Source organism: Bolinopsis microptera, chromosome 9 (assembly GCF_026151205.1).
Source record: "Bolinopsis microptera isolate Bmic1 chromosome 9, MBARI_Bmic_1.0, whole genome shotgun sequence".
NCBI classification, from domain to species: Eukaryota; Metazoa; Ctenophora; class Tentaculata; order Lobata; family Bolinopsidae; genus Bolinopsis; species Bolinopsis microptera.
In genome coordinates, this window is record NC_087080.1 from 11106095 (window position 1) to 11226538 (window position 120444).

The 120444-nt window shown below is 39.3% G+C and overlaps 6 protein-coding genes and 3 long non-coding RNA genes across 9 annotated transcripts; 8 read left to right on the plus strand and 1 right to left on the minus strand.

The window, feature by feature from the left end:
* Positions 1-14999: 14999 nt before the first annotated feature.
* Positions 15000-18262, plus strand: LOC134820617 (uncharacterized). Its single transcript, XR_010160907.1, has 4 exons — positions 15000-15084; positions 15189-15264; positions 17878-17942; positions 18107-18262. It is a non-coding gene; the product is annotated as an uncharacterized LOC134820617 (long non-coding RNA).
* A 1318-nt stretch (positions 18263-19580) lies between these two features.
* LOC134821011 (uncharacterized) lies at positions 19581-20756 on the plus strand. Its single transcript, XR_010160960.1, has 2 exons — positions 19581-19811; positions 19962-20756. It is a non-coding gene; the product is annotated as an uncharacterized LOC134821011 (long non-coding RNA).
* A 17749-nt stretch (positions 20757-38505) lies between these two features.
* On the plus strand, positions 38506-41384 carry LOC134820414 (parafibromin-like). The gene is made up of 6 exons (XM_063830791.1): positions 38506-39635; positions 39791-39878; positions 40025-40157; positions 40344-40506; positions 40609-40750; positions 40866-41384. Exons 1-6 carry the CDS (start codon positions 38549-38551, stop codon positions 40900-40902), a joined length of 1650 nt encoding a protein of 549 aa, XP_063686861.1. The 5' UTR covers positions 38506-38548; the 3' UTR covers positions 40903-41384.
* A 237-nt stretch (positions 41385-41621) lies between these two features.
* Positions 41622-47110, plus strand: LOC134820654 (protein Hikeshi-like). The gene is made up of 5 exons (XM_063831158.1): positions 41622-41720; positions 43646-43709; positions 43946-44122; positions 44318-44412; positions 46697-47110. The coding sequence occupies exons 1-5, from the start codon at positions 41637-41639 to the stop codon at positions 46856-46858; spliced, it is 582 nt and encodes a 193-aa protein (XP_063687228.1). The 5' UTR covers positions 41622-41636; the 3' UTR covers positions 46859-47110.
* Positions 47111-47252: 142 nt separating this feature from the next.
* LOC134820822 (cyclin-dependent kinase 9-like) lies at positions 47253-49599 on the plus strand. The gene is made up of 6 exons (XM_063831453.1): positions 47253-47389; positions 47533-47664; positions 47826-48011; positions 48189-48286; positions 48471-48621; positions 48847-49599. Exons 1-6 carry the CDS (start codon positions 47261-47263, stop codon positions 49252-49254), a joined length of 1104 nt encoding a protein of 367 aa, XP_063687523.1. The 5' UTR covers positions 47253-47260; the 3' UTR covers positions 49255-49599.
* Positions 49600-51646: 2047 nt separating this feature from the next.
* LOC134821391 (coiled-coil and C2 domain-containing protein 1B-like) lies at positions 51647-63950 on the plus strand. The gene is made up of 9 exons (XM_063832133.1): positions 51647-51836; positions 51990-52076; positions 60924-61021; positions 61211-61315; positions 61974-62103; positions 62238-62381; positions 63055-63170; positions 63492-63620; positions 63843-63950. The coding sequence occupies exons 1-9, from the start codon at positions 51686-51688 to the stop codon at positions 63948-63950; spliced, it is 1068 nt and encodes a 355-aa protein (XP_063688203.1). The 5' UTR covers positions 51647-51685.
* Positions 63843-88770, plus strand: LOC134820432 (coiled-coil and C2 domain-containing protein 1-like). The gene is made up of 15 exons (XM_063830816.1): positions 63843-64048; positions 64285-64448; positions 64883-65054; positions 65301-65426; positions 65730-65815; positions 76009-76108; positions 76359-76507; positions 76686-76778; positions 76924-77052; positions 80982-81183; positions 81375-81514; positions 81747-81889; positions 83197-83282; positions 83659-83761; positions 87445-88770. Exons 1-15 carry the CDS (start codon positions 63979-63981, stop codon positions 87620-87622), a joined length of 1941 nt encoding a protein of 646 aa, XP_063686886.1. The 5' UTR covers positions 63843-63978; the 3' UTR covers positions 87623-88770.
* LOC134820431 (uncharacterized) lies at positions 68212-75433 on the plus strand. Its single transcript, XM_063830815.1, has 10 exons — positions 68212-70420; positions 70588-70735; positions 71536-71651; positions 71834-71934; positions 72090-72224; positions 72344-72499; positions 72628-72729; positions 73146-73739; positions 73884-74213; positions 74333-75433. Exons 1-10 carry the CDS (start codon positions 68851-68853, stop codon positions 75167-75169), a joined length of 4089 nt encoding a protein of 1362 aa, XP_063686885.1. The 5' UTR covers positions 68212-68850; the 3' UTR covers positions 75170-75433.
* An 8270-nt stretch (positions 88771-97040) lies between the features above and the next one.
* On the minus strand, positions 97041-102624 carry LOC134821130 (uncharacterized). Its single transcript, XR_010160977.1, has 2 exons — positions 102319-102624; positions 97041-98309 (listed from the first exon to the last, which is right to left on the minus strand). It is a non-coding gene; the product is annotated as an uncharacterized LOC134821130 (long non-coding RNA).
* Between the last annotated feature and the right edge of the window lie 17820 nt (positions 102625-120444).

The window sequence follows — 120444 nt, forward strand, 5'->3', positions numbered from 1 at the left end:
AGCTCATATTTTCACACTAAATAGAAAATAATGTGATCTTATTGCTGACAAAATATGAATATAATTACTCTATTTGCCTTAGAGTAATAGACTGTTAAAGTTTAAAACGTGCATTGGTATAGCACGTGATTAATAAGGCCAAATTTATACTTCTTAACATACAGGGTGGCCCATAAGTGACTACCCACACGCAACCTCTTAATAACTCACGTAATTCGTCTCCAAATTGCACCAAAATTTCAGAGATTATAGATGTGGGTCAAACTTAGATTTCCTGAAAGTTTCGTAAGCCACGCCCAATTACAGTGGGCGTGGCGTGACACTCCCTCTTTTTCACTATTGTCTTCATAAAATGAGAACGCTTTAAGCTAAGAACTCAAAATTCACCCAATCTGATCAAGAGTAAGGCGTTAGCGTGTATTAATGAGGTTCATTAGGCTTTGATTGGATACCGATGATGACTTTGCTAGAAAGGGAAACACAAATTTTTAGGATAAAAACCAGATCGTGACCTTTTCAGGAAAAGCCGTTCTCTCCACCACTTCATCCGGTCTAGTAGAGCCCCAGTGAATTGCATTCTGGGAGTTGACATATCCGTTTATATGGCCTTGTCGCTGTACCAGATTTCGTCCTCAAAGTAGGGATCCACATTCTGCTTGGACAGGAATGTGTTGGCGAAATCTATCCTCGATTGGAAATTACGGTCCAAAAGTTTGTGTTTCTTTGTGATTCGGTAGGCCCGGTTAGAAAGGTCTTGCTTTAGAATTCGCTGAAGGGTTCTGCTGATGTCTAAGGCAGGAGCTCGTTTCCGGGTGCCAATCTTAGGTGTGTCCATCACGTCACCAACAACCATCGTGATGTTTTCTACAGTCCTCGCAGTTCGTCTTCTGCCGACTCTTCGCCGATCGTGTGCAGAAAACGTAAACTTGATCTTGTGATGAATGTCAAAGCAGCTTTTCCGGCAAGGGGGTGGTCGGTTGAATTTCATCTGAAATTGTCGTTTAATCTGAGGGTAGAACTCCCCATTTTCTTTCTTCAGGTAGACGAACAATCGTTGTTCTGCATTAAAGGGAGGATAGTGAACCATTTTCGATGATTCAATGGATGGTTCATTCCTTTTTATTGATTGTAAGGAACCTGTGACTAGCAGGGCTAACAAGCCCTGAAATGGTGACACCACCATAAATTCGTGTGATAGCGTTTTAGGTGCAGTCAGCTGTATAGGCCGGCCCATAAGCAGGCTGCAACCAATCAAGCGGTGCATGTGAGCCAAACAGGCCATTAACCAAGTGACGAGATCACTGACTGAGTGCTCGGATCACGTATCCGATGAGTTTTGAAATGGTCATAACTTAGCCATATTTTAACCAATGAACTTGAAACTTTGGGAAAGGTTTTCAATTATCAAGCCAAATGTGTGCCAAAAATTTTGAGTTCTTAGCTTAAAGCGTTCTCATTTTATGAAGACAATAGTGAAAAAGAGGGAGTGTCACGCCACGCCCACTGTAATTGGGCGTGGCTTACGAAACTTTCAGGAAATCTAAGTTTGACCCATATCTATAATCTCTGAAATTTTGGTGCAATTTGGAGACGAATTACGTGAGTTATTAAGAGGTTGCGTGTGGGTAGTCACTTATCGATCCTTAGACATCATACTATTGTGTCCAATTAGCGGTTAGGTCTCTAAACTGTCTGTCTGTATTATTTATTTATTTATTATGCGATACACAGTGTTTTATTTATATTTAAACAACATTATACAGTAAGGCGAGTCACGCGGCCGTTTCCCTACGTCAGCTGACCTCTGGCTCTATATAAATCAACATTACACATCAAGTTATAAGCAATCCACGTGATCAACTTTAACCAATCAGAAGACATACAGCCGCGTGATATGACGCTGAAAACCAATCAAATGGTCATATTTTGCCGGACTGCTGCATAATCACAATTACGAGTGTACTTATGACATTCAAAGTTATCGCGAAAGTCACGTGATTGTTTCCTACATCAGCTGACCTCTGACTCTAGATAAACCGACATTACACAGCAAGGCGAGTCACGCGACCGTTTCCCTACGTCAGCTGACCTCTGGCTCTATATAAATCAACATTACACATCAAGTTATAAGCAATCCACGTGATCAACTTTAACCAATCAGAAGACATACAGCCGCGTGATATGACGCTGAAAACCAATCAAATGGTCATATTTTGACTCATGTGACAACTGTGCAGAATAAATAGGATATCGATATTGTACAGCACCCAGATCACTACTGTTACCTACTATTACAATTGTGTAATTATCATACTATTAAGAAATTTTAATGAACTTGCTGCATGCCTATCATAATTATGACTTTAATTTGGTTGAAAATTGAACTTAGCTAAAAATTAATCGAAAATATAGGTCGGGCATGAAAACTGTTAGTTAGACACTAGGAGGGGGATATTTAAAACATATAAGTGATACGAAAGAGTTAGACACTATTTTATTGTGTAATTCCACATGATAATGACAAAAGTATAAAAATAAGAATATAAATTTAAATTTTCCGGCAAGATCCGGCAAAATCCGGCAAGATCCGGCTGCCTTATATTTCACTCTGTAACCACCGGTTCCGGTCCGGCAAAATCCGGCAAGATCCGGTCCGGCAGCCAAAACCCCAATCCGGTCGGTTCCTACTCCTTACCCTTAGGTCTCTAGCTTTGTTATCAAAACACGTGATTCCATCACGTGATGTTATCTCATTGTAAACAGGGTTTATTTTGTTTGATTACGTGTAATATGGTAAAATATTAACACAAGTTAACTTATAATATTATGTGTATGAGTACAGAATCGAAGTGGAACATCGAGTTCCGTTCTGGCGAGCTGGGGGGAACCTTCGAGATCGTCTGGAAGGGCTGATCTAAAAGCAAGCTCTGCTTAGTATTTATAGCTAATCTAACTTAAACTAGCCTAACGAGCTAGTTAACGAATATATGACATGTAACTTTTCTCTGCAAGTACACTATCTTTCGCCGCGATTTTAGCCACAATTTCGCCTAGTTAAATTTAAACCGTGCTCGTACTATCATCCTGCATTATAAGGAGTAAGAAACTTTAACTTTCAGTGATAACCTTACGTCCTTAGAACCAATTGTAACGGCTACCTTGAGTAGTTTACACTCTACATTGTACATTGGCATATGTTTATTGGTTTTTATAAAACAAGGTACGATGAATGTTGCTTTGTTTAAAGTGGGCAATAGAGACGAGTTGACGTCTCCTAATCCTAAACTTTCGATTAGGTTCTTCAGTTGAGTTAGTGTTTCTGATGAGGTGGGGCAATAAACATACAATATAATTTATTTACCTTATCGGACCTTATTTGGACGGACATTACTTGAACGCTGGAGGCCCTAGCGTTCATCTTAATGTCCGTTCAAATAAAGTCCGTTCAATTAATGTCCGTCCAAGTTAAAGTCCGTTGAAATTTTTTCAAAAATTTTTCCATTTCGAACTTTTTGTCCAGAATATGACAACTATGACAACTTTATTGTGCCGTAAGTTAACGACGGAATGGTTCTCCTTGGTCTGCCGGAGGCACAGAAAACTCTACTAGTATATGATGCTTTTAAGGGTCACTTGGCGGAAAAAGTCAACGAAATTATGGCACTCAACAACATAGTTCATGAGCTAGTCCCCGCCAACATGACAAACTTGTTCCAGCCTATAGATATTACGGTAAATCGTGTTGCCAAGGACATTGTCCGACGTTGTTATAGTTCATATTACTGAGGGGAGGTAATGAAACAGTGCTAGGAAAGCTCCACATGATGTTAAAGTTAACCTAAAGTTGTCTAAGATAAAACCACTTCACGCCGAATGGCTTGTAAAAGTTAACACTGAAATGCAGGACCGGGGTAGTTTGATAAAAAAGGTTTCCATAAAGCTAGAAATCACTGATGATTGTTTAAGCATGGACTGTTTCATGCACGAAAACTCATTTGATGAAGATGATATGTGATATTAGACACTGAACATGTACACATGTTTTAACATTTTTACTGTTTAATGACTGCTTTTCTTACTTACTGTATAAAAAATGGATTTAAAAATCATTTGCTGAAATTAAAAAAACGTCAAAAAATTGAAAAAAATTCGGATTTTTGATGGTTTTGAATGCCTTCGAGCGTTCATATTAATGTCCGTTCATAATTATGTCCGTTCATGTAATGTCCGTTCAAATAAGGTCCGATAAGGTAGTCTGTTTGATCATCATTAACTTTAAGCTATTAAGGGCAGATGGACTCCGAAGGTTCAGAAAAGGTAAGCATATGATGACTCCACGTGATTTTAATCACGTGTTGTAGTCACGTGTTGTAGTCATATGTCACGTGTAAAAAGAGTTGGTCCCAACTTTCTTCATCAACATAAAAAATTAGCTATGTCTCGGTCAGCCTTGCTGTGCTCTACCATGCTGAGGTTCCCATAAGACTAAATCACTGACCGTTAGCTAGCAGGGTTGTTGGTACATAAACATATATGTTTGATGGTTTATACCAACATTTATGGTTAAGATAAAATTACCTAAGATGAAGTTAACTGGAACTGCTATTGTTTATTTAGGGGTCCTTGCAAGAACCAATTAACTTATCCTTATCTGTTTAATACTTTTGGAGTCAAGGGTCCGGGCTAAGTGTCCGGTCGAGCACCGGCGAGGTCAAAAGGAAATCGCAGCACGTGCGGAATCACGATTTTTCCCATTCTCCGCGACAAATCGCGATTTTCTCAAATCCTCGCGACAAATCGCTATTTTTTCAGTTCTCCGTGACAAATTGCGCATTTTTCTTTAAATCTGAGGGCAAAATTTTCGCATTCTCCTTTCAATCCGAGGGTCAAATATCACGTTCTTTATGATTATATGGAACCAATTACATCCAGGCCACAGCCTTCAGAATGTAGGTACGGACTTGAGAAGACCGAACAAATATTTTCGGCTCATAATAATCAGGGTAGCAGTATGAAACATGAACAAAAGTAGTTTCTAGAAAAATTTTGAAACAGATTTCGGTCCCAGTCATTCTCGATGAACAAGGAAAGTGCCTCAATATATAAGTTACTCTCCTTGTCCATCCTGCATAAAATTTGTTCTATATAAACAATAAACATAACTCTTATAATAATTCTTACATAATAATTATAATAATTTTGTATTATCACTAGAAGCCTCACAGACTTACTATGTATACACAAACCAACTAGCAAGTCATTATCTTACGAACCAGTTAATTCAGGAGTGTATGCTTTATACTCGGACGATGAGCCATCGGTCCCCACAAAAGATAATTTTCGGCTAATAATGAACAGGGTAGCCTGCATCGTGCATCGTGGAAAAAAGTGGTTTTCAGAAAAACTTAGAAAAAATTTTGACTTAGAAAATTTTCGGTCCGAGTTGTTCTTGATCTTGAGAAGTACCTACTACGTCTATAACGGGAGCTCCCGCTTCCGAGCTCGTGTTGCAAAGGGGAGGCCTGCCTTCCGAGATCACATTACCGGGGGGGAAACCTCAAGTCCAGAATTGTGTATCGAGGGGTAGTTAGGTGCGGACTAAGAAAAAACCGAAAATATATTTTCGGCCACCTCCCTGGGCTAGCCCCCGGCTATAATCGCAACCTTGGCAGTATTAAATTAGAGGAAAACTGAACCTCATTACGAACAGTAGCTCTAGTATTTATCTTTATCACGTTTTATTATTAATATTATGATCCAGTTTTGTACAGACAGCAAACTCCTGTCTTGCAAAAAAAATCCAGTGATATATGCTTGCATGCGAATCAGGGTACAGTTGTGCTTCTGATTGTGACGAAATATGAAGGTCATGTATTCAGGGTAGCTACGTAATTAGCTCATTACTGCAATCACGTGACTCAGCTCTAGACGCCAGACGGTGATTAGTACTGTACTAGACAGTGCCTGCTTGCGAACAACCCTATTAAGCACCGCTGGTTGTAAGTCACGTGACACAATGATACTCAGACCTGCACGACAAAAAGGGAATTCGCACAAACGCGCTCAATCAGGGGTCTGGCATATGCCAATTAAATATCATTTCTGATAATTACTCGTCTAGTGTCGTGACTCGTGTCTACTCTTGTTACATTTTGTCTGCTACGTACTGCTTGTTTAAACAATGTCTAGTAGTAAATCTAAAACATCGTCCGTCTGGTTGTTCCACTCAGAAGAAAATGGGACCCCTTATGCAAGCTGCAAGAAGTGCTCAATGAAGATTAACCATAGAAAGGAAGGAAACAGGAAAACTTGTGGAAAGCTCATGAAGAGTATTACCCTTTAGCGGCCGCTGTGGCCAGGAAATATCTTTCTGCTCCTAAGGGATCTATCGCTAGCGAGAGAGAGTTCAAAATTGCTAAACGTGTCACACAGGGTAGATACAATTTGAAACCAGGAAATGTACAGAAACTTCTATTTCTTAAGTATAATCTGAGAATGTTGAATTACAGCGTATAAATCATATGTTTCTATAATTTATACTACTTAAAGAGTTCTATCGTAATTAAAAACTGCCGTATACTTCTATCATGATTATGCTGTACATTCTCATTTCTCAGATTATACTTTATTTTATGACGTGCTATATTTTAATTTGTTTCAATGTAAATTTCTACTATACTAATACTATTACGATTGGGCGACAACTGTCCAGTATGAGTAATCGACTGGGATTCCCGGTACCGGGATTGGCAATTTTGAGCTATCCCGGTCCCGGTCAAATACTGATTTATGATCCCGGTCCCGGTCCCGGTTAATTCAGGATTCTTGGTCCTGGTCCCGGTCCCGGTCCCGGTCAATCACTCAAATTTGCCGGAATTTTGACCAGGATCTTTTACATAATTTCATTCACTGTGAATTTCATCTTTAAACATCCTCTGAGCCAAATAAAACAATGTTTAAAATTGCTATAAATAAGTTTGAGTAATAAATTATGATCATGAATCAACCAGTAATCGTCCGGGATTCCCGGTACCGGGAATCCCGGTACCGAGATTGGCAATTTTGAGCTATCCCGGTCCCGGTCCCGGTCAAGTCACATTTTTCATCCCGGTCCCGGTCAAATGCTGATTTATGATCCCGGTCCCGGTTAATTCAGGATTCTTGGTCCCGGTCAGGCCTAAAATCATGTCCCGGTTGATTACTGCATCTGTCCGACAGCGACATCTGTCCGACAGCCGAATTAGGGATTTCGGACAGATGTCGCTGTCGGACATGAGTCGTTTTTGGCGACATGATCTGTCCGAATTTCGGATCATATTGTAATTTCGGTTCACATTCGTATTTCACAAGCTCACGGGTAATCTCTTGACGTTGCTCCCATTGTTCTAATGCTGATGTGACCCATTGAGATCTGATCCATCGATACGTGATTGACTATTTGAGGACAGGATCGTGCTAGCCGTACACAGGACACAGCCTACATGAGTAAGACAGCGGTATGGAGATTTATATAAAATTTATACAACATTTAAACTATTGTCCAATTTATCGACATGAAAATAAACTATGGTAGTAAACTATTTGTTCCTCACTCTGGAGTGGGTCCGAGCATAAAACTCGCGCCACTGACACCCGGGAACGGTAATGCACGGATACAGTTAACGCCGTGTAGCAAGAGCTTCAGAGGATCCTGCCCAGAACACTCTCCATTTTAACTAGAAACATGTTGATGTCACAGTTTCTAGCCTACTTCTGCTGTAAGAAAAGAAGAAATCACATACACCTAACTCCGTTCTTTACGGAAAGATTCCATCGGGGACAGATATTATAAAGACACGAAGACTTCGTTTTGCAGGACATGTCTACTACGTGGTTATTGAGTTATTGACTATTTAGCTTGTATAATGTACACGCGCCAAGTTAACCAAGATGATATTACCCTAGAGTGCACCATGTTCCATGTGTGCAGTACATTATTCTTCGTAAGACTGTGGAGTGTGCACGTGTTAATTTTTATGACACGTGCACACTCCACATTGAGACGTGGTTACTGTCCGCTGTGTACAACTCAACCCTAGTGAGGTACGTTGAAGAACTCGTCATCTTAGGAGAATTAGGGCGCGTGACTTGAATCTGAAGCTTGAATCTGAAGCTTGAAGCTGAGGCTTGAAGCTGAAGCTTGAAGCTGAGGCTTAAATCCGAGGCTTGAGGTCTGAGGCTTGACTCTGAGTCTTAAATATGAAGCTAGCTTAATATAAGTGTGGCTCAGACACACATACTATTAAACTAAAAATTATGCTAGCATTAGTACTGGGTCTTAACTTTACAAACTGAGAAATAGATTCGAAAAATATGTTAAATGTTGGCCATTTTACCATAATAAAAATTTGTTGATTATCGCGATAATTCTCGAAAATTGTCGCGATAATCGATGATGATTTTTGGGAAATTATCGTCGATAATATCGGTTGGCAACCCTAATCTTGATAGCTTTGAGCAACTAAAGTTCGTGGCTTTCAAGTGTCACCATACTATAACTACATTAGTGAATTTTATAAATTCATAAGGTAAAACCTACAGGAGGACAAGACAATTAGGGTTAAGTTTGACTCAATTTCCCGAGCTTACCAGGTTCTACCATGTGTCAGGAGCCGTTGGGATGCTCAATGTTAATAGTCCACCCCGGGTTTGACCTGGTGACATTTGAATCCACCGTTGTAGTATTGGTTGTTATCTATCATACGTTCAATAATCACTGTTCTAACAGTGACCTGTTACTCTGGTCGGCACCCCTGCTGCATATTCTGCATGAGATCAAATGTCTAGAAACTGAGAGGGTGCACGTGAACGCTAACAGGGTCAGCACATGACCCATGAAGCAAATTCTTAGTTGCCTGTTTAAATTCCTTCCTCATTTATCGTTTTAGTTGAAAATTCCATTTTTAATCAATCTTCAGCCAGAACTTTAAACCAGGGGGAAGCAATCCATAATAGGCATCCGTACGGCATATTTCAACTTATGTTAAGGTTCGCTGAGACCTATTGACGGGGCATGTTTTACATTTTCTTATTGTCCTACTGGTTTGTTGACCAGCCTCATAGAGCTAGCTCTGTGAGGCTGGTCACCATACCAACAATTTATTACATATTTTTTACACGCTAGCCTAACCAGCTGATGGTCATATTGATATTTATAATGAACCTGGTTACTACATTAAAACCTCAATTTAACGTGGAATTTGGACGTGTCACAGTTCTAATTTGAGTGAGCCACCCTGTCAGGCTGTCAATAGCTGTCTAGGAGCTAGTCGGCTCGTTAATGTAAAAACCGCCGGATATGACCAGTGCCGGGGTTTCTCATAATAATTATAGTTCCATACCTCTGTAGCTATTCCCACGATAGAAATCCTATTTTGATAGGCGCGTGTACATTATACAAGCTAAATAGTCAATAACTCAATAACCACGTAACATACCGTCTACAGGACCAACCTGCTCAACAACTTCTTTTTGGCAACCATCCTTTGGCCAGCGTTATCGAGGACGACCACATAAGACCTTCCCGGACGTTTTACTTGAAGACACTGGAATGGAACCTGACCAGCAGCGTTTGCTCATGTGTGATAGATATATATGGAGAGAAGCGTTGACACGAAACTCGTTCCAGATTTCATCTGGATCGATCTAGGCAGGCAGGCAGGCAGTAAACTATGGCTCAGATCATATCTCAAATCGGAAATGTTACGTATACAAATTAGCAAGTAAAACTAAAAGTTCAGATCATGTCTCTAATTGGAAATATGTCGTATTGAAATCAGATCACAATTTCGGACAGATGTCGTTTTTTTCTGGTACCCTGAGTCGGACAGATGTCGCTGTCGGACAGGAGTCGTGTTACCTACTATTACAATTGTGAAATTATCATACTATTAAGAAATTTTAATGAACTTGCTGCATGCCTATCATAATTATGACTTTAATTTGGTTGAAAATTAAACTTAGCTAAAAATTAATCGAAAATATAGGTCGGGCATGAAAACTGTTAGTTAGACACTAGGAGGGTGATATTTAAAACATATAAGTGATACGAAAGAGTTAGACACTATTTTATTGTGTAATTCCACATGATAATGACAAAAGTATAAAAATAAGAATATAAATTTAAATTTTCCGGCAAGATCCGGCAAAATCCGGCAAGATCCGGCTGCCTTATATTTCACTCTGTAACCATCGGTTCCGGTCCGGCAAAATCCGGCAAGATCCGGTCCGGCAGCCAAAACCCCCATCCGGTCGGTTCCTACTCCTTACCCTTAGGTCTCTAGCTTTGTTATCAAAACACGTGATTCCATCACGTGATGTTATCTCATTGTAAACAGGGTTTATTTTGTTTGATTACGTGTAATATGGTAAAATATTAACACAAGTTAACTTATAATATTATGTGTATGAGTACAGATTCGAAGTGGAACATCGAGTTCCGTTCTGGCGAGCTGGGGGGAACCTTCGAGATCGTCTGGAAGGGCTGATCTAAAAGCAAGCTCTGCTTAGTATTTATAGCTAATCTAACTTAAACTAGCCTAACGAGCTAGTTAACGAATATATGACATGTAACTTTTCTCTGCAAGTACACTATCTTTCGCCGCGATTTTAGCCACAATTTCGCCTAGTTAAATTTAAACCGTGCTCGTACTATCATCCTGCATTATAAGGAGTAAGAAACTTTAACTTTCAGTGATAACCTTACGTCCTTAGAACCAATTGTAACGGCTACCTTGAGTAGTTTACACTCTACATTGTACATTGGCATATGTTTATTGGTTTTTATAAAACAAGGTACGATGAATGTTGCTTTGTTTAAAGTGGGCAATAGAGACGAGTTGACGTCTCCTAATCCTAAACTTTCGATTAGGTTCTTCAGTTGAGTTAGTGTTTCTGATGAGGTGGGGCAATAAACATACAATATAATTTATTTAGTCTGTTTGATCATCATCATAGAATTGTTGTAAGGAGTACTCCGGCGGTGAAGGGATTAAACCGTGCTCGTTTCACGGCGGTGAAGGGATTAAACCGTGCTCGTTTCACGGTGGTGAAGGGATTAAACCGCGCTCGTTTCACGGTGGTGAAGGTATTAAACTGTGCTCGTTTCACGGCGGTGAAGGGATTAAACCGTGCTCGTTTCACTGTGGTGAAGGGATTAAACCGCGCTCGTTTCCCAGCGGTGAAGGGATTAAACCGTGCTCGTTTCACGGCGGTGAAGCTGGATTAAACCGTGCTCGTTTCACGGCGGTGAAGGGATTAAACCGCGCTCGTTTCCCGGCGGTGAAGGGATTAAACCGTGCTCGATTCCCGGCGGTGAAGGGATTAAACCGTGCTCGTTTCACGGCGGTGAAGGGATTAAACCGTGCTCGTTTCACGGCGGTGAAGGGATTAAACCTTGCTCGTTTCCCAGCGGTGAAGGTATTAATGTTATGTAGGTGTAAGGAACCTCGAAATTCTCTCTAATTCCGATATTCCTTTTAAAAGATAGTTAAATGATTTAGATTTATAGTTAACACATTTCCATTGAAGATAGTAATGAACAATTCCAGTCATTTTGAGCTTGAATAATTTTATGTTTAAGATAGGTATCGTTAAGTTTAGAAGATCATTAAAATAAGATGTGTATTTAAATTAGAGAAGAGATTACGTTTGATTAACAAAATGAAGCGTTTTGTGTTTAACTAATAGACAATTCGACACGGTTGATGACATTCCATGGAGGTGTACAATCAGAACACCACAGAAGATCACCTGATAGCAGACTGGCCTATCGCAGTTTCAGACGAAGATCTATGAATTGTGAGAATGGATGATTAGCAGAGCATAGCAGAGTTTAAACCGTGATGAGCAATAACGATCTTGATGAACAATTACTGATTTTGATGAACCAGACTGATAGACTCTGGGAAAGTCGGAGGGAGTTAAGAGGGAGAGAGATCGGAGATCCGATGTCTTTCTCGGGTCAGTGCAGTCTTATAAGTTTGTTTCAGAGCAGTGCTTATAACAGAGTCCAGTATGCCGGTTCCATCCGGATGCTTTAATCTTTCCAGTCATAAGTATTCCAGTTGCTCTGAACCGACACATCGTGTAGTTTACCGGGCAAGTCTTCCATTCCATAATCTAAAGAACCGTGACTAAGTTTCCGGGTAGAAGTAAGCTAACGACGATAAGATTCCCGATCTCCCTCTCACTTGAAGGACCATTATACGGATTGAAGCTGTTCTTGAGGTCAATAGACCCGAATCTTCCTACTCAGAACGTGCTGCCTTTGCCGATACCTGCTAGATTAATCGATTCTCCGTCGTCAACCGAGACCATTCGTGACAGTCAAACTGTTGACGGTGAGACTCAGTCAAAGACGCGTGATATTCTAGCCCTCCTACACTATTTCTTAGAGAGAGACATATCAAAAGGTGATTGCACCAACATAGACTTAGAGTTCCTTTAAATAGGTTATGAGAAGAATTTCTACCGTTTCAATTAATTAGTATAGTATCAAAAGGTTACTTCCATTGTTATATAACCATTTTTCAATTTAAGAAGGTTTTCTCTCATTAATTATACTACCATTAGTCGTTCTATATTTTGTTCTATATTGTCGTTTCAATTTGTGTTAACCCACCAAAATTGAAAGTCTGAATTATAATCACTAAATTAAATAAGAAGTAACATGAAACTCTGAATTCTAGCAAAACTATAATTTCCCTAAAACAAAAGTTTTAAGACGCTCAATCGTGGGTTCAGAACCTTCCGAGACGGACTCTCTTGATATAACCGGGGCCTCCCATGTATAGTTCTAGCCAAGTCAAAAGGAGCTCTAAATAAATAATTTCTTGGAGGAAATAAAGTACTACATATCATGGACATGGGAGAGGTGATTATTACCCGGTGCTAGCAACTAATACCTGTCTAATTTGGTACCGTGGTTAATAACAGTAGGCATGAAGTATGTCGGAAGTTAAGTTGCTTCCCGGTAATGCCGTTAGCTGTAAATTCGATTTGTTACTACATGTGAATTAGATTTGTGATAAGCATTTGAAAGTTGCAAAAAAAGGTTTGATAAGAGAAATTGGCATAAAAAGATATTCATTTATTGGAATTTATAAGTAACCAGTTTTGAAAACCGGTATTTGCATTAATAACCTGTTTGCTTGTAACTTGCTTTGACGCCTCACACACTGGAACTCCTCTTCCACCGAACAAGAAGGACTATATATATACATATCACCGGAGACTCGCGGGCGGAACAAAATATTGCACGCGCACGCGCGTGCAATATTTCATATGTCCCCGAGGGCGCTAGCCCGAGGAGGACATATTTTCGTATAGCACGGAGGGCCCATCGGGCCCGAGTGCTATACGATTTTTCCGCCCGCGGGTCGAGGTGATGTGGATTATATCCACCAGCGGGCGTTTTACAGTTAATATATAATCTTATAAACCCCTCCGGGATAGAATAAGATTATGATAATCCCGGCTCCCGCTAAATAGATTCTGATAATCCCGCCTCCCGCTGTTAGTTTTTTCCCGCTGAATAAATAACCCCGGCACAACTTCTATAATCCCGCCCCGCTCATTTGGCTCAACAAGATTTGTTTTGTTTTGATATTCCATGAGAATTTCAACTGCGCACTGTCACGTGTTTTGATGACGTGTATCACGTGACTAACTACTACGACGCGCATTGGTAAAAAATGTCACGTGACCTATGGCTTAACGTAAGAACTATAAATACACTTGATCTACGTATCGGTCTAATTGCAGGCGCTGGCAAAACTCCAGCACACTGCTTACATTACTTAAACTCTTACATTAATAGGACCAGTTCCAGAACTTGTCTCGACGGTTACATTTGATTTTGTCCGGTTAATTTTGTCGTGTTTGATATAAGCCATGTATAAGTATTATAGTCGTCTACTTTGATGAACTTCATGACACGATATCATTATTAGCTCCACCTTTTATCGCTTGCCAGGCTTAACTCGACGCCCCTTTATATCGATATTCATATTCATTCAACGTACTTCTGACTGAGGAATAATGTTTAGATATAACGCCAATTTCAAATGTCATAGTACCTTATATAGTTGTATTTATTTCAATTTGGTAGTCCCCAATTCCATTTTATATTTTCCATACTGATCTCATATGGCTAGAATTAAGAGTAAAATGTCAAATTTGTTGGTCCTAGCACTAACCCGGAGGGGTTTATAACACATAACACCGGCACGCTTAAGTTATATTAAAATAAATCCTCGTGCTAAAGCACGTCGGGGTTATTTTCATAATAATCCCTCGTGCTTCGCACTGATCGAAATTATTATAAATTTTTCCCGCGCGTCGCGGGGAAAAATTGAAATATAATCCCTGCGCATGCCGGGGTTATGTGTGTTATAAATAAACAATGGAGCTTGTATAAAAGTCAACTCTAGAAAAGGTCGCCACTAATTGTTGTAACCATGGTAACACGTCACGTGTTCAATGTAAGCCAATCATAAAGGGCTGTGTATAGGGGCTGGAGATAAGAGATCCATACTGACACTGCATTCCTAGGCCGTGAGAATAATGAATGTAATGTCAGTGACGATGAATATCAATAATTGGGGGATTATAACAGTGCTGATGTGTATTATATGTAGTAATCCGTATGTAGTACTAGTGTGTTATAATAACTTTGATATAAATCAAAGTATCATGTCATCTGCTCACGAGCTGCATGAGCAGCCCTACCGGACACCAAAATAAAATATATATATCTCCGTGCTATGAAAATATTTTAGAGAACTCCGGGCTATATTGCTACTGGTCAAATTAAATGTCACTTGTTAGCGGGCTATATCATGAGCGGGCTGTAGAGATATCGGGCCCTTTGACAGCGGGCTGGTGAGAGCCCGCTATGCGAAAAAGCGCACGCTGGTGAATATATAAAGAGGAGCACACAAGATTCTCATGGCCTTTCTGCCTTCACCTGTTTCCTATCCCTGGCCCGGGGTTTTGCCCTGCTGTGTCCGCTCTCTCTCCACACGTTGCTCATTTCCATTATAGGTTCGTAATTTAGATTAAGTTCTTGATCATGTTATTGTCATTACTTGCATTCGTATCAAAAGGTTGACGTTAAGATTAGTTCTAATAGTTCAATAAATTCCTAGGTGATATTACGGTGATACACATCCCACGTACCTGCTCTGCTTGTCTTTACCTAAGTTTCACCCGTAGTATTGCATCGTAAGTTATTTTAGCCTTACGGGTAAACCGCCCCTAAAACGTCACCTGTTTTTGGGCCCAGATTGCTTAGTTAGGGCTAAATTTACAGGGGTCTGAAGTGTCTAGGAATAATATTTAAACCTTTTTCTAGCCTGCCAGGAAGATTTGGAAATTTGAAAATAAAATCAGGTACAATTTTTTTGACGTTGAAATGGAGTCACTTTTAAAACACCACCCCTACTAAAATGTCAACTCTATATGTGTGATAATTACAAAATGTACAGGAGGCCTGATTTATCTTTTGTCACTAGTATTATTTGTTTTGTCTTATTAAAACATTAAGCTACTTGAACACATTCACTCACTAAAGGAAGTACCTCAAAACGGTAATCACCCCCTAAAATGTCACGTGCACCACCCCTAAAACGTCAGCTAAAACAGGTTGTGTAGCACTCAGAATGTTGCTCAATTATTAATTTTAACCACTTCTGGGACAAATATAACCTATTTCTGAGAGGTGTCGACCAGAATTTCTCTCTCTGTTGAAAAAAAATGGTGGAATTTAGTCAATTTACTTTTTGCGACATTTTGGGGACTTTTTTTGAATACCCAGAATTTACGGCAAAACGGTAACTCAGTCAACAAAATTTACACCTGTAGTTAGATTATCTAGTTATAAACTAACAATTGGCACAAAAGAAATGGATTCAATGTGATTTTAACCTTGTGCAAATTGCATGTTTTAATTGCATTTTTTGGGATTTTTAACATCATCCTACATTTTGGCAATTTTAGTGACCTGTAGTTAACTAAGCCAACCCAGTAATCGATCTGACCTTCTCTATAGACTAGATTTGACTGCTTTTAGCAAAATTGAATGTCAAAAACTACGGTTTTTGGTAATTACTAGTTTATGGTAAACCTATGATATGCCCCCTAAAATGTCATTTTTTTCTCCCCTAAAATGTCAAATTTGTATTTTGTTCGCATGGTGTGCGATAATAGCTCTTGTTTTGGCACTTGTTAATTAATAACATCAACTATTAACGAAATGTATGCATTGCATCTTAGGAAAAGCCTGAGTAATTTGATCACGTTAAAATGACATTTTAGGGGGGATAATTAGACATTTTAGGGGATGTTTATTGCAATTAATAAAATAAAACTAATTCCTTGAGCTGCCAAAGCTTTCCAATATTACCATTAGATGCTAAATATGATGTTTAATAGGCTGGTACCTCCATTTTATGGTGCTTGTAGTCTCAAAGCCAGAATCTGATAAAATGACATTTTAGGGGGCGGCCAGGTGACATTTTAGGGGAGGGTAGTAATATTGAGTAATGTATAACTTTCCATATCTCCAGTCATATGTACAAAGTTGCTAAAATATGTAAATATCACTATCCTAGACCAAAATCGAGTTAATATTAATGAATTCCAGAGTTATAAAATTGTGCGCTTTTTTTCAAAAGTAAAAAATTCGTACAAAGTGAAAAAAATGCCCTTATGGCATCATTTAGATTCAATTTCAGGATGTGGCAGGGTCTGAATGATATTTTTTTATGTTTAGGAGTTACAAATGATTAGGTAAGATACTTTCTAAGAAGATGGGATCCAATCAATCAAGAGTGGCGTTTTAGGGGTGGGTGACATTTTAGGGGCGGTTTACCCGTATTTGTTAAGTTCCTAGAGAAGTTGTACTTTCCTTTATTAAATTTAGCCTAATTACCTTACTCGGGAATATTATAGCGGGTTAATTTATGACTGGGAAAATTAATAACCGGGAAAATATGGCGGACTTTCCCAAAACCCGCCAAATTATCCCGGTCATGTATTTACCGGTGGCCGACCTTTCAAGGTCAACAAATTTTCAACCGAAGTTTCTGTTTTTGTTACTACTTCAATTTACAGTTACTGATATTACTCAGAAATAGAAAAAAAGACACGTCTAGTATTTAAAGGAAAATAAATCTATAGCAATAATAAGTCAAATCTTCATTAAAGCGTATTCTCATTCTCATTATCGCTAATGTCCCCTCCATTATCATTATTGATATCCTCCTGCTGCTGACCGTCAAATTCGAAGTTGTATTGTTGTCTTAACAAGACTTTCATTTTGTCCGCTAATGGGGCTACTGCTCTGAAGGTCAGCCGGAGTTTAATTTCCTGCCCACCGCTTGGTATTGGGGAACGTCTTGGCTTTGCATCTTCAACTGCTCCAGTAATCAATCCACCGTGGACCATGAAATAGTGGCACAGTTTACTCACTTCATGGGCAAGAAAAGTGAGAATCACGGTCCACCCTGAAATCTGATTTCTATAACCAAATTGTGATTTTTATAACGAAATTATGGTAGCAACCGCCAATAAAGTTACAGCCCTCCATCCACTGCTTCAAAAGTCTTCTCTAGCATATATGAGACTTCAGGTAAAATATGATGATCACCACCCCCTTGGAACCCCATAATCTGAGTCGGCGGGTTTTTTTATGACTGGTAAAATTTTTGACCGGGAAAAATATGGCGGAATCTTCCAAAACCCACCACTTTATCCCGGTTATAATAATCCCGAGTAAGGTAGTTAATAATTGTTCTAGATAGTCGGTCCTTTTATTTATAATTTGTCTCTTTTCAGACCGTTCCTAACCGTTGTAAGACTAAGTCTACGAGTATGATATGAGAGAATGAAGCCTAATTACGGTCAGTCACTATAGAGTTATTGCAATTGTATTGTTAAGTGTTGATAGTTATTAGTATTACATATTATTGTTTTATTCGTGCGGCCGTGTCCTAACATTCTTAATTAAGTTCATCGTTATAATTAATACGGTCTGGAACATTGTATTGATCTACGTTTACTTCAGAGAGAGACAACTGGCACTGCAACCTCGTGAAACATCATCCAATCGACGAACCATCCTTACTAAGTGCTTTCCACCTCACAACATCCGCTGCCACCGTACTTGGGGTAAACGGACTTTTGCTAATGATAGTTGATTCAATGTTGTTGTCGTATTTAATACAATTATTTTACAATCTTATCTACTTGTTTCAATTGGTTATCTTCCAGATATAAATTCACCTAAAAGTTCGAAGTCCATTATTTCCTGTTATAAATCTACCCTTGTACACACGAGAGTTTGGGTTTGAACTGTGCCCTGAGTGAGTCTCAAACCGGGAGGTATTCCATAATATCGGAACCTGAATTTCCATACTCTAGTTAAAAGGAGCCCATTATACGTAGTTAAAGTAATACCATCACAATTTAATGAAATATAATAAATAAATAATCTCTAGAAGTCATGGAAAATTGGAGCATTAAATTAAAATAGGCCGTTAAGTAAGTTGTCGTGCTGAAATCCGAGTACGCCTCTTAACAATTAAACCGTGTTCATTTCTCGGCGGTGAAGGGATTAAACCGTGCTCGTTTCACGGCGGTGAAGGGATTAAACCGTGCTCGTTTCACGGCGGTGAAGTGATTAAACTGTGCTCGTTCCCCGGCGGTGAAGGGATTAAATTTAAACCGTGCTCGTACTATCATCCACGCATCCTGCATTATATTTTATATAAGGAGTAAGAAACTTTAACTTTTAGTGATAACCTTACGTCCTTAGAACCAATTGACGTCTCCTAATCATCATTGGCTGACGGTTATATTTTTTATACATCTCACGGCTTAACCACCTTCGATTCTTTCGCTATTATTATATACCTTATCGGACAAAATTTTCGCGGACAAGTTTTTCGCACGGACCAAATTTTTCGCACGGACCAAATTATTCACGGAACATTTTTGGTGATATTTTTAAAAGTGAGGAAAAAATAAAATGTAATAAATCGTAACAAAATGCTGTAGGATAAATCCGAGGGAAATCATATCTGATTAAAAGATCGCAGAAATCGGCCTTCTGCTAGATAGTGCGCCATCGACAGTGAGCCGCGCGTGCTGACTGTAGGATGGTTTTTTTTTATTTAGCGCTAATTTCGGCCAGCACAATTTTCTTCAAACAAATAGATATTGAGTATGCTTCCCGACCTCTGATTGCAACAAAAATTGGTAAGCTTACTTGTAATAAACCTTGGAAATTCCAAGAATTTCCAGTCATTCTGTGCTTGAATGATTTTGTGTTTAAGATATTTCTCCTTAAGTTTAGCAGATCATTTATATAAGAAGTGTATCTAAATTAAAGAATAGGCTTACGTTTAATTAACAAACGAAGCTTTTTGTGTTTAACCAAGGGACAATTCGACACGCTAATTGATGACATTCCATGGAGGTGTCCAATCAGAGCGCCACAGAAGAACACCTGATAGCAGACCGGCCTATCAGTATCACAGTTTCAGACGATGGTCTATGGATCGTACGGATGGATAATGAGCGGCAGAGTTTAACGATAATGAGCAGCAGACTCAGTGAGATTCAGAGATGATATATGAGGATGACGATCGGAGAACAAAGGAGTCTTAGACCAGCACAGTCGATAGGGTTGTTCCAGTACGCAGGGGCCAGTAGGCCGGTTTCGACCGGCTAAGCCATGTTTTAATATGCTTGCTAGACGTAGTAATCCAGTAAGTTCTTTTTCTTAATTAGATTTGAGCGTTTAATTTAGCTGTCTTGCTTCTAATTTAAGAGTTCAGACGTGAATTGATAATAATGTTGTTTTCAAGTTTCTATTCAAGTTTCCTATGTGGCTATAGTAATACGTCATTTCTATCTAGGTTCAACCAGCCACGAATACATTTTGCAGTTTTGTTGATAAGATTCCTCCTAAACTAGATGACAATTCCAAAGACCATCATGCGTGTTGGGTTCGTTCTAGAGGTAAATTCCTTTTCTATTAGTCTCAGCATGTTAGATCTAAGAATAATAAAAAAGGTAGTTGAACATCGTAGTTCCTTATTCTCAATTAATATCCATTGTACAAAATTACGTTGTCGTTTTCCGGGTCACATATCCACGAGGATTCCTGCTAATACCGTATTGTTACTTGCTATTGTCAATACCAGCTTGATCGGGCCAAGAATATTTGATTCTACTTCGTCAGCCGAGGTAATTAGTTCAGTTACGACGTCTGCATAAAGTAGTAGATATATTCCATTTTAATTGATTAATTGTTGTGTTATAGAGTAAGACTTGACAATTCCTTTTATATTAATATTTACATGTGCAAGTTTAAAGTAGTTTCCAGTTGGCTATGTTATAAATTGTTTTAACACCAGACTTCCTCCACAATTCGTGACGGCCAAATTGTTAAAGATCGAGACGCCGTGATACTCCATTCCAGTTCCACCTACACCATTGCTTAGAAATAAACTTTGAAAGGTGATTGCACCATCATAGATTTGTACACCAAGATATTTCCCTTAAATAGGTTATGAGAAGATGTTCTCCCGTGTTAATTAATTAGTATAGTACAAAAAGCTTACTTCCATTGTTATATAATCATTTTTTAATAAGAAGGTTTTTTGTTCATTAATTACACTACTATTATAGTAGATCTATATTCTTGCTTACATTGTTGTATCAATTTGTGTTAACCCACCAAAATTGAAAGTCTGAATTATAATTACTAACCGCACTAAATTAAATAAGAAGTAACATGAAACTCTGAATTCTAGCAAAACTATAATTTCCCTAAAACAAAAGTTTTAAGACGCTCAATCGTGGGTTCAGAAGCATATCCAACCATCAGACATTATGTTACAGCTAAAAGCAGCGTATTTTGTTGTAGGTTTACAACCTACCAGGACGACCTACCAGGACGCGCGCCGAGTTGGACTTCCAATATATGGAACAGATATTTTACGAGTATCACCCGTTAACGTATTTTGCCCCATTTTGATCACTATATCAACTCCGATATCCATATCCACCAAATTTTTCGGACAGTTATTGTGAAAGCCCTATTGGAAGGTCGTCGCCAATTTTCAGAATGATCTCATTCAAGGAACCGAAGATATATCCGAATAATACGACAAAAATCAACGAATTTGGTCAAATTACGCGATTTTTACAGCTAATTTTGCTCCAAAAGCCGCGCACTATCAAATATGGCACCTAGGCGAAACTCACTGATCTTTCCAAAAAAGTATAACAAATTTGGTATTGTGAAAATTCTCACAGTCTCTAGAAAACAATGGTACAAAAATTTTAAAAATCCGAGCAAGTTTATTTTTATCGTGCACCCCCTACTTCTAAACAGCCGTGAGCACTTGCCCCGGACTAATATTTCGAAAAGAAAGCGGCGCGCGCCACTTCGAAAAAATTTAGTAGGGGGTGCACGATAAAAATAAACTTGCTCGGATTTTAAAAATTTTTGTACCACTGTTTTCTAGAGACTGTGAGAATTTTCACAATATCAAATTTGTCATACCTTGAAAAGAAAAATCAGTGAGTTTCGCCTAGGTGCCATATTTGATGGTGCGCGGCTTTTGGAGCAAAAGCAGCTGTAAAAGTCGCGTGATTTGACCAAATTCGTCCAAATTTTACCATTTTTGTCGTATTATTCGGATTTATCTTCAGTTCCTTAAATGAGATCATTCTGGAAATTGGCGACAACCTTCCAATAGGGCTTTCACAACTGTCCCAAAAATTTGGTGGATATCGGAGTTGATATAGTGATCAAAATGGGGCAAAATACGCTGCTTTTAGCTGTAACATAATGTCTGATGGTTGGATATGCTTTAAATTTTTCGGACACTTTCCTTGTAAGTCTATGAGTAAGCTTACCAATTTTTGTTGCTATTGGAGGTCGGAAAGGATACTCAATATCTATTTGTTTAAAGAAAATTGTGCTGGCCGAAATTAGCGCTAAAAAACCATCCTACAGTCGGCACGCGCGGCTCACTGTCGATGGCGCACTACCTAAATTTAGACGAGTATCATCCGTCAAAAATTTCACGTGACTCGCTGACTTTGGTTTTTATGGTTTTGCAGCCGTACATTCACATAGCCATGTTTATACGCGTACTGCGTGACGCGCTTGTTTCGGCGGTCGAGCGGCGCGCGCTACTGCAAGCGAAAGGGCTCTGGTTAGAGCAAAGCTGTATAAAACGGTTGTACAAAACCCAAATCCTAACCCTAACACTAACCCCGAAGCTATTCATAACCCTTACCACAACCCTAACCCTAACCCGAGCTCTAAACAATCGAATTCGTGTTTTACTAGCCTGTCACGTGACCAAAACGGTTTTTTGCCCATAACTCTCCGATCCAGCTGGAAGCATTTTACCTTACGTCATGGAGGGTGATTCGGAATCAGCGTCCAAAAATGTACACCGATTAACTGATTAAGATCAATTTCACAACCACAGCACACAGGGCCTTTTCACAAGAATTTTCTTAAAATTTGGGCGAGCGATTTAGTAGGAGCGCAAATAGTTATGTTATTGTAACAATAACATGAACAATGTAGTTCTTTCATAATAAAGAGCTAGGCTGCTAGGAACCAGGAGCAGAGTTTTGTGTGATTTTAATTTTGATTACCACTGTTTAAAACGGGCCATCGGGGGTTGATAACGGTGTTATATGAATACTAAGTAAGTGATTTATGTCATCGATCATATTTTCAGAAAACCTTACCGCCTGCCGGGCTCGCTAGAGGTTGTAGCGCGATGCTGTTACTGTGCCGCGCCGCGCACTCAATGAGGCTTCTCACAGCTAGATCGGCGAAATGCGCTACTGTGCCGCGCCGAGCTGCCATGAATTGACATCGTCAATTAAGCTAGAGGTGATCATTTTTCAACAGCACGTTTGTTATCGCGCGTCACGTCAAGTTTGCTTATCGCACGGTGCACGCTTGATTGAGGTTGGTAGTCATGACGACCACATTAATTTACAAAATTAAAAAGCTGCGATCTTTTATTTAGCCTAAAATGCAAAATCAAACTTTTTTGTTTAATTCATGATTCAGAATCTAAGTTGTCCCAAATTTTGTTTCTGTGGAGCTTGTAGCGCGATGCGTTACTGTGCCGCGCCGCGCACTCAATGAGGCTTCTCACAGCGACATCGGCTGGCTAGATCGGCGAGATGCGCTACTGTGCCGCGCCGAGCTGCCATGAATTGACATCGTCAATTAACTAGTGTGGAGCTAACTTTAAATTTACGAGACGGAAATCTTGTTAAAAACCGCGGAAGGTTCTATTTATTTTACTTTTGGAGATAGACCCTAGCCGGTAGGATTTGCTGGGTATATGCATAACTAAACTACAATCTAGTCTGGAAGGGTAATAATAATAATATATAGCATTATATAAGCATTTTTAATCAAACTGTTATTTTATGATATGTGTTAATTATGTGTGATATTTGTTTAACTAAACGGGTAATACCAGTAAAATATTTATTTGAATCAAAAAACCAAAACATCAACTCCGCGGCGCGCGCGCGTTCATAGTTTATAAACATACAACGTTTGATTAAACGTTACGGACTCAAATTTGCATTTGGTTATGTTAATTACTTTTTATCTAAATCTTTCAAACAATATATAATTTACAAAATTAATGAATGATTTCTAAACAAACTCAGACTTAAAAGGGAAAAAAATATAGCCCAAGTATCCAGTAGCTTCAAATATGAAATAAACGTAAAAATTAAAATCAAATTTAATAATTTGAACATGAAGTTTATCAAATTACTATAAAAGTTTTTAATGTACTTTAACATGTTGATTGACGATGTCAACCCTTCCGATCCAGATCGTTGCTCTGCGAAGCAAAGCAACGGTCTTGTCATGCGGAGCAAGAATGCTAGTTTGCGCGGCGCGTCGAAGCGGCGAAGTCCTCCAATTAAACATGCTGCTTTCTTTAGATGAAAGGTTATTTCGCAAAAACTTCATTGAGTAAAAATTGGTATGTAAATTGGATAATAGCTTTGAATTGCTTTTACTGGGCGGCGATCAGCCTGCACTGTCATTCCGCCGAATCTCTATCCTATGATTATGAACATAAATATAATAATAGCCTGGGTCCCCAGGTAACTTTGCTTAAATTGTAAATACTGATTACAAAATTTCAAAATCCTTCAATACGTCTTTTAATTGAAATCTTAACAATTAAATTATTTTTAATATAATATCAAACTTGGCCCGAATTGACGGTTTCTTAATTTGTTCACGACTGATGATCGACGAAGGTATGCTTGACGTGAAATAGGTCTTTTCCATTTTATACCGGGATCTGTATTCTTCACAGAGATTTACTTTGTAACTTTGCTACCGTTCACTGTTATGTACAGTTCGTCTCTGTGATACGAAATTGTTATGGTTGATTGATCACATCACACATGTACCAAGTAATTTACGTATTAAAATTTTAAAAGAGTTAGAAAGGAAAATGCTGTTTCAAAATGTACTCAAGCTTGTAGACTCAACGAGATCCTGAAGCATCAAACTTCACTGTTAGTCGTATTCCTGGAGCTGTCTGTTACAGTGACACTTTGACTGTCGCTACCAATTCCAGGGGTCAAGCTACTTATCAATGTCCATACATAGTTGCCAAATCTTCTGTTGGTCATTGTATACAGGACTGGATTGCAGAAGGAGTTTACCATGATGCAGCTGAGTGCTGTTTGCTCTACAGCGACGGGTAGGTCTGGATCCGCACCTTTCCACATCAAATAGATCAAGTAGGTGATCCAGCTAACAATGAAAACACCGGACAGGGCACACTGTTATAAGAGCCTGTGCACTGTTCCTCTCTGTGGGTGCCTTGTACTTCTTTGGGGATTTAAAAGATGTTAAGAAGAGCAGAATTTTTATGATAGAGATAAGAGGGATGATAATGATGATACCTGTCTGTACAGTGCAGTGTACCCTCATATGAAGTGATGCGGCCTTGTTGATGTAGATAGTTGAGAGTCATTATGCAGATTTCTGTGAAAAGACTGAATCAGATTTGTAAGCAAAGCAAGTGATGGTGGTTGAGGAAGCTATGACCCAGATCACTGCAAGTCCAATCTTACCAGTGCGACGAGAAACTCTGCCCAGAGGATGTCGGAGGCGAAATCAGTAGGCGGTTATAACTAAAAGTAAAATACAATATAAGTAAGTAAGACAAAAGTAAAATATAATTTTTATTTTCCACAGAAGAATCAATACATATTGAATTATAAATATCCGATAATTTCATTAAAAATTATTAAAAGTTGCTTTGTAAAATCAAAAACGAAAACGAAAAGCCGCACGCTGAACGCGCGCGGCATCCTATCGTCAGCTGCCTAACTTGTAGCCGCTAACATCAAAGCCGCCGCGCGCGCCAAGTGCTGTATATATAATTAAGAATTGCACAATTAAACTTTGTCAAAGATATTTATATACAATTCCTAAATTAAATCAATGATCATGTAGATATGAGTATTAAACACTACTAGTAAAACAAAGTATTTTAGTAAAACAAAGTATTTTTAGTAAAACAAAGTATTTTATTTATTAGCAGTGCTATCAATTCATATGATATAATTATAAGAATATAATAGTATGTCACACCTATTTAACTGTTACGTTCGAGTAGTCGTGCCATGGCTAAATTTAACTAGGACCAGTGGTGTCGATTAACATTTTAAAAGGTGATTCTAAGTGACACAAATGGAAAATTTTAAGAAAAGACGGATCAAAACACAGATCCAAGGACAAGGAGACCCCACTGCAGGACCATACATGCTATTGGCTTGTGCATGGCCCAAAAGGTTCCAGTTGTCCAGGAAACTGTACGTAGCTGGTCAACTAGTTTTGAATTCAGACTAGGCTTGATGAGTTCTGGGGTTTCTAGAGTAAGATTTGATGGTGCCAGGTTTGTTCAGGCGGACATGGAAATTATGCGAGGAATATATAGGTATATAAAAATCATATCAATATAAAAATAGATCCAAAGATTCACACGGCAGTCAGGGAACTTCCAGACAGGATGCTTTTGAAACAGGTATAATTAGCGCTTTTGTAATTAGTTGTATGCAAGGGATGGGATGCTGATTGACTAAGCTGGTTCAATGCCCCAGCTATTTAGGGGGAGCCACTCAATTTCACGCCCAGGTGTTGTCAATTGCTGGGTTTCAAGTAAGAGCTTTTTGATACGGCTCTTGATAATTGAGATGGGGGAAGAAAGCAGTGGCGTAACGAAAGGCCCTGCTGACCGCGCTGTGCAGGGGGGCGCCGTCTTAGGGGGGCGCCAAATCGTCGTTTGAATGTGGGACAATTTCGAAAACTTAACTAAAGTACTAGCAAAACTGCGCATTTTGCTCTAGATACACACTTTTTTAGAGATTTTACCGGCGTATTCTTTAAAATCATCTAATTTGTTCAATTTTAGGGAGGGGCACCAAAAGGGGAGGGGGCGCCAACAGGGGGGCGCTTTTTTCGGCAGGGGGGCGCCAACAGGCAACGTTACGCCACTGGAGGAAAGGTCGGAAAATTTTCTAGAGCCAGGGACCATGACATTGTTTTCATTAGGAGTGCATTTGTCGAATATTTTATCAACCAAACTGTTCCATATAGTCGTACCTTTGAAGACAAAATTGTGTTTAGAAATTTCAAGTTTGTGTCGGGGGACCTGCATAGTTTGGCTACATGCTCTGGAACTTGTTTGGAATAAACTTGTCAGAGAGATAGGTTGATGCAGTTTCAAGATTTTAAACAGTTCAGTGGATATATGTTGGGTGTACAGGTTGTGGATTGACATGATTTTCTCGGTATTGAATATTGGCTTAGTGTTTTCCAAAGCAAAGCTCCTTTTTGCGATGTGTTCACTGTATGGTCTTGCACGTGCACATGTTTCATAATACTCTGGGGGGGGTGTAACCCAAAAAAACCCAACTCCTACCCAAGAAAAGGTAATACTGGGATTGGGTTTTTTTGGGTTTTTTTGGGTTTTTTAAACAAAATTTAAACAAAATTCTAGCCATTTCATTAATTGTATTGAATGTGAATTATTTCCCACTGAGTCTTACCTACGTGTTGTTCTCATGTCTTAACTTAATAGATAGTTTACATAGTATATAAGTGTGTTTATATTGATAGTATGTTATCACGATAGCAAACAGGATGTCTCGTTCATCGAGATATAATCCATATATATGAATGCACAAAGTGGAAATGTGCCAAACGTGGCAAATGTGTTCTCCTGTCATGAAAGGAGGCTATGACGAAGGTCAAGGGCAAGTCAAAGCACATGACTTAAATTACTTGACTTAAGGCGGCTTCAGAGTCCGAGTCTCGATGATGTGTCTCCAAAGCTTTCTGTCCGCCATAAGCTCCTTAATCTCCCCAGTGTTCTTAATCCAGAGTCAGTTATTAGGTTATCGACGAAGGTGAGCGGTGGTCTACCCCTCCCTAGGTTCCCAAAGGAGAAGTTGGTGTGCTGCCAGGTCATCATGTCGCTGGATGTGCCCAGCCAACCTCATTCTTCTGGCCTGTATCTTCGAAATAACTCTTGGGAGTGATCCAAAGACCTCCTTGTTGGTGCGATGTCCTCTCCAGTCCACGTTTAGGGCCATCCGAAGCATTCTACTGTAACATCTGTCTATTCTTTTCTTCAAAGATTCTGTTATTGTCCACGTTTTCGTTCCATACAGGAAGATTGATTCAACCGTAACTTGAACAGACGGATCTTTAAATCTCGGCGCAAATTGGACCTCCATATAGCCTACATTTTGTGGTGGCAGCCCATGCCTAAAGTCGTGCTCCGTTGTACTAAAATCCTCAACTTCTTCTAAGGCATGTCCGTCCTTAGAAATTATTGTGTGTGGCTCCTCTCCTACTAAATTAACTGTAAGATGCTTGGTTTTAGACAACAAAGATTTCATGCCTCCTCATCAGATGAGGCTTCTGTAGGACTGTAGCATGTGATGACAGTGAGCCTGGGCTTTCCATTAAGAGACATGGTGAGGATCCTTGCGCTGTAAGATTTTATAATTTTATAAGACTTATAGCCTCATATGCGCTGCTGTCCTCGTCAAGATGATTCCTACTCTCCCATTAGAAGCGCCAGCTGCGTTTCTCCACGCAGATGATATCACTGGATGAATCCCTTTGTTCATCTTTTCTATTCTGGTATTCTCAGCAATCAGCATGCACTACCCGATGTTCGATTCTTGCAGGCCAAGGATGTGCAGCTTGCTTCGAGAAAATAGTTCTGCAAGTTCGATGCGTTTGTGCTGTTCTCTGGCTGTTCTTATGTTAAATGTGCTAACCTTAGCAGTCCTTTTACATGATACAATACAATTGATGTTCATATTTTTTTGATGTTTTCTTGTTTGACTTTCTGTTGAAATAGGTTGTCGTGATGTGGAGACCGAGTCATCAGCTTCTGTAATAGCAGCGTAATTACCCCGGCAACCACTTCCACTAGAAAAATAAGAGGCTTTAACCCTTAAGCTGTTGATAAACTTCATCTTGACTTTTCAGTTGGCTCACAATCCTGTGCAGTCCCCTGCACATTGGCAGTGGATTGTGTTCTTAACTCTTGCGCCACTAAAAGGTTAAGGGCATCCGCTTGAACAATAGCCATCTTTAACTCTCACCATAATATCTTGGGTATCTTGAGCATGTAATTGCACGAACATAATATGCTATACAAGACAAATGTGACACTTCCTTTTTCTACCCAACAGCATCAGTTGTAATCCTTACCCAATCGTCACCTGCTCCAGTGTGGGACTTTCCGATTTTATTCCAAAGCATAAGGAGGTTAGAGTGAGAACAGAGCTACACTTTAGCGGGGACTAACCCTTCCCCTGACTACCTCGTTAGCCGGTACCCCGGGCATAGGGAGCCGTATCCTGACCACCAGAGTGTGGTCCAGTCTAGCTGGGTCAATGGTCATAGTAGACTAGGTTGAACAGGGTAACAGCCAACACCTCTTTAGCTACTGTGCAATCCACAGTAAAGATTTACGAGTCTCAAAGCCTCTTGTAGACCAAGAGTTAAGGAGTCAATAGATCAAATTATTGAACTACCGGGGCTCAATGTCTCCCGTCGATCGTCCTGCCTTTAGCCTGGACCCCCTGTCCAGTATCCAGTCTTCAGCACGCGGAGGTAGTGGCTTTCATCATGCTCTCCGATGAGTGTCTGGAAGAGGGCACCAGCAGGATACCCCTTTTCAAAGTTCTGGGAGCCTCACATCAGACCAGGGCTTCCACCCAGCTTCTATCCAGCGGTGACGCCTTGGGCCACCTAAGCTTCACACAACCATTGAAAGACCACCTGTCTACTTGTAAAGTGGAGGATATTGACTCATCAGAGGAATGGGCGAAAATAGTAACTGTGTATTGTGATGCTCTGCATCATGATACGGCTGTTGAGGTTTGCCTCAATGGAGGGCGAGATCGAATGCCATCCCAGTCAAGATTTTAGCGACTACAGGGCCATAAACAAGCGAAGATATCACTCAATATCACATGCGATCATGCAGCTGATGGTAACTGCAAGATTCTTTCAGTTGGAGATAGAGCATGGTTTCTCGTTAAGCGGATGATCAGGAAAACGGAAACAGAGATCGTGAAGGTGAGAAGAAACGCTTTATTCCTCTCGTACCGGTTGCGGTCAGGGTTGGGGTCATCAGTGAGTTGCGTCCCTACTAACTCAATTTGCCATGGCCATCGAAGTGAGCATTACATATGGCTGATATCATATCTGGATGGCCAACTTCTTCTGAGCACATCAGTGAATAAAATACTGCTTTTGGGTGATATTTAAGCGATTATATCTATTGTGATGTTGTAGTGATGAACCACAACAGTGATGTTGTACTAATAATTGTTTTGCTAGGTGCCTACATGATTTTATTTCCTTCAATTTCAAATGAAAAATTTGTAAAAAACCCAAAAAAACCCAACTCCTACCCTGAAAAAGGTAATACTGGGATTGGGTTTTTTTGGGTTTTTTTGGGTTACACCCCCCCCTACTCTGCCCGGTCAAAGCTTGGTTTGCTTCCAAATAGAAGGCGTACACATCTTTTTTGGATGGAGAACAGTTTAGATAGTCTATACGGTGTGACACCACCCCAGCTACTGATACAGTAGCTCATATGAGACTTGAATAAGGAGTCATACAGCTTATGGTACTCTGTTTCTGGAATCTAACTAATAATCCCAGAATGTGTGTTTTCTGTCTGTCTGTCTGTCTGTCTGTCTGTTTGTAATTTCCGAGCGGCTTAATCAAGAAAACGGTAAGAGTTGCGGGACTGATTTTTTCGGTAAAGTGCCGACAAAACTCTGACGAAGTTAAATGATAAAGGTTTTTTAAATCGGTCGTTGGTAAGTGGTTTAATTGATGGTTTTGTACCACAAATGTTACATAAAATGGCTTGAGCTGCAGAACGGTAAGAGTTACGGGGCTCGCATATGTAGCTGCATAATTAGTGTAATTGAGTTACCCGGGTAAGATTCGCTGTCTATACTATAATCTCATTAGGGGAGGGGGCACTGTTTGGACTGCAGAGAGAGAGTTCATACTTTCATACGACAATGTTATGCGTGTTCACAAATATGATAGGCGGGTGTGGTGTTAAGGGTTAATTCCTATTGATTATTGTTTAAGATACTATTACTACTGTTTAAGATACCATTGGATACGTGAGGGCACTCCGAATAGAATTGCTCACCTAATGCGGGTTTTGACTCAACGGGTAAATGCTCCTACCCTTTTTAACTGCGGCAGTGAAATCCCGGCCGAAGGCCGGGTTACACTAGTAAACTTCATAATACGTTTAATTATAGCTATACTTGTAGTTAGTTTACTTTTTATGTTATCTAGTTGGGGTTCCCAGGATAGTTAATGGTCTATGATAACACCAAGGAATCTCACTTTATCTACTCGTGTAAGCGTGTTGCCTGATAACGTGAGTGAGTTCTCAGAGCCATATTCACGAGCACGTGCACAGGACGAGTACCGGCCAGGTCTGAATAACATGTAGACCGATTTGCTTTGGTTAATGTGCAGCAAGTTAGATTCCATATAGTCATTTACAGATTCAAGTACTTTATTAGCATTCAAATAGGCTTCTTGTTCAGTTTTTCCAGCAACAAATATGTTCGTGTCATCTGCAAACAGTATGAAGTGTCCAAGTTTGCTAGAGTTGGTAATGTCATTAATGTAGAGTAAGAAGAGGAGAGGGCCTAGAACTGATCCCTGTGGTACCCCATATTCAATTTTGCAGTGATCAGAGTGTGTATTTTGGAAATCAACATACTGCTGTCGGTTACACAAATAGCTTTCAATTAGGTCAAGACAGGGCCCTCTTATGCCATAGTGTTCAAGTTTGACAAGTAATTTTCTGTGGTCGATTGTGTCAAACGCTTTGCTTAAGTCAATGAATATGCCAATTACATGATTCTTACTTTCTAGGTTTTTAATAATGTGCTCAATGGAGTAATTGATGGCATGTGCCGTTGAGTGGTTGGATCTGAATCCAAACTGTTTATCGTATATGACCATATGTGAAGTAAAGAAGCTATATAGTCGGCAGTAAATTACTTTTTCAAATATCTTACCAAAGATAGGTAGAATGGATATAGGCCTGTAGTTATCAAACAGATGTGGGTCTCCTTTCTTAAATACGGGGGTGACCTTACCTATTTTGAGAATATTTGGAAATAGACCCAGCTTCATGAATGAGTTTAGGAAACCAGCTAGGTGCTTAGAGATTGCAAATATATACTCGACAACAAATATCTGTCGGCACATCGACGATTCAGTCGCCGAAACAAAAATCAAATGTTTGCTTTTTCGTTTCGGGAACTGTTTGAACTCAAGAAAGATAAGCTTTGCACCCATCCATGAAGACCATTCACCTACAAAAATGACTGAAATGTCCCTAGAATCCAACTCAGCCTATATTATGACTCGTTCAAACATGGAATCAGGGCCACCCAAAAAACCGAAGTCAACCCGGCCATGAACGGACGATTTTCCATTACCCTTAGAGCCATTAACAGCAAATTCAAAAGAAGCACACTCATTATGGGAGATTCGAACACCAAAACAATCAAGTTCGGTTGTGGTGCTGGTACTGTGGGCCAGTCTTTCCCTGGTGAAAGAATTAAGGCATGGTGAGCATGCCCCTATATTTGCCTTCACTTCAGTAGAGACCCCTTGCAATACAGAGCCTCAGAAACATGTCCGCTATTATGATTACTCGAGTTCCAAATTAAAATGCTTTGTAACTGAACTTGAGGTGAAGGTAAACCAGCTCACTCCTTCAACAAAATTTGATGAGTTTACAGCATGTTTTGACCAGACACTTGACAAACACTGCAAACTGGACGTTCCAAAAGTGACAAAAAGAACTCCCAAACTTAACCCATGGATTACAGACAGTATCATCCAGTCTGTAGAAAGAAAGCATGAACTACGTAAGGAGTGGTCTGACACCGTTACTAATAAGAACCCTGGTGGTAATATCTTGCTCTACCAAGTATTTAGTTCAATTATCGTATGATGCTCAAAGCTATCATTAAAGCTGCCAAACGTTGGCATTACTGTAACGAAATTATGAACAACTGTGAAAACAGCAAGAAAACCTTGCAAATTATTAACGAACTCAGGGGCAAAAAGAAGAGGCAAACCAAGCTCCCACATCCAGAAACACACCATCTTGCCAGGCAGCCTGGGAGGAAATAAGAGGAAATAGAGGAAATTTTTGAGAAAATGAGGAAATTTTTGAGAAGTTACTCCTAAATTTCAAAATATTTTTTTGGAATAAAGACAAATTAATTGAGGAAATTTTCGATTGTATAAAAATCAAAGAGGAACATCCTGCCAGTTTTGGAACACAGTGAAATATTCTGATTGGAGAATGCAGATTGCTGTTGTGAAGTTACCAAATTAACGCGAGTACTTGATTCTTTTCAATCCCAGTTTATTGCTGTCCTACAAATTTCTTTAATGCCAAATGTCGTCTAAAACACCCTATTTCGCAAAAAATTTCCGGAGGGCTTCGCCCCCTAGCCCCCGCCAAGGGGCTCCGCCAAGGGGCTCTGCCAAGGGGCTCTGCCAAGGGGCTCTGCCAAGGGGCTCTGCCAAGGGGCTCCGCCCCTGGACCCCGTTGGGGGCTGCGCCCCCAGACCCCTGTTGGCTTGCTTCGCTCGCCAACAGCCCCCCCAAAGAAAAACCTGACTACGTCCCTGCTCGTGAATTGGTCCAGTGTTAAAATGTAAAAATTTGCGAAACGAGCAGGCCACAGAAAAAAGGCAAACTTGCAAGCGAATCGAGCGGGCAACAGAATTTAGAAAAAACGCATCTGGGAGGAAATATAAAACTTTCTGGATGTGGGACCAAGCTCCCATTTATCATTGATAACCAAAGAATAGTTGATAGAAGAGCAATTGCTAATGGATTCAATGCTTGGTTTGTCTCTATTGCACCAAAGCTGAATGAGACACTGAATAATCTATCTAATGGCCTGCCTATATTACCCATGAAAACTTTCTATGACTTCCTGAACCCAAGAAATGAAAAAAATATTAGGCTAGAAGATTGCTCCTCGAACGAAATAATGAAAATCATAAGCGAGTTCGAAAATGGTAAAGCCAGTGACATTCCCATAAGTGTAGTAAAAAAGTCATCTCATGTAATTGCACCTGTATTATCGAATTACTTCAATATCCTCATGACCCAAGTTATATTTCCTGATGTCCTAAAAACTGGTAAAATCACACCTGTATTATATAAGAAAGGTAACCCAGAAGAAATAGAGAACTACCGTCCTATCTCCACGCTGTCCGTCTTTGGTAAGATCTTTGAAAAGCTCATATATTCTAGAATATACGGATTTGTAAGCTCCCAGGGAGTTATATCGAAGATACAGTTTGGATTTAGGAAATCTCACTCTACATCTCATGCAGTTAATTACTCTGTAGATTTAATTACGAAATCTCTTAAACTTAAGAATCATGTTTTAGGAATATTCATTGACCTAGGCAAAGCTTTTGACACCATCGACCATTCAACACTTCTTATAAAATTAGAGGGATGTGGAGTGAGAGGAGTTGCAAATAACCTCATAAAAAGCTACTTGACAAACAGGCAACAATACACCGAAGTTGTAGGAGAAAAATCAGATACCCTATCTATTCAATTTGGTGTCCCGCAGGGTTCAATTCTTGGACCTCTCCTATTTCTTCTTTATATGAACGACATCACAAACAGTTCTAAACTAGGATCATTTGTTACCTTTGCTGATGATACCAATATATTTTTTGTCGGAAAAACAAAACGTGAGGCATATGAACGAGGAAATGAGCGTTTGTCATCATTACAGTATTATATGAGAGCGAATAAGTTACATATAAACATGTCCAAGTGCTGCTACATACACTTCAAACCCACCATGGCAGGTTCTAAGTCAGAGATTTTATCACACCCTGAAGTTGCACTAACCATAGACAACTTTCCAATCAAAAAGGTTTCATCCGCAAAATTTCTGGGTGTTATAATTGACGAGAACCTATCATGGGAAGATCACATTAAAGCTCTTAAGCAAACTCTAAATCATTCCACATCCACTTTATGTAGACTTCGCTGCTCCCTTCCAGAATTTCTACATCAACAATTATACTATACCCTGTTCGAATCACATCTTTCTTACTGTATATCTGTATGGGGTGGGGCAGCTAAGCAACGTATAAGCTCAATATTTACTGCTCAGAAGTACTGTCTCAGAGTACTATTTGGTGATAGGCTGGCGTACCTTGATAAGTTTAAGACTTGTGCACGTACTAGGCCTATAGGACACCAGAAACTTGACCAAAAATTTTTCATAAAAGAGCACACCAAACCTATATTCAAGCATAATAATATTCTAGCTATACAAAATCTCTATACATACCACAGTTACCTGGAGCTCTACAAGATAATGAAATTCCGTGCCCCAATATCCTTACATGAGGGTTACACATGTTCGTCAAGGAAACCCTGCCTTCTAATCTGTCAGGCAGACCCACCTGACAACCACAACACTAGATCAACCAAAATTTTAAACATTTTAACCCCAAAGTTCAGAATGACTGACTTTACTACTAGTGTAATGTGTTTGCGAGGAAAGCTAAAACGTGCGCTATTAGCCAATCAACATAACCACGCCCTGCTTGATTGGACCATAAAAGATTTTGACTGCACAAATGTTATTTTCCAAACATTATAACTGGCTGGTCACACACATCTCAATTAAATTCCAATTCCCTAAGCTACTGTTTTCCAAGTCTTGTCCTGTGAGTAAAGTACAGGGTGGGCCAAAAGTCAGTACCCATACGTTGGCCTTTATAGCTCAGTCACTGAGTGCTCAATTTAAATACTTCTTTCTGGTATGACTTAGTACCACCACTGGTTCGAGGAATTTGTCAACTCGAAAAATATTCGCGTTCATTTTTTTCAAATGGAGGTTCATTTTCACATTTATTTGATAGTTTCGATAGTCGGATCAAGCTAAATGTTATTGAATTGTGTTTGGCCATTCGAATTACGTTTGTCCTGAAAGAATTAGAACTGTAGCTTCTCAGATGACCGAGATATGAAGCATAACGAGTTTATTCATTACGTGTGATCAGGTGATTGGTTTACCTAATCACGTGATAAGGTGCCCCCGTTAACTACCCCGTTAAACATTATGGGAATTGTTAAGGGTGCCCAATTGAAGTGTCGTGTCACGGTGTCACATAATCACCCAGTCAATTTTGTTAACGAGATACAGAAAATGCTTGATAACTTCGTCATTTCTAATCCGTTTTGCCTCATGTTTTCAGATCATATGCAACATTTGATAATCTACCGTCTCTGAAAAACTTAGGCGTTCAGCATGTTCAGAGAAAACAATATAGGTGTTTTAATATTGAATGGGCGTGGTCTAAAATATTCGAATTTTCAAATTTTGACGACGGAATCCTCGAACCAGTAAGTACAGTATGCCATCTGCAAAGCAACAGCTCTCAAATATAAAACACAGCGGAGCCATTAAGGCCAACGTATGGGTACTGACTTTTGGCCCACCCTGTATGTGTGAGAAAGTTTTAATAAAATAAATGTATATTTTTGAATTTATTAAATTTAATCTGAGAATGAAGTATAAAGAAATTTTTAATTAACACTGTACCTATAGTTTAAGATATTTATAGCTTATTATAACCATTGACACAAAGGCCATAATCTTTCGCCAGCTCTCCAATATCCACCATGAAGCTGCATTTTATATCCTTGAACTACACAATATAAACTAAAGTATGTTTTAGTGTAGACTTTTTATCACAACAAGACTGCAACCTATAGTAACAACTATTATAAACAGAACCCCTAATGTCTACTAAAAAATTTCTTCTAGTCCTAATATGAGCCTTGTCTCTAAAAACCTAACTGAACTAGCGTTTCGGTGTGTGCAAAAGCTTTCAGGCACGCGCATTCCTTGCCCCGTTAGTTACCTGTCCTTCCAAACCCAAACTAGCAGTCAAGGACAAAAAGTCATACACCAAATAGGCATTATATTTTATGAATTGTTTTACATATTTTTATTCTGTAAAATGTGCTAAAATTAAATTTCATGTTTCATTGAAAAAAAACAAGAATTTCGCCGCGGTTACACCACGCACGATTAATTTTCCCTGCTTAAACCGTTAACATTTGCAACTAAACGAAAAGATAATTTTATCGATCAATAAAAATTAGATATTGAATTATTTTGTTGTTAAAAAGTTGCAATATTTTCATCGTAATTTGTTATTGCGCGCGTGCAGGATAATCGAATATTTAGTACGCCGCGCACAAACTTTGGGCTAATTTAGTTTGAACGGCATCGTTTGACAATTGAAATTCGCGTTGGATACTGCAATTAACTAACACATGCCGAGCGTCGTGCGCAGCATAACAGACGCTTCCTATACTCATGATTATAGGGGAGTGGTCTATATTGCGAAGGAGCAGACTTTTGTCGTCAACGTAGGACCGTCGGGCCACCTCATATATCCAAACCCGATTACTTATTCCCTACGATCCTTTTGCCTTCGGCAAGAGCAGGGAAAAAATGATATCCGACTAATCATACTTTATAATGGTTAAAGATAGTCACTAAGATAGTGAGGATGTTGACTTGGCCGTAGATGAATGACGTTTGTGCACTTATGACGCAGTATATCTTTCCTAGGACATGTCTACGGGCAATGTATGTCACCACAGAGGGCAGAATATTGCTGAGGATATATAGCAAATCAGCAACTGCCAGATTCTGGACGTGTCAAGAGAAGTGAAATTTTATCCATTTCGATTGCATTATATCGAATTGAAGAGAAGATGACGATGGTGTTTCCTAGTAGACCTAGTATAGTGACTACAGTTGCCCAGATTGCTGTAAGGGGATAACCTGACAATCGACAGGAAAAGTTCCAGCGAACTTTTGTTTGTTGACACCATCTTGAAATCCTTAAAATGTGGATAAATCATGAATTCCAAATTAATATAATTTACAGTACACACCAGTGTATGTCTACTAAAGAATACTCTTACTAGATTCAGGATATTTCAGCGTGGCACCTTCTTGTTTGTTTATTTTTTAGAACATGTTCCCAATCTTGTATTGGAAAATGGCCCAACTCAATACTGAGTGTGAATAAAGGTGGTACCTGCAAGGATATTCATTGAACACTTAGAGTTCTGTAAATCTGCAGTTACAATTTTTCTGGAATATTTCTACTAATTCTAATTCTGATTGATATTATATCTCAACCCCTATGGCCTACGCCCTACATCCTTCCAAATTTCAAATTTTTGCACAATGTAACAAAGAGAGTGATATGTTCATTATATTCCAGATAACACTTAAAACATAAAATCGTTGTAATTTTATTAAATGTAGATTTCCTGGTTGCTTCAGTCCGCTTTAAAGTCGGAAATAAAAAGTATGTAACGTCTTTAATATGTCTTTAAAGTTAGATAAACCGATTAAACAAGGCTAAAACGAGCAAGCACACGTACGGCATGTTATGCTCACTCCATGACTATTCATAACTTTGGTTGTGATCGATATTTTTTGATGAAGTAATAAGTATTGTTCAGGAAATCCGAATACTCACAAAGTTATTGTCATTGTCTAATAAAATCCATAATTTTTACAGTACAGCTCAGCTAGATCAAGATAATGAAGAGAAATTAAAACATAACTGATTTTTAAAATTTCCTCGAACAAATCTTTCGACTAGTAGGATGGTTCCAAATTTTAATCTCAGTTTCCTGTTTTCTATGTAAACTTAATACCTTTTCAAAACAGATTTTCCAACAATTCTAAAACTTGAATTTTGAGTAACCTAATGTTTTTCAACAATTTCAGTAGTCATGGCTGATCCTCTGACATTATTGCGTCAATTCAACATCAACAAACGTGATGTCACTGAAACAAATGAGCAGATTATATTTGGAGAGTTTTCTTACCTCAAAAATGTAAAAACCAATTACATGGTTTACAAAGCTGGCGAAAGTAATGCAAAGGACTATTATACTTTAGAAGCTCTTCATTTCCTGCTAAAGAATGTTAGTATTCCCCATCCTATCTATGTCCAAAAAGCTGCAGCAGCAAAAGTACCTGTTGTTAATCGTGTGGATCGTAAAGCTTTGCTTGCCTACCTCAATGGGGATACAGACACTTCAGCAAGTATTGATAAAAGTGCGCCTCTTGAACTTGGTGCTAGTCGTGCAGCTCCTTCTAAGCGACCAGGAGACCATGTTGAATCTCAAGACTTCAAAAAAGCCAAGATCGAAGCATCTCACAAGGAGAGTCAAATCCTGCAAGAGAAAACTGCTCTGGCTGCAAGATATGCAACTAGACCTGACCCCGTGATTGGTGGCATATCACTAACAAGTGGTGATGTCGGCTCTTCTCTTAGTGAAGCCATGAGTGTAGAAACAATTGCTGCTATCAAAGCTAAGAGGTTTGCCAAAAAGCGTAGCACCATCAGAGGTGTCCCCGAAGAAGACATGGAGGCAGTATCCTTGGAAAACAGAGCTTTTATCGAGTCCGAAATTGATGTCACTCGTGATATCATCAGTAAGGAGAGGATATTGAGGAACAGAAACAACATTCTTCAGAGTGTAGGAAGGACGTTCACAAACATACTGTCAATATCTATTGTAAAAAGTAGAGCTGATACCTCTAAACCTGCTCACACCACTGTTGCATCTCACACTGAAGACAAAACGAAGCAACTTCCTCCTAAATCATACAGCAGATACGACCAGGAACGATTCAGAGGCGAAAAGGAAACTGAAGAATTCAAAATTGATACTCTTGGAGGGTTTGCGAGTATGAAAAAGTCATCATCAGCAGCTACACCAAGTAGGACACCCCAACATACTAAAACACCACCTCGTCAACAAGTTTCCAGAGTCCCAGTTCCTGTCAAACCCAATAAAGCTCAGAAACGAGGTTTTTATTAGTTTATTGATCTATATATGATCTATATATTATATACTGTGGATTATCATTTAAGATTAAAAATATGTAATAATATCTTACTTATTAGTTATTACTTATTAACTTATTGACCGATTTCTAACTTAAAATAAATCTCATTATTTCAGAATCTAAAACTCCCATCGTAATTGTTCCATCATCGCTCAGCTCCCTTATCACTTTGTACAACGTCAGAGAATTCCTTCAGGACAATCGGTAAGAAATATAAAATATTAGAAATCTTTTGAATCACAAAAAAGGAAATAGGAAGCATTAATTAATAATGAATGTGATATTTTTAACAAGATTATTGTGATGATTGCATCTGCATCAATTATGGTTTTATTATTGCATTTCCGTAGATTCATCACTGCTCAAGATCAGCAAGCACAAGGATACAGGAAGCAGTCAGAAGTGACCATAAGTCGCAAGCGAGACTTGGTCGAGATAAATTTACTCAGAGGTCACGCAGCCCCGGCAACTGGCGAAAACCAGGTCAGTTTCCTGTTTCTGTACTTCACACTTCATTATCAAAACCTTGTCAATATTCTGGAAAACATGTACTAAAATATTATATTGTACTTTTAGTGGCTCGCCACTCCGTCCATAGTATCGACACATATTCTAACATAAGTTCTGACCAGATCAAACATAACCCCATTCTAACACTCATGACCACAGGTTGTAACGATCCCGTACAGAATAATAGACTGTCCCCTGCAGCGCCTCGAACACAAGGACTGGGAGAGGGTTGTGGCTGTGTTTGTCGCGGGGCCTTCCTGGCAGTTCAAGGGCTGGCCCGGCCTCACTCCAGATGGCAGCCCAGTCAACATCTTTACTAAAAGTTAGTATTCGAGATTTTCATTTTCAATTAAAACAAGTCCTGCATAGAATTCCGTGCTTTATTAGAGCAGTGGTTCCCAATCCTTTAAACCGTTCCTCTCAGTGCAGGCATTCCACCTGAAGTTTGAGGAGGTTCCCCTGGAAAAGAATATCACCAAATGGGATGTGTCAGTCCTGACTGTCAGTAAAAACAAGAGACATTTGGACTCTGTCAGCGCACTTAAATTCTGGGAACATCTCGACAAGTTCGTCTCTTTTTATCTTTTCTAATTTATTTTTTAACTTTAAATTACCATGATAGTTTTAGAATTTTGTGTTACCAGATCCACTTAAGCTGTTTTTACTGATCGCAATTCCCAGGTTTATTCTGAAGAACAAACGCCATCTCCGATTCTGAGCTCAGTGTCCTGTAGCTGTACTACATCTACAGATGTGTACACTAATTTTATTCGAGATTTTTTGTTGAAACAGTCCGAGACACTCTAAGAAAGTAAAGTTTCACTATATGAATTGTTGGAAGGATAAATTGAAATTGAGCATTGGACTGCCGGTGGAGGTTAAATACTGCGTTTAATTATTTTAATTGTAAGGTTGAGAAAGAGCAATCGGAATTTTTAATAATAATGAATTTATGAGTTTTCAATTTTTGCCGTCGGAAGAAATAGTGACTATTTAAGAATAAATGCCCAAAGAATTTTGGTGAACCCACTTTTGGGTAGAATAGCATGAGATGTTTCGCACCACTCGTACAGTTATCAAATTGCACAAAGATCATTCGGTGGACACTGTCACGTGACACCACTTGCAGAGGCTGACGATAAAACATATTTATATTGATGTTTTAACAGTATTAATATTGTTCCTCTTCATTATGATGAGTTTTAGAATTAAACAATGAAATTCATGTGAACCACTTTAATTCATCAGAATTTCTTCATAAAGATATTGTTTAATTCTTGTAGGTTCGTCAATTTAATTGATATTAAACCACGATTAACAAACATGATAGAGCTGGAAAAATAAAAATTACGATATTGCAGCTTACATATATTTGATTTAAACTACACGTCTGTTCATTAATTAATCACTGAAAGCCTCTCTTTTATGTATAGCATTTAGCAGGTATGCGAAATGTTTGGCTACATCATTGCTGGACAGTTGCCAAACACGAACTTTGAACGAGTCTCGGAGACTGAATTCCTCTCCAATCTAACGGTGAGTTCGTAACAAATAAGGGGGGGGGGGGGGGGGGTTGTGAAATAACTTCCGATGTTTATTTTGTGATGGACCGGATTGAAAGCAACGTCCTGTAGAATCATATAAAATAAACAAATAAGATATTGACATAACAGGCGAACTCCTAAATTAGCATATCTGCAGGTAAGGAAAATGAAACTGCATATTATATCTAACGAAGAGTGTCATAAAATAAATAATCCTGAATCCACCTGGAACGTAAACCTAAAATCAGTCTGAATCTGAGGGCTATATTTGAAAACAACCCAGGTAATAAACTTGTACAATGAATTTAAAGATTTAACCACCTCTAACGCAGTCAGGATCCTCATCATAATAGAAGTTGTCATAATAAAGGTTGTTGCACGTGACCTTTATACCTCCTTTGTTGATGTAATCATCTTGACACGTAATGTCGAGTACTGACCCTCCTCGTAACCGGCCAGGAATTGTTTGTACGTGTTTCCATCTTTTTGGAAATGCCGAGCAACCTGGATGGTACTTTAGTGGATAACCTCCTAATATCAATTATCCTTTTTCCTTGTACTTGAACCAAGTTAAATGGCTACTGGAGGTTCAAATTAATCACGTCTTTTTCAATTTATATATTATATCCAAATTATTATCTATTTATTAATTTACATATACCTTGATTTGGCTGGACACGCCACATGATGGATGCAGTATCTGTATCATTGTAGACGATCATACCAGGAAGCCTTTCACCCCAGATACTTGTGCAGACCTCCTTTATAGAAGTGACAAAATAATAATGGAAGATATAATATCCATCTAGAATTAAATGCAGGGAGGATTTTGTTCTGTAGAAAGTCCAGGTTTTGATTTTATGGGACTGTCCCAGTGCAGTTGAGGAAATATTCTCGAAAGAATCCATACAATCAGGCAGGCGTACACCTATTTCACGTCCAAAGCTGACAACAATTCTTCCAGCGTTGTTGTCAGCGTCAGAGCTATCAAATAAAGTTATGTCTATTTTGTGATAAGACCCCATCTCTGAGGCAGTAGTTATTTGAAAACATCTGCTTATGTTTCGTCTGTGGCCTCTTCCTACTTCAATCCAACCTGAAAGAATGGTATGAGTATTTCTTAGACTTACTTGCTCTGTAACGCGAGTTTAGGCATAAAAACTTCTAATTTTAATATTGCTGGGATGCTGATTGCTCTATAACGGTGGAGATAGATTGAGATAGCTCATACCTTCCGGGTATCCAAGAGCTAATTGTGTCATGCTCAGCATAGTTGTCATGCTCAGCATAGTTGTCATGCTCAGCATATTTGTCATACTCAGCATAGCGATCAGGATGTTGTGCGAAAGAACCATCTTTGCGATTCTTTGTGATTCTTTTATATTCGTTGTGGTGGCAAATTGTGAGAGAAAAAAACGTTGCAGAGCGTCTAGAAAGTTCAACTTTATGGGCAGATGGTCACATCAACTGACTCTAGGAGTCCGGACATATAAATAAAGTTTGTCACCTCATATGTTAAATACCGTGACTTAGTCGCTAAAGACATAACATTTTATGTCAGCTTACCAGACTGAAAGAGATTAAATATAGTCACATATTACGAAATATCAACTTAAATGCTGAGAAGTAGAAGAATAACTTGTTTTAAATGACACTTTGATATTCTGAATTTCAGTTATCTGTTCCAGAGTCCAGACGGACTCGAAATATTGACATCTGTTTATCATTTTCAAGAATTCGTAAAATAATATTTATCTGCTGTATTCTGTAATAGGAAAATAGTCCAAAAAATGAATTTGCGATGTCAAATTACAACATATTTGTATGTATCTTTATTAAAAGTTTTAAAATATTGGTTTATTTTTCAATTGTTAAATATCCAAAGCAAAGTAACCACTATAATTCTCAAAATTTCAGGTAACAAGCAGTGCACTTCACATTGTTGTTTTCGTGTCGGAACCATTTCCCGAGGGTTACGGAGGTAATGTCAAGTTATTCAAATTATTCAAGTTATTCAAGTTATCTTAGTTTTTCAAATACGTTCAAGTTTAAAATTAGATCACTGAATCCACTCTCAATTTTAACCCCAAAAAATTGGATTTTCACTGCGTTTTTTGTATCTACAGATCACTGCTGATCTGTAGACAACATTGTTGTACAAACTCAGCACCTCCTCACACATTCCTCACACATTCCTCACACATTCCACCCTCTCAGGAGCTATCTACTTTAACTGGCCCAACCCCGAGCCCACATGGCAATACCTGGGTTACATATCTAACTCCAAACCCTCAGCCATATTCAAGGCTTCTCAACTGAAATCTGGGGCTAATGGCCCGGGAGGTTCACGTCAGATGTTTGGGGTGAGCGCTGGTGGGAATCAACCTCAACTAGGTTAGTGAGCAACTTTTAATTAATTAATTAATTAAATTTTAATTGTGGTAGGGATGAAAGGGAGTTTTTATAGAAATTTAACAAATAATTCGCAATTAATCCTGGTTATTTTCATTAATAGATAAATCGGAGTTAAGATAATTTAATAGAAACGTTTTTTGACAAGATAAGCACCACTAAGGACCACATTGGCAGGTATATCAGCACTGCAGCTGAGCGAGATAGAGCAGCTTACCGCAGCAAATGACAGCTCCGCCCTTACTGTGTCTTCTAACGTGCTGTTCGTTCAGGTACCACCTCAATCAGGGGTGTAGGAGGGGGAGGGGCAATCAGGTACCACCTCAATCAGGGGTGTAGGAAGAGGGGGGTGTTCAGGTACCACCTCAATTAGGGGTGTAGGAGGGGGAGGGGCATTCAGGTACCACCTCAATCAGGGGTGTAGGAAGAGGAGGGGGGCGTTCAGGTACCACCTCAATTAGGGGTGTAGGAAGAGGGGGGAGGGGGCGACCCCTCATAAAATCTGGAAAAGGGGCCAACTTTTTTGGCCTATCCTGTCTAACTGCACGATAAACTGCAGTACGCAGTGAGTAGCCGAAGCGCCATGCAGCTCTATCCGCGTTATCTTCAATGATTAAAGGAATATAAAATATAACTTATTGAGTTATTGTTTCATTGAAAACTTGAAAACTCATTGAATTGTGTCACAAAAGAGTCTGAGGTCAGCTGAGCACCAACTTGTAGTGATCAATTGTCTCAATCAGCTCCTGTTAAGAATAACATAATACACAGAGTTTATAAACTTTTTTTCATAAATGAAAAAATTAAATACTTTCTGCATTCACATTTCACAAAAGTGAAGACTAAATTGCTTATCAAATGAAACGAAATAACATCCTGCCCTTTAGTCAGGGGTGTAGGAAATACGTACGTACGTTTTGGTACCTTTTTGGTGAGTTTGGCAGGGCGTGCTCAGGACAACTGCATCGAGTGCGTCCTCCTCCAGCTCAGCATTGAGTTATCGTTTGTCGGAGTGTATCCCGGAACCGGTGGTGTGTCTGGGTACTGTTCCATAAATCTGCCTAGACCAACTTTGAAACTGTCTAGCAATGTGATACTCCGGAGCTCCGATGGGAGCACGTTGAAGAGCTGAGCTGCTCTAACTCTAAAGCTGTTGTCGTAATCTGTTCTTACCGACAACTGTGCGTTTTTGTTCATGGCTGGGATCTCTGCCTTAATACCATGCCTTTGATGAGACTTGAACTCGAAGCCCGTATCGTTCGGAGCATGTTCATTAAGAATTTTCCATACATGAATAATAGAATAACGCTCTCTCCGCCTCTGAAGGGACATCAACTTAAGCTTCTTCAGCCTGTCCCAGTACTGGAGATCACGGCAGCCAGATATCTTTCTAGTAAAGGATCTCTGTACAGTCTCCAGCTTTTGTATCTCTGTGACTTTTGTAGGGTTCCAGACTGGACAGCAGTACTCTAGCTTGGAGCGAACCATGCTTTTGTATAAAGTCAGCATGACTACTTGTGACCGGTCTCTAAAGGCACTCAATGTCCAAGCCGCCATTTTTCTAGCTCCTTGAACTGTCTTCTCAATGTGAGGACCCCATGACCTACTGCTGCTAACATACACTCCAAGGTCTCTGACAGTTTCCTGTGGTGATATTGCGTGTCCTTTTGGTGTAGTATACTCAACAGTCTCTGGGTAGAACGGGAGCTCTCTTAGAGCTTTTGATCCATTCAGGGGGTAGTTTACAACCTCAAACTTTTGTTCGTGTAGCTCCATGTTGTTAACACGTGACCACTCGATGACTATGTTGAGATCATCTTGCAGTAACTCCACACTGCTCATTCCTCGGATAGCCCCAATCAGCTTTGTGTCGTCTGCAAAGCTGAATCCGTTACTATAGCTAATGCTGTTCAACAGATCGTTGATGTACAGGATAAATAGGATCGGTCCTAGGACTGTCCCTTGTGGCACCCCACTTGCCACTGGCTGGAAGGATGATCTTGGAAAGGGGCCAACTTTTTTGGCCTCATTTGGCCTATCCGCCATTGCATTATTTAAATTGCCTTAATGCTAAAGTGTAGCCCAAATTTACATTCATCATTGCTAGAATACATTCCTTGAAGCAAGTTTTCCAAAAATTTTCCAGATTCTCCCTCTTTGCACCCTTTTTGAGACCTATTGGCTATTACTGTAATTATATCTTCAAAATTTGATTTTCCTACACCCCTGACCTCAATCTTGATACATTTTATATGCTGTTTTGAGATAAAATCTCATGAGTGTGATGATGATTGGTATTCATATAATACTGTAAGCTGTGTATACTGTATACTGTATTGGCCATTGTTCGTTGTTGGGTAGGGAGTATAAGTACACATAAAATTTTGGATTTTTACGGCAGAGTTACGTTTTCCAGCCCCACACACTGACTCTGTGTTAAATTTACTGTCTTTGTAAAAGTACAAACTAATTAATTTAATCAGACTACATAAAGTATGTTTAAGTATGTTTAAGACTACATAAAGTATGTTTAAATAAAATTCCTTTCCCCCTCAGACAATGTTAGAGAACCTATACAACTATTTATCGAGTTTTGCTGTAACTCAACAGCAGATGACAGCTTCTTCGGAGCATTGGGTTAAAGTCAGTGCGGTCAACCAGTGGTATGAAAGATTTAAAACTAGGATGACAAATAATCCTAACTTTTGGAAGAAGTAATTTGTGATTTGTTATTTTGGGGTATTATTTAACACAAATGTATTAACCATATTTTGAAGGTAAATTCCGGGTCTCTAAATTATTGCGATGGTTAATTATTTTTAGCTGTTGAATTCTCTTTCTGAATCTATTGAAAGAGTATTTTTTATAAAAATTGGTACATAACTCATAAGGCCATTGGGAATTATTATATATTTCTATTTTATTTGTATAACTAAATTATTGTCTTCGTTTTTCAATATTTTTTCTCACAATAAATGATCCTATCATTGCAATTAAAAAGTAAAAATTGTTATTTCAATCGACCTCCTACCGAAAACATGGACCTGGAACCTATTTCACCTGCTATAAAATTCTCAACATTTCATCTAAAAGTAAAATGAATTCTAATTATTTGTAGGGATGACTCGCACAGAGGCGCCCGACAAAGACTATTCCTACCCGTACTGTAACGATGTTTCTAAATATGAAATTATCTTCAAAATCGGGCAGGGAACGTTCGGGGAAGTCTTCAAGGCTAGGGAAATGAATGTAAGTCGAGTATATTAACGTTTTAAACAATTTTTAACTTGGCGAAATAATTCAAGATTCAATTTGAATATCCAGTAAAGGGTCCCTTTCCAATTTATACATAAATGAAGCGTGACTTTGTTTTAAATCTCGTTTAATTTTAGGCTTCTCCCGGCAAGACAGTAGCGTTGAAGAAGATTCTGATGGACAACGAACAGGAAGGCTTCCCAATAACAGCCCTGAGGGAGATTAAGATCCTTCAACTGTTGAGACACGAAAATATAGTCACCCTTCATGTGAGTTTATTTATTAGTTCTTTGTTTATTTTCTTTGTGTAAAGTGCACCTTTATACAAGCAGATGTTTATTGTTAAGCCACATTTATAGAAATAATGGATGATAACTTTTCATTTAGAATTCTATAGATTTCTACCGATTGAACCTACTTACAATACCAGGAAATCTGCAGAAGTAAAGCTCAGGCGATGAGAAAGTTCAAACCAAGCATTTTCCTTGTGTTCGAGTTTTGTGAACATGATTTGGCCGGCCTCCTCAAAAATCAAGAGGTTAAGTTCACTTCCGCGGAGAAGAAGAGGATTGCTCACCAGCTTTTCAATGGCTTACATTACATTCATAAAAACAAGGTATGAATGTAGTGAGCGTGCCAACAATTATGCACGATGTATACACTATACAACGATGTATTCAGGGTCTTCTATTGCTAGTTTTGGTTTCCAGTTTGTAGCTAGTCAGCAGTAGTTGGCGCGCATAACGCGCGTATTTATTATAGTTTTCATAGAAATAACGAAATCTTGTTTCAGATTCTACACCGTGATATGAAGACGGCTAACATCCTGATAACAAAAAGCGGCGTCCTCAAGTTGGCAGATTTTGGACTTGCAAGAGCCTTTTCATTCAGGTTGGTTTTTTAACGGACTATAACGATCGTCATCTAAAGTATTGTCAGTTTGAATATGGCGCTACTTTGCTTGTGCTTGTAGGAAACGGTACCACCTTTTTTGTCACGTGCTTAAATTTAAACTACAGTTGTCATCTTACACCCACCACTATTAAGTATGAGAAATAACGTGATTATACCTCAGAGACCGAGTAAAGTATACGAATAGAGTTGTGACTCTATGGTACCGGCCACCGGAATTATTGTTGGGAGAGCGAGAATACGGACCCGAGGTGGATATGTGGGGTGCTGGATGCATTGTAGCTGAATTGTGGACTGGAACCCCACTCATGCAGGTACAGGTACCGGTTGTTGTTGTTTGTGAGTTGTGCGGAATGTAAATCGTAATATCTACATTCAACATTCCATGATCCTCCTTGTAGATTGTCTGCAAACTTTATTGTCGCTGTTTTAAAGCAAATTTCCGGTTATTTTATCACTAACTTATTATCAATATTGTAAAACTGTCAATTCAACCAAAAATATTTGTCCAGCTCAAATTACTAAATTTGGTTTTCCAGGGTAACACCGAACAAGAACAACTAAACCTGATCTGTAACTTCTGTGGTTCGATAACCCCGGAGGTTTGGCCTGGAGTCACGAAACTCGACCTTTATCGCAACATGCAGCTCCCAGAAAACAAATCCCGAAAGTTGAAAGAACGACTTCGACATTTCGCCAGAGATCACAATGCCTTGGACTTACTTGATAAACTTTTCATTTTGGATCCTTCAAAAAGAGCCAACTCAGAAGATGCACTAGACCACGATTTCTTCTGGACGGATCCAATGCCAGCTGAAAATTTAAACGAAACGCTGTCCAAATTGAGGAGCAGTAATTTCGATATGTTCAGTGGGAGAAATAACAATCGCAGATATAATTCGCACGTCGCTGGTTCTTCGAATATTTCACATTCCAAAGTCTTTTGAGAATTGGGGTTCCTCCTTATCAACCAATATCATGACAGGGTATGTTTGTGACTGTTTCCTACATTTGTAACACTATATTTATACTTTCGCAGATAATTTATTTGCCGGTAAAGACCATTCTCAGCTGACCGTATTTCTTTCTGTCGCTGATGTTTCCTGTGGTCACTTTTAAATTTAATTTTTATCAAATTTTACTGTTTCTAGTCATTGATTTTAATGGTTTCAAGCCTTTCCGATTAATCTTTGAGCTGTGTAAAGATTTAAACTTGTCACAATTTGAAAAACAAACGACTTTCTTTGGTCTACTGCAACGATGAAATTATTTAAGTTTATTCATCATTGACCATTTTGATAATTCATTGATCTAATAGGACTTAATTTTAAACAAGTAGATATTATTATTCCATGAAATTGAACATGGTTACATCTGATGACTTAACAGTCAGAACTACACTTTATGTACACATTTCATGCCCTAAAATTTTAGGAAACATGAAAAGTTGAGACTGAAAGAAGACACTGTGCTGCAACTTCTCAGTTATAGATCTCTGCCGGTGCTCAGAAAGCGACCTCTTGAATCACGCCTACAAGCCAGTGAATTGCGTTTGGAGCTCCTGGTCTTGGTTGTTTGACCGGTTTTTCTGGATCCAGGGGAAGCAAAAGCTAGGATTCCGCAGTTGGTGTCAGTTAATAGAAGAGATAGAAACGTCGGGCGTGATCAAATCATTTTGAGCTACTTAAAAGTTACAAGAATACAAAATCTGATGATTTAAAGGATGGAGCTGTATTTTAAACACTATTTTTGACAGCAATGAATGGAATCCGAAAGCTGATTATTTTGAGACGGGAGCTGTATTTTTTAATAATGAAGTGGAAACAGGGTTCGACTATATGTACGGGGAGTACTACAAAATCTGTTAATTTTGAGGCATCCAAGTTGCTAAGACATCCTCCTTCCTGCTTGCCGCTGCCATCGTTCTCTTCAGACTTTTCTTCTAGATCAAATCTGATTATTTTGAGACGGGAGCTGTATTTTTTAATAATGAAATGGAAACAGGATTTGACCATATGTTTGGAGAGCACTAAACAATCTGATTATTTTGAGACGGGAGCTGTATTTTTTAATATTGAACTGGAAACAGGATTTGACCATATGTTTGGGGAGACCTAAACAATTTGAGAATTTTGAGACGGGAGCTGTATTTTTTAACTTAAACGGAACTAAAACTATTACGTGTGGATACTATTTGAGCGATGCAAAGCAGTGCTAAAAAATACTAAAAAATCTGTTGATTTTGAGACGGGAGCTGTATTCTTTATTTAAAACACCATGATATACATCCTTCTGTAATGGCATTTTTGATACTGTTTTGATAAACATCAACTTTGTCTAATTTCATTTTCTGGCTATATCCTCTGTCTGATCGACACCCACGCTTACCATAATGAAATATAGTGCCATTACATGTGTCCAAGTAACAGATTATACTAGAAATGCGAAGATGCAATTTCCAAATTTTCCTGAAAAATTATCCGCCCCTAAATCTTGGCGGTTAGAGTTATTTACCCCTAACTTAAACAACACAACACACAGGATGTGCCCATGTTTGTGATAAAACTTCTATCTCCAGCCCTCTTCTTCCGCCTCCCCACTAACCAACTATTTCACACCACAGTCATGTCCGCCGCTAAAGTACCCAAACTCAACGACGAACAGAGATCTGTTGATCTCGCAGCTGTTACAGAAACAGGCTGGAAGTTACAGAATGATCGGGATGCCATCCACAAGGAGTTTCTCTTCCGGGATTTTAACGAGGCGTTTGGTTTCATGACGCGCGTGGCGCTCCGTGCTGACAAAGTCGATCACCATCCCGAGTGGTTTAATGTGTACAACAAAGTTAATATTACACTCTCTACTCATGATTGTGGAGGTTTGTCCAAGAGAGATATTGCTTTGGCAAAGTTCATTGACGGTGCCGCTAAAGTGTTTGAGTAACTTTATTTATTCATAGTTAACTTTAAGTAATCTATTATCGGTATCGTAGGTATCTGTTATTGTTATTTTAATCGTTTTATACGCGTTTTTAAATTATTAATTTTCGTTTTAACTAGGAAATAATATTCTTAGAATATTACTTAGCTGTTTTTGTTTATATACATAGTGTTTTAAAACTTTCAGAAAGCTTCCGAGATTGTGTTTGCTTGTTAGTTGAAAATTTGTTATTTTATCATTAGTTTTTACGGCATTTGCTATCCAATTATTCGAAAATTGTGTGTTTTCCCCCGTTTTAAATTTACATACCAGCTCCCTTATCGACATTCCACAAGTGAAAAATATAACGTGCAGTGTAAATAACTAACCAATCCCTGACCCGTCCACTTATTCCTCACTAGCAATGTCATGACGTGAACTGCCTCCCTTTGCATAGCAATGCCCCGCAAGGACCGTGCAGGAGGGGATGCAGGTAAGGGGGCTAAAAACCCTCTGGCTGACATGTTCAACATTCAAATGCCTGAAGATGACGAAGAGGCCTTGATGGCCGAACTGGCCGCACTCCAGGGGATCCAACCCCCTTCCAAAGGTTTGTTAATCATATTTGATTTTAATTTTATCATATTCCACGCAAATTCCGATGCAATACATTCCAGGAGGATTTTAATGTGCCATAATGAGAAGTTACCCCGCAGATGTCAATATGATAACTAATGCTCTTTAGCATCCTCAAACACTTCAGGAAAAAGAAAAGGGCAACCAGACAAGAACATGTCACTGGATCAGGTGCTGGCTCAGAGTGCTGCTCTTATCAATGATGTGGATATTGGTAAGTACTTCAAACTTCCTCTCTTTCCCCCCACCATTGCGAGAGAAGGGGGACAAACTTGTATTACTATTATTGCTTGTAATAATCACTCAATACTCAATAAACTGATATCATTACCTATAGGTGGTTAATGGATATTGTGATAACAACAGTATCCATTATCCATACCTAATATAATACGGTAGAAGTTATGCCATTTTTAGATCAATTCCATCTCCTTTTGGCATAAGTTCTGCGATACCATTTAGGAAAAGGTGCTGCGCTTACCCTATCGCCGTATTATAAGACTATTTTCATTGGTGGAAGCCTTCACATAAGACATTTTAATTGGGTTACAACGAAATGTGCCACAAGATGTATAAATATCTCATTATCATTAATGTCACAAAACAATGAACTGATAATGAAACAGTTTATTTCATTATCCAGCGTGCTAAAAACTGGTCTTATTATAACATTTGTCGAACAGACTCTGATCATAATATAATTGACACGGCAAGCTGTTGTTTCAAAAGCCTTCAAATAAAATATGTATCGTGTGTAACTAATCGTATTCAGCTCAGGATAATGGGGTGGACTGTGGATAGATGGTTATATTACATATATCAAATTGGTTTTATTTTTCAAGCCCGGCTCTTTAGTCTCCCGTGGTCCCCAAACACCACACAGATTGCTTCATACTTTGTGTCAAAAAACTGAGATTGGTAACTCGTAAATATTATGGCATTCATCATCAGCTCTTGGTATGTATAGTTTAAAGATCACATTGTCGGTTTAGATGCAATATATTATCACCTGGGTAACGCCCACGTGTTGTTTACAGATAATACGATAGTTAAACCTTTTTGTTATCAGGCGTGGACTCTGACAATTATCATGATTACTTTACAGGACATATTTCGTATTTGTCTGTTCTATAATATTCATCAACTGTGGTTTATCGTTGCGTCTACAGTCTAGTGGACATACGTATTTGGATTTCGGACTTCGGATAACCATGTCAACCATTTTAAAAAACACTAGGCAGCACAGACCACTTGTGGTTTGGTTGGATCAGTAAGTGGCCTGTATCATGTAACCACAACACCATTAAGTCGCGATATTGCCCGATTGTCGTGGGTATATCTCTCATCTCATTTCCGTAAGTATATCGTCTTACCCTCTGACCACTGGACAAATTATAGCTAGTCTTATTGGCGTGGTATAGTGATAAAATAAACTTGATTTCTCCTATTTCGTTTCGATGTTTCATCTAAGTTTTAAACAAGTAGAATCAACCACGCCCTATAGTTAAATTCGATATATCTGACAACTACGGAGGGATCTTAACACTTAATTAGAGTTTTCAAATTATTATCACTTATCAGTCACGCAAAAAAATCTAACAAATTCTCAAATTCGAAAGTTGTGTTGTTCAGTTAAACTAGAATAGTCAATGGTCAAAGAACTTGAAATGTCAATAATTATCACGTGATTATTGCTGCTTCATAGCAATGCTTGTTAAGATTTCATCACGTGTGGGCAAGTTTTAGCAAAAGACCGATCGACCCACACCTTTTTAGGGAAATGCAGGAAACCTTTCTCTTATTATTATAATTTCGTTTCAAATCTGCGAAATAAGTGTCCCTCAGGTCAGTTTACAAAAGTATTTCATATTTACTTGTATGAACGACGGCCAGCTTTGGTCACCACTGACCACAGATGTTTTCAACAAATGCGTCAATTTGTTTGTTTCAGGAGATAAATTGTTTTAATCGTCTTCAGATGTTGTCTTCAGCTGTTATCTTCATGTTTTACAATCTTCTTCATTCGTCTCCGCTCTTTATATGAGGAGACAGATGTGCCTCACAGCAGCTACCGTTAAATCAGTAACGATTTCGTCTGTTTGACACAATGATTACCACTCCCCTCTATTTAGAGGACTGGGAGAGCTATTACTAAATACCTCCGGGAACTACCCTGTCTAAATACAGCTCTAATCGCTAATGGTAGGGCGGCAGATCACTAGTGTGTCACTAGTTTGTCACTAGTGACTAATGTATCCCTAGTTTGTCACTAGTGTGTCCCTAGTTTGTCACTAGTGTGTCCCTAGTTTGTCACTAGTTTGTCCCTAGTTTTCCCCTAGTGTGTCCCTAGTTTGTCACATAGGTCACTTGTAGTTCGCATGTCTAGCTCCAGCCTCATGAGACTGAGTACTGTTTACAGTTTTTACCGGGTCACGAGCGAGCTGTATGTTTCACTATACCACTGTGTTCTTATACTCTCTAGCGTATGTAGCGCTCGATCTTATGTGGTTGTTTAAAAAAAATTTAATTCGATAGTGCTGGAGACAATTTAACTTAAATTTATGTTTATTTATATGCAGTTTGTGTTTTATTTCAACGTTCGATTAAATACCAAATTCCAGTTGATACATATATCGTTTCTTGCTTTTTTCCAGATCACGCATCACAAAATAAGTACTCACATTCTTTTAAAATCTGAATTGATTAAAACATCTCCTTAGCTGGTGAACGCCGAATGGATAATGTAAATTATTTACACCATGCGATGCATTATTTAAAATCGTGCATTATTTAAACCGTACACAACGTCAATAATATAAATTATAATTGAAATGGTATTTGAGCACTAGGTTATTAGGGTCCGACTTCACTTGGACGGGATGAAGGCGCCAGCCGCCAACCGCCAACTTTATGTTCAAGTGACGAAATAACTGAATATCAACGAGATGTACTGAGTATGTCATTATCTTATCCTATTGCTGACAGAAATATTAGCTCTCCGATCCAATGTCTATTTTGTGTTTGTGTTTAATCTCATGGTGACGTCTGTTTCCTGTTGGTTCTCCTTTTAGCAGACATTTGTTTCTCAGAATAGCTGTAAGATAGTACGTGTAGTGATAGTATGTAAGGTGGTAGTAGGCTTCTCTTAGGCGGGAAGTTGCAGCAAACAATGCCATTACTTTAGTTAAACCACCCGGGGAACTTGGTAATACGTAGATAATCGCTTAAATGTGCGCTAACTGTGCTTTATCACACAATACACAGATTATACCAACCCAGACCCCTCCTACCACTTTACACACAGCTATTGTGAAGGTTTCGTCGGTATACTAAGTTGCCACTACCAGTTTGTCGTATTTCTGAATACCTACATGTCTCACTTATTGCGATGTTACCGCTCGTTATGTGATCATGACGTGGTTTGAGATGTTATTTGTGCTCCCTAAGGTCTCTACTTCAAAAATAAATTGGGCGGATAATTTTGTATGTGTGTTTAAACCCGTGACTACGCCCTTTTTAATGCGTGGGAAAATTTGACCAAAATTATTGAAATTTGCCTATAATATTTAATGGGGGTCTCTAAATGGCTTGTTATGATGCCATCAGTATTACTAGAACATGATAATAAAATCAAATTTGGGTAAATAAAAGTGGAGTGGCACCCTGACCACGCCCATTTACACAAAATTCTGAAATTTCGAAGTTGTCTACTCTAGGCTCTAGCAGCTAACCCACTCTGTGCCAATGCACTATACTCGTATACTAGTTGTAGGGAGTAAGTCCTACGAGCCAGGGAGTGTGAATCTTAGTGATTGGCCGACTTGAATCAGACCAGATTTGAAACAAGGACCTTCTGCGTGGGAGGGGATCGTGTTACCACTACACCACCCAGCCAACCAACAGATCCCTCAAACTCCAGTTCTTTTTACAGCATCCTCTGTATGAACTGACCGGATATCCCGCTGAATCCGGTTCCGGCCGGATATATCCAGCTTTAATGTCCGGTTCCGGTTTCCAAGAATTTGGCCGGATATTCAACTATTCAACCAGAAATTTATTTTTTGTGTCTAAAGTCTTGCTAAGGGGCATCCAGTCAGTGCTTTCAGTGACCAGTAAATTCCACGCATCCACGGTCGCTTGTTATCTGTCAGCGTATGTGAGATCATGTGAGATTTTGTGTAACACAGAGAGTCAAAACAGCTACCATTTATGCTTTATTTATGAGCATATCAAGCAGAGGGTCCCTGCTTTATTGTGGTAAGCAAACTCGTTGCTTACTCCCCTTATGTCAAGGATTTAAACAAAGGCCATTAAAAACTTTGGACATTATCCTCGGTTACATCGACGCCACGAACTTATGAGAGCTGGCTGCTGGATCTTGAGCTTTACTTCTAAAGTAATTTGTACATTTGTGCTAGGCAAAACGCAGTGAATTCTTGCAATGTGCGTTTTTATTTTATTCCAACTCGTTTCTAGCTCTGCTCATACAGCAGATCAATCAGTGACCTCTGCACTGCTCGCACAACATATCAACAAGTGACTGCTGCTCGCAGATCAGAAAATTGGTTGAAATATTAAATTTGACTTAAACTAGCTGCTAGGGTAGTTTTTTGTTTGTTTGTTTGTTTGCGCTTCAGTAAATATCAGTTTTTCTCATTTTTATCCAAAAGCAAGTCCCGGATAGCTTCAGCACCTTAATAGTGTCATTATCAACTTACATATTGCGGTAATTTTAAGCCCAAAATTAAGTTTCTACGGCCTCTAGAAGCTGAGATAAAAATTTCTTATATACGCGCCTATTATGAAATATGGGCGTGGTTCCCCAAGGCTGAACAAATGGCTCAACATGCCCAATTAATTGAATTGAGTTACTTATAGAACCTATTTAACTCGATTCAGCAGTGTAAATACAAACTAAACTCCCCCCTGGCCCTGCTGCTAGAGTAGACAACTTTGAAATTTCAGAATTTTGTGTAAATGGGCGTGGTCAGGGTGTCACTCCACTTTTGTTTACCCAAATTTTATTTTATTATGTTCTAGTAATACTGATGGCATCATAACAAGCCATTTAGAGACCCCCATCAAACATTATAGGCAAATTTCAATAATTTTTGTCAAATTTTTCCCACGCTTTAAAAAGGGCGTGGTCACGGGTTTAAACACGCATACAAAATTATCCACCCAATTTTTTTGAAGTAGAGACCCTAGGGAGCACAAATAACATCTCAAACATTCTAAACTCGCTAAGTTGTGCCAGGTTTTGACCAGATACAGGATTATTACTGGAAGAGCCGGAAATTGTTGATATATTAAGGTTAAAAATTGAGATTTGAGGAAGGGTCTTATTAGCGATCCCATGTTAATGAGTCTTTTCCCGGTTACGAATTAAAGATGGAGATTAATGAACACCAAGCAGACTGTTTGGCAAACAGTTTCAACGTTCCCCGACCTTGATAATTTGCTGCTTAACTGCGATTGTTGGTGAATAGTTTTGCTTAGGATTTGTATCTAGTCAAAATTGTCCGGGCAATTCGCCAAAACGTTTCGCCTGTTTGTCTAGACAATTTCCAAATTATGTAGACAAGAAATCCAAGTCCAACTTCATGTATTCAATAGCATTAATAATGATTAAGCATTGAGATCTCATTAAATAAAGCTGTCAGCTGAGCTGATCATCGAGTTTGCCCTGTTCCCTTGTTAGGTTGACAATTGTAGTTAATAAGCAATCAGACTATGAAAACATCTACCATTTAATCAGGGCTCAAACCCTTTGGAATTGTATGTCACATGTTATTTAAACTCTAATGGTAGATGTTTTCACAGTCTGATTGCTTATTTAGAATAATTGGCAACCTAATGAGGGAACAGGGCAACCCGGCTCATATATGACTGAAAACTTTTCACCCGAACTCGGAACTATAGATGTGGATTCTGGTGGGAAGCAAATTTGTTTGGACACGTGAAAGTGATTCTTGAATTTTATTGGTAAAATCGCTTTTATTGTTTGAAAAAATTGGTTCATCTCCACTATAATCTAGATCTACGTTTTATGGTACATATATAAATCCACAAGACTCCTTGTGGTAGTAGCTGTAGTAGACAAAACACATTCTGAGCTTGAAACAATGACACGCAATTCTATTAAAGTTAATTGAAGGTCTTTGCGGGTTCTTTGAAGATAGATCTTCAATTGACCTTCCTGTTTCCTATGAGTGAGTTTCTTTGTTTTCTTTATGTGAATCGTGAACTTATACAAACATTCTTTGTTTGTTCGATGTGAAATTATGTAGAGCTGTGTGTGTCATTGTTTCAAGCTCACAATGTGAAGCAATTGCTCTGCAGAACTATGTTTGTTCTTGTGCACTGGACCCAGTAGCAGTTTCCAATATCTTTCCTACTACTTATTAACCTTGTTTCAGAGTACAAATCAATTCACAATTGTTAATTTTATCTGTTTGCTATGATATCAAAAGTTTATGGTTTTCATACCAATCGCTTTACATTGTTGATGATTATAGCTGCTTTTGCTTTTTATTCTAATTCCTATATTGCTTCTCTGACTATGATCATATTAATCAATTATGCATCCCATTTTTAGCAAAAGATAACACCCCAATCGTCGACATAGCTCCCAATGTCGACGTCGGAAAACGAGACGAACCTACTTCAGACCATAGACACAATATCAAGCAATTCTGCGCTGGACAAGTTCTTCGCCACGATCCTCCTTCTCTGCCTGCTGTTTGGGGTGCCCGCAAACATCTTCTCTACCCGCTACTTCTACGGTTCCAGACGGAAGAAGTGCATCTCCACATCTCTCTACCTCACCATCTGTCTCATTGACACCTGCACTTGCTTCTCCCATCTCCCGGTCACAGTGTCTCTGTTCGCGGAGCGCGCACCCGTCATGTTCGGGAGCCAAGAGGTGTGCGCGCTGTGGGAGATAGTCTTCTCTTTCTGTCAGAGGAATGCCATGTTCCTAGTGATGACCCTGAGTCTGACCCGGACTATAGCCATCTCTCTCCCGTTTTACAAGATGAGGAGGAGGTCTGTGGTTGTGGCAGTGATTGCGTACAGCCTGTTCCTTGCCCTTCACTTTGTGCTGTCTGCTGTAGTGAAGATTGGGTTTGTGTACCGGGCTAAGGGAGGGTACTGTTTCCGTAACATAGACCAACAAACTGCCTACACAGTCACCCATATGGTTCTTCTAAACCTGGAGACTGGTCTGCCGCCCATCCTTACTTTCTTCAGCTTTATCATCTGCGTGGTCCAGTTAAAGAGGACAGCTGTTAAAACGACTCGCGCGACTAACAGGCGTGCTGCGAAAACCGTGACAATCTTCACTGCTGTCTTCCTGTTTTGTAATGTTCCTTACTTCGTGAACATGCTCCTGGCGCTCTCCTCGATCTTCTCCCCGGACCTCAAATCAAGTCTTGGTGACAGCATGTTCATGTTCTACTTTTGGACGGTGTCAAAGATTCACTTTACTGTTCTGAATGCTTCTTTGAACCCGATTGTCTATTATTTTCGGATCGATAAATTCAAGAGATCCGTCAAGCTGTTTGTCTGCAATAACACTGTCATAGACGTGAGCCAACCGTCCGAAAATGAGTTGTACAGCATGTAAACCAACCTAAGTATTGTATTGGGAAATGATTCAATTCAGTTGTGAGTATAAATACAGGTGATACCTGCAAGGGTATTCAGTATTCACGAAGGGTTTAAAGTTTTGTGAAATTGCAATTACAATTTTGTAACAAGCTTCTACAGGGAAGGTGGCGTATATTGTTTGTCACGTGACCCCACCTTCCCACCAGAATCGACAGATATAATGGCTAAACTTATCAAATTCACTTGATTACATTGGTTAGTACATACATTTTATATTTTTACATTCCAGAAAATTACATCAGTAATTAAATCAGTAATTTGCCAGCGACATTGTTTGATTGAAAAATTCTACAATTTTTAATTTTTTATCGCCTCTTGATCCCTTAGCTTGTGATAATTAATTGCGTTTCATTAAAATTATATGATTTATGTTTGGAAAAAAAGAAAATACCAATATAATACAAGCAAAAATCGGTTGGTACAGAATCAATTTATTTTCCGAAATCAACTAAATTTGTAATACGATAAAAAATTCATCGGCAAAAATAGGCTGGAGATATTGGGTTTCCATAATAGCGTTCTTCACCTAAAAAGTAAATTCCACCCTACACTTTAAATCTAAAATAAAAATGTATCAAAAATAAAATCGTCGAATAACTAAATAACTTATGCCATTTGGTCAAAGTTTGTCCTTGATCGATTAAAAACATTCCCCCTTACTGGTATCAGTCGCGATCCACTGACTCTCGCAATTGTCCTCGCTGACTGTTGAACATATTCGTCACGTACAAAACTGAGAGGGGATAACAGCCACAATGGACCAAGTACTTATTTCAGTACATGGTACATTTCAGTCGTGGTACTTATCAAAAGGATTGTTATCAATAACCGTATAGTTTTACTGCCCGTCACGTTCTGCTGTAGTGGTCTGTAAGTCATCATAATATTATGGTAAAATCATCCCGGAAAGGTTGAGGAGTTCAACAAAACAACAAAATACTAAAGTTTGTCCAAAATTAAAGATCGATTCCAGAAAGTTGTATTGTTCGTGACAATAGTTCAGTATTATTAGTTATTAACTACTAATTATCATGGAAGGACAAGGTCAGCAATATAACTTTGTATGGTAGCCTACCAAGGCTATCAAACAAGTTACGAAGCAGGAGATTAAAAATGGCGGGACACTGCATCCGACATCCTGAGCTACTTGCCAGTGATTTAGTCTTATGGGAACCTACGCACGGTAGAGCACAGCAAGGCCGACCAAGACAAAGCTACTTGTCTATGTTACTGAAGGAAGTTAGGACAAAATCTAAAGAGGAACTGCGAACCCTGATGCGGGACAGGGATATATGGAGGGGGTTATCTGGCGTAGATCGGACTTAGTTCCGACATAGTAGTAGTAGTTATCTTTTTCGGAAGACCTCTGGCAAAAGTAACATGTTTTCAGATGAAGATGACGGAGGAGATGACGAGGACCTCATGGCTGAGTTAGGAGATATCCTTGGTGAGGATGATGAGGATGATGATATGCTTGCTGAGATCAAGGTGAGTTATATTCTTCCTAAACCTGATTGTTATGAGCTGCTGGAATATCCTCATACTACATGGTTTATTGTTGCAAAGTACATTTTTTATCGGGATTTGACAAAGTACACAATTCCCTGATTTAAAAGAATCTGCATCACTAAAAACGTCAAGTAAGCCCAAATAAGATGATTTTAACATCCCGTACAGGATTCCCCACCGCCGGCAGCTCAGCCTGTAGCAGCAGCTCCTGTACAGCGGAGGGCTGCTCCACAACCACCTCGGCCCGTTCAAGTTCAACCTTCTCCTAGCAGTGTTAGTTTTTTTTTTTATCAAGACACTTATTTTACTTCGGTGTATTCCAACAGCCACATTGTTACACAAGTGCAACCAGCCAATTATAGGAAGCCGAAGGATCTTTTTGGCGGTTAAGGTAGTGTGTACCATACTTTCCTCGCCCGAGACTTTGCTGAAATGTGCAGCTCCTCATTTAACCCTCACACCCGATTTCTCGAGTATTCGGCTGAGTAGACCGGGGGGCTGCATAGACCACTCAGGATCCTTAGCTGTACGTCAACGACGCTCACCCCACGATCAGGCAGACAGTGGGGTTTGAACTCGCAACCTAACGATTGTAAAGCTGGCGTTTTAACCAACTGGGCTACCTGGCCGCTTATATTATTGAAGTAGTCATGTTCGACTAACAGTGCAGCAGCTCTGAGTCCTTGTTATTAGAAGTTCGCTGTAAATAATACTGATGTTTATTATCTGACGTTAAAAACTAGGTTTATAAATCAGAATTATAAACTATGTTTAATAAACATTTTTATCTTTCTGGTTATGTCTCATTGTTTATAAATTTTTTATTAAGAAATTGTTCATAAATTGAGACATTATAATGAAACATAAAAACATAGATATAAATATATCAATGTTTATGTTTCATTATAATGTCTCACTTTATACTTTATAGGGTCAGTCGCCGCTAGCAGTAGCGAGTGAGCGACGTGAGATTTACGTGGCAATGCAAGAGAAAGCCAAGGCTGCAGGAGAGGGCTCCAAGGTGCGGAGATACCAGCGGATTATAACTCAGTGTGACACAGGTATGTGGGAATATCAGACTTCTTTTCAAGCGTCAATCGGCAAGTTTTCTAAGTTTTTTTATTTCTTTTCCATTTCTTTTTCATTTGGTTAGATTTGACTTTAGTCTGTGAAATAACACCTGATATTTGTACAGCTCTGAAGACCATCAAAGCAGGAAGACAGTTTGATCTGTCGACTCTACCTGAGCCACCTCCCGGTTTTACCGTTAAACCAGCAGGACCTCAACAGCCAGTCCCACAGCCAGTCCCAGCTCACCAACCTGTCCATCAGCAACCTGGTATTTACCCTCATTTTTTATTTATTTGTTCTCATGTTTAATCTTTATGTAATTGACTTTTTTGATATATTGCGTGACCAAAAACTGATCATCTTGCTCTATGCAAAAAATTATTATTATTTTTTATTTTGCACGAATGCCTTGATTTATTATTTTATGATATGAAGTTAAACTGGTACTGGTCTTACAATATCGTCGTCACATTTTGATCAAGTGACCAGTTTAATTGCCCCTCTGACCTGTCACTATAATATGTTGCACGTGATTGATTTCCAAAGAACGCAATTATAGCTTGATTCACTTCGGTTTCACTTCAAAGCATGCACTACATTCTGCACCGTACTAATTATTCGCGATATGACGGGAGTTTATCAGGAATCATGTCTACAGACTTTCTAAAACTGTTAATAAATTGGAGCTTATCGTTTTACATAATATTATGTGGCTACATATCCAGACATAAATCAAACTTTTTAAAGGACAAATTGTTACTCGCATGTGATTGAAATGCATTATGTTTGGGACGTATCATTTTGCACTTTGCTAGCTCCATTTGACCGGTTGAAGCATGAATATACTATACACACTGACTGTCTTGCTCACGTGACTTTCCCACGTGACTAGACCAGGTGTTCTGAGGTTCACACTTCACATCATATGTTCCACCGTACAGTAGTGACAGGTCTAGGAGGGTCCCTGTCACCGTCTATACCCCCAGTGGAGGAGCCGCTCATTGACTTTGGGGATCAGACTGGAGGTTATCCTGCTCATGTCCAAGAAGTGCAACCGGTAAGTTTTACACCCCAACGTTTGCCTCATTTCTGTTAAATACGTCGGAGAACTGTATTTCGGAGAGAAATGTGTGAAACACGGCATAGTTTTTTGGACCCAGGTAAATCCCATCCGAAATGCAGGCGCTCATTTAACTATTTTAGACGTCAGTTGTTACAAGTGCAGTCTGTACTATGTACATCAAATTACTTTCATACTTGCCGTAGTGTCTTTTTGCGTGCATCCAAGTGAACTGGTTAACTATGTCGAATATACAGTTTAGTTAGTTAAATTTCTGAAGGAGCATTCTTTACTAATCCTCACAAACACGTATCCCAGCAACAACAACAACAACAACAAGCTCCTCTCCCCGAAGTGGCAAAACCTGGCAAGTTGAATGTGAACGTGGTTGATTTGCTGAATCACATGGAACAATATAACGAGCCCGAGCACAAGGTGGAAAATCACGTGAGTACTTTTGGTTCGTTTCCACCGTTCACTACTCGGCTCACTCGCTTTCATTTAATTCTTATCATTTTGTGAAGACTGTTGACTGATGACAATTCGGGGAACCATTACACTTTTGGCACTAAAAACTAGGTTTTATGAATATATTGTGACATCACTTCAACTGAACATGACATCATGACGTCACTTCAACTGACCATGACGTCACAAATACCGCTCTAGGTGGTGACCTTGCTCAAAGACCGAGGAGGGCGTTACCGCCAAGTGGCACTAACGCTCCACAAACAAGGAAGAACGGACGAAGCTAAGGAGTTCCTTGGGTATCAGTAAGCAGTTCGATTCTGCTCTTAGTGGCTACATGTTGGGAGACAATGTGGACCTCTCACTTATACCCCCTGATCCTACTGAGTACATGGCGTCTAAGCAAGGTATGTGTGAACCAATTGCTCGTTCAAACTGAAATTATAATATGGTTAATTAAATACAACGGATGACAATGGGCAAACAAAATAGTTGCGCATTTGGAGGATTAATATTTTCTGACAATTGATTTCCATTGTCCCATCAGCAAATTTGTTGACTCGTCAACCTTATCCTAATTTGATACACTTTCGATATTGATTCACCAATCTCTTCTTAATCGACTTAATTCCCACTGTTTTAGGAAACTCGGGACCAGTTGCTCCGCCCCCAGCTGCTAACCCGACTCCAGCTCCAGTCCGAGCCCCTGCACCATCTTCTCCTGCCCGTCCCGCAGGTGTACTTGTATCAGACGAGCAGGCCACCATTGTCGCTCTTAACTTTAGACTGGATGCTTACAAGAAACAGGTTCATATTTTCTTTACTTCCAGGGTGATTCGAGGTTTAATTCGATGTTTTAAAGTTTATTAGTCCTGAATTCACTGAATTCGAGTGAATTGTACTCTAAATATTTTATGGGGGGTTTATAAAATATACACTTTGAGGTATTGCTATCATGATTCATGTAACTAAGTAAAATATTAAATTGTACAGCTACTATATTTTTTATTAATATAGGCCCTTAGATACTGCTGGGGTCGGGGAGGTGAATCCAAATTTGTTTTGACAAGTGACAGCGATTCTGTGATTTGATTGGTCAATGTTGAATGGTTAATCGTTATCACGTGTCAAGAAAAGTATGGTTCACTTCCCCACCATGACCAGTTAGTATCTATCTCTCTAATTTGCATTTATATTTTGTATTTATATTTTATATTTATAATTTGCATTTATATTTGCAGCAAGAGAAGGCCCAAGCGGAGGGTAACGGCAGTAAAGCGCGGAGAATGGGACGAGTAGTCACCACGTGTCAAGACGTTATCAAATGTGTAAAGCTGAAGAGAACAGTTGATTTCAATGTGTTGCCAGAACTCCCCGGAGCTGAGCCTATACCTCTTCCCCCTTACATGGCAGGTATTGGAATTTGACGTATTTTTACACAGCAATACTTATTTAGAATGCAATATTACAGTCCTAGTTTATTTAGTACTGTTACAAGCTTCGGTAGATAATTGCTCTATAGCTAACCAAATAACGGCTACCGTTTCGCGCAGCTTTTCTCTGCTTACTGCTACAATATCAATTATAAGCTGTTTCAACCCCCCCCCCCCCTCCACCGGCCCCCAACCCCCCACACCGCTAACCGCTCTGCTGAACCAGGTCCCCGCCCCGCTGCTGTTCAACCCGCACAACCCGCCAGACAACCTGCACAACAACCCGCACAACCTCGACCAGCCCCTCAGCAGCCCGCTCAGCCTGCTGCTGCTCCTGCAGCTTCTTCTGGAGGTAATTAATTGCATTAATTAACTGCTATCACCCAGGACGGAGAAAGAAAGTCTATTAATAATTACGTGTGAATTTTAGATAGTTTGTTTATCAATTTAAACAATACATCATGTGCGTTTCATTGATTCTATAACAGCTTAATATTCTAACAAACTTATACTTTTATCTATAATAATAGTAAAACCAAACTTATACTTTTATCAGCAACCGTTTCACAACCTTGATAATCAGGTAAAAAGTTTATGTTATTGAACTTATTCTTCACTTTCAATAACTTCAAAACTTTGAGGGCCACTATTTCAGGAGACACCCTGTCTGAACTACATAAGAGGATGTTATTCTTGACAGATGCTGCTGAGAAGGCTAAAGAACAAGGCAACAGCAGCAAGGTTAGCTTGCTAATTAGTTGATTAATTAATTAGTTAATTAATCAATTACAGCAATAATTTGACCGGCAATTAACTTATTCATTTACTGTTTTTACTTTTTTTTGTGTCTGCGAATAAAAAAAAATAGCCCGCGAGTGTTACTGGCGATTGTTTGAAATAAAATTATTGATGCGCGCGGTTCGTCAGTCGTCATACTGCTATCGTTATTTTAAATCGTGTTTTATGGGCATTCTGAAGAAATTTCTGTTTAGTTATAATCATTATAGTGTGTCAAGTTCAACTGTTCAGGTTTTGTTTTGTTTTAAAATGTTACTGACAAGTGCCACTGTTACTACTACAAGTGTCACGGCTTTAAACTTAAACGTATCGGACTCTTTCATTGAACAAGCGCCGATTGCGAACTATACGTCAATTTGGTATTTGCACACGTACGATGCTGTTTTTCTCTCACGATCCTAATTTTATCATAATTAATAGGCAACATCAGGAAATCCATCAGACTTCTTGAAATACTTGGTGCGAACTGCGAGCTATTTCGACTGCCACATATAACATATTTACTTAGTCCTAGTACTAGAAGATTGTATCAATCTGAAAAATAGCCGCGCTAATCTTTCGTGTTGCGTGGGAATTCTGAAGGTTCTTTCTAGAGCCTTGGGTGTCAAGCACGAGTTAACCAGCGGAGCTTGTCACATTGTCATAAATATAACATTATTAATTATTATATAGAAACTACCGACTGGATATTCCCGAATCAGAAAGCTGGTAAAGTTTTTTAACACATCAAATATACCGGTACCTTCCCTCGAATTGTGCTCTGCTTTGTTTGCAGTCGAAGTGCTACTGCTATCGGTACTCATTTTAAAGTTATGAGTTGTTGAGTTTTTACCACTTCATTATTGATTCATTGATGCTTTTATATATCGATTGGTTTCAAGTTTTGACTAATGCATTATCGGCGAATAGAATGTTAATAGGTGTTACGCGTTATTGCTAAGGATTTTGGTGATCTTCGCAATTTTACACTGAACGTGAACGGGCCTACATAATTTACAAGCTGGTATTGTTAATTGTCAACGTTATAAGTCAGGAATTCCATCCTGTACAGTGTTCGGCACAAAATATCACTGTTGATAATCATAATTGAATTAAGTTCTTGTCTCAATCAAATTGAATTCACGCAAAATTTCATCATGAATGTTGTATAAGCTATTACATGAAGTAGCGCTCGACGATAAACCACATCTCGCTTTAAGTTTGGAGTCTAAAATCACTTTTAATTGTGCTTTTCAGTATTACTCTTTCGTTAATGTACCTTATCAGTCTTTTAATAAGGATGGCCCTTTTCGATCAATTTGCTCACAATCGTACATGGCTGTTCATCGCTCACTGTGTCCTGTCATAATTTGGACCAATATTTTACAATACCCTAACACCGTTCTGTGTGAATGACAGATTGTGAAAATATTACCGACACAGCACGTACTGTATAAATATCGGCGGACAGAGTGGTAAAGTGACCGTGCTGGCCTGAGCACTGGGATTTTGGTTTTAGCAGCCCAGGTGTGTTTATAATCTGAACAGTACTTTGTTGAAATTGCTCTTCAGATGCGGTTCAGATCCGACCAGCAAACAATAGAATTGCGTTTGATAGCACTTTTTTAACCATCGTCCACTCCCAGAGCTCTCTCTCTCTCTCTCTCTCTCTCTCTCTCTCTCTCTCTCTCTCTCTCTCTCTCTCTCTCTCTCTCTCTCTCTCTCTCTCTCTCTCTCTCTCTCTCTCTCTCTCTCTCTCTCTCTCTCTCTCTCTCTCTCTCTCTCTCTCTCTCTCTCTCTCTCTCTCTCTCTCTCTCTCTCTCTCTCTCTCTCTCTCTCTCTCTCTCTCTCTCTCTCTCTCTCTCTCTCTCTCTCTCATTTTGCCATAGAGCCTCGTACTTCATTAGTTCATTAGGGTGGGGGTAGGGTTAGAGGGGATGATCATTTTGAGAGAAACTGCCATTGATTTTGTTAGACACCAGATTACGCCCATACAGCGGAAACAAATAGTTGCGAAATAATATCCGTTTCAGCTGTCAGATCATCACACGACCACTCAAAATGTTCCAGTGATTTAATGCTTCGTATTTCCTCGGAACAAATCGTATGTGTTTTAAAACAATAAAACTACAAACCAGTCATAATCCACATCTATAAAAGGTTCTGTGTAATCTTTATAACCGAATTATCGTCTTTGTCCACATGGTTTATTACGTAATGGAACGTGTCCTAACTTACTCTGCCTGAAGTTTCCGCTGTTTAATCGCAATTAGCAGTGCCAGTATAATAGAAAGTTAAAATTATGTCATCTTCTTAAATTATCGATAAAAGGTGGAGGGTGGGGGGAAGGTCAAACCTTGGACTTCCTGATGTTTTATTGTATAAAATGTAGCTAAACGTACAGTAGTTGCCCACGTGTATCCTATCATTTGTTCGCCTTCGTACGGTCTACTCAGCGCAGCTTAGTGAACCTGGCAGTGTCTTATACAGCGCTTATTCCTTTAAAGATTTGCACTGTTTGGTCTTTTTCTTGCTTTGAATATATTTTCAGTGCGTGATTCTTTCTGCACGGATACAATTGTTTTCTGCGATCAGAATTGGCATCATAGAAAACATTTAACCAGTCAATAATAGCCGTAAATCGACACTCAATTAAAGCCAAGGTGGACTATAGATTCGACTCGTGTTTTCTTAGACACAGCTCTCCAGCCCAAACAAAAGACAGCATTGTTATTAAAATTTCAGAGCATTCCAGCTGGGGAGAGGGTTGACAAGTCGGGGCAGATTACACCATATCCGTCCGGTCCACGTGCCGGATCCTCCATTGATAGGATTTATCTGGCACCGTCACGACTGAATAGACTCCACGCTTACTTGTCACGTGATAGTCATGAGGGTTATCTATTGAAAAGTGGTTATACCGAATCTCTCTTCCTATAGAACATTCATTTGTTTTGTTTGATCTTTCAGCTGGTGTCCCCGGATATAGTGGTTTGTCTATGAAGCGACCCGGATTAAACACCATAGTCTATCTGCTCTGTCTTGCTGCCAACATATGGGTCGTTTATTCTCTTGGAAAACAGAGCTGTGAAGACGTTGACCCGACCAGGACCTGTATGCTCTGGAGGAATAAGGGACACTGTAAAAATAAAACTTATGAGGTGTACATGAACCTTCATTGTAATCACACCTGTGGACTTTGTGAAGATGATCAGCACGTACCATGTCCTAGTGGATATTTTTCTTGTTTGGATGGGCTACCACGGTGTGTTCCGGTAATGAACATGTGCGACTGTAAAAATGACTGTGAAAATGGACACGATGAGTACGACTGCAGCTGGATGAATTGCGATGAAGTAAATGCAACCCAAGAGGTAATTCCCTTTGGAAACATGACTGAAGCGCCGCTAATAAAACCACCGGATAGTAATCGAACAAATGGAGACTCGGATAGCATCGTAATTGAGACAGTTGACAAGACCACGAAACTGCCAATGTTTCCTGGACAAGCCCACAACGGTATAGATTGTCCAGCTCTACAAACTGCGTGTACCTCCAGTCAGAAGTGCATCAGCATTCTCTCCTGGTGCGATGGCTGGATAAAAGATTGCCCCGATGGTGAGGATGAGACAGACTTATGTTACAAGCCAGTCAACAGGGACGCTTTCAAGAAAATGTCCGTGAATGCACGGATAAGTGTGTCAGCGTTCTTTGAAGCGATCCAGCGGATGAAGCACACCCATTGTACAACACGAGTGTTCTCCTGCAAGGACTCTTGTATGGACGATGTTAATCTTTACCGCTACGAATGCGCCTGTGACAAGGAGTGTTGGCAGAGGAATGATTGCTGTCACGATATAGTCGAGCACTGTCCCACACACGTCAGACCCAAAGGTGTCATAGAGAGATGTTCACCCAATTTATTTGGTAAAGGCGAAGATTTGTCCGCACTAGTGATAGACCAGTGTCCGGAAAGCGCGACAGTGCACGATGCAACGCGGTGTGGTGAACGCGACAAGCCCGATAACGTGAAGTACTACGGAGCACCTGTCTATAGTCCGGACGAGGAGAAACACTACCGGAACTACTACTGTGCCAAGTGTAATGGAGCAGCGGCCGACAATCTGGTTCCTTGGAACGTTTGGTTTGGCTGTCAGAGCACTGAGAATGACTTTGATGAAGACTGTGATTCGCTCATCTTCATTCCTCCGCTGAACTACCCTCCAAGAACATGCAGAGTGAAAAACTTCCAAGACCCGTCCTTCGAGGACACAGTCATCACAACCCAACAAAAAGAAGGGAAAGCAGCTGAGCGGTGTCAGACTGTTTACGCTCCAGTCAAATACAACGGCACCCTCTACAGGAACCCTTACTGTGTGTATTTACACCGGTACCAAGTCGGAGATAGAAACATGACCAGGCTGTATACTTGTGATATTGACTCTGAGCTGGAACCCTGTGGGGAGGGAACTGCTCCATGTAGGCCCACTTTCACGTGCATGTCTGACAGCGCTGTTTGTAATGGGATTGAGGATTGTGAGGATCGGAGTGATGAGCCAGAAAGTTGCGGTAAGTGTTTTTTGTTTATTATGTTTTTTTAAACTTGTTTATTTATGTTTATACGTCGAGGGATTTTTCCGATTTCAAGAGTTTTCATCTTATTTGAGTCTGTCAATCATAGATTTTATCAATTAATATCGGAACAAACTGTTATTTAACCCAATCACACATTTCAGCTGCTAAGTTTTGTTATCCTGATTTCCGATGCAAGAGGACACAGCACCAGTGTTATCCGCAGACGAACGTTTGTGATGGATTCCTGGACTGTGATGATGAAAGTGACGAAGCTGACTGCGAAGACGATGACGATGATTATGAAATAGTGTATGTTATCTAACTAATAATCCCAGAATGTGTGTTTTCTGTCTGTCTGTCTGTCTGTTTGTAATTTCCGAGCGGTTTAATCAAGAAAACGGTAAGAGTTGCGGGACTGATTTTTTCGGTAAAGTGCCGACAAAACTCTGACGAAGTTAAATGATAAAGGTTTTTTAAATCGGTCGTTGGTAAGTGGTTTAATTGATGGTTTTGTACCACAAATGTTACATAAAATGGCTTGAGCAGAACGGCAAGAGTTACGGGGCTCGCATATGTAGCTGCATAATTAGTGTAATTGAGTTACCCGGGTAAGATTCGCTGTCTATACTATAATCTTATTAGGGGAAGGGGCACTGTTTGGACTGCAGAGAGAGAGAGAGTTCATACTTTCATACGACAATGTTATGCGTGTTCACAAATATGATAGGCGGGTGTGGTGTTAATTTCTATTGATTATTGTTTAAGATACTATTACTATTGTTTAAGATACCATTGGATACGTGAGGGCACTTCGAATAGAATTGCTCACCTAATGCGGGTGTTGACTTAACGGGTAAATGCTCCTACCCTTTTTAACTGCGGCAGTGAAATCCCGGCCGGAGGCCGGGTTTCACTAGTAATCTATATAATACCTTCTGTTGTATTATCCCGAGTATCCTGAGCTTGATCATTTACCTCATACGTTAAACCTTTCTAGTTATACTTTTCTAAACATTTCTAGTCATACAAACCCTGGAGCGGTTTCAGTTAATATATATGATGATTTCTGGACAGTTTTAGCCATTACCTGACACTAAAATATCTCTTAGGTACCGAACCAACTTCCACGAAAGTTTGTCGCGACTTTCAAAGTATCCAAGAATATCGAACAGTTACTACCCAGGGATCCCAAACAGTTATGATCCCAGCGAAACAGAAACAAGCGGTATGTTTAAACCCTAATCCAGTCTTCTTTAACGATAATTAATACAATGTGGTCCTGGTTTTTATCCATATTTTGTGAAAGAACAAGGAAGCGTCTCATTTTAAAACATTGATTCTATAAGATCTTATGAAACCATTAGGACTTATATCGTTTTTAGATAATTTATAGGTTACTCGTTTCAGCTGTAACTAAAAAATCTCCTAAATGTATTGAGCCACTGCATTTTGATGGAATCAATTGCAAATATAACGGGAGTATAACCAGGAACAAAAAGTACGAAGAGGTAAGAAATCATGCTTGCTAAAATATTTCTTATTCTTCTAAAATGTTAGTATTTGAATGTTTTCGCCATCACTATTCGATTGATTAGAGCAAAGAATTTTTAATACATTACCGATGAATTTACAACCTGGGACCTAATTATTTAACTTTATCAAGGTATACCTAAAACAAGACGTCACAACAATAGCCTACAACATTACCTTGTCCCCTCTGGGGTACCACAGACCCAAAGCCATGAGCGATGATCCTGTCAAGTTCTTGACCAAACACCTTCAGCATCACCCTTACCAGGTTTAATATCAGATATTATTAATTTGAGCTGAAAAGTGATAAGATGATTTTCAAGAGTGGTAATAAAAGTACGGTTTAAGATCCTATGATAATATATTACATGCACTTCTTCATTATAGGTTGTGGATTTTGAGATGGATAATGTTGAACCTGGCGAGATTCGGAAAGCCCAACTGGCCATAAGGCATCCGACCAAGCTAGAAGAAAGTAGAGGTGTTCAAGAGTTGGGAAGAACAAAAAGATATGTTGATAATTACTTACAGATCGGGAGTGAAGTAAGTTGATGTTTTTCAGTTTTTTAAGATTTAATTTTCTTTCAATTCTACATTTTTTACTCATAAAATATGTTAAACATCAGTAACTCCCTCAGACATCTCTATTTGTACGACAAATATTTTTCCAGGTATATCAAATCACAGCAAAGCTGGTGCAGTCTGATATCAAAGTCAAAGAGTTAAACACATTGATAGTTTGCCAGTTTGACAGCAGTGGTCCCATTGTTCAGGTAAATAACATTGTCATCTCAAATTTTATAACAAAAACGCTTTCGGTACTTAGTTAGATTATATATTTAAAGACCGCCCTACGGCTACGCCCTTGGATCTATCCACTATTGGACCAAACACTTCCGGCTTGTGTGTGTTCTATAGATTGATTGGAACAATTATGATTTGGGAGTATGCGGAAAAAGTCATGACAAAAAAGTCATGACATGACATGACATGACATGACATGACATGACATGACATGACATGACATGACATGACATGACATGACATGACATGACATGACATGACATGACATGACATGACATGACATGACATGACATGACATGACATGACATGACATGACATGACATGAATATATACAACAATCTGAAACGTTATTTCAATTTGAAGTTTTACACAAATATATTTCCAGGTTTTATGCACTGGATGCGCGTATGTGGAATATACTTCCCGTGAGTACACCATCACCTCCTCTGGCTCTATCCAACTCAAAGACTCCGGCCAAGTTCTGAATTACCAAAACTACGAGCTGAGAGCCAATGGCACCATCCTTGTGTGCTGGGACACTCCTAACACAAACTCCACCGGTAGTGACACTAAAGCTGATAACAGAGATAAGTGGATGAAGGTTTGGTTCGGGGTCGGCTACTCCCTTGCGCTCATGGTTCACCTGGTGGCTATCAACATGAACCTGTTGTATGGACGGAAGACCACACTCCGGATCTTCTTCATTAACTTCACCACGATGGGAGTTATCTGGAGTTTTGATGCCCTATTGAGCACAGTTTCGTCTGTGTACAGCATTCATGGCCAGTCCCTTCACCTGTATGGGAACCTGGGTACTCTGGCCTGGCTCCTGATCATCAGTTTCCACCTCCTTCTCTCTGTGTCGGATGGAAGTCCTGCAGTCTACTTCAGTGTGGATAACTTGGTTTACTATCACGTGTGTGGATGGCTTGTCCCGTTGGGATGGGTCCTACTTTTCTTCTTGCTCAGCACCTTGAAGGTCAGTGTTTGTTATTCGTTACGTCCTTTGTCCTCTTTTCTTAGTGATGAAGCGGATATGATTATCAACATTAATAATACTCATTTTAAACTAATCTGATCGATATGATTTCAGGTAGTAAGACTAATTTTAAACTAATTTCAGGTAGTTGAGAACGTAGTTTGTTTGACAGATTCCAGACAAAGTCTCCAGCTGAACCAAATCAGTGAAATTCTCCATTTCCCAATCTGGGTTCTTATCGTGGTCGTGTTCTTCCTCCTACTAATCGTCATTGGAACCACAAAACGACTGATGACTGGAAAATCTGGAAAAGTTGATCTCGAAGTTATGGGATGTCGCTTGCAGATAAAGATGATGGTCTTCGTACTGTTTTTGCTTCAAGCCTTTCCGTGGACGATCTCGCTCTGTTTAAAGTACATTGCCGAAGATTTCATGTACCACAATGCTGTGTTTTGTCTCAGTTGTGTGATGGAGGTTAGTTAATCAATATTTATCCTGATCAATTATAATATCAATCTTAAGATTCATAGTTAATTTGTTTTGAAACCAAAAATAATCGGATATCATATTCTTAAAATCTAAAAAATTTTCAGGGCTTCTACTTGATATACATTCTAAAAGCTCTTGTGGACGGCAATCTGGAGAAGCTCAGAAATGATTCAGCTAGTCATGACTCACTTCAGAAGATGGCCCCGTCCCCTAACTCTGAGCTCTCTCACACACCAGACATGAAACCTGCTCTTCCTCCGAAAACGACTCGAGGACCTCGACCTCCACTCTACCAACGACCCATCGATCACAACTACACTCCATTCCCTAGCCGCGATCGCATATTCTACCCTCAGCAGGACCAGTACAGTCACCTCCAAGGTGGCAATCTCGGTGGTAATAGAAACGGGAAGAAGAAGGATTACTACCCAGTGACAAAGTTAGGATCACCTGCATACACTGGCTCCAGAAAAGGGTCACTACCAAACCAAGACCAGCACCAATACATGCCTCTGAAGAGAAGTGAGCTGAACCATACCCCCTCGCAATCACCAGCTGAGGCTCGCTCTAGACAGCGAACTACCTCAAGCCAGGGCTTCACAGTTGTTTCCAATGAACCAGGTTACCAACCAGTCACTCCCACTGACAAGGGAAAACACCGTGTCCCCAGGTCAGCCCATCCGAGTGATCAATCAAACTCTCCGTCCGTACAGTTGACTGGTGGTGAACTAAATGACAATCCGCCACCCTATCGTTTGTGCGATGGGGATTACGCTGAAACCCAGGCTAGTTCCAGCAATGAAGGACATTCATTATCAACTCCGAACTTAAATCAGGTTTCGAACAATTTGCAGGGCCCTCCACCTGTCTACAATCAGTCGAGCACGGAATTCATTCCAGAGGGGGGCAGCGTAGATACTTTTAAATCCAGTTACTGTTAGATTAGATTTTAGCACGTTATTTCTACATTTCATTTTATTTGTTTTACTCATCTGTTATCTTATTTCGGTAGTTAATTCGAATTGCATTTTCGAAAAGCTGACCTACAGTTTTAAGCGATATCATACATTTTATTATTATCACAATCTAAATAATGTGACAGTTTGGTTTGATATTTTAAAGAAAACATGATAGATGTTTCAAGATATTCAATTGCCCTCACAAGATGGTGCATTTGCTGGGATTTAATTCTTTTATCACATCGAGCTCGACTCAGTTCTTTGTTTCAAAACTAAAATAAGATCAGGACACTCAGCTACAAAGCAATAACGTTTCTCAAACTGGCTTTATTGTATACAATTCATTTTCCGTCAATGCAATTCAGGTTCACAGAGACGTAACAATAAAAAAGACCAGAACTGTAGAGAAAGTAAAAATGATGGCAATATTTTATTATGTTCGAAAGAAAGTCTAAATGCAAAGACTTTTCCATGACGTGATGCAATGCCTAATTGCCAAGACTTGGGATCCAACTCTGTTGTACCCGTGATACTTATTACACGTATAACCGCGATAATATATCTGTATATCATCTGATGTCAAAAGATGCAATCGTCGCAATGCATAGGTGTACTTTAAAGTACCTCCCTAAAATAAGAGTGTTAAAAAGTATTTTCACGCCGCGCAACCATCATTAATAACCAATAGTAAAAGTCAACCTTCTGTTTTATCAGTTTTCGTGGAGCGGGTATAACTATAAATTAAAATATAAAATTTGGATAATGATAACTTATTTTTTGGGACATTAGATATGAAGATTTAACGTTGGCTTTGTATGCAGGCTCGGAGAATGGTGAGACTAATAGAACAACACCAGCTCTTTGTGAAGGAAGTCAAATCTCGTAAACCAATCGATATGAGTGCCATTCCTGAGTTACCAGGTATGTGCTAATATCTTTATTTACTGCTTATCTTAAGTAAGGTTTCTATGAATTGAAAATTGACACTTCGAACTAATTTTGATTTTAAGAGATATGCTCATCCAGCCCTGTCTGTATTAATTTTTAGTCTACCAGATCACATATTTAAAACAAAGCCGCACTGTTTGCTATAACCTTAAAGTTGTACCTTTAAGGTTAATATAATGAATTTAATTATATAAATACAACAAAATAATTCCCAAATCCACAGGGTTTGAGCCAGTACCAGTACCTGACTACATGAGAGCAAAACGGCCAGCTCCAGCTGCCCCGCAAGTACAAGTACAGGTTCCCGCAGCTGCATCTCAGGTCTCCGTCAAGGATCAACTCAAGCAATCTACAGCAGATAAAAACATGGAGGTAATTTCTAACCCTTTTGTTTAAGCCTAAGTTTGGCTTGTAGATTCTTCTAGGGTGAGATTCAGTTTTGTCAAACCTAGAAAACTTCCTGTCAAGTCTAGTCATAGAAAGTAGATATTATACACTCGACTTCAATGTCCCAATCTCGCTACAAATTAAAAACTCCACCTCTGTACAGATTTTACTGACAAGACAAGCGGAGTACAAGCAGGAAGCCCTTAAGTTGTACAAGGAAGGGGACCAAGTTGGGGCCAAAAAATGTCTCGGACAGGTACTGTTGGATCAGAAGCTTAGATTCAACCAGTCCCTATTTCCAGAGAGGGAAGTGATGAAATATTATTACATGTATTTTAATTGAAATTGTTGTTAAATCGATCGATTGACATTTGGAGTGGTTATATTCCCAACTTTCCTAGGCTAAAGGATTCGACCAGATGATAGAGGCGTGCAAGAAAGGTCTCCCAGTTGAAATGTCTAAAATTCCCCCGAGTTTGAATGCTCCTCCAGAGCGGCGGGTCTTATCAAGACAGAACACACTGCCTCATGTAAGATTACCAAGATTATTGTTTTTGTAAGCAATTTTGTAGCATTCCACACTAACAAGGTGGCAATTGTTAAGTTACTCGGCAGATGCTAGTAGATTTCAGAATTGGGACTAAACAAGGACTGTGATAAAAACTGGGGCTGGGACTGAGGACTCTATAACCGGGTCTAAAACTGACCTTGCCCTTTTCGAATTACAAAAATTTCACTTTTAAAACCAGAAAACAAATCAGGTTACAATTAAAACGCATCTTGTGAAATAATGATAAAGTATAAATAAATTAACTTGACATAGCTACGTGGAATTCCACCCATAATCTTAAATCACTGAATAAATCCGCTCTCTCATATTATATTCAACATAACAAGAAGAAAATGTTTTGTTCACTAAGTCTCCGCTGGTATCCTAAATAGCCAACTCGTTCACCTCAATCTCGCACTGTTCATCAGCAGGCCGTTCCAGGGATCGTTTCCTAAAGGTGTCCAGACCGATGCTTATTGCGAATGATACCAATGAACATCCTGCCACAAGCCAGCCTCCGAAGGTGTATGTGGTGACCTTCATAACAAGCAGAGCTACCAGGTGACCTCCATAAACAACCAACATCCACGAACACAACCACAAGGTTCTAGCTTTACATTTGTTCTTCTTTGTGTACGGCCTTTTTCCTATGACTCTGTGAACATCTTCAAGTGCTGGTAGCGTAGCTATGGTTACTAGTTGACAGCCGAACCCTTGAAGCGTTATTCCGACATAAGCTAAATGTGGGACAATTCTGTACAGCCACGGGACATACGGACCCGGGAAAGTAAGCATTACACCGATAAAACCAAGAAATGATCCCACTCCCATTACCTTGGTTGCAGAAGCCCAACCAAGCTGCAAAATATACCCTGAAGTTGCAGATCCTGCCATCATGGCCACATAGAAAGTGAACACATAGCTACTGCCTCGGTCGATGGATATATCAAACTCTTCCTTTAAGTAAGGAGTCGTGATGGCTGTTGAGAATCCTTCCAGAACTATAGTTAAACTCTGTGCAAGAATGGGGAAGATGACCAGCCAAGAGAGGCCTCCGGTGGGTTCTACCTCTTCAACTCCTACATGCTCATTCTCTCTTAGAACTTGATCACCATCATGGTAGTCAGCGTGATCCTCAGTATCACTACCGAATGCATTATCTGGTGTATATCCAGCTCTCTTAGATTTGACATACACCGGATCATGGGTCGACGGCAAAGCAATTATGTTGAGCCCCAAAAAAATAATGCTAATCACGCTAATAAACAAAAATGGCATCTGGTAACCGAAGAGTTCATAGACATATCCGCCCATAAATATCGCGCCAGCTCCTCCCAAATAAGAAACAGCTACTTGAAGACCTACCGTCAGTTTGATATGATCTGGAAACCAAGTTGTACAGCATTTAACAGCTGCATTGCTCGTTAGGAAACTTAATGATCCCTGGAAGGTTCGTTGAATGATAAGTATGGCGGTAAGAAGTTGGTTGTACTTCTTTGGCAGCAGTTCGGCAACCCCTTGACCTATAGAAGAATCTTAACTGGAATTTTAATCTCAAGCTGTGTTTTACTACATATGTCTAGCCGTATGAGTTGAATTATTCACGATCTATGATATTGGAATACAATGATATATTGCTATACAAATTATTGTTACTAACCAATACAATTGAGCATGAGCACTGCAAGTAAGAAACACACAATTGCTCTCAGAGATATTTTCTTGACACAGAGGAGGTATTCGATAAAGTCATAGAATAAGTTGAACAGGTAACCAATACCAGGAACCATACCAATTATACCGACTATAATCTTTGGGATCCCTAAAACAAATCTATTAACAAGAATTGCGCCCGTTGTTTCGTTTTGGCGGACGCTAGATTTCCATTTCACATTTACTATAAATTTAAGTATAAGCTCCAATCAGCTCACTTCAATCTTCATGATAATAATATTGATAAATTATGCATCAAATACGGGAAACACTTGAAATTCAGTTCAATTGCCCTAGAACTTAACTTGTATCTGTAATTCAAGAAATTATCAGCAAAGGTAAACTATACTCGTGTACACATCAATACACTACGCGTGCCACGTACAAATTGGGCGTATTACCCAATAGTAATATTATAATTACATGCATCATATACATTAAAACACAGTCGCGCCGTGCATTCATAGATCACAGGCTATCTATACATCACATCTCCGCAAGCAATCCTCGCGCGCGCGCAACTTTTTCGTTGCTTGGTAACGAACGGAACACGACATATATTTGACCCACCTATCTCGTTCTCCAAAATCCACGTTTTTCTGCAAAAACCTCCATTCGTAACCTTTCACTATTGCCTTTTTTCAAAAGGGTGAAAAGGAAAAAATATGAATTGATTAAACAATAATTGACGAAATAAATTTCAGGGGCCGGGGTCAATATCATACGTAACTGTGCAAACGTTTGGGCTTATTGCTCAGTCCCGAAGTGTCCGATTGAAATATTTCTTTCTGATATGACTTGCTATCATCAATCATTCGAGAAATCCCTCATAATGACGATGTTCACTTCTTTCTAATGAAGGTTCATTTTTGCATTTTTCAGATATTTCGAATGATTATTTTTCAGATCATGTTCCACATCTAATGACATATTATTCAATTTTGTAAAAATGGTGTTTCTAGCATAGCATGTTCGCCAAGAAAAAAGCAATTTAATGTTGGTAGCCTCCAAAATCGAATCGAAAATTTTGGCGACCGATTTCTCGAGTGATAGTAGTAACAGTATGCCATTTTAAAAGTTACAAGTCTCAAACATGAAAAATAGCTATGTAATAAGCCACAAGTTTGCACTGTAACTTATGGGCTCCCTCCCCACCCTTTTATATTTAACTTGGACCTTTGCCACAAAGGAGCTCAGTTTTTAGCTCTGTTTTAGCATGAGCTCACCTTCAAGCTTGAAAATACTCACGGTCTTGTTCTTACCTCTAGTTGTGAGATGGGTCACATAAAAAGGCGAAGCAATGTTTACACATCCGTATACAATGAAGTTCTGGAACATAATAGCAGCCAATACCCATGCTCCTTTCCAATGTCCACTTTGCAGAAGCGAAAGTAAGCCCATATTTTGAATCCCTGAAATTCAATCCTGTGAACGTGAATTGTTCAACTAAATCGCTTGACAATAAGTTTCTAGTGGGGTATTGGCCGCACACCAGAGAATACTAAATCGCAAAATTGATTTTTTTCTTAAAATTATTCTCCAAAAAAGCACTACTAACTATAATGAAAAATATATCAATGAAGGAGCAAGCTAGAAGACTTTTCGGTAGATTTTCGAAATGCTTAAACATTAACAATTATCTAACTTTAATACGGCCTCCAATTTTTAATTAAATTACTCCTTACTCCGAGACTACCAAAAGCTGAAAACCATGAATAACCATTGAATTGTCAACTTAACACCATTGGCCTTGGGTTGCAACTTAACAAATAAACCTCCTCTGTGTGAATTGACTTTGGACCTTTGGAATTCAAATTAACACAGAAAGCTTGCTTACTTGATCCAATTTTTATCTCTTCCGTCACGTTTTACCCCAGGTACAACCCCTAGATTTGTAAATTGTTTGAATAAATGATATTTTTCTTCATTCCGATAAATACCAGTCCTGGTTTCCACCACGTGCTCACGTAGCCAGTAATGACTAATGAGGCAGGACAGGCGAAGGATCCCCTGATAATAGCCTTGCTTGCCCTAAGAATATAACCCAAAAGCTAACATATACTACATAATACTATTTCTCAAAGTCCGGCGCCCGACCGCCCGGCGCCCGACCGTCCGGCGCCTAACCGTTATAGTCAGTAACGAACTCTATCTTCAAGCCTGCACTACAATTTCACTAACACCAGCTCTTTAAAGATGAGTGGAGACGTGATAGACATGGGGCCCTCCACCGGAGACGTCGAGGAGATATTTAACCAACTGGTATCTGATCTGGAGCATCAGATCGAGATGTGCAAGACAAACGCTCAGACTTTCCAAAAACTGGGCGATCTGCCGTCTGCTAAACACTACGCACAGCTCTTCCAGAATCAGGGCAAGGATCTAGCTAATCTTAAGGGTTGGTTTGTGGTGTTTTATTCCTTGAATTGCTTGTTGGTCATCCAGGGAGCTGAGACTTATCTTATGGTCGTTTAGTTGTACGGTGTAAATAAAGCAAATCTGTCACATAAAGTTCACTGTACATTCCTTGAAATCATGCCTTTATTCTCACTAATTCTACAAATTCCTTGTTCAATTAATCTCCCTCAGGAATCTACAAACAGAAGAACGGTTTACCGCCGTATCGCTACGAGGGTTGCAAGTTCCCAGTTCTGAACAGCTCCCCTGAGCTGTCAGATCGTGAAGCTGAGATTGTTATTGTACGGTGTCTGAACGTTCCTGTACCTCAGGTATGCAGAGACTCTTTGCTTTTTGGGCTGTAACTCCCTGCCCAAATTCCTGAAGCGGTCAGCTTCAAAGTAAACGATGGGCCAGGATAAAGTCTATGTCTTATTGGTCAGATAGCGTCCACCGTATAAATACAATGGGCGCTATCAAATATCAGCTTTAGGCAAAAAGCTATTTCGTCTAAATAACATACCCAGCGCTGTTCATGAATAATTGGAATTCCTTACAATTTAGGGCTGGAAACCCGAGGATCTGAAAGTTTACGCAACTTGGGAGTTCACTCTTCAAGATAAAACAGCCAAGGGTCAGACTAAATCATATAAAGGTGGCATCAACCCTGATATATTCGAGCAGTTCCGAGTCGATATTGGTGACAGGTAATCTTCATTTTATCCAAGGAGGTTATAAGTATAACTATAACATAAATGTTAATGGAATTTCAGTCAGTATTTCTGTGTTTAAGTTACAGTTTTATCTCACAAATTATTTATTCATTCAGAATTGCAACCAGGGGTGTAGGAATGATTTTCTTCATGAGGTGGCCAAAATCTTAGAGTTTTTCTAATTTAGCACGCGCTTTGGCCACAGCCTGAATTTCAAAAACAGCAAACCGTGTCAAAGGCCTAGCTGAGCAACTTGGCAATAGAGATCATTTTCAAACACAGTTTCAAGAACTATTAAAATAATACGATTTTAAATGCATATTAGGGCCTGCAAGCAGCTCTTGCGAAATAAGTGTAGTTCGAAAAAGGGATGCATATTGTATTCTCTCGAAAAAAAATTCAGGAAATTTGCTTCCAGAATTGAAATCTAGCAATGTGAATTGTGAAATGATAAATCCAGCAAGATTTTGTTGTGCCCATTTAAGGGTCAAAAGAAAAGTCATGCAAATTTTGAAAAATATGCTTACAGTAATATGTCTCACTCTCAAAGAGGGTGCAAGATGCAAAGAGGGAGAATCTGGAACTATTTTTGGAAAATTTGTTTTAAGGAATGAATTCTAGCAATGTAAATTTAGACTACAAGGGGCAAACTGTCTCCTGCTACTTACTTACTTTTTTTAAACACGGCATAAAAGAGTATAAGTAATCAGTAATGTTATCTGAATTTTATAATTGCTAAGCTTCTGAACATGTGATGAATCCTGACATGTATTATTAAAATATGTATTATCAATTATCAGATTTCTGGTTCATGCCAGCTGGATTTACTTAAATTTACTTGAAAATACTGAACACCGTACAGAAGAGTAACCAGCAATGTTATCTGAATTTTATAATCGCTAGGTTCCTGAACTTCTGATGAATCCTGACATGTAATATCAGAATATGTAATATAAATTATCAGATTTCTGGTTCATGCCAGCTCACAGCTGGATTTGCTTAAATTTACTTAAAAATACTGAACACGGCACAAAGGGGTAACCGGCAATGTTATCTGAATTTTATAAATCGGCAAGTATCGTGCAGTTAGACTGCAGTTAGACAGGATAGGCCAAATGAGGCCAAAAAAGTTGGCCCCTTGTCCAGATTTTTGGGGGGGTCGCCCCTCCCCCCCCCCCCCCCCCCCTCTTGTACACCCCTGATTGCAACCATATTCAATGTTGTTTGTTTACGTCTTCAGCTAATTCGTTACGGTTAGTTTTACTATCTTTGATGGACGTTAATATTTCCCGTCATCTCAGGAGTTCACGGTCGTTTGCACGTGCAATAAAGCGCGGGAACGTTAAGTTTACAGCCTGGTACGAGCGAGGGTTCTTAAAGAAACCCGGTAATTGCCCTAATCATGTAATTGATGTTTTGGGACAATGTGAGAGTCTCCACTCAGTTTTTCAAACAAATAGTGGAGACTCTCACTTTGTCCCAAAACATCAATTATATGATTGACCCACTCAAAAGAGCGAAAACAGATTATTAAATTGCCCTAATCAATGACCCCGGTTTTATTTTAAAGATACTATATTTCTTGTTAAACACATTTTCTGCTACAATTTCATGATTTCTGGATCAGAATGTGAAATGTGAATCTCAAATTAATCAATTAAACTTGGAGGTGTTAAATTGGGTAAAGTTAAATAACTTGAATTTATTTACAGGTGAGCTGGGATGTGGGGTGGTAAAGTTAAATAACTTGAATTTATTTACAGGTGAACTGGGATGTGGGGTGGTAAAACTAGCTGACTGGGAAAACTTGGCTGAGGTTCATGAAGCAGTTACTCTCCTGGATGGCAGAAAACAAACTGCTACCAAGTATGTGACAAAGTAGACTAAACTTTCACATAAATATGCTACCTTTGTTGTGTGATTTTATTGGATACTAGTGTAACCCGGCCTTCGGCCGGGATTTCACTGCCGCAGTTAAAAAGGGTAGGAGTAATTACCCGCTGAGTCAAAACCTGCATTAGGTGACCCAATAGTATCTTAAACAATAATCTCATAATCAGTTCTTTCTCGTGGATAATTAAGTCATTATTAGCCATTAGGCACCACATTCCATGATCATAAGGTCCAAACACCGACTATTACACTTAAAGTAAGTAAATTAACTCTTGTTAACTCCGCACCACACCTGCCTATTATATTTGAAAACACGCATAACATTGTTGTATGAACTCTCTCTGCAGCCAAAACAGACCTCAAACACTAACAGTGCCCCTCCCCTAATAAACTTATGGTATAACATTACAGCAAATCTTACCGGGCTAACCCAATTATGTCGCTACTTATGCAGCTACATAATATACATTATACAGTAATGGGAGAGAGAGCGAGCCCGGTAACTCTTGCCGTTCTGCTCAAGCCATTTTATGTAACATTTGTGGTACAAAACCATCATCAATAAACCATTTACCACCGACCGATTTAAAAAACCTTTACCCTTTGGCTTCCTCATAGTTTTTTCGGCACTATACCGAAAAAACCAGCCCCGTAACTCTTACCGTTATCTTGATTAAGGGGGGGGGGGTTCACCCTGATTTTTTTGTGAAACTTGGTTTCGAGATAGCAGTTGACCAACAAACTAGAACCGGTGACCGAACTTTTGAGGGGGTCCCCGACCCCAACCGCCAAACGGTGCCCGCGGGACAGCCACGCCCATATTTGGTCTAAATTAGGCCCGATTTAGCCAAATACCCTGAACATGCCCAAAACCCAGATTTAATGTGCTCTACTTGTAGCTAGTGGTCCCCTGAACAAGTATATGAATTTTCATCAAGATTGGGCAAAAAATGACTGAGTTATGAGCCAAAAACCATATGACCATATTTGGGCATACGCACCAAATTTGATCGATTTTGGCCCATAAATTGGTCAAATATCAATATTTTTGAATGAAACCAACTTTATATGAAAGGTGAGCTTATACTACACATTCTCTGTGATTATCAGCTCAGTATCTACCTAACTGTGGATTCTGTGTTCAAATAATTACAAAAAATGAACAAAATCGTCCATATCACAATGCTGGCAAGCATAACCGTTGCCCTTATATTCACAACACTATGTACCCCCTATACTATTATATCCCCTTTATTGTTTTCCAGGCATTAAGACTCATCGAAAGTAGTTCAGCAGGTATATTTAAGTTCAAAACATTCTAATTCAATGTTAAAGATGACAGGAATAAGAAATAGTTATGTGGAGGTTTTTAAGAAATTTGCGCAAAATACGCGCCAGCATGTTATACGAAATTAGGTAAAAAACCCAAAATCGCCATATTCAGGTGCCTTAAAAACCATGTTAAAATTGAGTTAGAGATCTGAAACTTTGCAGAGCGTCTAGACCTTGTCCAAATCGACTGTAAAAAAAATTTCATGTTGCAGGAGTATCGGGAAGTGGGTTTTCTGGAACCCCTGTTTTACAACAGATTGTCGTGAAGCTATATATATATGTATGTATAGACGCTTTTGCAGTAAATTGTAGCCTACATTTAAGTGTCCGTAGATTCAAAAGTATAAAAGATACAGTCATTTCGAACCACAGGTTTTAAAGATAATTGTTTATACTTTAGTTTACATTATATCGAAAAATAATTTATTGTCATCATCATCACTTGATGACGTCATCAATTTAAGTGTTTTTAAAACTTGATTTTTGACAAAATAACAACTTTTCAAATCGATTTTAAAGCATTAAGGAGTAATTTTATTCAAAATCTGAGGACATTTTCATCTTAGATAATTGTTCAAGCATTCTGAAAATCTACCGGAAAGTTTTCCTACCTTGCTCCTTCATAAAGATATTCGCTATTGAAGTTAGTGCTTTTTTGAAGAATAATTTTATAAAAACACAAAAGTTGTGAATTAGTATTCTCTGGTGTTGGGCCATCCCTTGGGTTGTGGAGCTCAATTTTGCTTCCTAAAGGTCTAAATTGTGTTATAGGCTAATTTTAAAGTTGAAAATTGAAAAGTTGCACACGTGGGGACACGCCCAAATTCATTTAAAATAGCTAAAATCACTGAAAATTGTTATTTTCACGATTTTTACCAACTTTGGAGTCCCGTTGTGATCCAAGTTCTTTTTGAAATCTTCTGAAACTTTTCATGCTTATCAAACTATATATTAAATAACACTATGCAAACATTTATGGTGATTCAATATTTTATGCGCACGCAACGTCCGCTCAAAGTTTGCACGTGCGAAAGGTGAGAATTTTGCTCATTCGTGATTTCGAATATATTCTGCTTTCCCACGATATTTAAATGGCATTATATATGAATTTAATGCCAACTTGAATGAGTAAAAAGTGCTATATTCAGTCTGTTATTGACAGATATGCCTACCTAAACACAAGGAAACGTTTTCAAAGGTAAAATTTCGAAATCGTTGAAATTACCTCCTTATTAAGTTTCGACTGTGTAAATTATCCTGACATTATAATCAAAAAGAGATGATATTTGACCAAAACCCATAATCATGGGTAGAGTGAACCGCTGCCAGTGTCTCTCTTTTCCAAACAAAAGAAAATGATATTAATTTGAGGAACCGTCCGCAAATGCAAATTGATACCGAGAATGAAATCGGTCGCTCGCTTTTCCCATTCATTCACGGCTTACGTATTGTAATAAAGCTTATTGAATGGGAAAAGCGAGCGACCGATTTCATTCTCGGTATCAATTTGCATTTGCGGACGGTTCCTCAAATTAATATCATTTTCTTTTGTTTGGAAAAGAGAGACACTGGCAGCGGTTCACTCTACCCATGATTATGGGTTTTGGTCAAATCTCAGTACGCGATATTTGCAAAACTGATTTCGCTCAAAACAATAGAACTCAATAGGGTTTCAATATTTTTACATGAAATTTTCAGAATCAACGTAGAATCGCATTTCGACCTTATCTCTTGTATTGAAATTTTGAGTTAGGCCTTTAAAAAAATTTGGCGGCCAAATTCCAAAATTTGCCAGGCATTTTTCAGAATTTGGCCGCCAAATTTTTTTAAAGGCCTAACTCAAAATTTCAATACAAGAGATAAGGTCGAAATGCGATTCTACGTTGATTCTGAAAATTTCATGTAAACCAGTAAACATATTGAAACCCTATTGAGTTCTATTGTTTACCCCCCCCCCCCCCCCCCCCCCCCCCCCCCCCCCTTAAGCCGCTCGGAAATTACACACGCACAGACAGAAAACACACACACACACACACATCTTGAGACTAGATTATTAGTATTGATGTTCAGTGTTCTTAACTTCAGGAGTTTGATTTGTCCATTTGATAACCCAATAAGATCTGTATTTAACTTTGGATTTTGCTACCTTATACAAAACTTTTGGCAAAAACCATTACATTTTTTTAACGTTTTAAACTGTTAGTTTCTCGTCTTGTCTAAGGGTAGCCCTCCTCGATAAATAAAAGAATCAATCCTCTCGAATGTTTTACTCTTTATTTGTCGATAATTATAGGAACCATATCTTAAATCAGTTACTCCCCCAGAGTAGAAGTTAAATTGAGGATCAGAGAGCCAGTGGGAGGTGCACAATGCGAGTTCCAGGAGATGAAGTGGCTGGTAATAGGGAGGTCCGGCCGCGCGCCTACCAACCCCCAACCTTCACTTTCAGTACCTAAAAAGGGCAGGAGTGGTGCGTCTCCTAATACTAGAAGAAGACAGTAGTTTCTCGTTAGGGTTTTGGCAGTTTCTAAGAAGCTTATTTTGTACTAATATCTACCGTATCCCTAACCTTAACGTTGTCTACCCTAAAGTCTACCCTCGTCAGTCGGGCTTCTTGGATACTGCCTGTTGTTGTGGGGGACCAGCAGAGTAAAGAGATTTGTTCAGAGCAGGAGTTGGTGTGGGTCATTTAAAACGATTAAATCAAGGCTCCGGTTATTCTGTTGTTTAGATGTCATTTCTTTTGCTAAGTTCTAAAACCAGTGATTTACGAAAAGTATTGGTTTTCTTTGAATGATTAGATTTTGTTTTTAGTTTTACGATATTGACGCAAACAAGAAACAATCAGATAGATGAAAGCTTATGTTTCGGGATAGTAATTCATTTTATATGGTCATATCCAGGGTTGGCTGGACTAAAAATCCATCCGAATTGATAGCAGTAACAACCCTGGATAAATGTATGTTCATGAATATTATTCAATTTCCAAACAGATTACACCAGGAAATGTGTGATGCAAAAACGGTTTACACTCAACGGAGTATTTAATTACTTAACTATATTATTACGTTTTACTTTCTAGTCAAATTACTGTCAATAATCGTGATTTTGTACACTTCTTGATAATTTAATATAGTTTAGTTTATAAAATAAGGTGTTTCTTCGGCTGACTGTTACTACTAAGTCAGGAATGTAGAATTCAATCAGACTATGAAATTGTGAAATAGAAGGTGGTGTAGTACGCTAGAAATGCCTTCGATTTCGAATTCAGCTTGGAGCGGGTTTATTTTTAGCTTTCGAATGATACATGATGTTAATCTTAAGATTTTAACTGAAGATGCACCTTATACCTCCTGTCAGTGGCAATGAATTATATGAAATATGGAATAGGCAATGAATATGGAATAGGTACCGAAAAGATCAATTTACCTGGCACGCCAGTCCCTGTGCGCGGCGCTCTTTTCAAGCTTCCTGAACAGGAGAGAAGCGAGCAAGAGACTAGCAAGTTAAGTAAAGATCAATTAGATTAATTCATGGGAAGAGTTAGTGCAAAAATTATGTTTTGTTGGATTCATTAATATTTCGTTGTTAATATATGCTACAAACTTTTTGTGATATTCCTGTCTCGTTTGATATGTTTAGTATCAGAATTGTGTTGTGTTTACTTTATAGAACAACTGTTCTCAATGTCATGTTAACCCAGCTTTATGGCTCTCTGATTCTCAGTCTCTCACTGAGAAATAGAAATGGCACGGAAGCGCGCAGAGGACATGGAAGTGATTTGTATAAGTGTAGCAGACCCCCCCCCCCCCCCCCCCCCACTGGCGCTGTTAAAAAGCATGTACTTCCCAAATTTCGCGAATTGCAGTAACTTTTTTCAAACTTCATGAATCGAGATCAAATCTTTAGTAGCGTATTCAGTATTACTATATAATATTGTAGATATGCACTTATACAAATCACTTGGAATACCTTTGAAAGATAATCAAAACCGATAATGTCTTATTTTCCCGTGAAAATCACAATAGAATACTATTAGCTTCCTCCCTGTGACCACGTGCATTCTAGTACCCCTTCTAGTCTACTATATAAAACTAAGATTCTCTTTGTATGTATGTATGTCTGTACGACCGCCCACGTGCTTAATTAGATGAGAAATAGGAAGCATAGTTCTTAGTTACCATGGTTGATGGTAATTGGTAACGATGTTGAACGCGCACGTACAACGATTTGCGAGCGACATTTTATCGACTTAGTACTACTACTACTAGTAATTACGTTGACGGATGTTACTCGTCTAAATTTCTTCGAAGTAGCGCGCGCCGCTTTCTTCTCGAAATGTTAGTGCAAGTGCTACGAAGTAGCGCGCGCCGGGCCTGATCATTAACAATGGTCAAGTAATTACGTTGTGTTAAGTACGAGCTACATTTTCATCGGCTGTATTTTCGGTTGTGACGGATATCTTTCCATGCTATGAAAACTGACTACCAAAGAATACTACTATAGCTTCCTTCCGGTTACTACGGGCATTCTAGTACCTGTATAAAGTAGTGCTTTTGTGCTTCGCTCCTGGTTGAAACAGCTGTTAGTGTTCGAACGAGACTCCAAATAATATAATGCCTAAAGGGGTTAGAAAGTAGTTAATATATTATTGTTTCTCACTGCTCTTAAAATTTAGTGAGTTAAAATTGGAAGTAACTGTCACCAAGATGTAAATCAGATCGAATTGAGACGCCGTTCGATCTAATTACTCGTTCGATCTAATTTCTCGTTCGATATAATTTCTCGTTCGATCTAATTTCTCGTTCGATCTGATTTACATCTTGGTGACAGTAACGAGGCAATTGTTCGGCAAAACAAAAGGTTGAAACTGAAAGTATGACACAGTAAAAATACAAATTTGATGAATTGAAAGGTAACCACAATTCACTGCAATTTTCAAAACAATGAATTGCTCATTGTAATAACATTTGGTTGAATTTATCAGCTCCAGCTCAGAAACTGAGTTTCTTGCCTGAAAATCCCGGAACCGGGTATCCCAGGCCAGTAGCAGGGGCGTGTTCATACGTCGAGACGCACAGCAAGTTGGAAGTTGTTGTGTTCACTTTATGAGTATAGTGAACACACAATGAGTTACTTTGGGTTTTGACAAAGTGAAACGATTTAAGTAGAGCTAAAGTAGAACTGAAGTCTTCGATATTACAACTTGTTTTAATAATCACAAAATCACTAACGCAACCGCTACGTATACACAAAACAACAATTACTACTAACCACGTGGTTTAAACGCGTGGTCTGATCGGCAGAACTGCTTGTGAAGTAACTGCCGACCTAAAGAGTCTGTTTATAAAATATCGTCTAAACTATAATAGAATACACTACAAACTATACTACAAATATCTTACATACAACATATACTCCCCCGCTTTTTTCTAAGACTGGCCCTCCAGTCGGGAGCACAGCCGGGAGCTATGTACAGACATACAAATTAAAAAATACACAAACATATAATACAATTCAACTACTTTATAATAAAATAATTTACATTTTAGTATCCATGGAACATAGGCCCCTCTTTTTTTTAACACTGCCTCTGGCGGACCAGGGGTGGCTAGGGCCATATGCACGATGAACACTAACATATAACGACAAATACAATCAATCAATAGAAATACAACTATACAATGCAACTATAATATAAATTAAAATTAAAAAATGTTCGAGAGAAATGTCCATATGATCCCTCGTCTTCGCTCCTTCCGGTTCCTAGAAGTTCATCGTTGTTCTAGGTTGTACGGCCCTTCTCCTTCTACAATCTTCTGCAGTGTGACCGTGTTTTTTGCAGAAGCTGCAAAAGTTCGCCTTCAAATGGTTGGCCATTTTCTCGACTCGTCTTTCCAGTTTCGATAGTCTCTCGGCCATTTGACTATTGGCCGCTGCCATGGTGATGCTTCTACGTGATTTATTGTGGTGCTTTTTATCTGCCTTTGGTGTTTTTTCTTTTTTTCTTAGTTTTTTCTCTAGTTTCCTCTTTTTTTCTCTAAGTACGGCACAATCGTCTGAGGAGGAGGAGGAGGAGGAGGAGGAGGAGGAAGAAGGGGGCGATCTTCTTAGGTTATCATCGGAGTCGTTGTCAACTGTGACAGACACTACCTGTTCCATAGGCAGTTTAGATGCGGAACTCATCGTGGCAGATAGAATATATATATAGTGATACGAACTTGAAAGTGGAACAGCAGATCTAAGAGTGACATAGCGATGGACAAGACGGTAAGCGTCTCCTCTGCATGTAAGCATGCTTCACAGAAACTTCTGCTTGTTGGCAGCCTTGTTTCAGTGTGATAGCAGTTATCGCGTGCAGTTATTGAATGACAATATCTTCATTCGGTTGACCACCCTGGGTCTGGAGACTGTTGGGTTGTTCCTGTTCATTATTAGGTGCCCGCAGATACTGATCTTTCAATTGGTGAGTTATGATACAGTAGAGACAAGCGACACTTGCACACAGTATGACTCCTACTGTTACTGTTAACAGGATGCCGTGTACCCAAGAGATAGTTTTCTTCTGAGCTTCCGGTACTACGAGCCGTTCGAGGGATTCTTTCAGTCGTGTTATGTTCTCGACCGAGGTGCTCAGTCGTTTGTCCCAAGAAGTAAGAGCCACGTTTGAGCCATTGTATATGATGTTTGTCGAAATGTAGTTAGGTTCCTCCACGAGTAGTCCCTCCATTTGTATATAAGAAACTCCTCTCCATGGTATGAATTTTGTTCCATACTTGTTAGGTTTTAGGAGTTTCATTCCCTTCTTATTGTCATTCTTTTCGAAGACCTGTATGTCGTGAACCGCGGTGCCTATTAATATGCCGCTAGCATCGTATATGTACTTCGGGGAACATTGTGTTTCTACTACCTTACAACTCGTTAAGTTTGTCAAGCAGCTAGTTTGTTCGCTATTGTCAAATATTTCCGCGAAACACGTTGTGACTGTGTCTGAAACAACACAATTTGTTTCGTCTACGGCATAAAATTTGTCGTTTATAGAATATATCAATTTGGGTATCTCGAACAGTAGGCAAACATGATTTTTAATTATTCCAACTTGACGGGTAATGTACATTGGGAATAGATGTTGAGGTTTGAGCGCTGGATATTCTATAACTTGATGCACATTTAACGTATTGGAATAAATATCGAAGTGTGCTTGTACGACAGAAATAGTAGCAACTTTGTAAAAGTTGTACACGTTTTCGGAGTAAACTGATCCTTTGAGCATTGGGTGTTCTATTAAGACCAGGTTGAGGTCTTCCGGTTTGACAATTTTAGGTGTTAATTGCGATCTCAGACGACCCTTAGTAAGAGGTTTGAACAAATTGTCCAGAGTGTTAACCCATCTGTCCACGTACTGCATTGCAAGCAGATCTCCAGTGGTTTCAAGTATTTGGCACTGTACCATTTGGAATTTTGCGTCAATGTCTTCCTGCGACTTTCCGATCATTGAAATCAGCTGATCGTCCCATTCAATCACGTTTTCATCGAACTGGTGCTGTTTGGTGATAAAATCGCTGAACTTGCTGTCCAGTTTATCAATATGGTGTTTTAGGGTTCCGTAACTTATGCCCCCTAGTACTAGATCAACGATACCTAGACCAATGCCAAATGCGAGGATACCTCTTTTGTTTCTATTTGACCTGGTTTCATTTGATTTTGGCATGGGCCGTGCTATGTTGTCGAATAGCTTAACATATTCTAAAGTGGTTTTTCGGATCTCATTGTTGAACTTTTGTTGCACATCGTTTTTACAGTTCAGAAACTGTGACATATTCGGAAGTTTCACTTTTCTGAATAATGATAGCATGTTGTTTGTGCTGAACGTTATGTACCCTTGGGGCTTGAGCATTATTCCATAATTCTCAAGTATTATCGAGTTTGGCATAGTGGCCTCTGCTTTTGGTTTTTCTGCCGTTGCTAGTGATAGCAACATGAACAGTGCTATCCAGATGACAATTTGATGTCGCATGATCGCTTACGTTGTGGGGAGTCGTCACAACTGTGCCGTATTGATTTGTTGCGGATATCGTCACAACTTGCTTTTTATACTTTAGGTTTCTGCTATGAAGCCAACGCGGCTTGGAAAAATTGAGATCAGAAATGACACAATTTGAAATTGTTCTCTATTGATAATAGTGCTATATCGGCGGCGCTTGGCACGTGTTTGTATGCTTTTGTTGTTCACTTATTGTTCACTTTCTTTGATAAGCAGACAAGTACAACCCCCGTGGTTAGTCGATAAGACGCTTATAAGGAACAAGTTCGCTATTAATAGCAAGTAATTGTTACCACGGAGTTGTAGTAAACAAATTTTGTTTTCTTTGTTTCAACACGATTCTGACATGCATTTAACAGTTTGTTTTCGTCTTGTTTCATGTGTGAACTTTGGAGTTCATATGCACTTTTAGTAAACTGTTACCATCGCCTTAATCACAGCAAGCATATTTAGTTGTTGCTAGCCAAGAAGACGTCCATAATTACAACATCCCTTGTTACAATTTTAAAACTTTTAGCAACTTCTTCTTTACTGAACAATTTCTTTTACAGCTATAATACACTTTATGCTGACCACTTTACGTGGTTCCAAGAATTCTGCAGAAGCAGAAGTGGTGACTGTTATTCTCCACAATAATTGACAAAAAGGAGGTTTATAAAAATGACCTAGATAAGGTGACGGAATGTACCAAATCTGCTGCATTCTGGCTGCGCTGGTTCTTGTTCACACCTGACTTCTAAGTCACGGACGGTATGATAAATGTGACTAATAGTAATCGTGGCACAATTTAATTTTGGTTGTCTTCGACTATATATCCTGGGTATCTATCAGGTTGATTTCTTATCCGAACAGGACGTGCGTGATTTTCAGGTTGTGCGGGCAAAACCAAGCCATCAACTTGTATTACCGGTCGTCCATCATCTGGATCTTCAATTTGCCGATTAATGTCATTTTCAGGTAGAGGATTATTCAATTCTTGTAGGTCAGCCTCTTCAGTTTCCATTTCAGGGAACTTGAATTCATGATCCCACTCTAGTTGTTCTGGAGGATCGAAGTTTCGTGTAGCCACGTCTTCACCGTTTGGCTCCAGTCTTAAAAGATCATGTGGCACTATTGGATGTATTCTCGAATTTCCTGTGTCAAGTTTGTAAACGTAATCTCCTACTTTTGACAAGATTCGGAATGGTCCATAAAAGTTGGACATAAAGGCGTGCTGTCCCTTTCTTCTCGGGCGCCACAAGTAAACCCAGTTTCCCGGTTCAAACTGCTTAATGTTCACTCTGTTGTCATACTGTTGCTTTGCAATTTCTCTGCTCTCTTTTAGATGGAGTTCAACCCATCTATAGGTCGATCGGAGCAATTTGTACAATTCGTAAGCATATTCACTTTGTGTCTCAAATTTCTTTTGAGGGAATGTCCCGAAAATGATGTCCATGGGTTGCTTGGCAAGTTGGCCTGCGTGTAGGAATTGGGGACTAAATCCTGTGACTTTTGATTTTGACGTTCTATAGGCGAACATTACTTGTTGCAACATTTGAGGCCAAGTTTGTGGCTGTTCAGCACAAAAGCTTTTGAGCATGTTTTTAACAATTTTTACCATCGCCTCACTTCCTCCGTTCGATTTCGGAGTGTATGCACAAGTATGAGAATGATAAATCATTCCTAGCAATTTAAATACAATACTGAGCACCTCTGAGGTGAATTGTGGACCTCTGTCGGAATGCCCGGCTCAAGCTGTTCATAGAAATAAGATTATCGTGCGATTCTTGCGCTGTGGCCAAATTATATACCATCCGATAGGAAAAACGCCAAATCGGATGTCGCAAGAAAAGCGCAACCTAGCGCAGTTTCCTATAAAAAGTTATGACTAAATAACTGGTCAAAATAAATATTTACACCGCGCAGCGAATAAAATAAAACCATATTAAAATAACTTGCGCGTCTCTATGGGTTACTATGCGTCGCCATGGTTATGACGTCACGTATGACTATATTTGGAAATGAGGGGAAGGCTCCTTGATCGCAACGGCGAGGTAGCGCAGTTGGTTAGAACGTCAGCTTTGCAACCGCGAGGTTACGAGTTCAAATCCCACTGTCTGCCTGGTTGTGGGGTGAGCGTCGTTGACGTTCAGCTAAGGATCCTGAGTGGTCTATGTAGCCCCCGCTATATTCTATCAGCCGAATACTCGGGAAATCGGAAGTGAGGGTTAAATGAGGAGCTGCACATTGCAGCAGTCTCGGGCGAAGTACGGTACACACTACTTTAAGTTTAACCGTCACTGGCCAAAATTAATCCTTCGGCTTCCTGCAATTGGCTGGTTGCACGTGTGTAACAATGTGGCTGTTGGAATACTCCGAAGTAATGTCGTTAAATTTACTGGAGAATCAATGATGAGGTCTGAGGACATCTTGTGTATTGGGGTACAGGGCCGGTAGCATGCGTTAATTTAGGGTAGCATGCGTTAATTTACTGACTCTGACACTACAACATTGGAATCCTTTATCGATTAGCACAGCTCGTAATCAATAAATGTAGTGGTTGTCGGCTGAACAGATTGCCGATGCAACCGCTACAAATTAGCTTTATAAGAGTCTTCAGTCATATTGATTTCTTCAAATCAGAGCTGCATTTTACACCCTCCTGTCTGGTGGCAGTGCAACTGTTAGTTAAAGAGGAAATTTTTGGGGTACCTCCCTACAGGCAATTGTGAAATAAGATGGTAGCATGCCTTAGAGAGCGTATCTCCAATTTCAGGGGCGACCCTAGATGGATCAAAGATTGTGCATATCTAGGGGTATCTGTGATCTAGCGCCCGGCTCTACATTAAATACAGAAATATTACCGATTTTACGAGAAAATCGTGGTGTTGCTTGCTTACCTATGTTATGCTATGTATGTTAGAATAGGAAATGATCGCGGTGCCAACAAAGAATGCGGCCCAATATTGCTTTAGTTCTCCAGTAGGATATACAACTTGTATGAACAAGGCCAAGGCATGGCCTCAAAATTCGTTGCATCGTGTATTTGAATTGTAATATGGCCTAAGCGGGATTATCGTCTTGACATGCTTTTCTCTGCATGAAGCCTAAATACTAAGTGTGGTAACACGTCGGTTAGTCAACGGGGACAAGCAGTACCGAAAATAAGCGACGCTTAGTTGAATTTCCCCCAATTTTTCTCAATGGCTGGGTGGCCTAGTGGTTAGAGCTTCTGCCTTCTGTACAGAAGGTTCAGGGTTAGAATCCCAGTTTTACTCAGTCTAGTAAGTAGCTAAGGATTCATTGGATCTATGTGATCTCCTCGGTCGACTCAACCGAATGATAGGAAACTTGATTGAGGGTTAAATGAGGAGGGGTGCCTGTGCCAGAAGATCAAGAATCTTAGGATACTCCTTCAGAACATCTACAATGTAGTGTACTGTTAAACAAGGGCGGTCGAACTATTCGATGACCCTGTAGAGGAATCTACGAACTTTACAAATTATACAAATTATTAGCGGCCAGGTAGCGCAGTTGGTTAGAACGCCTGTTGGTTAGAACGCCTGTCTTACAATCGTTAGGTTGCGAGTTCGAAACCCACTGACTGCCTGGTCGTGGGGTGAGCGTCGTCGACGTTCAGCTAAGGATCATGAGTGGTCTATGCAGCCCCCCGGTCTACTCAGCCGAATACTCGAGAAATCGGGTGTGAGGGTTAAATGAGGAGCTGCACATTGCAGCAAAGTCTCGGACGAAGAAAGTATGGTACACACTACCTTAACCGTCACTGGCCAAAAAAAGATCCTTCGGCTTCCTGTAATTGGCTGGTTGCACTTGTGTAACATTGTGGCTGTTGGAATACACCGAAGTAAAATAAGTGTCTAGATAAAAAAAAAATTATTATATTCTTCACCAAGAGAGATTATCAATTTGAAAGTCATGTTAATAAATTTAAATCACAAATTCATTATATCATAAATTCAAATCATACATCCAATAACTTTAAGAAAATCAAGTTAACAGTCTGCAGTCTCTCGTCATACTTAAGATCCACTTTGCTGCTCCTCGGCTAGGACGTTCTCTGCACAGTCTCTTCGTGAGTTTCACATATGTTATGTCCTGCTCCGCCTTCAGACAGTCCAGAAATTTCCAGATAGTAAGGTTTGAAAAGGATAACATTGAGTGCAGTAGAGGCCGTGGAGCAATCCTTCAGCTATGTTGAACTCCGGGGAAGCAGCATCTTGGTGGAGTCCATTTGTAGTGAGCGAAGGTAGGATTGATGAGATCTCGATCCATGTGGACTCGTAGCTAGTAACTGTAGAACTCCGCTATGTCTGTAGAAATCGAGTTTTCTGCACTGTATCCAGGAGTAGGGGCTTGTCTGGATTCTGGAAGGGTGTCTAGGAAGTTTCCAAGAGATGTCTTGAAGCTTGTCAAAGTCCTTTGAGTATTGACAATTTTGGGGAGAACAGAATGGTCGTAGGTGGAGCGTGTAGCAGCTGATGCTTGTTTGGTGAGAGAAGGGAGTATAACTTTAACTCCCAGTCTGGCATTCTCTCTGAACTGTACATCTAGAACATTTGGACATATTCCCTGGAGAACTTTCCACAGATGTATGATGGTGTAGCGTTCTCGGCGTCTTTGCAGTGATGTAAGTTTCAGTTCCTTCAGTCTATTCCATTTAATCGGTGTCTCTAGAGCCCTAGAATCCGTCTGGTGAACTAGCGTTGTATGCTCTCGAAAGACTGGACATCATAGATCTTGTTTTGATTCCAAAGCGGGCAGCAGTACTCCACTCTGGACCTTATCAGGGATTTGTAGAGCTGGAGCATAACAAGTGTTGTCCTGTCTTTGAATACTCCAAGAGTGTTGTCAGTGTTGAGTCTGGATATTCTTTTTTTCTTCGAACGTTAGTTTCCTGACGATAAGAAACAATAGTCAATTGGAATCATGAATTATTGAACATATATAGACTAGATACAATTGGAACATTAATTTAATAACTGAATAAAGATTTGGAGACAAGAATTGAACATAAACTAACTTGAAAATGACCCACCGGTTAATACGGAGTGCATGTCTCACTGTCTCAGACCCCTCACTATCCACGGCTCTCGCACAGCGGATATCATTAGTGATTATAGAGATAAAACATTCCTTTAGCTTCACCTGGAACAGATAAGGTTTCAACTAATACAGTAGCGGACAAACTACATCATTTCAAATCGTAAAATACACATAAAATTTTGAACGGTAATAAATTCGGACACTCTGCTGTGCGCGCGTTTATTGCGCGCCAGTAATTTAAAATTTATCAATCCGAAAGTGCTTGCGATGTAAACTTCTTATGAGGATCTAACCAAAAATTACTAGTACTTGAAGATACAAAGAGTTGATATCTTGTGGTTCTTGAAAATATCCTATGTTTGGTCGAAAGGTTAACTTACTCAAGTTCGACAAATAATTTACTTGGTAGGCCAGATGTTCACACGCAGAGCTTTCGGGACTCGCGTTAGAACCAGACAAAATTGCAACACACCACTCTCAATACCAACAGAGAGGCTGGGAAAGCAGTCAAGTCTGCCATTAGCCTGTCTCATGCCAAGAGGTATGAGTCACTCAAAAACCAGCTGATGAACGATCTTCCACCTTCGATCAGTGAGAAGATCCCACATGCATGTGAAAAAGGTGCATCAACAGGCTGACCGGACTACCTTATGAGAAGTACGGATTTGTCTTGAACAAGCAAGGGTCCAAAGACGCTATAGCACTGAGATACGCTCTACCCATTGCCAACATAGCCAAGAAATGCATTTGTGGCAAAGATAACACCTACAACCACATTCCTATTTGCAAGAAAGGAGGCTTTTTCAACAGCAGGCTTTGTCAACAGCAGACGTGACCACAGACGCTCCCGAAAATTTCAGCAAAAAGGTAGCCAAGTTCAACAAGATCTTAGTACAAGCTGGCTACAACCATGTCGGGAAAACATCCCCTAAAAACAAAGATAGCTGGATGAATAGTGATATAAGAGCTAAGGCAAAGAATCTTAACCTCCTACGTCGAGAAGTGGGGCAGAAAGTACTGAGGACCAGGTGATCCGCATATCTCAAGGTATAAGCGACGGATTCCAGAAAAAACCTGCTCAGGCCTCAGCGGACAGTACTAGCGATGTTGGACTATTCTAAGGCGTATGACAGGGTATGGCAGCAGGAACTTTTCCACACCCTGCTTGATACAGGTGTTCCTGCCCAAATCATACGCTGGTTCAGAGCATTCCTCAAAGAAAGAACAGCCCAAGTCCTCTACAACGGAGCATTCAGCAAGCGAGTCTTTATGAGACAGGGTCTCCCCCAGGGTGCAGTATCATCCCCTCTGCTTTTCCTCTTCTATATAAACAGCATAAGTGAAGTGATCCCAGAGCAGAAGGAGTAGAGCTAGCTCTGTTTGCAGATGATGCCTCCCTGTGGGCATCAGACATCGATCTCAACAAAGCCAACAAACAAGTTCAGCTAGCTCTTGATTAAGTACAGGAATGGAGCAACAGGAAAAATATGATGCTCAATGTAGATAAAAGTGAAGCTACGTTCTTCACTCCAGCTACTAATGAAGCAAAGTGGAGACCTTCCTTGAACCTGGATGTAACACCTATCCCGTTCAACGCTAGCCCAAAGTTCCTTGGGGTTCATATGGACCGAACACTGTCATTTCAACAGCATGTCACTGAAGTGACCAAGAAAGTCTCTGAACGCTGTAAGATACTGGCGTCCCTGGCAGGAAAACAGTGGGGCTGGAGGAAAGAAAACCTACGGAGGGTGTACATTGCTACCCAGAGGAGCGTACTTGATTATGCTGCAGCTGCTTGGCAACCATGGCTATCTGCTACTCAACTCAACAAGCTAGAAAAAGCACAGAACAAAGCCCTGAGGCTAGTCACTGGTCAATACTCGTCAACACTCAACACCTACAGAAGCGCTAAGAATCGAAGCTGAAGTTGAAAGCTACAAGACACATACTCATAGTGAGCGAATCATCACTATTGCTGCAGGAAAAGCAGACCGACTCCCTTCAGATCATCCAAGGCACACAGCACTACGCCCTAAAACACCTACCATCCACAGAAGCAAGATCCGTAGTTCCTGGAGAGAGAAAACTAACTCCACCAGAGGGCAACTACCAACTCACGGAAATCCCGTAGAAGCCCTTTCAGAAGAACAGAGGAAAAGGAACTGGAAAGTGTTCACAGCACTCCCAGAGACTCCTATGCTAGTACCCAAATCCCATCCAGCTGTGCCTAACAACCAACACCCTTTCTCCACACGACCAAGAGACACTTTCTGGGACACAAGCGATACAGCTAACGAAAGCTCTGCCAAAAGACTGACCGCCCAAAGTGCTATCAGAATGATCGACAAGTACGACATATGTACTACCATCTATACTGACGGATCATGTAAAGGTGGAACCAAGGAAGGTGGAGCAGCAGCAGTTATCACCACAGGGTCAGCAGCTAACCCCGTTATAGTGGAGACCATCAAAAAGAAGGGAAATAAGTTCACCTGTTCCTATGGTGAGGAGAAAACTGCACTTACGGAAGCCCTGAAATGGATGACAGAGAAGCAGAAGTATTCAGATGACACCATCATATGCTCTGATAGCCACTAGCCAGGCATTACTGACTAGCATCGATAGCCTGAACCCAGACACACAGAATATCAGGAAAACTCTGGAATCACTCCATGGGACGACGTACCTGCACTGGATTCCCGGCCACTCCAACATTCCTGGGAACGAATACGCTGACCAAGCAGCAAAGGAAGCAGCACAACTCCCGGACCTGGGCCAAGGACAGTCTACAATCTCATACGGAGTAGCCAGAGCAGTAGCGAAGGCTCACATCAAGGATAGCGACCCCCAACACCACCTGGTCTCCCAGACTTACAAGGGATACAACAGAAAAAGAGCGGACAGTAAAATAGAGAGCAGGAAAGACGGAGCGCTGCCAGCACAACTCAGAGCAGGCCATTGCCTTCACCTGTCCCACTACAAAAATAGGATCGACTCTACAAAGAGTGCAACTTGTCCCCGTTGCGGAGAAGAAGAAGAAACAGTTGCAGTACCACACTGGATTCGGTGCCCTGCAACGATCAGGACGAGAGAAGAAATCTTCGGAAAATCTGACTTAAACTTGGACATACTAACCACCAACCCGATAGAAATCCTGGCGTTTGCTAAGAAGACCTTGCTTGAGGGACCCTTAGACGCCTAGCCCATCACCACCACCACAGCAGACACAACCGACTGGGAGACACTGTTGCAAGCATTCTTTTGTACTTTGTACAATGGACTTCTCTGTGGAAAATTGTGATCCACATATAGTGGCAAAAGAAGTGATAACCAAAATTTGGGAATCATCGGGGTGTGATCCTAAAGTGGTGGCAGCAAGTTTGATCGGGATTAAAAAACCTGCAGATAGTGGTAAACCGAGACCGATAAAAGTGACATTGGCTTGCACGGAATCAGTCAAAATGGTTCTTGCTCGAGCAAGAAATCCGAAGAAATCTAATTATGCAGCGTACCACAAATGGTACATCACACCTGACAGAAATAGAGAGGAGAAAGCAGCTCACCAGAAAATTGTTGTAAAAATGAAGGAAATGATTACTGCTCAGCCAACAAAGTATCACTATATCAGAGACGGCAATTTATTTGTAGATATCACCTTGGTACTCGGGACATCCTGGAAGGCAACAAGGCTGATATTGTGGTGGGGTCATAGTACTTTTCTATCAGCGAATAAAGTTAGAGAGGAAATGAATACTCAGAAATCAGTAATTCAGTTGCAAGGAGAACTATTGGACATAACAACTTTAGAGCTAGATTCAGTCCAGAAAACTGTTAAATCCGCCGTTAAGAGTTATCCAGTGTTACGGTGCTGCTGTGTCAAAACAGTCTACCAGCTTTGCTCTGCCTCCACTTTCACGGCTAAGAACTAGTAGAAAATAGTTCGGAATGTTGTAGATGAATAATATCGCAACAAGAATGTCTTGATTTAAAATCTCAGGGGGGATACAGGAGAGAAACTCGGCGATCAAATTTGCGATGAACCATAGCAGAAAAACCACGCTCCGAGGCAGCTCGATACGGGAATGTGTCCGCTGAAAAAAAAAGTACTCACATATTCCACTTTCAGCCCATATAATCGGTTGTTATCATGCCAGCATACAAGAACCTTCGTCAGGAAAGCATTTCATCCCAAGGGAAATTCTGGTTCAGCTAGTAATAATGATATTTGTTTTACTTAATTTAATCTCGAAAATTCTGGTTCACTGCTTGAAGCTATACTATAATTAGAAAAATCAATCTACAAGATTAGTACACAGTTCCACTAACAGTTCCACTAACAGTTCCACTAATTCAGTAGCACTAAATACCCTCTAGCGATTACTTAATAACATAATCGCAATGTGCAATAATACAGTTACTTTCGGACAAATTAAAGCGTGTGACAAGGGATGCTAAAAGGAAACAAGGGAGCAACAGCAGAACGAGATTAGACGGTGCACGTGTTGAATTGCGTAGAAATATACGCGCTTCCAAAAAAATCGAATTAAATCTTTTCACTTCCAAGTAAAGTGCGCGGCGTAGCGTGTACTTTAAAATCCAAATAATAATTATTTTAGATTCAAATATTAAACACAAAAATTACGACATAGGACTAATCTTATGTAAAAAAATGTGATAAACAATATGCTGTCAAAAATATTTGTCAAAAATTTAAAAAACACGGTTCTCCGCCCCGTTTTCTGAAGTGATCATTTTATGGACTTTGACAGGCTATATGCTATAACATATAACTTTTGCTAAAAGTGGCCATTTGCCTAAAACTTTTTATAGTGTGACTCTACTCAATAATATTATTCCTTTGATGTATAATGTAATAGGGGTTTATTTGTTATTAAGGGATACAATTTTCATCCGCAAGTTTACGTTTTTAGTAAATCATAAATACACTATAACATACAATGTAAAAGTTTAGTTTGAAGACAAAAATCACCTGCACTTGCAATATTTTTCCACTTCACTGTTTTAAGTTTATATAATGTATTATATAACGAATCGATTTAATATAGTATATTAGTCGAAAGTGAACTGTCGATCTATAAATTAAAAAGCAATTAACATTTTCATGTATTTACTGGGCGGTGCTCAGCCTGCAGCCTGTCATTCCGCCTAATCTCTATTAACTTGATCATGCACATGAACATATATGTATTTGCCAGGGCTCCCCAGGACTAATGTCATGTATAATACTTAATAATTAATTTGTAATACAAAAAAACATATTATATTATGATAATTCTGAATTCGACGCGCAGTTTGTACGTGTTTGTAGTTGTACGTGTAACTGTATATAGCGCGGCCGAAATTGTGACAAACCTACCTAGGAAGTAGCTTGACGTAATTGTATCGCGCGAGAATGTTTTTGTAGACGCGCATGTGACGTAACGACTGAAGAGCTCGCAGTGGGTGACATTGATTAGGTAGCCCATTCCTAGAAATCCAGGTGTCTAGCAATGTTTGTGCTATCACTGCACTTGTTGTTGTTTTCAGTGGAACAGCTTCTGCCCAACCGGTGAACTTGTCAATGATGACTAATATCATAGTGTACTTTTCTTTATTATCTGGCAACGGACCCAGAAGATCGAACGATATGATATCATTGGGGTGGGTTCCATAAAATGGTGATAAAGGCGCTTTCGGTTTCTTTTTCTGGCTTTTTAAAGTGCATTGTCGGCATCGACCGATATATAACGATACTTGTAACTCACATTTTGGGAAATAGAATCGTTCTCTGATTCTTCCTAAAGTTTTGTAAATACCGAGATGCCCTGAAGCGGGAAGATCGTGACAGAATTTTATGACTGTTTCGTGATAATATTCGGGTAAGCATATCAACCATATTGGTTCAGCGTTACTGTTTGACTCCCAGCTTCTGTACAAAACATTGTCTATTATTTTCAATCTATCAAAAGATGTCCGATAATTCTTCAGGTCAGGGTTTAGTTTCTGAGTTTTATTCGAAGTTTTTGGGCGTTTTCCCTCTCCTACCCATTTTCTCACAACTGACAGCACAGGGTCATTTTTCTGCGCTTCCAACAAGACAGTTTTTTCAATGATTTGAAAGCTTGTTGACTGCTCTTTCGGCGTGTTATTTTGAATGTCACTTTCGCTCGGACTGTCTCCGGGAAGTGTTTTCGGACGCTCCTCACCTTCTGGTGTGTTTACATTATGTAATACTGAGTTTATTGCATCACTCTGCGGTACTGGTTCAACTGTGATGTTATTTGCAGTGGTTATATTCTTAGTAGATGTGGCAGGTTTCTCTTCTATCGGAGCGTTTTCAAACTTCACCTTTTTATCGTAGTTTTCAAATTCTTCATCATTTTGCCTTGGTATTCTACTGGGGCAATCTGCAGTATTTTTGCCGCCGCTTATATGTTCGACTACGAACTGGAATTGACTCAGAGTTTGGTACCATCTCCATAGAGGTCCTTCCATGTGTCTTGAGGTTTCCCATGATAATAGTGGTTTATGATCAGTTTGAATGAGAAACGATTTGTTGAGTAAAAATACTCTAAACTTTTCGCAATAGAATTTCATCGCGTAGAACTCTTTTTGCCACACTGACCAATTTATTTGGGATGGCGATAATAAGTTTGAACCGAAAGCTATTGGATGATGGAAACCATCTTCACCCTTTTGCGCTAATATGGCGCCGATGCAATAACTACTCGCGTCTGTTCTGAGTGTAAATTCCTTACTTAAATCTGGGAATTGAAGAATTGGACACTCTACGATTTTCTGCTTCAGAGAATCGAACGCATCTTGTTGTTCGGGACCCCATCTGAATTTTACATGGTTTTTTAACATTTCAGTTAAAGGTCTGCTAACTTCGCTGAATGATCTCACGAACTTGCGGTAAAATGAACACATAGATACAAAACTTTTGACTTGCTTCTTAGTTCTCGGTGTACTCATCTTGGTGATCCCTTCGATTTTTTCGGGATTCATTTGCACACCTTTTTCGGATATCTGGTGACCCAACCACATGATTTCTGTTTGACACAATCTCGTTTTCTCAGGTTTCAAAACAAGGCCAACTGAACTTAATCGTTCAAAGATGAGTTCAAGATTTTTAATCATCTCTTCAAATGATTTTGACGCTGTTGCTAGGTCGTCGAGGTATTGAACCAATTTTATCGATTTCAATCCTAGAAACAGATTCTCAATTTCGCCTTGAAAATGGGAGCTTGAGCTTGATAATCCCAATGGAATCCTTTTGTATTGGAACTTCGCCACTCCAGGTATTGAGCTGGATGTTATGTGACGGCTGTCTTCGTGCAATTCTAGTTGGAAATATCCTTGTGACATATCAAGGCTTGACCACAACTTGCAGCCGTGCCACAAACTTGTCGTGGTGTCCATATCTGGTAACGGCTGGAATGATCGTATCACGTGCTTATTGACAAGTCTTAGGTCTGAAATTAAGCGAAATTTGGTGTTGTCACCTTTTGCGCCCTTTTTTGCAATCAAGAAGGCTGGAGAATGATATGGCGAGTTGGATGCTTCAATTATATCTAAGTCCATTAGCCGTTTTATTTCCTTCTCAGCATGTGGTCTTAGTGCCAAGGCTATGGGTCTGAACGGCGCCCTTATAGGCTTGTTAGTATCCAGTATTATCTTGTGCGGTTTTATCTTCGCAGGTTTGATAATTCCTCCTTCATTTATCGCGAATACTTCACGGTATTTAGCAACGAGCTTCTTGAGCTCAGATAATTGTGCTTTCGTGAGGTGATTTATTTCATCTAGTTTAAGCTTCTTAAACAGATCTTGATCATTGTTGTTTTTGATTGGATTATTCTCCTCCGATGTATTGTAGCAATCCGATACATTGTTACATGCTGAATCTGTAATACTTGTAACAAGGTTCACCGTGTTAGTATCAATCGATTTCAAGGAACCAACTGTTTGATTCCTGTATATGATTACCGTGTAATCATTCGGGTTTACAAGGTCGATATGCGTCTTGCCTTTTTTAAGATTCACGAGCGAATCTTTCGAGGATATTTTATACTTCTTTGCGAGAAGACCTTCGCATGGCTCGTATATGCCAGTGTACGAACAGTATTTCTGTTTGTTGGATCGTTTACTCTTCACTCTACAGTGCACGTTATGCACCGTGGTTCTCGCAGGTATCTGTATAGTTTTGCTTAGCAGAACTTTGAGCTCTGGATTTGTCTTGTTCTGAACTTGGAACAAGGGGACCTTAATATCGTCGTCTAATTGAAACGACATTGCTGAAAAATTCAGAATACATCTATTATCTATCATGAAATCTGTACCAATGAGTATGGGCTCTTGCAGGTTCTGCACTACTATTAGAGTAGCGTTGAACGTTTTGTTAGCAATTTGAATTTGCTTCTTTATAGATCCCAAAACATTTAGTTTGGATCCTTCGGCACCAACTATTTGGCCGTTATAATCCTCCATGTTTACTAATTCCTCTTTAGGGACTATTTCGCTCCGTACTAAAGAGAGTGTAGATCCTGAATCTACCAATGCATAAACGTACGTGTTAAATAATTGAGCTTTCACGTACGATCTGTGTTTTGAATTGCATGCTTGTTTTCTAATTGATTTTGCATGCAAACAACTGTCAATATTAATACTTCTACAAGAGGTTACTTTATGTTTACTCTTGTTCCTCTTATCTAGTTTGACCGAAAAGGGTTCGTGGTAGGCGCTTGTGGATTTTGAGCTGTCTGGTTTTGAACGTAACTCTGATTGGTTTGAGTTCTATTTTGATCGGGACTAGGTCTATTGAGATTCCAGCATTTTGCTTCTGTATGACCACTTTTGCCGCAGTATGTGCAGTATGGTCTCTGCTGTGGCTGTGACTGATATTTCATTAGATCCCAACATTCACTTCTGTAATGACCGTATTTTCTGCACTGGTAACATTGAATGTTCCGTTTATCAGTATACTGTCTTCGGTGTTGACGGTCTGAGGTTTGGAAGTAGGGTTGCATTTCTCCCTGTTGTGCTCTGCTATTTGTCGGTAATTGTTGACCGTACGGCGTTTGATCATCCGTATTTTTCATATGCTGCATTACAGGCGGATGGAATTGTTGATTTCTATTTCTCCCCGCAGTCATTACCGCGTTTACAGTGTCTGGATCAGAGCTTTTGTTGTTAGTACAATTGCAATTTGCACACGACACTTGATAGACTTTTTCAAGTACTTGAGCTTCGCTTTCTTTTCTGATGTATCTGCGCGTTTGCAGCGCTTTGCAATGCCTTGCTGCAGCTTCTACTGCGTTAGTTAAGTTATCGAAGTTTTCTTCAAGTAACTTTACCCCTAATTCATCATTTCTTACTCCCATGAGGAAGCTTTGAATCAGTTGTCTGTTTTCTCGAATGTTTTGCTCTTCAGGAAAAGCTTCTAGAGCCATTTTTTCAAGCTCACTAGCGTATTGTTCAACACTTTCACCTTCATGTTGTTTTCTGAATCTCAACATATATTCGGCAGAGATTCTCACGCCTTGTCTGTTCTTGATGGCTGTTCTTACTAACGTTTGTGTTGCGTTATCGAAAAAATCGTTCTTCTGAGCGTTTGTTAAGTTCAGGCTTTCGACAATCGTAAAAGCTTCGTCATCCATGAACGATAAAAATGTTCTGTAAACATTATTTGCATTGATGTTCAATAATTCAGCATAGTTTCGAAACTGTTTTAGCCATGACGCAAAGTTTTTCTTCAGTTGGTACAATTCTGGCGATTTGGCGACATTGGCGACGTTTCTGTTTTGATTTTCTGCCATTATTGTGACGTCTCAGTGCGGAGTTATGATTGTACTGCGCTGGTGTAGCACAGCAGATCTCGTTTTTAGAGTGTAACTCACACTTTGGTCGTTCTTGTCTGGTTATCGTCAGACTTTTTGACAGGATTAAAACTGAAAACGTTTGTCTGGATATCGTCAGACTGTTAACAAATTTCAATTATTTGTTGGTCAAACTCGGAGTTCGTCGAGTTCGCGCCAGTTTGTTGTGTTCACTTTATGAGTATAGTGAACACACAATGAGTTACTTTGGGTTTTGACAAAGTGAAACGATTTAAGTAGAGCTAAAGTAGAACTGAAGTCTTCGATATTACAACTTGTTTTAATAATCACAAAATCACTAACGCAACCGCTACGTATACACAAAACAACAATTACTACTAACCACGTGGTTTAAACGCGTGGTCTGATCGGCAGAACTGCTTGTGAAGTAACTGCCGACCTAAAGAGTCTGTTTATAAAATATCGTCTAAACTATAATAGAATACACTACAAACTATACTACAAATATCTTACATACAACAGAAGTCACCACGGTAACTATCTGGACATATACATTGAAATTTGAGGATATTGATAAATATGAGTGGCCCTATTAAATGGCACGATGAGGTAATATTTGTCACACTATGAAACTATGTAAACCCTCAATAGTTAGGATAATCGTTTCATCCTCTAGGCAAACTTTGTCATATAACGATATCTTTATCATATGATAAGATATCGATTAAATTCGGCCGGCAATGAGATGGAAACTTTATCACACTATAAAAACGTGACAGAGTTAGCATGTAATTGCAGTAATGGCCCCTTGAAGCCGTATTTGACTAAATTTTCGAATTTCCAGTTCATAGCCATAGGATAGTTCCATATGACATTATAATTATATTAGTATTATCTTGTATCTACGTATATCAGTATTATCTACGATTTAGCGACTTCTTTACCACCAAGTAAATTCCGTCACACATTTAAGAAATGTATATGAGGGTTACCTGGGGACCCCGTCACCCCATGCTATTATATTTATGTTCATAATCATAGCCTAGCGAATTTGAACCCTCTCAAACGCGCAACCCTCTCAAACGGGCGCGTTTTTGCCCTTGGAATTAGGGGGTGCACGATAAAAAATAAACTTACTCGCACAGGAGGAGCTAAGTGCAAAGTAACTGCTACTAACTGCCACTAACTGCCACTAACTGCCACTAACTGCTACAATCGCGCCCACGCATTTGCGCGCGACAGTAGCAGTTAGTGGCAGTTAGTGGCAGTTACTGTACTCGGATTTTACAAATTTTTGTACCATTGTTTTCTAGAGACTGTGAGAATTTTCACAATACCAAATTTGTCATACCTTTTTGGAAAAATCAGTGAGTTTCGCCTAGGTGCCATATTTGATGGTGCGCGGCTTTTGGAGCAAAATTAGCTGTAAGAGTTAAAGTCGCGTAATTTGACAAAATTCGTTGATTTTTGTCGTATTATTTGGATATATCTTCGGTTCCTTGAATGAGATCATTCTGAAAATTGGCGACGACCTTCCAATAGGGCTTTCACAACTGTCCGAAAAATTTGGTGGATATCGGAGTTTATATAGTGATCAAAATGGGGCAAAATACGCTGCTTTTAGCTGTAACATAATTAAATAAATGTCTGATGGTTGGATATGCTTTAAATTTTTCGGACACTTTCCTTGTAAGTCTAAGAGTAAGCTTACCAATTTTTGTTGCAGTCGGAGGTCGGGAAGGATACTCAATATCTATTTGTTTGAAGAAAATTGTGCTGGCCGAAATTAGCGCTAAAAAACCATCCTACAGTCGGCACGCGCGGCTCACTGTCGATGGCGCACTACCTATTGGAATGCTCAGCGCGCAAAAAGTGTGATTTGTAATACAGGGGGGGCCAAAAGTCAATACCCATACGTTGGCCTTACTACCACCACTGGTTAGAGGAATTTGTCAAATCGAAAAAGATTCGTGTTCATTTTCTTCAAATGAAGGTTCATTTTCGCATTTATTAGATAGTTTGGACAGTCGGATCGAGCCAAATTTTATTGAATCATGAATGGTGTTTGGCCATTTAAAATACGTTTGTCCTGAAAAAATGAGAGTTCTAGCTTCTCGCATGACCGAGATTTACCTGGGGACCCCAGGCTATTATGTTCATTAACATTAAATAAAGATCTGGCGGAATGACAGGCTGAGCGCGGCCCAGTAAGACCGAGATATGATTATGAAGCATAACGAGTTTGTTCATTACATGTGATCAGGTGATTGGGTTGAGGCTAGCTTAGATCCGCATTATGGGAATCGTGCAGAGAGCCTAGAATTACATTGATTGACGATGTCAATCCGTCGAGATCGATGCGAAGCAAGAATGCTAGTTCATAGTTCGCGCGGCGCGTCGAAGCGGCGAAGTCCTCCAAAGAATTATTTATATTACTGGGCCGCGCTCAGCCTGTCATTCCGCCAAATCTTTATTATTAATGTTTATGAACATAATAGCCTGGGGTCCCTAGACCCCAGGTAAAAGAATTACAGTGTCTGGTGTCGTAATTGGGTAATCCGTCATGTTAAATCCGTTTTGCACTATGCACTATCTTTTCAGATTATATTCCGGATTAAATAACCTATTGCAATATGTTACAATGGAGTCTCTAACATGTTCACAAACAGCAGTACACAGTATAACTATAAGCAATTCAATGTTGATTGGGTGTGGCCCCCAAAAATCGAATTTTAAAATTTTGGTGACGGAATCCTTGAACACGTAGGTACAGTACCCAGCAAACCCTACCGGCCGGGCAATATCTCCAAAAGTAAAATAGATAGAACCTTCCGGTTTTCAACAAAATATCCGTCTCGTAAATTTAAAGGAGGCTCCCCAGGAGCACAATTGGGGACAACTTAGATTCTAAATTAAAGTGAAAAGTTTGATTTTTGGCTAAATTAAAGATTGCAGCTTTTAAACATTGCAAAGTCATGTCGTTGTCATGACTACTAAACTAAATGCAGCGTGTGAAAGGTAAACTCGATGTGACGCGCGACGCCAAACGTGCTGTTGAAAATCTATCACCTCTAGCAAGCCCAGCAGGCGGTAAGGTTTTCTGGGTAGGCGAGAAAGCTGAGAGTTCATAGTTCAGCTGCAAAAGAAAGCAGAAGGAAGGGGGGAGTGGAAGGGGGGGTTGCAGGGAGGTAGGGGGATGTTTTGCGATATAAGACTTATAATTTCGGCGGAAAATGTATGAAGTTTTAAAAGTCGATTTTGAGGGCGAAGATCGCGTTTTTACCTACCCATCCAGCAATCCCCTTTCTTGTTGGCGAAATTCTTTACTTTCTTTTGATATTTTAAAATTGAAATTTGACTTGATTGGTGAAGAGTTATGGTTTGTCAAAGTGGACGTTTTAAAATGAAGCGCAAATTCTTTTAGACGCGCCTAGGTTCGGCCTGCCACCTGCAAAGCAACAACTAGATTTTTTTTTTTTTAGATTTGAAAAATTTTCAAAACGGTATATACAAATCAACAGGATTATAAAACATAAAAATAAAAACCGCTTTGTCGGCAAATGCCAGGGCCCTAACAATCCACTCCAAAAAATTCAAAACAGGACCCAGAAGCTTGTAAGCCACTGGTCAAAAACAAAGTGAAATCTAATTAAATAAAGATTTTGTTCAAAAATCAAATAAAATCAAAATTACGCGACCAAAATTCAAAAACTCTCATAAATGTGAAAATCTTAGTATCAATCAATATCCATGATCAGAATAAATGAGGAAAAACGCGAAAATCACATACATTACTGTATTACAACAGATGTCAAAAATTGTTATTAACAGAGATCCAATGTGTCCATAATAAAATAATAAAGTTCAACTAGCTTCCCAATCAAAAGGTAGTCAAGACAGGGTAACTAGAGTAGTAGGCAGTAACTTAGTAGTAATAGCAGAGTAGGGATAAATTTGCTATCAGTGAGAAAGATGAGGGAATAGTCAGCATCAGGATGCAGAGAGTTTTCCCGTATGCGTCCATGCTTTAGGCGTAGTGTCAAAGTTGTGACTTCCAGTAAGATCAGGTAATCTGGTGATCTTAAACCCGAGCATCTCGAACCCCGTTTGACTCTTCTCACCCGGTGTCGCACAATACATGTACTGTGCGACACCAAGTGAGAAAAGCTGCTGAAATAAGGTTACGGAAAATGGTGGGGTTATCAAACCCCCACATAGTAAAGAAACGGGGCGTTTAATGAGGGGGAAGTGTTGGAGCTATGCCCCTCAGGGGGTAATTTAAGATTCAAAATAGAACATTAAGCAAGGTAAAACAGCTAAAAACGCAGCTCAAATGATCACACACACTGAATAAGAATTGTCACAAATTGAACATGAACATGCACATGCAGTCGGAATTACCCAGCTTGAATAAGAATCTAAAAAATGTCCAATTTGAACATGTAAATGTACATGCAGTCACATGCCAAAATATCAAAAACATGCAATATGGTAACAACATGCATGGTGTTAACGTGTAACTGAGTATGACTCGGGGTTCTTAGATGCAGTGACAAAAAATGTTTGCGCATCAAGATTGGATGGTTCCCATGTGTTATTTGAACCATTAGATTGGTACATGAGAATGAACTGCTTAATATTGTTCTTGAAGGATGAAATTGTGGTGATATTTCTAGTGAGATAACTTGAGTTGTTAACAGCATTCCAGATTCTGGGAACAGCGTATAACATGTTGTGCATATTATCTTTATAATACACTCTAGGACAAATAAGCCGTTTATCATTAACAGCTGAAGTTTGAAAGTGTTTTCTTAGTAACGTTGGGTAACCACCAGCATGCACTACCTGAAATCCCTCAGTGAGAATAAATTTATGATAAAGTCCATACACGGTAAGCACTTTGTTTTCACTGAAAACACGCTTCGTATTTCCTTGCTGATGTTTGTTAACTCTGCGAATCCCGAACACATTTCTTAATGCCTTTTTTTGATTGATAAAAAGTTTATTCAACTTATTAGTTGCTGTGCTGCTTCCCCAAACCGTGATCCCATAGGAAAGATGCGACTGTACGAGTGCATTAAAAATAGCAATTCTTAACATTTTAGGGGCGGTTTTACGAAGTTGATAAAGCACACCATTAACTTTGGAAACCTTCTTCCCGATATAGTTTATATGATCTGACCAATTTAGCGACTCCTCAATAAACACCCCCAGAAACTTGATACATTTAACTCGCTGTAAATTGTAGCCATCATAGGTCAAAGTATAATTATCAGCCTCAAAATTAGGCTTCGAGCGAGGTGTTCTGAAGAGCATGAATTTAGATTTAGTAAGGTTAATATGAAGGTAGTTGGCATCAATATAAGATTTAAGATTGCAAAGAAGTGCGTTCGCTTTTTCAAAAGCACCACCCAGAGTTTCATTTGTAATAAACGTATTGCAGTCGTCTGCAAATAAGACGAACAAGTTTCTATCTGCACAATTGCTCGTACAGACTGCAGTATTGTCACAAGTACATTGACAAGATGTTACGTCATTTATATACAGAATAAAAAGTAGTGGACCCAGGACAGAGCCTTGGGGGACGCCACAAGTTATAGGGAGACAATCGGAAAAAGTGTCCTGATCAAAATGAACATATTGAGATCTTCCTGTAAGATAGCTTGCAAGAAGTTCATTAGCCTTCCCTCTAATTCCGTAATGATACAGCTTTTGAAGTAAAATAGAATGTTTGATAGTATCAAAAGCTTTAGAGTAATCTATAAAGATAGCTAAAGTGTGATTTTTCTGATCCAGACTTTTTAAAATGTTGCAGATAGACGTGTTAAGTGCCTGTATGGTCGAACGCCCACTTCTGAATCCAAACTGACCCTCGTGGAGAACATTTTCCTTTGTAAAAAACGAAATTAACCTTGACTGTATCAGCTTTTCAAAGATTTTGGAAAAAACTGGAAGTATAGAAATTGGTCGATAGTTTGAAACAGAGTTACGGTCACCACTTTTAAAAAGCGGTAAAACTTTGGCAATTTTAAGTTCCGAAGGAAATAATGAGTTGTTCATACAGTTGTTAAAAAGATGAGTAAGAATGGTGGAAAACTGATAATTAAATAACTTAAGAATTCTAGGAGAGAAATCTGATGACTTGTTGCTGTTAAGTTTACGAATAATCTCACTAATCTCAGAAAATACTATGGGTTTAAGAAAGATAGTGTTTGTAACAGGAGAATGTAGAAAGTCACGAAAATCAGGGACCAGGACTGGGTTAGAATTATCATCATACTTCTTCTCGTTAAGTTTATCAGCGATAGAAGTGAAATACTTGTTAAAGTGGGTACAGATAACACGACGTTCACGTATAAGTTGACCGTTCTCAGAGATGTAATCTGGAAATGTTAGTTTGTTTGTTTTACATCTTATCTCGTTGATAATTTGCCAGCATTTTTTGATATTGCCAGAAGCACGGGTGAATTTATCACGAAAATAACAACTTTTTCGAAATCTTATAATATCACGTAGTTTTGCGCGATATGACTTATAAACAGTCATGGCTATGGTTTCATTCGGAGAACCTCTCGAATTAACCCATGCATTATACAGCGTATTTTTGGTCATACAGGACTTGGCAATAGCTATTGTAATCCAAGGTTTGAAGTAGTGATTACGCTTACTACTATTCAAGTCAATTTCTTCCACAATATGTTCAAAATACAATTGTTTGAATGTAGTGAAGAAATCTGTAAAGCAAGATTGCGCTGATACAGCTGAGTTTACTGAATCTGGGTTGTTGGCAATCAAATTAGTAAAGTTAGCAAAATAAGAATTAAACTCAACACCAAACTTTTCATAATTTTCAGGGGAAACATTGTGAAGTAAAAAGGGTTTAGTGCCATTATCACCCCCAGAGTTATTGTCAGCGTACGAATTAAGATTGAGTGGAACTGAGAGTACTAAAGGTCTGTGATTGGAAATAGAATTATCTATAACATATGTACTCGTGTCCTCAGTAGAATAATTCGACCAGATCTGATCAATTAAAGTAGTTGCTCCACGAAATGTGTGAGTCTTCCTGCTAACTAGCGGAGACATACCGAAATTAAAAAAGAGTTCACAATAACGCGACACTGACGAATCAGTTTCATGATTAAAACAGTTAAAATTAAAGTCCCCGAGTACAATGCACGGACCATGCGCGTACTTTTCAATGATATTGTTAAGCTTGGTGAAAAATTCATCATTAGCAGATTTATTGAATCGATACAAAACGATTAAAAAACATTTGCCAACATCAGTTACAAAAGACCCACCCAAACATTCAAAATAACTGTTACGGATATCTAGGTCACGGCTACGTTTAAAGGAACAACTGTCACGAAAGAAAATCGAGATACCTGAGCCTTTCCTTTTACCTTCGATAGCAAATAAATGTTCAGCAGAAAAACCGGTGATATTATAATCATGAGGCACACCTTCATGTAAATTAGTTTCAACAAAGCAATAAAACTGAAAATCAATACCTTTAAATATTAGTTGTTGATTAAGAAATTCGGTAAAATTAGTTTGAAAACCATCGATGTTGTGATAATACAAATTAGTGTGTTTACTAGTAAAGGAACGTGCATTTGATAACGATTTTACAGTGTCAGGTTTTGGTGTAATACAAGCACAGTCGTTCAAAATAGCCGAAGCAACTGAAAAAGTTGAACAAAACTCTTCAACTTCATCCTGATCGAAATCAAACTTGTCTTGATCAAAGTCCTGGTTATAAGGGTTAAAGAATAAGCTGCTATCGGTACAATCAGTATTGTTAGGAGAATGATTCTCGCATTTGTTACAAATAGAAGAGATACAGCTAGCATGGGCTGCATTCAAACAGATAGTACAGTGAGTAATTTTATCACGCCTTTGTGAGATTATTCTACTACATTGAACACAAAACATTTGGTTTGAATTATCAACATTTGAATCAGTGGTATCATCAAAAAATGGAAACATCTCTCTGCAACAGAGAGGACAATACCAATCGTCATATCTACGAATCTCCGATGCGGAGTAATTGTCAATCTTAAAACATCTGCTATGATAAATTCTGCCGTCAAGTGAGCAGACAACTACCGAATCATGAAGATAAACGTGCTTTGAGCAAACGTAACAATTTTCACGTTTTACCTCGTTGGTTTTAAGGGATATTGAATGTGACATAGTATCGAAAGCAAGTCCCTAACCATGTTAACGTACACTTGAGTAATGGAAACTTTATTTTAAAACATGTTTTGCATAAACTGTCTATTTAATTCAACTTTTCTTTTTTCTTTTTTTTTTTTTACGACTTTTTTACCAATGTATTTTTTTCTTTTTCTTTTTTTTTTGTCTTTTTCTTTTCTTTTCTTTTTATAAATTATTGAAGCGAAATTATAAGGTTTAACCTTAAAACCCCACAATTTGCTGAAATAGCTCGAACCTTGTCGATCAGAAATAAGATTTTCATATTTAAGTTTTTCAGCGATGAAAAGATAAAATGTCAGATTAGATATCAACTTAATGGGAAAAGATGGTGAAAATGGTGATTAAACGGGCAGTAAAGTAGATAAGGTTGTTCAACAATAGACAGAGGGTGAAAAACTAAATGATTAAATGATGATAAAATGTAGATAAAAACTCACAATAATACGACCAGCGCGGGAAAACAAGACATCGGGTGACGCAATAAAAGCTAGTGACGTAATCAAGCGGTCAATAACGTGTGGTATAGTTAGCACCGTAATAATCTAAAAATCGTAGTTTAAACCGTATTAGACAGTTCCAAGCGGTAAACTATAGAGATCAAAACTGTATTAGTGAATCAAATGGTTAGCTGATAGAACCATGGAGAATTAAGAAAATATCGAAATCTGACTAGTTTAGGTTTAGAGATTGAAATTGCTTCTTGAAATCATCAAAGCAGAAGATACTCTTGATGACGGTTTGATTGCTATCTTTCAGTTTTACGACTAAACCAGCAGACTGCGATCTCCAGTGGATCCAACGAACCTTGTTCTTACCTAGACTAGACTCAACTTGACCAGATATTTGGGTCTTGAGATCAGAATAGAACTTAGTTAACGATTGATAAAGTCTGACATCACGTGGCTTATCAGCCGATGAGTCAAAGTTTGAGAAGTTTTGCATAATTTTATCCTTCAAATTACTGTTATAGAAACAAACGGTGACCGACGGAGGGGTTTTATTATTAGATCGGGTAGAACGACCCTCTTGCGACTGTGTTTTACCACTGCCATTACGATGTACGGCAGATAAATCTGTCGGCTTAACCGGGGTACCTGACACCGTAGAAAGAGTTTTACAAACATTATCAGCAAGCTTACTGTGTGTATTATTTGATTCAGATGCATCAACCTTTAATCCAACAACAACACACGTATTTCGTCGACTATACTGCTCAGTTTTGGCAGTACGGATAAAACTTTCCTGCTGAGTGATAGACGAAATAACAAGGTCGGTCTTAACCTCGATAAGCTGCGTAATCACAGTATTTAAAATAAATTTAAGTTCTATAAGCGCTGGATCAGTAATTTGGAGACTGTCCAGGCGAGGACCAAGTGAGTTCAGAGTGGCTAGTTTACCGGCCAGTATAGTTTCCATTATACAGTATTAAAGGGACTTGAGTATGAATTTACGAAATAATCTTGGAAATAATCTTAGAAATCCACTAGGGAATATGAATATTGACAAGTAAGATAAGGCGAAGTACTAAAAACTTAAAAAGATAAGAGAGCTCAAAGATTAGACGCGTAATGAAAATATGATTTTTACAACTGAAATGATTTTTACAACTCTCAAATATAAAACACGGCGGTGGTACTGGTATAAGACCCAACGTATGGGTACTGATTTTTGCCCCCCCCCCCCCCCCCCCCCCCTGTATTATAATCTCATTTCTAAAGACCGTTCATACGTTCAAGAAGCATTACTGATTACTGAGCGGCGCTCAGCCTGTCATTCCGCCAAATCTCTATGATTATGATCATAAATATAATAGCAGCAGTTAGCAGCAGTTTCTTTGCACTATAGTCCTCCTATCCTGTGTGGGACGCTTCTACAAAATCGCTTGCCCAAATTTTAAGAAAATTATCGTGAAAAGGCCCTTTGGGTATGAAATTGATCTAAATCGGTGTATTTTTGAACGCTGATTCCGAATCACCCCCATGACGTTGAGTAAAATACTTTCCTGGAGAGTTATGGGCAAAAAACCCTTTTTGTCACGTGTCAGGCTAGTAAAAAATTAATTCGATTGTTTAGCCTTAGGGCTAGGGTTAGGGTTGTGGTAAGGGTTATGGGTAGCTTCGCCAATTCGGAGTTATGATTAGGGTTCTGGGTTATAGGGTGTTTATGTAAAACCGTTTTATACGGCTGCAAAACCATTAACGGGTGATACTCGTAAAATATCTGTTCCATATATTAGGACCGTCGACGAGTCCAACTCGGCGCGCTTCCTGGTAGGTTGTAAATCTACAACAAAACCATAAAAACCAAAGTCACGTGACATTTTTGGGCGAGCGAATTAGTAAAAGCCAACATCTCCATCCCCCGCCTCCCCTCCCTCTGCTATCATATTCTGCAGCTTTTCTGAACTCTCTGCTCTCTCATCATACAGCTGCCGCGGAGTATGGAGTAGGGTATTTTGGTTCAAACTTAAGACTTTATAGAACTAGAATTAATTGTTTATTCCTCCAAACCTACAACTTTATAGAACTAGAATTAGCTGTATTTTGCCGTTAAACTAAAGCTAATAATGTTTACTTCGTGAGTGGGTCGTATTTCAAAAGCTTGATTCACGATGTCAATCCATCACATCTCGCCGATCTGCATACGTGGTTGCGAGAAGATGCGCGGCGCGACCCAGGAGTGCATCGAGCTACAATTCAAAAGCTTATTTGACAAAAAGTGGGGCCATTGGGTCACTTAATATCAGTTGAGTTACTGGGCCGCGCTCAGCCTGTCATTCCGCCTAATCTCTATTATGTTTTAGCAGTATATAGTAGCACGCTCGACCAAATATCATAAGAATGTTCACTGTTTCAAACTTAAACGCACCTGGAAGAGAACATTAGTTCTTTGCAGTACCATTTAACCGTTTATGTTGACCATTGTTAATGGTCTGGCCCGGCGCGCGCTACTTCGTAGCACTTGCCATCGAGAAGAAAGTTACTTGAGGACCCCAGGCTATTATGTTCATTAACAATAATAAAGATTTGGCGGAATGACAGGCTGAGCGCGGCCCAGTAAGAAGAAAGCGGCGCGCGCTACTTCGAAGAAATTTAGACGAGTAACATCCGTCAACCGTTTATGTAACTCAGATAAAAGCATTTCTTACATTGGCCCTAAGTTATTTAGTTATATAACAAAACGGCCAACATTATTAACAAGGACATAAAATATATTACGACTTGCCTACAAGTACAACTACAAGACAAATTCTTATATTATATTAAATTCATTCAAGTCTACAGTCAAATTCAAAAAGCATTTGCTTACTGCACAAGCACTTGTATTGAGCCAAATGACAAGGACTGGGGACCCCAGGCGCGCTATTACATATTATATTTTTACCTGGGGACCTCAGGCTATCATGATCAACGAATAGAGATTAGGCGGAATGACAGGCTGAGCGGGCCCAGTAATTATATTTATTGTTTATGTTCATAATCATAGAGATTTGGCGCGGCGGAATGACAGGCTAAGCGCTGCCCATACCAATAAGAGAAGTAAAACAATACAAGGACGATTTGACTACGAACAATTGACATCGTCAATTAATAAACCTACAACTTAATATTAGTATTACTGATTACGGTTACAGGTTATCTCCGGAAATTTCAAAAAAGACGGCTCAGCCCTTAGCACTATAGCTATGGCCAAAATATTTGTTTGGTTCTTTTGTTCAGCTCTAGAGATTTTTGGCTAATCTCTCTGCGGGATATTATCATTATTTTATTTTTTTAGATAATTGTTTGTTAATAATTGATTAATACGTTGTTCGATATTATTAGATTTAGATCAAAGGGCCACAAATAATCAAGCGATCAATGATCTAGACTAATCAATTTATTGTTGATTTGTAAGATTAATCATTAATTTGTAATTTATTAGATCTAGATTGATCTCGCTTGAATTACTTGAATTTACATCTTCGTCGGGTAAATTTTAATGTAATAAGATTCATTACGATTAAGCAGCTTTAAATTATTCTGCAAAAACCCTATACATTATCCTCATTACACTTCTTAGCAAACTATTCAACTTATGTGACACGCATTTTATTTCCAAATTCTGATTTAGCATGGTGCAGTGTTATTTTTAATTTTCGTAAAAACAAATAAAAAACTTTCATTAGATGTTCTCAA

What these genes read in the sequence shown, in the direction of transcription:
- LOC134820414 (XM_063830791.1), top strand. Translation starts at nt 38,549, where the DNA reads ATGGCTGATCCTCTGACATTATTGCGTCAATTCAACATCAACAAACGT. An exon ending in GAATTCCTTCAGGACAATCG is followed by an intron (nt 39,879 to 40,024) that starts GTAAGAAATATA and finishes GCATTTCCGTAG; the next exon opens with ATTCATCACTGCTCAAGATC. An exon ending in AGTCAACATCTTTACTAAAA is followed by an intron (nt 40,507 to 40,608) that starts GTTAGTATTCGA and finishes CGTTCCTCTCAG; the next exon opens with TGCAGGCATTCCACCTGAAG.
- LOC134820654 (XM_063831158.1), top strand. Translation starts at nt 41,637, where the DNA reads ATGTTTGGCTACATCATTGCTGGACAGTTGCCAAACACGAACTTTGAA. An exon ending in AATTCCTCTCCAATCTAACG is followed by an intron (nt 41,721 to 43,645) that starts GTGAGTTCGTAA and finishes TCAAAATTTCAG; the next exon opens with GTAACAAGCAGTGCACTTCA. An exon ending in ATTTCCCGAGGGTTACGGAG is followed by an intron (nt 43,710 to 43,945) that starts GTAATGTCAAGT and finishes CCACCCTCTCAG; the next exon opens with GAGCTATCTACTTTAACTGG.
- LOC134820822 (XM_063831453.1), top strand. Translation starts at nt 47,261, where the DNA reads ATGACTCGCACAGAGGCGCCCGACAAAGACTATTCCTACCCGTACTGT. An exon ending in TCAAGGCTAGGGAAATGAAT is followed by an intron (nt 47,390 to 47,532) that starts GTAAGTCGAGTA and finishes GTTTAATTTTAG; the next exon opens with GCTTCTCCCGGCAAGACAGT. An exon ending in GCAAGAGCCTTTTCATTCAG is followed by an intron (nt 48,287 to 48,470) that starts GTTGGTTTTTTA and finishes ATTATACCTCAG; the next exon opens with AGACCGAGTAAAGTATACGA.
- LOC134821391 (XM_063832133.1), top strand. Translation starts at nt 51,686, where the DNA reads ATGCCCCGCAAGGACCGTGCAGGAGGGGATGCAGGTAAGGGGGCTAAA. An exon ending in TATCAATGATGTGGATATTG is followed by an intron (nt 52,077 to 60,923) that starts GTAAGTACTTCA and finishes ACATGTTTTCAG; the next exon opens with ATGAAGATGACGGAGGAGAT. An exon ending in TTCAACCTTCTCCTAGCAGT is followed by an intron (nt 61,316 to 61,973) that starts GTTAGTTTTTTT and finishes TATACTTTATAG; the next exon opens with GGTCAGTCGCCGCTAGCAGT.
- LOC134820432 (XM_063830816.1), top strand. Translation starts at nt 63,979, where the DNA reads ATGTTGGGAGACAATGTGGACCTCTCACTTATACCCCCTGATCCTACT. An exon ending in TCCTGCAGCTTCTTCTGGAG is followed by an intron (nt 65,427 to 65,729) that starts GTAATTAATTGC and finishes CCACTATTTCAG; the next exon opens with GAGACACCCTGTCTGAACTA. An exon ending in GGATCTAGCTAATCTTAAGG is followed by an intron (nt 81,184 to 81,374) that starts GTTGGTTTGTGG and finishes AATCTCCCTCAG; the next exon opens with GAATCTACAAACAGAAGAAC.
- LOC134820431 (XM_063830815.1), top strand. Translation starts at nt 68,851, where the DNA reads ATGAAGCGACCCGGATTAAACACCATAGTCTATCTGCTCTGTCTTGCT. An exon ending in TGATGAGCCAGAAAGTTGCG is followed by an intron (nt 70,421 to 70,587) that starts GTAAGTGTTTTT and finishes CACACATTTCAG; the next exon opens with CTGCTAAGTTTTGTTATCCT. An exon ending in GACGATGATTATGAAATAGT is followed by an intron (nt 70,736 to 71,535) that starts GTATGTTATCTA and finishes AATATCTCTTAG; the next exon opens with GTACCGAACCAACTTCCACG.